At 38.6% G+C, this 144,179-nt stretch overlaps 7 protein-coding genes across 11 annotated transcripts in view; 4 read left to right on the top strand and 3 right to left on the bottom strand.

The window, feature by feature from the left end:
- Positions 1-4,431: 4,431 nt before the first annotated feature.
- On the top strand, positions 4,432-35,711 carry itpkb (inositol-trisphosphate 3-kinase B). 2 transcript variants are annotated; one of them, XM_062437215.1, is made up of 12 exons: positions 4,432-4,922; positions 12,104-12,302; positions 12,782-12,947; positions 13,375-13,665; positions 14,512-15,516; positions 26,559-26,658; positions 27,295-27,332; positions 27,438-27,613; positions 28,296-28,500; positions 30,436-30,537; positions 31,263-31,334; positions 32,217-35,711. In XM_062437215.1, the coding sequence occupies exons 2-12, from the start codon at positions 12,256-12,258 to the stop codon at positions 32,424-32,426; spliced, it is 2,412 nt and encodes an 803-aa protein (XP_062293199.1). In that variant the 5' UTR covers positions 4,432-4,922; positions 12,104-12,255; the 3' UTR covers positions 32,427-35,711. The 2 variants fall into 2 exon arrangements, with proteins under 2 accessions (XP_062293199.1, XP_062293200.1); XM_062437216.1 differs by having other exon boundaries at positions 12,785-12,947.
- A 2,802-nt stretch (positions 35,712-38,513) lies between these two features.
- On the top strand, positions 38,514-56,668 carry coq8aa (coenzyme Q8A, genome duplicate a). Its single transcript, XM_062436717.1, has 17 exons — positions 38,514-38,941; positions 43,800-43,899; positions 44,327-44,406; positions 44,551-44,813; positions 44,904-45,099; positions 45,208-45,274; positions 47,786-47,863; positions 48,816-48,944; positions 50,832-50,917; positions 51,276-51,416; positions 52,107-52,188; positions 52,437-52,530; positions 52,691-52,832; positions 53,762-53,869; positions 53,951-54,016; positions 54,410-54,496; positions 54,659-56,668. The coding sequence occupies exons 2-17, from the start codon at positions 43,806-43,808 to the stop codon at positions 54,947-54,949; spliced, it is 2,004 nt and encodes a 667-aa protein (XP_062292701.1). The 5' UTR covers positions 38,514-38,941; positions 43,800-43,805; the 3' UTR covers positions 54,950-56,668.
- A 6,162-nt stretch (positions 56,669-62,830) lies between these two features.
- On the bottom strand, positions 62,831-79,282 carry stum (stum, mechanosensory transduction mediator homolog). The gene is made up of 4 exons (XM_062436719.1): positions 79,072-79,282; positions 68,313-68,495; positions 65,441-65,449; positions 62,831-62,865 (listed from the first exon to the last, which is right to left on the bottom strand). The coding sequence occupies exons 1-4, from the start codon at positions 79,280-79,282 to the stop codon at positions 62,831-62,833; spliced, it is 438 nt and encodes a 145-aa protein (XP_062292703.1).
- A 4,521-nt stretch (positions 79,283-83,803) lies between these two features.
- LOC133997839 (C-C motif chemokine 3-like) lies at positions 83,804-85,213 on the bottom strand. Its single transcript, XM_062437556.1, has 3 exons — positions 84,980-85,213; positions 84,234-84,345; positions 83,804-84,125 (listed from the first exon to the last, which is right to left on the bottom strand). The coding sequence occupies exons 1-3, from the start codon at positions 85,044-85,046 to the stop codon at positions 83,990-83,992; spliced, it is 315 nt and encodes a 104-aa protein (XP_062293540.1). The 5' UTR covers positions 85,047-85,213; the 3' UTR covers positions 83,804-83,989.
- Positions 85,214-93,375: 8,162 nt separating this feature from the next.
- On the top strand, positions 93,376-111,315 carry ehd3 (EH-domain containing 3). Of its 3 annotated transcripts, none has more exons than XM_062437054.1 (9): positions 93,376-94,658; positions 99,633-99,809; positions 100,891-100,988; positions 105,893-106,034; positions 106,136-106,235; positions 106,859-107,029; positions 108,273-108,437; positions 108,531-109,092; positions 110,172-111,315. In XM_062437054.1, exons 1-8 carry the CDS (start codon positions 94,432-94,434, stop codon positions 109,056-109,058), a joined length of 1,608 nt encoding a protein of 535 aa, XP_062293038.1. In that variant the 5' UTR covers positions 93,376-94,431; the 3' UTR covers positions 109,059-109,092; positions 110,172-111,315. The 3 variants fall into 3 exon arrangements, with proteins under 3 accessions (XP_062293038.1, XP_062293035.1, XP_062293036.1); XM_062437051.1 differs by having other exon boundaries at positions 93,377-93,657; positions 93,884-94,658; positions 108,531-111,315; XM_062437052.1 differs by having other exon boundaries at positions 93,377-93,636; positions 93,884-94,658; positions 108,531-111,315.
- An 8,629-nt stretch (positions 111,316-119,944) lies between these two features.
- il20ra (interleukin 20 receptor, alpha) lies at positions 119,945-125,555 on the bottom strand. The gene is made up of 8 exons (XM_062437797.1): positions 125,297-125,555; positions 123,789-123,912; positions 123,175-123,380; positions 122,787-122,962; positions 122,508-122,652; positions 121,943-122,079; positions 120,692-121,120; positions 119,945-120,607 (listed from the first exon to the last, which is right to left on the bottom strand). The coding sequence occupies exons 1-8, from the start codon at positions 125,343-125,345 to the stop codon at positions 119,945-119,947; spliced, it is 1,929 nt and encodes a 642-aa protein (XP_062293781.1). The 5' UTR covers positions 125,346-125,555.
- Positions 125,556-129,123: 3,568 nt separating this feature from the next.
- Positions 129,124-144,179, top strand: part of med23 (mediator complex subunit 23) — an 18,302-nt gene continuing 3,246 nt past the window's right edge. For both annotated transcript variants that reach the window (XM_062437089.1, XM_062437090.1), the window contains exons 1-23: positions 129,124-129,272; positions 129,992-130,023; positions 130,263-130,350; positions 130,475-130,599; positions 130,997-131,108; positions 131,241-131,339; positions 131,472-131,573; positions 131,705-131,774; positions 132,021-132,133; positions 132,274-132,369; positions 137,607-137,813; positions 139,169-139,312; positions 139,515-139,660; positions 139,750-139,995; positions 140,124-140,266; positions 140,981-141,155; positions 141,798-141,961; positions 142,097-142,221; positions 142,327-142,532; positions 142,913-143,093; positions 143,196-143,366; positions 143,594-143,810; positions 143,949-144,058. In XM_062437089.1, the coding sequence (XP_062293073.1) occupies positions 129,222-129,272; positions 129,992-130,023; positions 130,263-130,350; positions 130,475-130,599; positions 130,997-131,108; positions 131,241-131,339; positions 131,472-131,573; positions 131,705-131,774; positions 132,021-132,133; positions 132,274-132,369; positions 137,607-137,813; positions 139,169-139,312; positions 139,515-139,660; positions 139,750-139,995; positions 140,124-140,266; positions 140,981-141,155; positions 141,798-141,961; positions 142,097-142,221; positions 142,327-142,532; positions 142,913-143,093; positions 143,196-143,366; positions 143,594-143,810; positions 143,949-144,058 (3,123 nt within the window). In that variant the 5' untranslated portion in view covers positions 129,124-129,221. The remainder of the gene's footprint in view (positions 129,273-129,991; positions 130,024-130,262; positions 130,351-130,474; positions 130,600-130,996; positions 131,109-131,240; positions 131,340-131,471; positions 131,574-131,704; positions 131,775-132,020; positions 132,134-132,273; positions 132,370-137,606; positions 137,814-139,168; positions 139,313-139,514; positions 139,661-139,749; positions 139,996-140,123; positions 140,267-140,980; positions 141,156-141,797; positions 141,962-142,096; positions 142,222-142,326; positions 142,533-142,912; positions 143,094-143,195; positions 143,367-143,593; positions 143,811-143,948; positions 144,059-144,179) is intronic.

Consider the following 144,179-nt stretch of genomic DNA (forward strand, 5'->3'; position numbering starts at 1 on the left):
CTCTGTCTCTCTCTATCTTCACGTGTGCCGAGCAAATACCAAGACACTGAACAAATACTTCTCTCCCAATTCACACCTGTTTTTTTTTAATGTAATGTCAACCCCCAGCTCTTTCTCTCTCTCTTCCTCTTACACTTCTTTGTGTGTGGTGTAACTCTAAACTCCGGGATCAGGTGTCAGATAAGGAATAGGGGGGGAAGACAAAGAGAAAGAGAAAGACAGGCTGAAAGTCAGACGATAGATTGAGAAATACAGTATACGGAGAGGTACCAAACAAGAAGGAAACAAATAGAGAACGCTTTTATAAAGGTGTACTCATGGGTGGCACCATCACCTTATCGCTGGCAATAAAGTAAACGTTAGTTTACTCTGAAACTTGTTCTTCAGTAATCACACTTGTGGTACAAGAATATCGTTTTAGTTAAATTCACCAATGTACATACAAGGAACTTCATGTAACCACAGTTACAGTTATACATTTCAGTTTAATGCTACATATGATGACATCACATTTCCTTTCTCGGGACTTTGGTGAGAAAGTAGTGTAATACAAAAGAAGTATTTGAAATTCAGAAGAAAGAAATGAATGTATGTAATCGCTGTGCTTTTAGTACAGATATATATATATATATATATATATATATATATATATATATATATATATATATATATATATATATATATCAGGTTGTCACTGTATTTAAAAGGTGATCTCATTTCATAGACTGAAAGTTGCATCGGCAGTTAGCTTACATTTGTAGATATTAGTCTTTGTCAAGTTGTTATTTATGTTGTTTTATTCATCATTATTATACCATTTTTACATGGACCAGAAATCTGTAAACATTTTTATTTAATTCCTAGAGGAACCATACACAACTTATCCTGCAGCAGCAAAGATTTAAGTTAGTATCAATGGCAGAAAGTAACTAGGTACATTTATGCAAGTAGGCTACTGTACTTTAGCACAATTTTGAGGAATTTATACTTTACTTGAGTATTTTTGTTTGATTTTACTTTATACTTCCTCTTCACCACATTTTAGAGGGAAATAATGTACTTTCTACTCCACTGCATTTATTTGACAGCTTTAGTTACTTTTCCGATGCAGATTGGACACAATAGATAATATAACAAACTTTTGAAATACAACAGTGTTAAACATGAAACCAGTGCCTTCCAACTTTTTTGGCTTTTGACTGCAGTGTGTTTTTATACTTAAATAAAGGATCTGAGTACTTCGTCCACCACTGGTCAGAATCAATAGAAAGTTAGAGGGATTTCTCTTTCCACCAACTGAATCCTTGTAAACTTCACTGGGATGGATAAATACCTGGTACCTGAATGCACCACAATGAACTGGTTTGCATTGAATGGTTGATAAGCTTCACTATGCAAATTTAAGCTGAAAAGATTGTCTCTTCACTTTATGAAGTTATTCTTTATGACATGCAAAAAAATCTTTTAAATAGGCTTTATGATATGTGTAGACTATAGGCTTGATTCCTCTTTAATGTATGTAATGAATGTTCATATTCATAAAATGGATTAATGTTACGTGATTGTAAATATCTGTATACTGCAACGCCTGTTTATTCACCTATGTATTTGAAATGGTATTTTTAATGGTATGATGTTGATTTTTAACTGTAAAAGTTTGATGATTTTTCACTATTTCTTTCCATTTCCTCATATTGTTTATCACTTAGTTTTGTAAAAGCTCAGTCCACGGTTCAGATGAGAAGTGGTTGTGATTGTTCACTGCCTTTGTGCAGCCTATGATGCATAATACTGAGAGACCACTAGAGGACAGCAGCCCATCTTTGAAATCTTGAAAATACATGTATGCCAAGAAGAAAGATTGTTTTGTTTTTTTTTAGTGGTTGACCACTGGATGTGGTTGGCAGTGTTGGAAACTAAGTACATTAACTCAAGTACTGTACTGTACTTAAGTACAATTTTGAGATACTTGTACTTTGATTGAGTATTTCCACTCTATGTTACTTTATACTTCTACTCCACTATATTTATTTGACAGCTTTAGTTACTTTTCAGATGAATATTTGACACAATGGGTTGTTAAAGATGAAACCATTGGTTTCTAACCTTTTTGGCTTTTAACGACTTACAAAAAGCAGTGTGTAATATAAATAGTGATTTTTCCCTCTTAACTTCTCACATGATTTCATTTCAATAAATCTTTAAATGATGCAATATTTCCTCAAGATCAAAGGTTACATAAAATGTTGAAAAGCTGAAAACAGATTTGTGTATCTGGACTTGTTTTTTTTCTTTCCAGGACTTTTACTTGCCATGGAGTATTTTTACATAGTTGTATTCTGAATACTTCTTCCACTGGTGGTCGTGTTTAGTTTTTTTTCCATTCTTTTGCTCTGCACAAAGTCACACAGTCATACTGAAGCCTTCCCAGAAAAATGTGAGGAATTTTGTGTATTTCATACCAAGAGAGAAGGGGAAAACTTCATCACATCTCACCCCAGCTGAATACAGTACTATTGTAGTTGTTTACTATGACGCTGACAAATTTCATAAAACATCACTGATAGCGTCAACATATTGAAAAAATCTATCTTTAAAATGTTGATGCTGTAAAAATAGTTGTATTATGGTACTTCAGGCATTTGATATGTAAATGACACCCCTGACTTACTTAAAATAGTGGGAAAAGGAAAACATTTATGACATTGTCAGTTGAAATGTTTCTGACTTTTGGACCCCTTTAAAATGAATTTATTTAATCCAGTTTTATTCCAAATCATTCAAGAGTTGATCAATGGTAAAGCAAGCCAGATTACCAAACCACCTGTTGTCCTGACTCTGCCCCCACTCATCTCAGACAAACTTGAGTGTTTACTGTCTCAAGTGGATATACTGGAAATTCTCTCTTTCTATCTCTCTTTATCTGTGTCTCTCTCTAGTATCCATGGTAACAAGCTGATCCATTATTGCAACTTTCACAACCAGGACTGAATTTTGACTCTGAAATTTGAATATCTACTGAGTCTCTCAGGAAGGTTGTATGATTGCCTGATACTAGGAGGGATAATTTATATTATATTTATTTAATATTACCTTTCATCCTTTTAAAAACCCTGATATCCTGACTGTATTTGGAGCCTTTATTGTCTAAGCATGATCATACATCAATAAAATGGACAATGGTTCAGAAATTCAGAAAGTCCTCAATCTGCTCCTTCAACATGATGCATACATCCACACCTGTGGTCAACATCTCCACCCCTGATTACAACCATTCTGGACCTCACCCTCCAGAGTTATCTGATGGTGGTCATGACCTCTTTGAGGCCAAAGTCCTTCTCAAATCTGAGTATTTGTTTCTGCGGCTGCTTGCCACAGGCCTTCTGGCTTTCTTTATCTCACTGTGTCAAGTCAAAAATCAATCAAAAACATGAAAACATGATCAACTAGGCACATTTGTGCAATTCAATGTCCTCAGGCTGCTGTATTTCACTCTATGGATAGAGAATTAATTAATTAAAACATTTTTTTGACTTCATGTGTATGTGAAAAATGTTCAAATTTGCCCACTTTCCAATTGGAAATAGGTAAATTTCAAAATATCAAAGCTTGAGGTCAAGACAATTTATTCTTAAAGCGCCAAAACACATCAGAAGCAGGTCTAGACTGTACACCTGAATTTAACAGAGACCCAACACCCAATGGGAAGATACCCCAATCAGAACCGGGCTCTATGTGGGCAGCCATCTGCCTTTAAAGAGGATGGGGGAGGACGGAGAGAGACACAGAGAGGCACAGAAACAACACCAACAGTAATAGAAATATGACTAACAATAAAAGTGGTAGCAGTGACTAAACATGACTAATAATAAAAGCAGGGGAAAAATATGACCAATAATAAGCACTGGGCGTCAAACTGGACCATGGGGACAACAGGTGGGACTGAAGTGAATAATAGTCATTTACTTTACTTGTTAAGCATAAACAATTAGTGTTAGTGTTATAATTCTAGGCAGTCTTTTCTGTAGTGAACCTGGGACTGTTTGGCCCCTCTGTAGGTCTGTCTGGGGTCTAAATACCACTTCAAGGTCTGAGGTTGGGGAACCTCTATTATTGTTAATGGACAGTATTACTTCATTGACTGACTGTGCGTGTACACACACACACACACACACACACACACACACACACACACACACACACACACACACACACACACACACACACACACACTAGTGCGCGCAAAGCATTTCAGTGTTTTATCCTTCCAGTGAACCGAGAGAGAGAGGGAGAGAGAGGGAGAGAGAGAGAGAGAGAGAGAGAGAGAGAGAGAGAGAGAGAGAGAGAGAGAGAGAGAGAGAGAGAGAGACTGTCTTGTCGCTTCCGGCTTCAAACACACGGACAAACAAGGCTTTACTACGAGCAGCAGTGAGAAGTGTCGGGCAGCACGCATGACAACAGAAAGCAGCAAAAAAACTATTTATCCCGTGAGCAAAACTGCGAGAGGGCTTCACTACCCTAAAGTTTCCCTGAAATAACCAGAGAGAAAGAGACAGAAAGAAAGAAAGAAAAAGAAAAAACTCGTGGTGGAGAAAGACATTTTGAAATCTTCTTCTGTGGAGGAGGAGGAGGATTTTTCTTTTTCTTTTTTTCCCCCTTTTTTTTTTTTTTGAAAAGGTGAAAAAGCAAAAAAGGGACCGGGCTGTGGCGTCGAACAAGTTCGTCTGTGGAAGAATCCAAAAACGCACAAGAGGAGTAGAGAATAAGTTTATTCGGCTGCACAAGAAGACGCGTTTAGTGTGTCAGACACGCTCACAGACAAGACAAGAATCATCCTCCTCGGGTTATTACTGCTGATATCAGGCTGTAATATTCCCAGACCAATACAAGTGTCCTGGAGAAGCCTCGCAGAGGACGCTGAGGTAAGATCACACATGTCAGGACCATCTGCACAGATTATTGTTATTGAATGCAGTTTATTACTCTTTTTGTGCAGGTGGACAGGTTACAGTGAAAGTTGTGAGGATTATAGGCCTAGTTATCCTTTAGTGAATGATGATAGGTAAAGCAAAGTATTTGTGTAATGTTTCAACAACACCAGATTCATCATTCATCTTTCCACAACACGTTTTGTAATGATCTTAGACAGGGTAAACTAACAGCAGCTTTCCAATGACATCCTATGGAATACTGTATATTCATTTTCATCCATTTGGATAAGGTTGGAGTTGGGCAGCAGCACTGAATCTAGAGTTGAATCTGCTTATCAGGGCTGAATCATTTTAAATAGCTTATCTAATCTCTTTAAGTTTGCCTTTTAACAGCTGTATGTACAGAGGTTGATGCTGAAGACGTGAAACTCAAATATTGACATGTAATATTTGGATTTCAGATAACTACACAACCAACTAAAATCCAGGTTTTTACAGTATTAGTTCAAATTTGTGCTTTTGATTAAATGCCCTACAGAATATTTTGTACATCACGCTTTCACGCTCATAAACTGAGGAGAAGACATAAGATTTGATGAGAGGTTTGTTAGATTTAGGACATAAATTATTTCACCAAACTGGATCCAAAATGGAACCAGCTATATGAAGCCAACACTAATATTATATAATGAGACTGCATTAGATTTCAAGTAATTTCTAGTTTCGTTTGGGTCCTCCTCAGGGTCCGCTTAAGGCCTTTACCCTTTCCCACAATCACTGAGTGATAAGCGTGGTGCTGTATGCTTTGAGTGTCCTGTCTGCTAGGAGTTAGCTATATGGATAAAATCTTCTATTGTGGTATATGTAATTTTATATCACATATTTTGCAATAAAGTTTCAATTAAGAACCTGTTTATGGAAATAGATAACCAGACATAAATGTCTGTTTTGGGGAAATTGAGTGAAGTGAACAAGTGATAAAATAAATTATCATATTGATTACACTGATGCAAAAATCATATAAAATTCCACTACTACCATAAATCAGTCCTGCTTATTGATTTACAGCATTGCCACCAATGAATTAATAATATCACATAATGTAGCCATGACAGTATAAACAGTGCAGCACATTCTCAAATTCATGTTGTCTCACTGTACATATCATTGGCTGAAACTAATAATTATTTTCAGTATCAATCAATCTGCTGATTATTTTCTGAATTCATCAATTAAACTTTTTGTCTATACTATGTCAGAAACCAGTGAAAAATGCACGTTACAATTTCTTAGATCCAAGGTGATGTATTCAAATGTCCATCGGGCAAAATTCAAAGATATTTACTGTCATGTACGACAGAATAAATAATAAAATTATCACATTTAAAAAGCTACAACTAGCAAATTTGGGCTATTTTTGCGAAAGACTAAAATGACCACCCCATCATCAAGATTGTTACAGTCAAAGTTTATGTGAATTAACTAATTGATCAATCGGTGCAGCTCTGTATATCATTATCTCATCCTGCGCTCCCATCTGCTTGTGTACATTTTCTTTTTTTTTTAAGTGTGTAGGTTTATTGCCCACTTGTGCAGGCAAGTGGGCAGTTTTAAAACTCCCAGTCCCACTCTATCTGACATCAGGCTGTGCTCATACACAGACAGCACTCTGACCAAGCTACTTTACATGTGTGGTTGTACTGGTCGTATTCAGTATTTGTTTATATTTGAGTGTTTTCGTGTGCTAAAGACATTATTGCGTGTTGTTTTGTGTGCAACATCAGCACAGTTCATGTCAGGGTCACGGTTTACTTAACTGTTCTGCGCAGTATTTTATCTTTTCTAACTTCTTTCTGTTTAACGTAATGTTTTCTCAGAAGAAGTATACTGCATATCTTTAAGATGCTGAGGATGCAATCGATGTGCTCTGATATATGCAGTTCTAGTCTTTATGCTAATCTCTTATGATGTGCTTTTAATTGCTGTACAGGCCACAACTAAACATTCAGTCAGAGTTTAAATAGTTTTGAGACTTTTTTTTTTGTACCATCTAATTGTTGATACTTTGATCCATGTGGGATAATTGGATCCTTTGGTGAGCACAGAATCCAGAGCATCCAGAGCTGTCCTATAGTGCAAACAAAAATAACAAAAAAAAAGTCTTTGGGATGCAGCTAACCATGTGCAACATGCAGTGTGAAAAGGCTTCCTGGTGCCCAGTGCTGCTTCATTACAGCAACTGAGCCGTCTCACAGAAAGTAAACCCACTAATTCTGCATGAAAGATTCATAATAGACAATCAATCCAAAAATAGCCTGTAAACACAATTTTTCCCTTCATCACTCCTCTCTCTTTCTCTCTAGTCTCCCCTCAGTCCTGCACTGCTTCCTTTACTTCCTCTGTCTTTCTAAAACTTCCCTCGTCATTTGCGGCACTTTGTGTTTTCATTTAAATTTGTGGACGTTGGTGTTTAAGCAGAGAGACGTGATTATTTAGTGTGAACAAAGCTGCACCGGCGGTTAGTAAGCTACTAGAGAGATCAGCCATTCAGATTATTTCCTGCTTTCTCTCTAACTGCGTCACTCCCCTACAAGGAAATCCCATGTTTACCCTGTAGTTGATGACCTGATGTCTTAACTCATCTGGAATCAAAACACATCCTAAAGCAGTTTCTGGCAGCTCAGTCAGAGCATGACAAGAATACCAGCATGCTTGTTCGAGCCCCACAACTGAACTGGTAGGGTTTGAAAAGCTCTTGTTTTTTCTAGACATGCAGTAAGAGTTGCAGTTTAATATTGCTAATCATCCTGCAGAGGCGTTAACTTGGTGTGAAAAACATAGTTTGTTTCTGCATCTGTTTCACTTTGACTCTGGTGGCTCTAGAAAGAAACCCTCGCTCTTTCTGAGAAACTAACAAAAGTTTAAATTTTCAAAGCACAAACAAAACATAAGAAAAATTCTACCAAAGACTAAATAGCAAAACAGCACTGTGATAGAAAAAGGAATGGAGGAAATCAGGAAATCCTTGAGCATTATGTGGGAGAAAGTAAATAAAGTCACCAAACTGATGGAACTAATGAGGTGAAACACCTCAAAATACTTGTCAAGGAAAAGAATCGGAAGATTGAAGACTTGGAAAAAGAATCAATGACATGGAACAATACACTCGAATGGAAGACTTGATTAGAACCAGACTGCGAGGCCGGCGTCAGTCACAGACAAGTGTGAGGATGCCCCTACGTATGAGTTACAAAGACTTTTTGTCCATTGAGAGGACGGCAGAGTAAAGGCAGTCATTATAGTTCATTTTGTGAATTGAAAGAGCGTGATTGAGCTATTAAGACAGGCTGGGGAGCTGACTGGGAGGGGAGTGTATCTGAATGAAAACCTCACCTGAAAGAATGCTGGCACGCATTCGGAAGCAAAACAAAACACAAGCTACTACAAGCCGTGGTGTGGTTGTGGCTCAGGAGGTAGAGTGGGTTGTCAACTAAACACCTTGATCCCCTGGCTCCTCCGTGTCGAAGTATCCTTGGGTAAGATACTCAACCCCAAATTGCTCCCGAAGGCTTTACCATCAGTGTGTGTGAGTTTGTGTATGAATGATTAAAAACTCCTCCCAATAAGCAGGTTGGCAGACGAGCAGTCTCTGTCATCAGTGTGTGAATGTGTGTGAATGGGTGAATGTGACATGCAGTGTAAAGCACTCTGAGTGATTGAAAGACTCAAAAGGAGTTATATAAATGCAGTCCATTTACCACCTGAACAAAACATTACACAGTGATGATTCAGCTGAATGGATATCCCGAAAACTGCAAAAGTGGTTATGGTAAGAGAGCTAAAAGAGCTAGATCCTATCCGTTAGACAGTGATACTGATGAACATATACAGCAGATGCATGTGGAACTATTTGAAGTAGTGCAGTGCCGAAAACATGCGAGAGGCGAGTAGAGTTGTGAATGAATGACAACAACATGAAAGAAACATTCACAGAATTAATAGGCCAAGTATACTGATTTTTTCTATTTCTTATTTCAAGTTAAAAAAAAAGGGCCTCATTTAAATATAAACTAATGTGCGTCGATCATACTAGGTTCGTAAATCGTTCCTATTTTCTGTGCCTTCAGTTTGGATTTGAGTGGTTATGTTTGTTCCAAAGATTTGTGCTTTGTCTGTGGTGACGCTTCACAATCACCATAGTCTCAGAGCATTTGAGACAAACTGGATTTGAACGGTTTTAGGCACTTAACTACAGTCATTGTGTACTGGGCTCTGTGTGCTTTCAGAATGTGGGTGAGCTACGCTCAACCATGTACCTGAACGCCTCCTGTGTAGTCAGTTGCTGCTGATCTGCTAAAAGTGCTGCTAACGCTTAAAAGCTTTGTTTTCACTGTCCATTTTTCTCTCTTCAAAGCACTTGAGTCACGCCTCGTCTCTGGTCTCTCTTTCATGTGCAAGAGTCAGTGGCTAGATTCCACCAAGCTCGTGCGTGCTGCGTTCTGGCCCTGACACGGCCGCAGAATAAATAATAAAGTACAAATCATGATAAATAATGAAGCAGAGTTTATGTAAATACATTTTAAATAGTTGTTGTAGACCACAAACTATGCTTGAAACCACATATAAATCATGTAAAGACAAAAATGTCAATTCCGTTGCAATATTGCTAACAAAAGACATTCCCAATCTAAATTCAATAAATGTATTGTACCATTCTTACATACATTACCTACTGTGTGGAGGTTTGGAGAAACGCATACAAAACAAGCACAAATCCAATGTTAATGCTACAGAAGACAGAACTGTAAACAGAGCTGATTATCATGAACCAACCAACATAATTATAAACTCACATGTTCTCAAATTTAGAGATTTAGTGAACTTTAAAACTGCACAGTCAATGTATAAAGTAAAAAATAAGCTGCCTCCAGTCCAGACTGGATCCAGAAGGTTTTTTCTAACTAGAGTGAGCCAGTATGAACTAAGACAAACTTGCATGTTTGCAAAAACAAAGATTAGAACAAATGCAAAATTAGATGTATGTCAGTCAATGGAGTTAATTTGAGGAATAGTTTTGAAAAGGAGATGAAAATGTATAATACACTTAATAGATTTAAAAAATGTATTTAAAATGAGATTAGCACATATAAAACTGAGAAATGAACACTAGTATATATTAATTTAGTTTGAGACTTTTGGGGTATACATAATATACATATATAAAACATATACATATGTAAAATAACTCCTTTTTTCTTCTTTCTTTCATTTTCAGTGTATAAATCTAAAGGGATGTGTACAAAATAAATGTAAAAAGGGTAGCTGTAGTAAGCTATTATTACTACTTATTAGTTTGAGTTGTATAGGTTGAAAATGACTACACTAAATTGACCTTAGTGTACTGGAATGTTTTACTCAAGTATGGAAAAAAAAGTTTGACTGTGAAACAGGTTTTGGTGACATCTCATCTCACAATCATAAAACAAGTTTGTTGTTATGAAAACTAATTGTTCACAGCTCTGTACACCAGTAATCTGCCAATCTTTATCTCATATGTCATCACCCAGTATGAAATACGAGACTTACTTACAAGTAGTTAGCCTAAAAAGTGTTTTAGGCTGTGTCTAAGTCCAATCTGCACATCTGCCTGTGGGAAATGAGACTTTTTATGCGAGTGTTGCGCAGTTGACCACTGCACATCAAATGCCAATTGTTGCACAGCTAAGCTTATTTGCATATAGCTTATTTCAATTTTCAGTCACTACCTGTTTGGAACAGGACTTGATACTACAACCTGTTGTTCTTGTTCATAAACATACTGAGTGTGACCTTAACCACATAAAGCATAAAAATAAGGATTTACAACTGAATTCATCTGTATTGTAAACAGGACCTGAGTGAGTCTCTCTGCAAATAGGAGACTCTAAAGCACTTTCACCTCAAAACCTACTTAGTGCATGAGTCGGTCATAGCAGAATACTTGCACAATGCACTGCGCACTAGAAAGCCCCATACTCGAAATCAAGCTTCTTTTTTTTTTTTTAAGCTGTCCTGTTTATTTAAGTATATTTTACATTTAGGGCTCACAAGATATTTGCAGTTGCTTTTGATTCTGTCTTCTGTCTTGTTGCATGTTACTAAACTGTTCTTATACATTTAGAAAATACAGATGAAATGACCTACAGTCTCCTCAGAGTGTGCTTGTTCAGTAACTCGGAGCGTGTCTACACGTCTTTATCTGTTTCATAGAGGTTTTCTGCCTCCTTTCCTCGCTTTTTAGTTTTTAGTCGTCTTTTTGTCTTTACCCCTTGGTGTTTTATGTCATGCCTCGCTTTCCCTATACCTCCTGCCCTTTTTCATTCTCCCTCTCTGCACGTTTCTCTGTATCTCCATCTCTCTGCCCTTTTCCATGTGCCTCCCTCATTTTGTCACTGGAAGAATGTTGCCTTAAACTTGTTTTATCTTTAGACTCAACCGTTTCAAACAAACAGTGTGCTATGAGATTGTGTGGAGCAAAACATTGTGAGAGTTTGGTCTGGCTGAACTTTGGCCGTTGTGTTGTTGCAGCTTCTGTAGAACAAAGACATGTTGGGTACAACCATGAAACCAACAGGGCCAGGTTCATACATTTAAAATGTGGAAAATTCAGCTTGTGTCATTTAGTTGAATAGGAGGGAGATGATTGCAGTCGTCAAAGATGTAAACTCTATAATTATTGTGCTCTGTCATAAACCAGCATAAACCATTCAAATGAGCATTATAGAAATCACAGATTTAATGAAACATTGACAAGAGAAAGTATTTCCAGTGAGAGAAAACGTTTCCCTTGCTCATTTTTTTTCAACATTCATCTTTCTACTTCTCTATATTTCTGTTTCCTTTTCTGTCTCCTTTTCTCTCCGTTTCACTTTCTCTCTGTTATTTTTCTTTTATTTAGTTTAATTCCCAGTAGGAACAATGATATCTTTTAACAGCAGGACTACATGAATAATATTCTTTGTCCATGACGCAGTTAGGGATGGCTTTCCAGAAATGGAAAATTGGAGTTAAAGTATCTGTCGTGTTAGAAAAGGGCTGTTTTTCATCTTGAAGAATGTTTCTCGTTTTAATACATATTTGCTACTTAATAATTGGGAAGATTTACCCTAACCTGTTTTTTTTATGTTTTTCAGTGTTGGATGAAGTTTTTCTGACAGTGTGGAGCTACTGCTACAGACTGAATGCAGAGAAAACACTGAACGCTGTTCTCCAGACCTCCCTGCAGCTTCAGGGGAGATTGTCAGATGTGTACCCAGCACTCAGAGCCCCTGGCCTGGCCGCGGGGATGGCAGCCTCTGCCCTGAACCTGAACGGCCTCGGAGTCATGAGCAGGTCAGTTTTTAACAGCTTGTGTCATGTTACACCTTTAACTCTTTTAAGACCATTTTCCTGTTTTTGTTATAGAGAAACATACTTTAAATGTGTTGGTCAGTCAAGCGGTTTGAGCATACCAGTAATATTACTTTTTTTATTACTAATATTACTGTCTGATTACTTTATTCGTAATACATGACAGAAAGTTATCCTGCTGTCCAACAGGTTGATGATTTACATTAAAACATTGTCTAATAATTTGTAGGGATGCATACATGCCCCACTTTAAACATTTTTGAGTTATTCAGAAATAAAAGAACTCTTCCTTTCATCTACAACCTAAACTTTTAGAGCGTGTCACCATTAATTGTTGATTAATTGATTTCTTTGTTATAATTAGATTTCTCTTCTCTACTTACATTTCCAGCCCTAATGCCAAGACAGGATGTTTTAATATGTGATATTAATAGTCCTCTCGTTTCCTTCCCTTCCCGCAGCAGTAATCAGTTTCACACCCAGCCAGGATCCTCTAGTACCAGTTCCCGAGTTAGACCCAGCCCGGTCGGCCGACCTGTGCTGCCAGTTCCCGATCGGACAACCTACAGCCAGTTACTGGGTGGGGGAACGCTGAGTGGAGGTCTCTACAGTCCAACCAGCCCCAAGGTATTTCAAGTCAAGTTGTTGGCCATGTCCACAATTATGGAGATAAAGTGTAAAATGTCATTTATGTGTTTTCCATCCACAATAATGTTTTCTTTTTGTTGTTGCTGTCATTCAGTTTGGATTTTTTGGGGCATTTAAGCAGCAATTTACAATAGAAGAAATTAATAGGAATCTAAATTAAGTTTTCAATTCTCAACTCATGTTTTACATCATAAACCACTAAAACGATATATGTGTAATAGGGTACAGTGGGGTGCTTTAAAGAAAATATGGAAATCAAAAAAGAGGACAACTAAATGACTGCTTTTATCTGTACTAGCTGTTTTTTGGTGTGTGGTGTTCTCTAAACCTGTATGTTTAATTAACATCATACAAGTGAATTATTTTCGAGGGTTCTCCTGATCTCGTCTTGTGTGTCCACTCCTAGACGAGCCCTCGGTCGCCGGGTCGAACCTTTGTCTTCCCCCCTTCATCCTCACTCTCCCCCAGCTCCACCACTCGTGCTCGCTCCCCTTCCCCGAGAAGCCCGGAGCTCCTGGGAGTCAATGTGGGCCAGCGGGTTCGACGACTGAGCTCACCCAGCGGTGAGGAGAGCGGGGAAGGAGAGGGGTCGGAGGAGAGGGGAGGAGAGACGGGAGGAGGAGGAGGAGAGAGGCGAGAGGACAGGAGACGTCAGGCACAGCTGCTGCAGATTCACAGAGAACTGCAGAACGTTGAGGTGATACAACACGTGCCTTCCTTCTTTGTCTACTTCACCGTATCTGTCTTTTTTGTCTCTCTCTTACTGGCTACCCCCACCTGTCTGTCTGACTGTATCTAAAAGTACAATCACATGGATGTTTAGAGCAATTTATTCAAACGTTGAAGGATTTACCCCTTTGTATCTTCAATATCTGTCATTTAGATGAAAGGGCTTAAGGGCTTTGGACTGTTTTATACTTAGATTATAATCTATCCTGTGATCAACCTTGTGAGTTCACGTGACTCTTATTTTCTTAGCTTGGATTGTGTTTCCTAATAAATTCAATTATCAAGCAATAATAAACTAAAGATAGACTTGCATGTGTTTTAACATCTGGTATTGATTATTTTACCAGATTATCTCTCTGGAAATTCGATTTACCATTATCAATACACAGTTTAGAGGATTGCAGTATTGGATTATCTTCGTTAATTTAATTACAATTTCAAAAAAGCAGTGCTATTGGTTTAAATTTAGGTTTGTGTTTATCTTTTGCTTCTCTTTATTTACTTGAAAAACTGCAGTTTGTGTTTGTACTCACTGTAAAACTGCAGACAAACAAACATTACATTTGTAGCTTTGTAGCCACAAGTTAAATGTGGTTATTCGTTGTAGAGTATATTATGTAATTGAGCTTTTTTGTCATGCCAGTTCATCATGGATCAGCTAAGGTTTTGCCGATCCTCATACACATGTGAAATGATAAGCAGCTTAACCCGAAATGAAGCAACATAAAGCATCAGTTAGCTTCTCTAATGTTAGTCCAAGGGAACTGAACTATAGCTGCATTTAAATCCTCATTCACTCTCTCTCTGTTTTCAGGTCAGGGGAAAAGTGGGCATTTTCGAGGCCCACATATCCGGGATTCGTGCCCAGGTGCTGAACAACGAGCTCCAACGCAGCCCTCGGTCTCCAAGACGATCGCCTAGCCAAGCCCCTTCCCATCCCAGCCAACAAAACACAACAGGCCCTGAATGCCCAATGACCCAACCGCAAGAGACTAAAGTTCCTCTAGTTGTCCAGAATGGAAGAGAAAGACAGGATGAAACAGTGGAAAGAGAAAGACAGGATGAAACAGTGGAAGGAGAAAGGAGAGAAGGTGAGAAGGACAGCAGCGCTAATGAAGAAAACACGGAAAACAAGACACTGATTGGTCATAATGGCTGCCATTCAGAAACAACAATGCAAACTCCCTGTTTAGATGGACTGGTTGATGTTCGGGGTTCCCTTGAGACATTAGACCCAGATGCAATAATAGACAGAGAGAGAAAAGAGGGAGAACGGCTGAGAGAAATGGAAGGAGAAAAAGACAGAGGGGAGAAAGAAAGCAAACAAATGCTGGGAGACAAAAGAGAACGGACTGTGAGAGACGTGACAGGTGAGAAAGAGGACCAGTTGTGTCCTGATATGCTGCTCCAGACAGACTCAGACTGGTTGAAGGTTTACCCAGAAACCTCTGCTTTACCTCAAAGCAGTGAGAGCTCCCCTTCTTTGCTGGACATCGCTGATCACACTTCCAACCACTCTGCCTCCATCCCTCCCTCCATCCCTGCAGTCATAATAACTGACCACGGTTTGGAAAACCAGCCTCAAACCTCTGAAGGCCAAGGCTCAGACCAGGGACTATACTGCCCCCCTAGCCCCAGTTCTAGCCCCATCCCCGGCCCAAACTCCTCCACCCGTTCCCTCAGAAAGCTGTCGTCCTCCTCGGCCTCCTCGGCTGGTTTCTCTTCATCTTGGGAGGAGTCGGAGGAGGATATTTCCAGTGATACAGAGAAAGGGGAGCAACTTCTCAACCCGGCACTCCTCAGTTCTCAACAGAAAGCAGTAAGTAGTGCCAAGTGTGAAAGTGTGGGTCAGTTTGTGTGGCTGTATGTTCAGCCTGCTCGCTACGCAGGAGACCTTTTGTAGTTTTAAATGGCAATGACCTTTGGAAAATGTTTTTGTAGGGATCGCCACATATCATACAGACAGGAACTTGCATTTTAAGGAAGAATTCACACTTATGATAGAGTGGAAAATCTTGAAAAGGAAAAACTCTGATATTTCTGATCATTTTGAATCATTTGAAGGGTTCTCACAGGTAAAAGTCACATGTGAAAACTGAAAACATACAGTAACAGTTTCAGAATGATTGTTTTTGCGACAAATCCTGCCAGACCTCGGAAACTGTTTGTCTCGATGTGGATCCTTACCATCGTCTGTCTGTTTATGTGTGTGTGAATACGCCTGTGCATGTTGACGGGAGCTCCTGTGACCTGAGCTCTCTCCCTGAATAATGGTTGACATTCACAGTAACAAAGCCAGCTCTGTGCCCTGACCTGTGTGTGCGTGTAGGTGTGTTTTGGTGCGTGTGGGTAATGTTACTGTGTGTGTGTGTGTGTGTGTGTGTGTGTGTGTGTGTGTGTGTGTGTGTGTGTGTGTGTGTGTGTGTGTGTGTTTGAGAGAGAGCGGGGGTGATAGAAAAAGGGAAAGCAAGAGAAATTGCCTGTCACACACACTTAGGCCTTGCCTGCATTTGGACATTGTTCAAAGAGGAGGCAGGAGCCATTTGTGTTTTTGTGTGTGTGTGTGTGTGTTTGTGTCTGTCTGTCTGTCTGTCTGTCTGTCTGTCTGTGTGTGTGTGTGTGTGTGTGTGTTTGTGTGTGTGTGTGTGTGTGTGTGTGTGTGTGTGTGTGTGTGTGTGTGTGTGTGTGTGTGTGTGTGTGTGTGTGTGTGTGTGTGTGTGTGTGTGTAGGCGGGTGGGTGGGTGGATGTGTTTTTATTTGTAGCCAGCACAAGTTCACGAGGCCATCTCACTTCTTCTTTGAAACACAATTTGACGCAGGATTACATAACTGATTTTGACCGGTTTCTGAAACATTGTGCCAGTTCAAAAAAAGTGTCTACACAACTTCTCAGGTTTCTGACTTCAGGAGAAAAAAGATCATAATCCCTTTATTATCATTTTGAACTGTCATGAAAACATACATAAGCTTGTGGTGTTCCCCCATGACTGTACGAGACAATACAAGCATTTGAATACTCTCATTCACCCTGCAATCAATACAGCAGCTGCATACTTTTGCACATATTTTGGAGACGTGGTCACCCAGATCGTTAAAACTTAACTTTCCATGTTTGCTTTCGTTACGAGAAGCAGCAGCAACAGAAGAAAAAAAAAATCAAATATGCCTCTGACCTAACCTTAAACCAATATCCCAGCTCTCCCCGGTGGCATGGGTTACAAACTATTTGTTTAAATTAGTTTGGTTGATGGATTTGAATAGTGTTTGTATGGCTGTTTGCATATTTCCGGACATTGTTTTTCGTTTTTTCCAAGCAATACAAGAGACAGAAACTCCCGCAGACAGTTGCAGACGAAGGACAGGGTTCATAGTTAGCAGTGGTGGTAACTTGGCACAAAGCTGTCAAACATGAAGGTTATTCTTGTTCTTGTTTGTAGCTTGTCATATTTCCTGATCTTTAGTTTAAGGAAACCTGGTATATTTGTGCAAAAGGCAAACATGCAGAAACACATAAAGCATGCTCGATCGTGTGGGTGGTATGTAGGAGAGAGGATAGGGAGAGAGAAGAGGAGCGATACTGACAGAGGAAGAAGAGAAAAGAACAGAGTGAGCAAGAGAGTAATGTTGGCAGAGAGAGACTGCACGAGAGTGAAAGTTGTACAGTGTGTACTGTAGTCACATCTTTTTAAATGGATGTTTAGGGAGACTGGATGCATTTCTGTTCTATTTCTATTTAATGTAGGAGCTACTTAACTTTATCTGGCATAAAGCAAGTTAAGAGGCATTTGTTACTTAGGCATTGCTATATAAAGTAATCACTGAGGGTGCAGAGAAAGAAATAAAAACATGGTCCTGCATGGGAAAAAAATAACAAGTATAAACCAGGGTTACAGATTTACATTTTGTATGATGGTATAAAGAGCTCATTGGTTATCTTGATCACTACACTATAACACAGGAGTTTTAATCAATTAATCAATTGTAATATCATCCATCTGAGTAAGTGTTATTTCCATTTCTATATAAACACAGTCAGTCACATCTGTTCTGCTATGGTCGTTAGCTTTAAGATTATATCAACTTGTATTTTAACACTGTGCAAGCTTAACGGGTGGAGGCTGGAATCTGAACAGAGCCATATATAGTCACTATTTGGCTGATCTTTTGACTGCTGGGCATCTCTCCAAGGTTAGAAGGCACATATGTGCTGCCAGTGTTTTGTTAGTTCTAGTAAATTGGCAGCGAAAGGGCACCTGCGATAGATTGGCATCAGTGCTATTTTTCTCTCAACTAAATTTCAGTTGAGTTCTGCGGAGTGAAAAGACGAGACTCTGGCAGCAGCCGCATCGCTGCTCGATTTACACAGTTTGCTTTTCTGTGTTGATACTTTTAACCATAAGCTCCACACCCATCTAAGCAGTCTCCAACTAGGGCTGCAAGTAATATTTATCTTCTTAACTGATTTATTTGTTGGCTATACAGTCGAAAATGGAAAGATAGTCAATTCACAGTTTCATAAAAACAGAGAAAATCAGCAGTTATTTGCAATTGAGATGGTGGAACTAAAACATTCTTGGCATTTTTTTGGTAGCTGACTTACAGTGTGTAGTGTTTGTGAATAAATACCAATAAAATTTAAGATTATGTGTAGAAACAAGTTCAAAAACACCAATAACCAACAAGATTTATGGAATTTTCTGTCTGAAACAATTAGTTTATTACTTGATTATAACTGAGAATTTACTGCCAACTATTTTGATCATTGATGCATTGTTTCACTTGTTTTAACATTTGCTGATTTTCTCAGTTTTATCTCAGTTACTTGAATATCTTTGTGCTTTGGACTGTTGGTTCAACAGAAAATGTCATTTGAAGATGTCACCTCGGGCTTTGGGGATCTGTGATGTACAGATTCTTTTTACTACTTTCAGATATCTTATAATCTAAATTATTATTTTAAAAGATTGATAATTAATGATTTAACTGCATCTTTTCACATTCTGAAACAATAGCTTTGAGTCAGTATTGATGTAAACATGCTGTTAGCGGGAGCTGTGCTGCAACTCTATTTAAACCCAGACTGTGAAAAGAAAACTCCAGCATCATGTTTCAACTTTTCAGAGAGAACGATGAAAGAAACAGAGGTTAGTGGAGCAGAAGCTGCAGTAGAACGGAAGCGGGGCAGGACTTGCGGTGGTCTCACCATAAATGATGCTGAAGGTGTGTTGTTAATTACACTGCCTGTGTCTGTAAGTAAAGCTTGGGAGGCATCACATACTTGGACATGTTTCGATAAACCTTTGATCCTTGAAAAGATGCATCCATCACGTGTACAGAAGTGTCTTCTGGAGTGAAGACTGCACCCATACTACTCAACCGTAAAAACACACACACACACGCACTAACACTGACACACCCTCCGTACACACCACATTTACACCACATTTCTACATTGCAGACCGGCACACGCGACTATACACTCACATAAGCTGTATTACTTTTACAAACACAACTTATGGCACATTGACTCACATCTCTTTTTTTTATGATCCCTTGAAATGTGGTCGCACACTGACCCACACATTAATCTTCACCATTCTTGGTTTATCCTCCAGTAATCCAACCGTGAATCTAACCTCAACTTTAATACCAAAAAAAGAGATCTTGTAGTGGACTGGACGGGACGAAAACTCATTTTTATGTCCACAACTGTAACTCAAGTGTGTCGAGACACACACACACACACACACACACACACACACACACACACACACACACACACACACACACACACACACACACACACACACAAGCATGCGTGCACGCACACACACTGTGTTTCTACTGCAGTGGAAAATCTTCACTACCACGGCGGCCAGTTACCTAGCAACCCTGTGACGTCAAACCGAGTTTCCCTCTCACAGCTGTGTGTGTGTTATGTGTGTGTTATGTGTGTGTTATGTGTGTGAGAGAGAGACAGAGAGTCTGTAAGTTTATGGGTGTGTATGTGTCTAACTCTTGTTGGTGTGTGTCTGCCTGCTTGGTTTACTGTGAAAGGAGAAACACCGGTCAATTCTTTATTTGGTGTTACTGTGTGAGAATGCATGCATGTGTGTTTGTATTGCAGTTGCCGTGTCCTCCGTTGAGGTGTCAGTGTGGCCAACAGTTACTGAGCTGACATTTTGGCTGAAAGAGTATGTCTAGTATTGGATTTGGTGCAGAAGTGTGGTTTCACATCATTTCAGAGATGTCAGAGACACACTGGGGAAACCCTGCTGGATGTGATACGTGACTACAAATACATGAAGTGTTTGTGCAAAAGAAAGCATAAAAAAAAAAGTAATATATCGTATATCTCATAGCTTTAACTAAACTGGCTTAGCTGAGGATCCATAGATCTTTACTTCTAAATGTAATTTCTTTATTAACATGAGTGGTTACTTTGTGTTTTTTTTTTTTAAATATCAGATTTGACTGTTATATGCTGACATGAACATACATTTTTTAAATTCTTGTGCAGCTTAGTTAGCAAGCTAAGAAAACCCCCAAAGCACCTCTGTTTGTTTAGGTTAAATCAGGGTGCTTTGGAGGATAGGCCAGATCTAAACTGAGATATGCTCTTTAATGTTCCATAGTGACCTCAATTTGGAAGCCAGCCTTCCTTATCGGACTACTTACAACATAACCGATCTGCCACTTCACATACAAGCAACCTCATTTTTTTAGGTGTCCTTTTTTTGGCACGCATGCGGCTGTCAACTTTGCAGAACTAATTTTCCACTGACCAAATTGGTTGCTTAGAGATTCATCGTGAACTCTGCAAGCGTGTTGTTGTCTGCACTGCACTCTTTGCAGTTTAATTGCATGTGTTTGTGTGTTTGACTGTAGTGTGCGTGTGAGCGCGCGTGTGTGTTTGTGTGAGTGTTTTCTTTTAGTCAACTTTGCAGACTCAGATAGTTGCAATATTTGTATCTGCAAGGGGACCTTGTGGTGAGCTATATCAGGCTTGTTGTTTCCTCCGTGCTTCTCCGTCGAAAACATCAGCATGCATCAGTGTTTCCCCTTCTTATTCACATTACACATTTGTAACCCAGAGTTACCCTTTGCCCCAACTTTTCACCATTCTCACCACTCTCCGCCTCCCTGCACTCCTCCCCTGCATGCAAATGAGTGATATCTGGTTGCCCAATGTAATCTAATCGCCAAATTTCCATACATCTAAGTGTATTGTTTTGCAACACCCTTTTTAGTACCCAAATGCAGTAATTTGATAATTTGATGAGTAACTTGTCTTAAGTAAATGAATGTTGCATAAAATAATTTTTGCAGATATGTGGTGCATATCTGGAGATAATAATCAAGGGACCAATAAAAACTCTTTGCCTCTGTGCTTCTTTCTCCCTGTGCGCTCTTTCTGTTGTTTACAGAGGGCAAGGCCCTTTTTTTCTTTCTTTTGTTTGTAGTCAGCGGCGGATGTGGAAAATACTGTCGCTGAGGCAAGCGGCAACCCCCCCACTTCCTGTCTACAAGAAGTTCCTTTGCTTACCATTTCCTCTCTCTCTCTCTCTCTCTCTCTCTCTCTCTCTCTCTCTCTCTCTCTCTCTCAATGGAAACTTTACTGTTTTTCCTGCTCTCCTCTTGTCATCCAGCTGGTCTGGGGATAGAGATAGGAGACCGCCAAAGAGCAATGAGCCAGAAAAAGATGAGACAAAGACAGAAAAAGGCTGACTTTTTGAAACACATGCTTACTTGCCAGCAAAAACATGAAATTAGCTTCCTTCAAGCAAGCAAAAAAATAAAAATAAAAATGCAGTCAGACATGTGTGACCATAAAACACTTGATTCTCACGAAGCTAAAGACATGTTGAGGAATTGTTTCCTGGTGGAGAGGTCAATTTCTTCCTGTGGTTGTTTGATGATTGACAGTAGCACAGCGTAAAACAATGCTCGCACTGAGATGGAAAAACATTAAAACAGACACTGACAATAGCAAATTAAGTCATCACGCATGTGTGTTGTGATAGGTCATATAATAATAAAATAATAATATAATAACCAATCCTGGAACATTTTTTGGAGTTTGCAATTCTGCAAAATTCCTGTGATTTCTCGGCATTAACCAGTCCCTCCAGGAAATTGCGATTTTGCTTATGTAATAATTAATGCGAAAACTTGCAATTTTGCTAAATTACCGCCACTTTACTTCATGGAATCAACAGACAGCTTGTGATTTAGACCAACTGTCGCATTTTTTGTCATGGTAACGTAGGTCATTGTAGCACACAGGAAGGAAAATGACAGGTATTGCCCCATGATTGAGCTTACAGTTTGACTTTTACTGCATTGTAAAACTAGATTTCTGATTGGATATTATATTATTATTATTATATTAAGTATGTAGCGTTCTCATTGGCTAATCAGAATCAGAGTCAAAATTCTTGATTGTTGTGTTGTGCTTTATTCTCTGACTTTGTTGTGTACTTGCTGAAATAAGTCATGCAAGCATTTGTTTTACAAATCCTCCAAATGTTTCTAAAAATACATACGTGTGTGTGTGTGTGTGTGTGTGTGTGTGTGTGTGTGGATATATATATATATATATATATATATATATATATATACATACACACACACATAATGTTTTTCTACATGTCACACATTTAGACACATTCATGCAAATGTTTTTTGCAGTTTCACTACAAGCGATGTACATCTGCCAACTGTGAACTTATGTCTGAACATTGTGTGTCAAGCTGACAATTTTTTAGACCCTTTTACGGATGTAAAATAACTGTCAGTAGATTGACCTAAAATATGCAGATTCCAAATTTGTCCAAATTTATGTAATGTATTTAATTTAAGACACAGGTGTAGTTTAATGATTTAGTGTTGCACCTATCGGCACTGAGGTTGAAGGTGCGTTGTAGTAGCTTCATCAACTCACTGCAGAGCGTGGTGGTATGGACGTTTCCTTTTGTCTATTTTAGCTTGTGTTGTAACTTCTGTCACAATCCTTTCTGTGTCTCACACACACATAGGTACACTGCCATAGTCACAAGTCAAGAGTTATATGCATACTCAAACATCAACAGTATAAATATATAGACTTGTTGCATAAAGCCTTTAAATGTACCAGCACTTCATGAACATTCACATTTACACACCTATTCCACACGCACTTAGCTCCATCTGTGTCTTTCAAATGTTGTGCCTTGTGGAGATTTGCATGTCCAGATTATGTTTGTCCTCTGCTTTGCCAATCAAATAATCCCTAATTGTTTATTCACGCAAAAACACACACTCACGTGTATATTTTGTGGAGCATAGAGAAAGCAGTATGCGTGCCTGAGGAGAGACACAAGAGTTTGGGTGTGTTGCAGGAGAGCTGGACACATAATCAGTCTTGTCAGCTTGTTGACAGAAAGCCCATCGGTCATGATGTGGTCTACGTGGCTGTTTTCAGTGTGGAGTGGTGTTGCGTCAGTCGGAGCCATCCTTATTATTACCATCATCCTCCTCCAGGTATTGTCACTTGCACCATTACTTTCTCAGTTCATGTCTTTCTAGCACTTTTACAACCTGAATTTAGTCCTTGTTTTCTGATGTTTGACAGCTCTACTTTTGTGCCCAGATTTTATTGAGCAATAATAACACTCAGTAAGAATATCACTGTGATAGCTTTTTTTTTTTTTTTTTTAGTCACACGCAAACCAACCCTCTCCTCTGATCACATTTTAATGTCTCTAACTCTTAAATCTACACAGTGTGACACAGTCTGTTATTACTCACCCTTGAGATAGTCCAGACTTTCTATTTCTCTCTCTTACTTACCCTCCCCAGTTCTCACACACACACCAGCTTTAAGTGGGCAACATGGTAAATGGATGACAGTCTGGGGTGATGGATAAAGTGCAGACCCTGGCTACTTACCAAACTGTAGCCTGATACTCTTGCTCTCTTGCTAACTGGCTAAAGATGGTGGAAAAAATGAAAAGGGGGGAATACCTTGCCTTCTTGTGTGATTGCCCTCACAACTCAATAAGTATTGTATTCCTTCAATGAGAAGAAGAAATGGTTTGAATCATTGAATCAGTGCACAAATTGAAATTGTGAATGTTATTTTGTTTCAAGTCTACCTTTATTTATATAGGAAAAACTGACTGTGTAAACTTTTCAAACAATTTTAGTGTAAGCCTCAAATGGATGTTACCATTTTTAATTACACCCACCCACGTTCTCTCACCCAGCCATTTCTGTGTTTCAAAAAAGCCAGACTAACTAAAAATGCAACAACAGCAAGCATTAATAAACTCTATGATCTCCCAGGGTCAAGACTTCCCTCTCTCTCTGGGACCCATTTCAGCTGACCTATCTTGAAGTCAGTTTCCACCGTGTGTGTGTGTGTGTGTGTGTGTGTGTGTGTGTGTGTGTGTGTGTGTGTGTGTGTGTGTGTGTGTGTGTGTGTGTGTGTGTGTGTGTGTGTGTGTGTGTGTGTGTGTGTGTGTGTGTGTGTGTGTGTGTGTGTGTGTGTGTGTGTTCAGGGTGTTTTTCCCCCCCTTGCTTTCCTTCAATGGTGCAGAGAAAACCCCTCATGTGACTCTTCACTGCCTGAGACAGTGAGACAGACTGTGTGTGCGTGTGTGTGACACAACCATAGATAGTCATGTTATCAGCTTATGAATTTTCATCAGGTCCAGATTATGTGACATGAGTTATATATTGCCTTCTATGGTCCTCGTCTCTCTTATCTTACTCATCGTCTCCTCCCCTCCTCTCCTCCTCTCTTCTTCTCTTCACCGTTATTTGTAGACATAATATTATTCTTCCCAGCTTTTGCAGACCAGAGGAAATCTCCTCTGTGTTTAACATGAGCAAAGTACGTCTTTTGCACCTTTGTACAATACAAGACAGGACATTTCTGTGTAAATATTATATTACATAAGTTGCAGGGTCAGTTTAATGTGTTATGATTCATTTGGGTTCAAGTGTCTGTTTCATGAAGCATTTTCTATTCTGTTTTTAAAGGCAAAACTGTAAACTCGTCGCTCCGACACAGTGTTTCACAGCCAAGCATTGTTTAAACCCACAGAACAAGACATCTGGAATTTTTCCATCTGATGTAATGCTGCAGGCATAAGAATGATATTTGGGGTTTGAATATTCTACTCAGCTAGAGTGTTTTTTATTTAAGCTTCAGAGGGGTTATTGCAACATGCAGAAAAATTCCCGCACACATACTGTTCATGTTCTAATTTTGAAACTACTTACAGGATGATTTATAGAAACATCATGGCTTGGGGAGATAAGACAGGCTTAATTTTTAAAATCATTTTTGGGAATTTTTGTATGTATTTTGATTGTGGATAGTGTAGAGGAGAGAGTAAAATGAGAGGCGAGATAAGAAGGGTTCATTTTTAAGGGTTATTAGATAAAAGCAACTTAGCCTTTTGATAGTGACTCTTTTAATATCTTATACTTCTGCAAGTAGCATTTCTAGCATGTCGGCCCTTATCTGATAAACATATACTGTAACAGTTATTGTTTTGCAGGGAACATAAAGTACTTTGACCGAATTGAACACGTCTTGACTTGAATCGGTCGGTGGTCACTGAGAGAAAACCTGTTTGTTGATCTCGACACAACTTGCCGTGTGTCTTTGTGTGCCAGAGACAATCTCTGTTTGTGAATGACTGTGTGTGTGTGTGTGTGTGTGTGTGTGTGTGTGTGTGTGTGTGTGTGTGTGTGTGTGTGTGTGTGTGTGTGTGTGTGTGTGTGTGTGTGTGTGTGTGTGTGTGTGTGTGTGTGTGTGTGTGTGTGTGTGTGTGTGTGTGTGTGTGTGTGTGTGTGTGTGTGTGTGTGTGTGTGTGTGTGTGTGTGTCCTTGCCAAGGGACAGGGAGAGCCCTTGGAGAATCACTGTGTGTGTGTGTGTATTTGTTACCAGGGGAAACCCCAGCTTGTTGCTACCAAGTTGAGTTAAAATGCTCTAAAACAGCCAAAGAAAAGAAAGGGAGAGCGAGTGTGGGAGAAAAGCAGGCAGATAGAGATTGAACAGAAGCCCCCCCAGGGTCAGGGATTCCCCACTGTGTGTGTGTGCGTGAGTGTATTTTAAAGACTTGTTTTGCTCATGGCCATCAAACAAAGCATGTTACCAAAAAAAAGCACTGGATCAGCCAAAAGTTTCAGACGGGGACTCAAACTTGGCACTCAGTCTCCTGTGTGATTGTAAGCTGGCCACATACTTCTATAAGGATACAGCTGTAGGGTTGTAACTGTTTATATTAACTATTGATTCTTTGTTTTGTCTGTAAAAGTAGAAAATTGTGAAGTATAATTTCACCACCTTTTATTTATTTAAATTAGATTTTTTTATTTTTTTATTTGGTCAGTCAGTTTATCATCATGTTTTACAAAGAGAAGCATTCAGTCATCACATTTTTTGGCATTTATGTTTTTAAAAAAATGACTAAAACAAATTATGTGGTTATCAAAATAGTTGCCTGTTAATTTTCTATCGATCTACTAATCAATTAATAGTAGTCGTTGCAGCTCTAGACGACTCCGCTAAATCCAGAAGTCATAAAGTTAGATTGTCTAACTTGTTTGCATAACCAGAAGTAACCGTTATTATCAGATTGACCTACATCAATTTAAAAGATGTTTTTCATTTATGGATGGTTGAGCATTGGACCAAATGACCATGAACACAGATAATGATTACATTACATCTTAACAATAAAACATAGAGAAGATTATAATGGAACTTGTAGTTAAACTAAATCCATCACTCGAAAGCACACCCACTGTATTTGGTGACTCACATATATGTGTCTGTGTGTCTGTGTGTCTGTGTGTGATTATAGCACAAGTCCTGGAAGAAAATCAAGAACATGGTCCACTGGTCGCCATTTGTCATGTCCTTCAAGAAGAAATATCCCTGGATACAACTGGCTGGACATGCAGGTATGTGAACACGCATGTATGCTTCATACCAGACACCAAAGGCTAAATATGGGGTCAAAGCAAGATCCTAAAGGCCCTGACACGACCCCCTAATCAGTGGTCTTTGGGCTGACTGAACATGTGGTAGCAGCATTAGAAGCAGGGAACACAGACAGCTAGTTACCTTTCACACAGGCACAGAATATATGTGCTTATTGATGGTCGGATGGTCAGCAGGTGTCACCTTTTCGATGTGTTCAAAGGCTTTAGAAGATACAAGTTCACACATGTTGGTGCTAGTTCTCTGAGGCCAGGTGTGTGTGTGTGTGTGTGTGTGTGTGTGTGTGTGTGTGTGTGTGTGTGTGTGTGTGTGTGTGTGTGTGTGTGTGTGTGTGTGTGTGTGTGTATGTGTGTGTGTGTGTATGTGTGTGTGTGTGTGTGTGTGTGTGTGTGTGTGTGTGTGTGTGGTGTGTGTGTGTGTGTCAAAATAGAGCAACAGGAGCGGTCCGAAAGGTCCTGCTGGTGTCTTGGAGGTTCAGAAACCATGCAGTTCACTTGTGTAAAGCTAGTGTACCGACAAAAGAAATACAATAAAAATCCCAAATGTTGGCTTAACATGTGCTGCAGCTGCCTCACAGTAACACTGTTTCTTTACAGGGAGCTTCAAGGCAGGAGCCAATGGCCGCATTTTAAAAGTAAGAAGCCTTCTTCTCTGTGTTGCTTTGATTACATTCTGGTTTTTAGAGGTTTTAATTGCCAAGAGTATAAAACACTAATAACATATTGATGATATCATTTAGAAACACTGTGAATGTGAGCAGCGCTGTTTGTCGCTCCTGATGAGGGACGTGCTGCGCCCCTATGTCCCTGGTTACCATGGAGATGTAGAGAAGGACGGCCAGAAATACAACCAGATGGAGGATCTGCTGGCTGAGTTCGACTTCCCGTGTGTGATGGACTGTAAGATGGGAGTGAGGTGAGAAGACATCACATGACATCACAACGCATACATTTTGGGATATTATGGACTAGAAAGGCAAATAGCATAGTTCAGTAAATTAACTTAATTGTGTCTTTATTCGAATAATTCTGGTTTATCAGCTTGTTTTATAGTTTTGGATATCATTTATACAAGTTATGATAACATTATACCCACAAAGTAATTGCTATGATTATCGGCAAGTACAGTAGGTCAAAGTTGAGCAAGGAGGTCAGTCTGCAATAACTCCCAGTTCAGGTCGTGATTTTACAATCCGCCTTTGTTTTCTCTTCCAAAGAAGTGTGACGAGCCTGAGAGTTTGAAAGTTTAAAAGCTGTGTCATCGTCTCACTGATCATGTTTCTTGTCCAATCAAATTTTCCGGGGGTGTTTGTGTTCACAGAACTCAGCAGTTAACTTAGAGAGTGTAATGTTATTATTAATGATAGGACTGACGGCCAGTAGCTCTAGATTAAACTGTTCACAACAAAATCTGCAGGCCACTGTGAACAGCTGTGCTGTTCTGTTTGGAAAGACACATATTCTTCACACATTTTTTCTCACCCTCTCTGCTCATCTCTACCTCCTCCTCCTACCTCCTGTGCATGTGTTTCTCATCCACTTTTACTTCTCCCCTTGTGGCCTTCACCACCCACCACTTGTTTTTGCTTATCTTTTAGGACCTACCTCGAGGAAGAGTTGACCAAGGCTCGTAAGAAGCCTTCTCCTAGACCGGATATGTATCAGAAAATGATTGAGGTTGACCCTAATGCACCGATGCCAGAGGAGAATGACAAGAAAGCAGTGACCAAGCCCAGATACATGCAGTGGAGAGAGACCATAAGCTCAACAGCCACCCTGGGATTTAGGATAGAGGGAGTCAAGGTAAGGCTCACAAAGAGAAAGGTGTGTGTGTGTGTGTGTGTGTGTGTGTGTGTGTGTGTGTGTGTGTGTGTGTGTGTGTGTGTGTGTGTGTGTGTGTGTGTGTGTGTGTGTGTGTGTGTGTGTGTGTGTGTGTGTGTGTGTGTGTGTGTGTGTGTGTGTGTGTGTGTGTGTGTGTGTGTGTACATGCGTGGCTTTCCTTCCTTCCTTTCTTCCAGCATCATGTGTTCGTCTCTGCGTGGGTGTATGGGTGTCCTTCAGGGGCATGATCTAACTTCCTGTTTTGAACAGAAACTTCCTCTGAAGTATATGTTTGTACATTAGTCCCTTTGTGGTACAAGAGGACTGTCTGTGGCAGCTCTATAGGCCGCGGCATCTGGCACTGACACAGACAGTGTGTACACACACACACACACACACACACACACACACAAATCTGTCTGTCTCTGTCTTCATTTGAGGGTCGTGGCTATATAAGGACATTCACGGCCTCCTGGTGGTCTGTTGCCATGACACGGAGGGTTATCCCCAGAAACACAGAAATCTGTGAGTGTGTGTGTGTGGGAGAAAGAGAGAAAGAGAAAGAGAGAGACAGAAAAAAATTAGTGTCTAAATCTGTGTTTATCCAAATGCAAATTAGTGTGTTTTTTTAGCTGCAGTATTTTTGAATTATGGTAGATGTATGTGGAAAGTGTCTGGTAATCAAGGTGTGTGTGTGTGTGTGTGTGTGTGTGTGTGTGTGTGTGTGTGTGTGTGTGTGTGTGTGTGTGTGTGTGTGTGTGTGTGTGTGTGTGTGTGTGTGTGTGTGTGTGTGTGTGTGTGTGTGTGTGTGTGTGTGTGTGTGTGTGTGTGTGTGTGTGTGCGCGTGCGTGTGTGTGAGAGAGAGAGAATGAGCCTGAGCTGAACCATAAAGGGTAAAATAGTTCTGTCTCCAAATAGTACGTTGTTGCTTGGCAGCCAGCAGGACTTGACAAGCTCATTTATTCCACTTTGAACCAACTAGTTGGTTACCACTGCTGGTCCTGATTTTGCTGCTCATCTACTATACCACCACTACTACTGTACATTATTACTGCAATGCTACAACTCAAATATTAGTTCCACTGTTACCTTTACTAGTTCTACTACAAGTACTATTTATTTGACTTTGTTAGTTCTCCAGGTGGAAAATTACTATAGTAAGTACATTTACTACAGCGACACTTTAGAGTCAATTTTGGTATATTCACAAAACTGAGACCAGATCCGCAGGCCACGTGATGCCCTCAGGCCCATCTATAAAATGAACATTTGTAAAGCTAAAGTAAATGAGAATCACTAATATAAAATAATTGGTGCTTTTCACTACAGCCATAAAAAATCAGTACAGTCAAAAATAGATTATAGCAGACTGAAGCCAGAGCCATAATGTAAAACATAATGAGCTCATTAAAAATGATTTACTGTTAGAGATTAAACTGGTGTAACAACGAGGAATACAAGTCTGTTCACAGTTTCTTGCAAACCAGAATTAGTGAAATTATGCAGAAACAGACAAGAAAGTCAGATTTTAAAGACTTTTTGTAAATGGCTCTGGTCCATAAACAAAGACTCTTCCTTGCTTTAAGGCTAAATCTCTAAAAATATCTTTCCCTCCCTCCTTTCTTTTTTTTTCAACCATTGTTTGTTCTACTTTTCTTGTCCATCCTCTCCTCTGTTCCTTCTCCTTCCTTCCTTCCTGGATTCAGTGTTCCTTTCCCGTCCTCTGCGTAGACCCTGTACTTTACGTCTCTACAAGAAGCCTGGAAGCTGATATACACTGAATATAAACATTGACTTACTGCGTACCCTAATGATCCCAACTATAATGTATGATTATATGCTCCTTGATCAAATGAAAGTCAAGTTGAACTCTCACATAAAGTCAGTTTTTTCATCCAAATGATCTCTCTTCTCTAGAAAGAGGACGGGACGGTGAACAGAGATTTTAAGAAGACGAAGACGAGAGAGCAAGTCACTGCAGCCTTCCAGGACTTTGTCAAAGGAAAGAAGGATATACTGGTAAGTGTAGTTAACTGTGTGTGTACCCTCAAAACCCTCAGTAGGAATTGATAAAGTTGTATTGTTAATAAGTCCATGGAAATCACAGACATACAGTATGCACACTGTGACCTTAAACCTCTTGGGCCAGAAGAAAAGGGAAGTCCTTGGGAACTCCCTGGGACTCTTTACACATACTGTACAAGCATGCACACATGCACATGCACACACACTTTTGTATAGCTACGTGAGTGAGGACATTCATTGACATAACATGTTCCTTAGTCCCTTTACCTAACCTTTACCATCACAACACTAACCTTAACCCTAACCCTAAACCGAACCTAAACCCAACTCTAACCTTCAGCCTCAAACAGCCCTTTACACGTGTGTCAGAAAGTGAGAACTGGCCAAAATGTCCTCACTTAGCATTATAAAACACACACACACACACACACACACACACACACACACACACACACACACACAGATGACGTTGTCTTAGGTCACTTTTGGGGACATGACATAGATTCACTTCCTGGAGACTTACTCTAACGCCAACCATAACGCCTACTTGCCCTTACGCCTTATCTAACCCTAAACTTAACCACTGACCCAAAAATCAGCGTTCTACCAATCGGGGCCACAGCTTTTTTCCCATGTTGAACAAGCTGTGGATTAACTGGCCTTAAGTATGAAATGTACAAGATATAAAAGCTTGTTTATGTTTTTTTTCTTTTTTCCAGAACGGTTATTTAGCCAGGCTGAAGGAAATCAGAGACACTCTGGAGATGTCCTCGTTCTTCAAAACCCACGAGGTAAAGAGGGAGTGCCAGTGATGGAAGATACTTCAAGATAAATATAAAATAATTATAAACCTAACCATGTATGTCGTTTATAAATGTATCTAAAAAGAAGACAAAAGAATACATCTCATATTTAAAAAGAAACATTTGGAAAAATATGAATGTATAACTATAATATAATGAAGAAAAATATGTGAAAGTTGTTATTCTTACCAATTAGTGTGTGGGTGGGTGTTAATGCATGCAAGGTCATTTTCAGCTTCATTTTCATTATTTCTACACTGGGAATTTGTCACATTGTGGTGAAATGATATTGTCTAGTGGTATATAAATAAGTACACAAAGATGTGTTATACTGTTGAGTTTTCCCATAAATAGAAACCAAACCCTTAAGCAATCTTTTTTCACAATATTTTGGGTTGCGCTTAACTGCAACTTCTTGATTTTTGCAAGACTAGGCTCAGTTCAGAATTAGACTGTCTGTGTTCTGTGGACTGTATTCACTTAATTAAACAGCACGTAGTACCTTTTTTTAATTAGGTGAATTGGTTAACGTGTGTCTGCCGTCACTGCACATACATTTGTAATAAATTAATTTAGTAATTAAGTGCAATTTAATGGCATTAGCTGAAGCAAACATACCAGTGCACCGCAACATATACACAAATAGCAGGTCATGTCATGGAAAATGGACAGCAGCAGCCCTGACCACACGTGCACATGCTCAGTTTCACACTTACGCACACACATACATAACTAAACAGACATGAATTTAAAAAGAAGTTGGTTTGACGAAACAGGAAGCGAGATATGTTCTCAAAGGACTCAAACACACACATAATGTTGAGCAAGTAATGTTGAGAATTTATTGTTTCTTTCTCTGCGTCTCTGCAGGTGATTGGCAGCTCCTTGTTATTCGTTCATGACAGTAAAGGACGAGCCAAGGTCTGGATGATTGACTTTGGGAAAACCACCCCTCTTCCCGATGGAGATGAACTGACCCACCGAGCGTTGTGGTGTGAAGGGAACAGAGAGGATGGCTACCTTTGTGGACTTGATAGTTTGGTGGACATCATTTCAACCATGGTGAACTCTGAGACTTGAAGTCTGAGGAGTTTCTTAATCAAAGTGAACATTTGGACACACAACCACTTCCACACTGTCTTTATTTCTCTGGTGAACACTTTGGACTTCCTAAAGGACATCTTCTCAGATGCATGTTGGAAACCGCATCAATTTCGTAACAATGCTTGGATGCCATCTCTTGTTTCATGTTCAGTGGAAGTTCAAGAGCAAGATTTTCACCATTCATAACCTTCTTATTGTCTTCAACCTTTTAAAGGGCAGTGCGGAATAGGCCTTTTTCACAGGAGACATTTTAACTTGTAATAGCAGGGACAGCACAGGTGTTACTAATAACATTACAAGGGCTCAGTTACATTAAGGGTCCGTTGTGACACATACTATTTAGTATGCCAGAAACAGATTCAGTGTGTTCCAATACACAGTGTGTCAAATGCAGTATGCCAAAAGTACCAGGATGTCCTACTACATCTGGATGCATTTTGCAGTAAGCAACCCATCATGCTTTTCTGGCTATTCTGACCCATAATCTTCTGCACAGTGGAAGACGGGTCACATCGACTGAGCGGCTGAGAAAGAATAGACCAATGACAGAATATTGCAATGATAGAGACTGCAATGGCAGATGAAGTAGTATATCCTGACTGTATGTATACTGCATGCAAATTACATGCAACAGAAAATAGTTTGTAAGGGCAGCTGCAGTTTGTACTAAAAGTCAAAAATAGAAGTATGTGATTCAGAACACAAGTGTTCTGAATAACATTACCTACTGAGACATGACAAGTGTCTCAGTAGGCCATAGGCCAGCATGCACCATATTACTGATATTATTAATTACACCTGTGCTTTTCCTCTAATACGATGTCAAAATGCCTGCTGAAAAAGGTCTGTTTTTACATGCATTATACCCTTTCTACTGAAATAATTCTACATTAAATACCAGAAAACATACATTGCTCAATCCAAATTAAGGGAGAAGGCTGGGGATATTCTGTATTTTTGTTACTGTTTTAAAAAAATCACCTGAAAAGACCAATACTATCAATGTTTTAATTCAGGTTATACATATAAAGATTTTTTTTAAACTAAAAAAAAATAATAATAATTATCTTTAACAGCTGAGCACTTTAACATTACTCAAACAGGAGTAAGGAGTGCAGAGACCTTTTAATGGTATACATTTATTATTGGTTTTGATATTTTCATGGGATTTGTTGATGATAATAAGGAAAATACAGATCCCCTGACCACTATATTAAAGCCACTATATTAGGAATTTTCTGGTAGTTTTGTTAAGATATGTTTGACTAATTTCTTCTAGAAAAAAGCACGTAAACAGTAATAATTAGCCATTATAGTTTGAAAGATGCTATATTCACATAGAAAGTATACAAATATATAGATCTAAACATGCAGAAATTCAAAACTTGACATTGCCAATTGTTTGTCTTGTTCCCAGCTCCTTTAGACTCTAATAGAGATATAATAGAACAATTTATCTCTGATTCTCATTTGAATCAGAGTGAAATTGTATTTCTTACTCAACAAATCTGAACTCCATTTTATTGTTGTTTTTTTTCCCAGTTTGATCACAACTGCAAAAACATGTTTGCATTTAATTACATTCCCACTGTTGGGAGATTGTACAATTCTGTGTGTTTTTAAATCATCAAAACATTATTTTAATTGTGGTTTTTGATGGAAAACAAATCTAGCCTTTTAGCAGTTTTTCACATCTGTTTGAGCGTTCACACTCAGAGCTGTAGACAGAGTTTAAAGACTGTACTGTAGGTTGGTTATTGAGGTTTTCAGTGGCAGCCATGTTTGCCCCACAATAATCTGGCTTTAACTGGCAGTGAGGTGGAGCTACATTATAAAGGAGTTACAGGAGTTAAATTATGGAGGGCATTCTTTCATATGTGACATATTTGCAGCTAACATGGCGTCCATAGTGCTTCCCTAGCCAAACACTTGTCACCCCTCTCACACTTTGTTGGTGTGATTGTTCACAATGTACAGAAAGTTAGCGTTATTATGTAGTTTTTTTTTTGTATTGTTTTGTAACATAGTTTTAGTGTACTCAAACCCTGTGGAACACTTACAGCCATGAACAATCGTATTTAAGCTATACAGTGCCTTGACATTACAAAGCCAAGTCAGACAACTGAAAATATGCTCTTACTTTTAAATGTTACTATGGATTTCTGCTAGTTTTAACTGTCTGTTTCTTCCTTTAGAGTCTTACATGGGTGCATGTTTATTATCCTCTTAAAGTCTGGTGGTTCACTCTGTTTTATTTATAACATTATATTAGGTTTTTTTCTGCTTCATGGGATAGACTGTGACATTTTGAACTTGTGGGCTGTTCTGTTGTTTTGTCTCCAAGCATGTGTTACAACATGAGGGAAAGTCAAACTGTTGTGCAGCTGGCTGACACTGTGGACATCCCATATTCAAACTGGAGGATACGGCTAAAAAAAAGAAGATTGATGCTATTCAGCTAACGCATTAATTTTGGCAGGAAATTCCAGCTGTTATCTAAACTTTGGATGGGCAGAGGAGGGAGAAGGACAAAAAACTTCTACTTTTCATTGATGATCGATGAAACTCAACAGTTTGTTTTTCTCTACCATATATTTAAAATGCCATAGTGTCCAGTTGGTGTTTGCACTGATGGTAGACGTAGAAAGAGACTGATTGCAATTCCATGCAGTGCCTTCTTAAAGAAAAACTTCTGCATTTTGAGAAATGCACTTTTTCGCTTTGTTTGAGAGCGTTAGATGAGAAGATTGACACCATTCATGTCTCTATGATAAATATGAAGCATTCGCTAGTAGCCGGAAAGATTATTTAGCACAAAAATTGGAAACTGGCAGACTTAATTAGTTAATTAACATTCTGTATCTAGTTTGTTTGATCAACACATTTTATTACAGTTTTTATACAGATTACACAAACAAGATATAATTGTTGTGTGTTACCATGGGACAGAGTCAGGTTATCCCCAGTCTTTATGCTAAACTAAGCTAACCAGCTGATGGCTTTAATGTATAGTTGTGAAAATACTATTGATCTTCTCATGTTACTAACTCGCAGCAAGGAAGCGAATAAGGGTATTTCCGAAAATGCTGAACGTTCCTGTAAGACCAACCATCTTAGCTTTTGCTTATGCTCCCAAATGTGCACTTACAGCTGTTTGTTAGTAGGTATCATGTTTGTTCTGGTTTTGCTGGCTTGTGTATTTATTTGGATTGTTCCTTTTAAAAAATGTGTGTATTTGGTGAACAAAAAACAAACATACAAAAAAAACCTGCTTCCATGTCTTTTTATTTTTTTCCAATTCCTGTATCAAAATGTAAGGTCTGGGTTTATGCACATCTGTCTAAATATCTGTTTTTAGAAAAATAGTTTCATCAATCATCAAAGCTGGAGTCAGTGAGTCCTCACATAGCGTCAATTTCACCTGTAAGGACACAACCTCTTCCACCTGACCTCAGAAATCCCACATTGACCTCATGCCTCTCCGGCCTCTTAGCCACATCGATTGCTGTGTTTGCATCATGCTCATTTGACATTCAAATCCCACCTTTCCACAACAGCAGCATCCGGAGCCGATGGGAGAGAAAGGTTGAGAAAGGGCAGATGGATGTTTCATTTTCCATGCAGGATGAAGATGAGTCTCTTAGATAATGTTGGAAAGTATCAAAGTACATTTACTCAAGTACTGAAGAACAATTTTCAGGTACATGGACTTAACTTGAGTTTTTTCATTTGATGTTACTTTATACTTCCACTCCACTACAATTCAGGGGGAAATATTGCACTTTCTACTACACAACATTTATTTTTTTTAGTTACTTTTCAAATGAAGATTTGACACAACAGATGAAATCGCAAGCTTTTAAAATGCAACACATTGTTAAAGATGAAGCAAGTGGTTTCCAACCTTTTGAGCTTTTGTCATACAAAAAGCAGTTTGTCGTCAGGGTCACATTTCAGATGTCTGTGAGTTGTTAACACCTCCACCAAATAGAGATTTTTCCTTCTAAATTTCTCACATGGTTTCATTTCAATAAATGTTGAAATGATCCAATATTTCACACAAAATCAAAGATTAGAGAAAAGGTCCAAAAACAGTACTTTCTTTTTCTTTTTTCCTCTCCCATTAATCATCTCACAGACCCTCAGATTTAACTGGTGACCCTTTGGAAGGGCCTGACCCCTAGTTTGGTAACCACTGGACTAAACTAGTTAAATGAAAATAATGTGGTTCAAACTAGCTCCACCTCCAGCAGCTACAACAATACTTACTTACAATACTTCAAATACATTTTTCTGCTAACACTTAAGTATTTTTACTTTGCTGTATTTTTACTTTTACTGTTGTCAGAGGTCCTTTCATTGGCTACAGCATGCTTCTGCCACTTATTTTTCATTCTGTGCAGGTTTTTGGTTAGAAAGCAAGGATTTCTTTGTTGGATGTTCATGTAATAATTAAAATGCTCCTCCCACATTGCTCCTTGCATTTGGTGCGTCCCTTTATGGTAAAACTTGAGTCTTGATTATAGTAAGACATACCCTTTGCTTAGTTTATTTCCCCTAGTTTAGACCCCTTACATGTATGTCAACCTGTCCTTGTTTAACAGGAAATGTATTCAGTTAACAGGACTTTTTGGTCTAGGAAAAGCTCACAACCTCCTCTACAAAACATGCTGTAACAAACATGGGCTGTGTGAAGCTATGGCACACTCTGCTGTCACTTCACTGACACTGCAAGAACATCTATATCAGAAAGCCAAAGTCAGGACCTAGATTTGCATCATTAGAGTTAAAAATATATCAATATTCTTCTGTATATAATGGCTTTTGAATTTTAGTGATTTATATTTATCACCGTTGTAATTTTTATTTGTATGCTTTTGTCCAATTTTATTACAGTAAATGTAAGCAAAGTAATTAGCCTCCTCAGTTTCATACTTGAAATTAATAGTGTAATGTAATGTTGTTTTTTTTCTATTACAGTTTTTTTCTGAATGTATAGCAGTGATTCTTGAAGCTCTTTCTTTGAAACCATTAACACTTGTAGCAAAACTGAAACTGAATGCACGTTCTCTACTTTACACTCAGTTTGTAATATTATAACACACTTCTAGCAAAACTGTAAATATTGGTCTCTACATGCTACACCATTTTGCCAAATGTCTTTCCACATCGACACATGTGAAAACACTTTTTGAAAATCAGTTCACTTACAAATTGGAGCTTGAGATGAGGTTTAGCCATTTTTTTTCTTTTCTCTTCTTTTCACAAGTGTTCTTCATTTATACTATCAGTGTAGTTAGTGCTTTGTATGGTTATTCAAATGATGGTTTGCGTTTATCATATTGATGCAAAAACACATTTTTTAAGAGTTTGAAGAGTTTTGCAAGAATAGTTTGCTTTTGCAAGAGATGTATAATGCTTTGCTGGTTTGGTCTAAGATTTTGTGGTTAGTGTGTAGAGTTTTGCCAAAATAGCCTATAGTTTCAAAGAAGGTGACTATAAGCAATCAGAAAAAAACTGTAATTGACCATAGTAGTGATTGCAATGTATGTTTTTATAACAACAGGTGGCAGCAGAGGCTCATTTCACTGTCAGGATACAATTTATTTCCATGTTTGACAGCTGTGCGGTGTTTGTGTTTGAATATGTGAATTATTACTGCTTCTTGACCAGTATCGTTGTAAAAGTGATGTTTATTTTAATCTCAATAACACAGAAGTAAAACCTGCACAGTTTCGTTGCAGGATGAACCAATGAGGAGCCGAGTTACTGCCTCCACCTCTTGTCAACAGACCACAACAACAACCAATAGGAGGAGAGTGGGCGGGACTCAAGCGCCAAACCAGAGTTGTTTATAAATCCAGTTGAGTTTACCATTTTGGCGCATGTTTTTTAGGGTGAAATAAACTGTTCTGCCTTTTTAAACATAGTACAAATTACGTCAGGTTAGATTTTGAAGGTGTTTTCATGAATCCAGATGGGAAGAAAGGGAAACTGCAATAGAAAACAAGGTACATATAGGGCTAATCATTACACGCATGCATTCAAAAACTATATTTAACGTAATTATTACAATGCAGTTCAAGAACGTACAATTGTATGTAGGCGGTTGTGCAAATTGTGCATGTCTGTCTAAAAAACAAGAGCTTGTGTATGCTGCAAACAGCAGGGGCGGTCTGATGAGTGGGTTGTGTCAATGCGCGGCACTGGCTGACTGTGAAGTTGGTAAATAAGGTTTGACCTCGTGGTGGAGAGGGAGGGAGAGAGAGAGACAATCTGGATTAAATGCTGGCAGGAGCAGCAGCTGCAAGAGGAGGAGAGCGACCAACACTCTACCTGCAGCACATGCTGCAACGTAACTGTCCTGTTAAAAAAAAAAGAAAAAAGGATGGGAATTTGATGTAATATCTTTGCTAAACTAAGAGTAATTGTCCTTACAATTGACCTTACAAACATAGTTCAAGAAACAAGGCTCTGCACTACATCTGCTGGTGAGTATTCTGCGAAAAAACGATCATGCATTAGCTTACTGTCATTATTTTGGTCTTGTTTCTCGTTGCTTTGACCTCAGATTGGTTCCGCATGCTGATTAAATCCTCTGCAGACAGACAGCGTGCTGACGCACCCTGCGTCCATGGCTGCTGCTTCACCCACCAGCCAACGCAGCACTACACCACTCAAGTATCCGAAAAGTATTTCAGCTGCGGATACACTTTTTTCCCCCCAGTCATATTTTTGTAGAAGCCGTGAGGTTTGAAGTTTGAATAATTATCAGTCAGCATCCGGGCACGATTGTTATTGTAGCCGCCCACGAGGAAGTTAATAATAAACCTTAGAAACGAAGATTTTAAATGCCACAAAGCTGTTAGCACACATGTGAAATTAGTCATTTTGGAGGATTTTTGTGAAAATAGGTCTGAATAAAATTGCAACTGTATGCATAGAGTGTTTAGAAATGTGTGTGTGAATGTTATGTAGCTGTAGAATGTAAACTGACTGTTTTTAGCATTACTGATGGTCAGTCAACTAAATTTAACCTGAAATCACTGTTCAATAGTGTCATACTAACACAATATGAACAATATGTTACCAGCAGAGTTTATACCTTGTATATCCTTCGTGTGAGTATCCGACCAGGAATAACTTTTTTGGCAAACTCTCAATCAAAAATCAATCCTTCAGTCAACAAGTCAAATGCAGTTCAAACTAATTTACAAGTACAGGATGGCAAATATAAATTTGGACACGAATACACACCAAAAAATGAAGATGCAGAAGAGTTGTAGTTAAATGTCAATATAAAATAAAAAGAAATAGATAATAATTATGACAATTAAAAGTTATAATAAATCAATTTTGAAACATGAAACCCAGACTCAACAGATTTTCAGCTCCTCTCTGACCCAATTACAACCTTTATCAGTGTGCACTTTCCTTTTTTATATTAACTTTGTTAATTGTATACTGTAGCCAGACTAATACAGTTTTATAGACTAATATTAGTGGTCCCTGATGGACAAACTGTAATGGAGACAGTGTTAAAGTAACATATCTGTGGTGTTCTGTAATGTCATTTGTTATTAATCATTAGCCAACATGCACCAAGGCTGATATGTTTAAAAATAGCAAACTTCAACCAGTATATCATCTGGGCTGATTTATTGCTTAATATTATACTTTAGGCTATCCATCTTCCTGTTTGCAAGTATGGGAAGTATGTAGATAATCTGAATTTTAGTTTTTACATTTGTACGTGAGACAGACATATATGAAAGTACAGGTTCAACACCTTTACAATAACTGAGAACAAGACTGTGTAGAATAACTTTGTCAGATTGAACATTTTCTTTCTCATTGTCAATACAATATATCTGAATGCACTGTATTATTATCTGATAATAATATATGTGCCACCCATGTAGTATGCATTTAGACTCTACAGGTTACAGTACTACAGTACAAGAATTTAGTTCAGGTTTTGGCCAAAGTTTTTTGGTACTTGGGTAAAATACTCAAATACACGCCCTCTCCTTTTTTTTAGTATTGTAGGATATGTGAGTTTATACACGTCTCCTCAGTTAGTGGTGGTGACGTTGATACTGTGGTGGCTCACATTTCCCCCTTCTGGCTCAGGATCAGTAGTCAAGGGCAATGATGAGAGGTTGTCGGTAGGCCGTGAGGTGTCCTAAACAACATTCATACACACATGCTGATACAGACTGCAGGCTATTTCCATAGCAGTGAGTCAACAGCTTGTGGAGGCAGAGCAGTAGAGTCCAGACAACAGCTGAGGATTAGGTGTGTACGTTCACCGTACAATACCGTGCTTAATCACAGTGAGTACGCTTTCACAAAAACACCTTGCAGTGATCTCATAACTGACCATACCTTCTCTTTTCTACGTTTTGTCAACTTTTTAGACAGATTGTGACCTTCATCTGTCTTGGTGCTTGTATGCACCTAAAGATGGCACACACCCACATTGACTAATGGGAAGTTGCTCAATGGAATACATTTTGCAATAAACAGTAACTTCTCCCTGAGGGTCTCTGATGTAGCAAGTGAAATTTGTTAAATCGTTGTAGAACTCCGTATTGATTGAAGTGTGTTTGTTGCAGCTGTGCATGAGGCACAAGATTTCATATTTTCTATGACAACAGACGTGCATTTGGAAGTTTTCTCTTTACTTTATTTTAATGGCCATGCAAGCAAAGTTGGTGGCATTTGTTTTCCATATATCATGTGGAAAAAGAAGCAAAACATAAGTGTACATACAATAAAAAGTAATTATATTATTCCTAGGTTGATAATTAAGAGCTGCATGCAGGGATGACAGGATGGGGAAGCCTGTCTTTTAGGAGGATCAGTTGACAGTGCACTCCAGTCTTGGGTGCTGTACCAGACTGTTTTTAAATGAAGATACTCTGAATAATGGTTGTACAAAACTGCAGAATGAGTCTGTGTTTCTAAGTTGTCTAAAGAAGAACATTCTCACCTGGACTTCTTGGAGATTTTGGATATCCTAATATCACGATATGGTATAAGTGTTGTCTTTCACTGGTTTTAAAGGATGCATTACAGCAAAGTTTTTCTACTTACCATACTGTTGTAACTATTTTGTTATTTGCCTTTACCCAACTTGTCATTATCTCCACATTACTGATGACTATTTATCAAAAATTTCAGTGTGGAAACATTTTGCGAAAGCATCAATAGTCATCCCTACAGTATTGTTGCAATATTGATATGGAGATATTAGGTCAAACATATTGTGATGTTTTTTTTTTTGCACAGCTCTAGTCTGAGTGTGTCTCTTATACTGTATGTGTGCCGAGACATTTCTGTGCAGGCTAAAGTTTAATTTATTTATTTATTTGTATCTTACTTCCTGTATAAATGTCCAGCTTAGCAGGATTTTGCTAGGCAGGGGTTGGGAGTAATGAATGGACTTTTGTATAGATTTTTTTGGTTACACTATGCCAGAAAAACAACCACTTAACATAAAAATAAGGCACAGCTCAGTGCATGTAAATGTTTCTAAATAATAATTTTCTACATAAGATCTTGCTGTTGGTACTTTGTGTCAAAGTATACCCACTTGTCTTCTGCCACCATCTGAAAACACAGAGCTGCCCTGAAGGAGGACAGATGACCCAGTTACTGACTCGGTGTGTGTGTGTATGCCTGCTGCAGCACACACACACTCACATCGCTTTGACTCTTTCAGCACCAGCTTTTTCCATTGGCCTGAATCCCAGCTGAGCGGTGTTAAAGCACGTTGTCAACTAAACCGCACCTTTAACATGCTGACAAAAACACAGTAACAATTAATTTAATAACAGAGAGGAATGCAGTGGGAGCTGTGATTAGATAAATGTCAGAGATGAGAGCTTTTATTTGTGTCCAAAATGGAGTAACAGTGTATTTGAGCTGAAGTAAATGTGTGTGAGTGTGCGCCAACTATTACATCTTGTCATATTTGTAAAAGATACACCCAGATCAATTTTTGGAAAGGGATTGTGTAAATTTTTAGACAAATAAGCCTTAGTAGAAAACAGTCTCATAGTTGTATTAGCAGAGAGAAACGGAGAGAGAACATGTGCACCCACATTAGCTCGTGCACAGAAATAGCTGGAGCAGGCAACAGCCAGCAGCTCTCCAACATCGCCCTCTTAGTTTGCAGTGACATTTTCAGATCTAGGCCTGGATCACATACTCATACTTCCACAGCTATCATACATGTACAGCATTCCCCTCACCTTTCTTGTGTGTGTGTGTGTTTGTGTCACACACAGGGTATGGAAGTCATGAGTATTTTTAGATGAAGTATTAAAGTAATCTCAAGATGGGACAGCTGTGTGTGTGTGTGTGTGCTTGTAAGTGTGTGTGTGTGTGTGCACGCTTGTGAGTGTGCGTGTTCGTTGGCAGAGAAGTTTGTTGAAGACAGGTATTACTTCTCTCTCCATTTGTCTTCTTCTCCATGACATCACCCATTTTTTCTTGGGCATGTGTTTTGAAGTCTTGAGTTTGCATTTTAACTGTCGCCATCTTGGTTTTTTGGAGACAGAAATGACCATATTTGGGCAAGAGGGTGGAGCTGACCCCAATGCAAGCTGCTAGCTTGGTTAGCATAGTGCATTTGCAGTCTATGGTTTACTGTGACGATGCTACTGCAAAATTTTGCTCGCAAAAAGAAGGATTAAAAAAAAGTTCTCACCACAAAACAGGACATCCAACTCCTTAAAGGGTATTTCAATACAACCAAACGTTGAACAAGGCTTTCTAAGCAAAATGTTACAATTCATTTTCTTCTTTCTTTCTGAAAACACACTGAAATAGTGACGGATACAGCTGTGCCTATGCTCTGTGAATCTGGGGTTATGTGATGATAACGTTATGTAATCAATGTTGTCGACGTGGTAGCGACTTGACTGTGACAGCACCCGCCTGCCACTTGAAGCGGCCACATGCTTAATTAGCATCATTTTAAGCCATATTAAATTTTAAATGGGTGAGTTTTTAAAAAAAGAAAAGAAAAATCCCTCCCTGTACAGTTATCATGAACAACCATTTTTTGTACTAGGCTGTAAACATGTTTATTTCTGCTGTAAAGTTGGGCATTTCAACATGGCGGCCTATGGCAATTGACTTACTTTTGGAGCCAGCCTCAAGTGGCCATTTGAGGAACTGCAGTTTTGACACTTCTGCATTGGCTTCATTTTTCAGGCCCGTAGGTTGTACAGCATGAACTTCTCTACCTTACCAGGTCTACTTTGTATGGAGATGTAACGTAATTGATGTATGTGTATTAATTGTTGTTCTTTCCTCCCTCTCTCTCTCTATCTCTAGTCCATCATGGCAGGTGACATGATGTTATTGATGCGAGGCCTGGCTAAACTGAGCCAGGCGGTGATAGAAACTCAGGGCACCACCCTGCGCAGTGGGACAGGTGAGTTTCCCTGGTTGATATTTATCCACAAGTCATTGTCACAATATGGAAATAAAAGTTTCAGCATTTGTATTTGGTTGAAAGGCAAATGCTAGCAGGCTATTTTTATATGAAACACGTAATAATATTCAAATATAATAGACTTCCATACATATAATGGACTTTAAATGGAAATGTTAGCATGGTTTGGTGGACTGATGCTAGAAAGCCATTGTGGAGTGAGCAAAAATAGAATTTTCTGTCAACTAAGTGTAATTTCATTGTTACATATGATACATTGACATACAGCCCTTTAAACAAATAATGCCTTTTCTGTCTATATTTTTATTGTCAGGCACTTATTATGAGTGCTAACATTGATATTCCTTTCTGTATAGTTAGTTTCCAGTGTACTGAATAGCTAACAAGAGTCTTCTTTGGTATTTAGTTCCAGGTGTTGGTGCTGCTGTTCAAAGCGTCCAATCGGCTGCTGAGCAAGGCCTCTCAGTCGCCATGATGAAAATGCAGGTATGTGTGCTTATGTATATGTTTACTTATTTGAATTGGGAGTACAGAGTAGAAAGGAGTTGTATATCGCACTAAATAGCAAGCGCTATGAGCTAGTATCTTTCTGTTTAGTAAGAGTTTTATTTAATTTTTTTTTCTGTTCAGGAGTTGTCTGGCCAACAGTCAGCCTCTTCCTCAGAGTCAGACTATGACTTTCCTAAGGATGACAGTGAGTTCTCAGCCTCAGAGTTTAGGGACGAAGGTGTGGACTTTATGGCAGATCACAAAGGAAGCAGTGATGAGGGAGCCACCCAGCACAGCACAGCATCAGGGAGCCACGTTAATGGCAAACAGTCGTTGTTTGAGGGATACAAAGATCCTAGCAAACAGTTTAGCGGACAGACCAGATCTTACCATCAGGACTCCAGGTATGAAAAGTCTCTTATTGAATTACAAACTGTAGCTTTCTCTGTTCTTTGGAGGATGGAAGGTAATCAGTTTTGCTTTGTGCGCGTCAGATGTTTCGTGGGAAATCATCATCTCTACAACCAAAATCTGAACAGACATGTGTGGGGACAGATTCCCTATCAGCATTCAATCAGACAAGCCAGGAGCTATCATCAGGACCCATCCACAGTTGGAGGGTTGACGGCCGAAGACATCGATAAAGCCAGGCAGACAAAGAGGGCTGAGACAAAACCACACAAACAGATGGTAATTCCTGTTTTTCCAGTTCTGTTTCCCAAAAACACACACACAAACATAGATGGAAACCACATACCTTTCTCAGAAATCAGTCTTGACTGCTTTGTCATCTTTTAGTTGAGCGAGAGAGCCAGAGAGAGGAAAGTTCCAGTGACCCGGCTCGGCAGGCTGGCCAACTTTGGAGGTAACACAGCTCTCTATTACTCAGTCTGAATCATGACTGTATCTGTAGTTATTTGTGTCAGTTTGCAAGTGTACACCTCTCTCCGTCCCTCTCCTTATTACCGTCTGTCAACACAAAATAAAGCATTCTAGTAAATTGGACAGATAAGCCTTATTGGAACATACCCCTAAATTAATAATTGTGAAGAAAGAACATTAAGTTATTTGACTAGATAAGGAAAAAAGGAGAAAAATCAGTAAATGGTTTCTGCTAATTTGTGCTGGTAATAAGACTGTTTTGGTGGATATGCAAATCAGAGATTAAAAAAATAAGTAAATAGTCAAAACAAATTAACAAAAAGAGAAAAGAAATGATAATGACTCAGTTATTACATAAAAAGGACACATACTGTTTACATAATGTGGATGAGTAATATTCAACCACTACATCGCATTTTGTAACTAGTTAAGTACATCTCTAATAATATGTAATGTTACATGAAATTAAATTAGTTGAGGATTTGGAAAGTTGTCTTAACCTTGTAATCTTCAATCTGACCCCCCCCCCCTTAAGCTGGGGTCACTAGGTTCAGGCCAGTTTGTCTTATGTCATTGGATGATCCTCTCAAGGTCTCTGCAGTGATTATAATGAATAATAAATATACAACAAGGCCTTTAATTATAGGAAAGCCAGCAGTTGTAATGTACTCACCTTGTATTGCCTAACACTGCAAAATGTGTAAAGTGTGACATGTTATCAGATGAGCGTAAATTCTAATCTCCAAGTATTATCTGGACAGGATGTTTTTTCACAGCAATAACAATGTTCACACAAGCTTAGCAAAAGGTTCACCACCAGAGCTTTTAGATCAGCAGCTTGTTGCTTCGTGACAGCGGGTTGATGGATAAGTTAACAGGTGGAAAAAAAGTGGGACATAGAAACTCGAAGCACATAGTGAGGAAATGCATAACTGTGTATCATTGCATACTCAAAAACAGATGAGTCAAGCTGACCTGCCAACGCAAACATATGCAGCAAAATTTAGCTACAGCTCATAACAAACAACAGGGAGTTATACAGGCTAAGGGCAGAGCTGAGTTGATTGTGCTTGTTGACAGTTGTAACATTTAGAAGGTGTCAGATAGGAGAGAGGAGGGGATTGGGTGGTAGAATGTGGCCTCGGTTTGTCCTTCATTCTCCTGCAATGTTTGTGTACAAATTTATACACTTAAGTTTGAGAAGAAGCAGCAAAGTGATTCATATTTCTTAAATCTGTTAGTGTTTCCTGGCAATAGAGTACAACAACCTTGCTAAATTGTCTCCACGCCTCCAAATGTTTGCTGAGCTGTTAATTTCCATTTATCTGGTTCTGAATACCACATGATGGAAAGAGAACCGTCTTTAAAAAGTCTTTTAAAGCTTGTAAGTAATGTCCAGCAGCCACTTTGTGAAAACATGGCTGTCTCAAATGACAGACAGACGCTTGTGCTTGATCTGGAAAAATTTCTGTTGCTCAGAGATTTAGCGAGAAATGCTGACCTCTGTCTTGCAGCGAGTTTGTATATTTATATACATAGAGTGACACGATGGTGGCTCGTCTGTTGTGCAAGTGTATATGTGTGCAAGTTGCTGTCGGCTGGACAAACACCGTAGGATGACATAGCATGCGGTGCAGGTAAAAATAAGATCATACTTTGTCAGGTTACACAAGGGAACACACACACACACATACACCGAACAAAGCTGCCAGCACATTTTTTCAGAAAGTGTGGCACACTGCTTCGCTCCCTCAGTGCCAGCGTGTCTTCAGCGAGCTTTAGAAAGATTGAAAAAATGCTTAGTCAACTTATAAACAGGACACAGAGCCACACTGTCTTGATTCGTCTATCTACTGTTGCATCTCACATTTGTCGCTTCAGAGAACCGCTGACTAACTGATTATGTAATGCTGAGTTATGTAAGAGCCCGGGCTCTGAGGATCTCTCTTATAAACAGCCCACAACTCGTGCAGTCTTGCCCTTTCTTTTCCCTTTTCAGCTAGAATATTTACTTCAGGCAGTGTTTCATCAGATTAATTGCTATGTGATTTAATTTCCATCTGCCTTGATGGAACAGCAAAAATGCAGCTGTTACAGTTCTGTATAGCACAGTGCAGAGTCAATCAGTGTTTATCTTTTATTTGTCTTACATCATCTGCAGCATATGTTATTTTGATGCATGTGAGATAACAGATGGATTCACATATAGTCATTTATTTCTGCACACAAAGAAACATGAATGTCCCATTCAGGCAGCTGCCTGTCGATACATTCCCACACTGACTAACTGACTCACTGAATGGATGTTTTTAAAGTCTCACTGTGCAGCTGTGTGCTTTCACGTCTGTTCCTTTTGTGTTTTTGTCACATTACTCACAAATATTCAACATTTTACAACTTATAATGTCCTGCTACATGATGAGCACATTGGTACATTAGTGTTTTTACAATATTCCCTAATTGTGTTGTTGGTCTGTATGTGTTTTTGCACCAGGTTTAGCTGTAGGTTTGGGCTTCGGAGCGCTGGCAGAAGTCGCTAAAAAGACCATGAGACAAAATGATGCTGCTGCAGGTAAAACACAAACTCACACACTACTACATACAATGAGTGGCTTTTACTTATTTTGCTGGGTATATAAGAAATACACAGCAAGGTTTACTGTTAATTTTTGGGATATACAAGTATTATTATTTCTGTTTAGTACATGTGTTGCTGAGATAATAGTTGTTTCTTTCTAAGTGCACTGAAATATATTTGTATTTATAGGAAATGTTAGGATCAGCATATAAATAAATATTTTTATACCTGCAAGGACCACTGTGTCTGTTAACCTTTGGCTCATTGATGAAAACATGTAGACGATTTTGCAACACCTCCTGTTGAATAGCACTATTATTCAAGATGTTTGCAGAACCATCCTTCATGCATGTTGTAACATGTAGTCAGATAGCCCGCAAGCATCTACTAGGTGCTTTTTATATGCCTCCCACAGCAACTTGCCACCTAAACAGACATTCCTGTTCTCCACTGTCAGCCTGCTAATCCAAACGGAGCTAAGCTTAAACAGAGCGTACGGGCGTAAATCGGTGGCATTTGTGCGTCTGCTTGTCAGTGTTTATCTGTGTGTGTGCGCTTTAATCCAGCAGGGACACTCTGAACACACACACACAAGCATGTGTGTGTGGTAAATCTCTGTTAAAGCCCTTGAAGTCTGCTTCAGACACACTGAAACACTACCTGACGACCTACTGACACATATACACACAGAAACTTACTGTGTTACATACGTAAGCACATGAACATGAACCTGAACCTAAAGCTGCTGATCTGGATTTTGATTAATTCTAAATGGCTTTACCTCTACACGAAACAGAAAAAGTTTGTTTTCGATGTCAAATCACCCTGTTGAGATCACAGTGACTGAAGATTTAGCCAGACAGTGCTTTAAAAGCAGTCATTGTATGTAACGTAAACCATTTTGTATGAAAACTCAATTGTTTGTGCTTGTTTTGTGCTGCTGCAGGTGAAAATAAAAAGTCTGTTCTGGAGTCTAGCCCGTTTCTGTCCGAAGCCAATGCCGAACGCATCGTCCGAACTTTGTGTAAAGTCAGAGGAGCTGCGTTAAAACTCGGACAGATGCTCAGCATTCAAGGTGAGTGACAAAAACAAAAACACACACATATGCACAAATAAAAGAAGTGGGCAACTAAGTGAGGGTACGGTGGGAGTCTCAGTTTAAAAGAGACATTAGAGTCAAAGTGGAAACAAATGAAAGAGTGAGGGAGGGAGAGGAAATGCAGATGAAGCATCAGCTCATTAATGTATTTTACTTCAAAGCAGCTTAGTTCCTTACTTTGATATAGTGCAGCAACAGTCTTGAAATGCCAAGCATCCAATGAGGAAGCACAGTCCAAAAACTTGCCACCAGCTGTGAAGGCCTCATGTATAATTATACTGTGCTCTATTCCTGCACTGTGTTTTCAAGCAGAAACCACACAGCACTGTAAACCCTGTATCACAGTCAGCTGTCTACAAAGAAAGCTGGCAAAGAAGTCTGGTTGTTGCCAGTCCGTGAAGGTTAGAGTGTGTCAACTTTTTAGTGCCAGAAAGCTGCAGTTGATTTACTAAGAACAGATACAGTTTTTTCCTGATGCTACAGGTTTTGGTGAGCTGGTGATTGATCGTTTCCCATATTCTGTGTCAATCAAACAGATTGTTTTTTAAATGTAATATAAGTTATTGTTTCTTTGCATTGCTGAACACACTGTATAACACATTATGCAACAGGTGAAGGTAAACAGGTGAAGGCTAGCAGCAGTAAACATCATGGTACAGGGCTTGTGCAGCAGAGTCGGGTAACATTATTTTTGTTAATCGCTGTTGGCTCCGCTGCTTAACATTGGCGGATGAACTTTGTCCCTTGGCATTCATACTATGAGTTCATAGACAAACCTTACACAGACATTACAGTGCAATAAATGTGACAAAACACACAAAAACACTAGTAGAGGGTAAAAGGACATGGCTGCACAATGTTTGATATCATGTTTGATAATCAGGTTTCAGCATAGTGGATTGACCGTGTGTGTGTTTGTGTGTGTGATTATTTGCAGTACTGGCACGGCTTTACTCTTGCTCTTTGAGGCGGTGACAAGTTGATTCTTAAATAGCAGACAAAAGGGGACACACACATAGAGTGAAATGGACAACAGTTGAAAAACACTTTAATTATAAGTACTTCTGAGGACACACTGAAACATGGCTGTAAATCTAGAGGCTAAAAATCCTGCAGCGGTCTTCAATAGGCACTGCTGACATTTATCTGTCACGGCCGGAAGGCGGTGGTGTGTTGTTTTCAAATAGACTGGATGATTGTGCGTCCAACCATTGTACCCTTTAGCAGATGACCAAAATAGTTTAAACCTTGAGAGGTCTGAAACTATTTTAAATCTGATAATATAGTTTGCAATTTTCATATTTTTAGTTTTTTTCATATGACACTATTTAAGGATAGACTTTTGATGAGATATGATTTCACTTCTCTTTAGACTGATGCTCTTAGTTAGTCTGATTTTAATTCAGCTCAGTACAGTATATTATCATATCATAATAGCTACCTCTTTAACATCTCTGGGTGTATTAGGCCAAAGTGGACAGCTTTGCATATCAATAAATAAGACTGCTTTATTGCATTATCTGATTTTTATTAGCAATATGATGCCACTAGTATCATAGTATTTCAATTTGTCAGTTATTTAATCTGCAGGATGCCAAATTAAATATTCCTGCTCCAATAATTAATTCTCCAGATAATTTACAAATTGATATACAGCGTATTGATATAATATAAGATTACACACGATAGATGATTGTAGTTATCTTATCAATAAGTTTGAAGTTACCTTCCTAGATAAAACATCGGAAAGGGTTACTGTCTCTTTTTGTGTTTATGTTTGTATAAAAAATGAATTTGTTTATACAGAGTGGAAACAAATTCCAAGTTCTCATATATTCATTATATAACCCTCTCCTTTTTCAGATGATGCATTCATAAACCCTCAACTCGCCAAAATCTTTGAGCGTGTGAGACAGAGTGCTGACTTCATGCCAATCAAACAAATGACGGTAAGGATTGTTTTCTTTTACATCAGTTAGCAGTTGTCATTCGATAAACGCTGCTGCAGGATTTAATTTCATAATACAATGTACAATTTTGAGTATTATTGAGCATTATTATTATCATTATTGAGCCCACTGAATTTATGTTTAACTTAATAACAACTCTAACATCAGTTAATTGAAAAAAGAAAACTGAAAGTCTTTCACTAAAGCTGGACTGTTGTTGATGCTGTTGTTAGAAGTTGAATATGACAATATTACAAAAACATCTGACTTGAGACCAAGTTGGGTCAGGCTAGAAAACAAACCAGATACAACAACTGTTAATTTACTCTCTTCTGTTCACGTGTGTGACCGTCTACAGAAAGCATTAAACAGTGACTTGGGTAATAATTGGAGAGACAAGCTTGAATCCTTTGAAGACCGTCCGTTCGCAGCAGCGTCCATCGGCCAAGTTCACCTGGCTAAGATGAAGGACGGCAGGGAGGTGGCCATGAAAATACAGGTAGGCTTTTTGTGTGTGTGTGTGTGTGTGTGTGTGTGTGTGTGTGTGTGTGTGTGTGTGTGTGTGTGTGTGTGTGTGTGTGTGTGTGTGTGTGTGTGTGTGTGTGTGTGTGTGTGTGTGTGTGTGTGTGTGTGTGTGTGTGTGTGTGTGTGTGTGTGTGTACACAGTGCGTTCTCATGTTATGAAGGTAAACACTGTCAGTGGAGAGTGTGACATTTGTTTTTCTCCCTTTTGCTCAAACACACATGAAGAGAGAAACCGCACAGAATCTGATCTTTGTGGTCTGTTTACAGACTTTGTTTACATACCAGAACAGAGTCAAATCAGATGCATGCGGTTTTTCTCTGAGAAACATCTGAGCAAATGTTATTTCATGCCTTCATAGTATTTATCTGTGTAATTGCCATCTCAGTTGTTAAAAATCTTTTTAGATCTTATGAAGGATATGCAAGAAAAATTGAATGTAATAGTATTATAATGATCTCATTATAGATGATAATTGTATTCCTGATGAAAGCTATGATTTCAATATACTATAAAGACTTTTAGAACAACCTTCAAGTGAGATAACTAACAAAATGCTAACGATGTTATTATTACTTTTTAATTATTTGACTAAACTAATTTTGATTAAATGTATTTATTTTTTCTTTCCCTCTTCTTCTGTGGTTTCTGTCTATTCATCTGCAGTATCCTGGTGTGGCTCAGAGTATCAATAGTGACGTCAACAACCTGATGACAGTGCTAAATATGAGCAATGCCCTACCTGAAGGTACACTGAAAGACACACACACACACACACACACACACACACACACACACACTCAATTTTACTTTCGGTTTATTATTGTTTGTCTCTTTCTCTTCTTCAGTTCTCTTGCACAGTCACCTCTCCATCTGCTCCAGTTTCCTTGTCCCGTACACTTACTCAACTACTTCCACCTGTTCTGCAGTTTATGGGCATGTGAAGGCTCGTCTTACACTGTCTCCCCATCTGTTTGTGTCTTTCTGTCTCCTTAGGTCTGTTTCCAGAGCACATGATAGATGTGATGAGAAGAGAGCTAGCACTGGAGTGTGACTATATCAGAGAAGCCCAGTGTGCAAAGAAATTTAGGTGAGCCATATGTTGCGAGTATCCAAGTGTGTATCAACCACAATCTAGAAAGTTTTTTTTCCTGTTCGGGCCAGTCAACTAGATGGATTTGATACTATGGATTACCCTCCTTATCTCCTTAACCTTTATGTCTTTGTATCTATTCATCCGTCTGACCCAGGGAGCTGTTGAAAGACCATCCATTCTTCTATGTGCCGGAAGTGATCGATGAGCTGAGCGGCAGCCATGTTCTGACCACTGAGCTTGTCCCTGGGTTTCCACTGGACCAGGCGGATAACATCTCACAGGAGCTGAAGGAAGAGGTGTGACTAATGGAAGAATGAATAGAAATTTAACTGACTTAATGTGTGCTGTGAGCTGGGAATAAAGACACAAGTATATGAGTTCAGAAGCATGTGTTTGTGTGTGTGAGATGAATTAAAGTTACTTCAAGGAACTTTTAACTGGTTCTTTAAAATGGTCTCATGAAGCCTCTATATCTATATGACCCACATAAGCAAACAAGACTATCAGTGAGAAGTTTGACTATTTCAATATTGATATTCTAAATGCCTGCCACTGGGTCAGATCCCCTGTGAAATCAGACAAAACGATTTATAGCACGCAGACTGAAAAAGCCTTTGTTTACATTACATTGTAGGATTGTACCATGAAGGGGCACAAAGACATTACTCCAATGAGTGGAGGACATATCTTGTTGTTTGATAATGTTAAAAGTAGTTAGACCTGTTATCGACATCCTAATTAATTTTAAAAGAGATGAGAGAGAGCATGATTGAACAGAGAGAGAGAAAAAAGAGAGAGCAGCGGTGGTCAAGAGAACTAGAGTTATTAATCTTAAATAGCCACAAATAGAATCATTACCTCATGGTACCTAGTGCTCATGGGAAATATAGTCTTCACTCTGGAAAAGGACTACCACTTTTGTCCACAGGGGCTGCAACACAAAATTAAAGTTCCTTGTACTAATTTTAATATATGGATAGCTGGAGGGACCTCTAGTGGCAGGAAAGGGAGCTGCTTCTGCTCCCACCAGCTTTCTTCCCTTTGCACTTGTTCTCTCCCACATCTCCCTGCCCTCCTCACCCCTTAATTTTTCGCCTCTCTTCCTAGTTGACCTCAGTGCATTGAATTTCAATGGCATTTTGGGCTTTTGAAAGTACCCAAATTACTATATTTTTAACACCTAGTGAGCAACCATAGGATTTATATAGCTTTGTGTCTGTTTCAGATCTGTGAGAACATCTTGTTGTTGTGCCTCAGAGAGCTGTTTGAGTTCAGGTACATGCAGACGGACCCAAACTGGTCTAACTTCTTCTATGATCCACAGACGCACAAGGTGAGTCTCTCTTCGGTCTAAACAATACAGATAAAACAACTAAAACTAGAACTAACTGATCATTGCTTTGTCTCTCTCTAGGTGTCACTGTTGGACTTTGGAGCCACCAGAGGATTTGATCTAAGTTTCACCGATCTCTACATAGAGGTAAGACCTATCAACTTTATTATCATGCAATTTTATCAATCCATTATTACCACATAATAATGAATACCGAAAAAGGTTTATTTAAATTACAGCTTCACACACAATTGAACCTTTGCTATCTTGTTAAATCTCTATTCTGTAAATAATTTGTAGTTGTAATTTATATAAAACAATAATAAAACTATTACTTTTATTAATAACTTAGAATAGATTGTTAGGTAACATAAAGCTTCAATAATTCATTAAAAAGTTGAGCAAACATTTTTGTTTTGTTGCAGAAGACATTTTGTAATCTAAGGTGGAAACACACTATAGTTTGTGTAGTTTATAGTGTAGCTTGTCCCACAATGAATCTTAATTTTGAAAAACATGCTGACCTATCTGTGATTGTAGATTATCCGGTCAGCTGCTGTTGGCGACAGAGAAGGAGTTCTGAAGAAATCTATTGAGATGAAGTTCCTGACTGGGTACGAGTCCAAGGTAAACACCTCTTTGTATCTCTGTCTGCTTTACATCACAAACCATGGCTGTGAATTTTGGCACTGGCATACCTTGGAAAATGAGCTTGCTGAAAAAGGTCCATAAAAGTGCCACCTTTAGTGCAGTTGGTCATGCAGTCTGTCCTCCACTTTCCATGTTCAGGCGATGATGAACGCTCATGTGGATGCGGTGATGATCCTTGGCGAGGCCTTTGCCTCCCAAGAGCCCTTCGACTTCGGTGCCCAGTCCACCACAGAGAGAATCCACAACCTCATCCCTGTGATGCTCAGACATCGGCTAACCCCGCCTCCCGAGGAGACGTACTCGCTGCACCGCAAGATGGGCGGCTCGTTCCTCATCTGCTCCCGGCTGAATGCAAAGTTGAGATGCAAGGACATGTTCCAAGCAACGTATCAAAAGTATTGGGAAGGCCGCACACCACCCCCTCTTTAAGCATGAGCCAGTTCCAAATGTCAGGCGGTTTGATGGACAGGTCCTGGGGCCAACAGCAAGGTGGTGAAGTCGGGGTGTGACGCTGCAGAGCTGCAGATAAAACAGTTCAAGAAGAGGCCGTGTAACCCTCCTTTAATTGTCATTGAGCGAAAGCGTATCTTTCCTGTTTTGGCATCCCATCACAATGAGGTTTTGAAAGGCACTTACACATATTTATACTCACCATTTCTTAGTTTGAAAGAGGGAGCAGCAGCACAGCCTTAGTACCGCTTTAAGGACAAACTCTTACCTATATATGGCCCTGAGAGGACAGACTGAGAAGAAGTGGGAAGTGGATTTAAGCAGGGAGAGAAAAGGCCTTGTGTAGGTGTAACATGAATGTAAAAGGTTATGAATTTTATCTTTTCTCTGATGTTTAGTTTTGCTGTGTTTTGTTGAATGTGTTGATAATCATATTAACTGTCTGGTTGGCCAGAAATGTCATTGGTGGTAACATGAGAGTTGATAGTATGAAGAAAGAGGACTGAACTTTTAATGTAAATCCAAAGTTATGAAATAATGGGGTTATTACTGTATATGGGCAATAGCAGTAGTAGTATTGACCAACATGTCTGGCTTTTATTGTTTTTCTCAAACTTCTCTCTGAATACTGGATGTTGTCAATGAAATTTGATTTTTCTACACATGAATAACTCAGACTTGTAAAGTTAGAAACCAGATACAATGTAGCAGTAAAAGACGGATTCACTGTTTAAGTCGAAATCTTGCCAAGCAATCAAGTTCAGATTCATTAGCTGCAGAAAATGTGACAAACTAGGATTTTGTCAGCATTAACACATGAGGGTCTGACTTTTATCTTCTGTATCAGTGTAGCTGTTAAGATTTACAGTGCTTGAATGAATGCTTTCATTTATCTGGTTGCTCTTAATAGCTTTTACTTTGAGTAGAAAGATTTTGTAGTTTCAAACCGTTTGTTTCAAGTGACCATGAACAAGCCCTCCAGTATCTGTATGTTTTAATGAACCTCAGGTTGAAACATAATTTTACTCAGTGTCTCTGTTAAGAGATTTTTTCTTCTTTTTGTCCTGTCGACCGTTGTACCTGATTTTCTTTTAAACATATGGTACAGACTTTCCATAATTCCAGTTGATAAATAACAAAAAAAGTGAACATTGTGGCTGAGAATTATAGTTTTAATTCGGTCTGAAATAACCAGACTCAGTTCTCTTAGTACCAAAGCCTGATTTGTAGTAAGCAATTGTAAAACGTGTAATGAAACCACATGGATCCTTGTTGCTCTCTTTAAAGAAGATAAAGTCTGACAGCAACGCTGGGCCTGTCATGAATGTTAATGAACTGCCGGGATGGAAGAGGCTCATGCTGATTTCGCACAAGCCCGGCTTGTGGGCTCACCTCGCTCCCACAAGTCGGTAATATCTCCGCGCCTTCTTGGGTGCAAAATCCTCCGTCTCCTGGCTGGTGTGTGTGAAAGTTCTCTGTACTCTGCTGTGTGAATACCGTTATAATGGTCTGGTTGGTGGTTTGAAGCTGAAAGAAAAAAAAAACTGAGGTGCCTGAAGTTGCCAGTGAGACTAGAAATCTTTTTCTTTATATTTCATATCAAGACTCGATTAAAGGTGGTTTAAATTTTCTAATCAAATGCATTATTTACTAAAGATATTGTTTGGAAAAGAGTAAATGTTTGATCTATACTTGTAATGTGGCTCCTTGTGGTTTTTTGTGAGTGTGGTCTTAATACTTATGATCGTAAAAAAAAAAAAGTGCTGCAGAAAAAACATAAATCTTAATGTATGCACTACCAGTTTTTTGCCATGCATCCTGGCTATGAGGTTTTAATGTGTGTTTGGGATAGGAAAAAGAGAAAATACAGTAGTGAGAGAGAGTTAGAGTTTGCCTTCCTTATTTAGCAAGGCCTTGGCCAGGAGTGGAGGAAGTGGTAGAGAGCCTGGGAAATATGTGCACATACACACACACACACACAAATATTCACCACATCTACACGTACGCATTTAAATATCCTGGCCAATGATTTGTGCCACTACTCACATGCAGACAAGCAAGTGGTGAGTGCATGTAGTTAGACACGTAAAAATGTGTGGTGAGTGCATGTGGATAGACACGTACACACTCCTCTCCTCATCTCTTTCCTGCTATTCTTTGAGTCGGTGCGTGGAAAATCCTACACAAACTCCCCCCCCCCCCACCCCAACCACTTTCTTTCAGTTGTTGTGATGCACCTCGACAGCCACCAGGTGGCACTGTTGTCTTTCCAACCAGTGGAGCGAATACTGAAATACTAACCAAAGGCGAAGCATTACCAGTCAAAACCAGCCAAATAATCATATGAAACTCAGCTGGCTGCGTGCACTGTATGACATGTAATGTAATTTCTGCTTCATTAGATTATATTTTATGAGCAGAGGTGAGAGAAATTAGAATGAGAGATGAGTACACAAAACAACAGTGGTCATTAACAGGGTGTAAACTCATATACTCATAGCAGATGCTTTATTCACTTCTACAGTATGCTCACATACTCTAAACTGTATTTTTGAAGTTGTATAAACTAATTAATCTAAATATCATGCATAGATGCTGTAGATTACTGGTTTGACAGACATAACATGAGTATACTTCACATTGCAAGGATTTATAGCTTCCCTAGAGCAATTATATTAATTTGAGTCAAATGCCATCTGCTGTTTTCCCAGAGTAAATGTTCTAAAACTATTCCACTAACCACATTTGACTCCCAGCCAGCTCTCTGAGAAATATTGGCTGCCTTCAGAATATCTTAACCACTAGATCAGGTCTTAAATAGTTTAAAGGACATTTTCTTGTAAATACTTTGTGATTACTTTGTGAGATTTTATGAGCCCGGGCTGTCGACTCACTGACTGAGGTGGAAAATGGTTTCTAACTGGCATTGTCACTGCACTACATCTTGGTGACCTGAATGTGTTTTGACATTGCAACTTTCTGAGCAGAGATGGAAACAACTCAACTCCGGTTGTGTTTACACTGCTGAGAGGGTGGTAGGGAGTGAAGGGTCAGAAAGACCAAGTGGTGACAAATCCTTATTTGGTGAGAGAGGATAGTCAGCAACTCACAGCACAATCCTTAAAGGCACACACTTGCACTAACTTTGCCAGTTTTTATTAAGTGTGATTTAAATTTTCTCCTTCATTTTCATTTTCATCATCACCTCACGGGCATCCCTGTACAGACGGTTTAATGGGACTATTTTTTTATATTGCTGTGGAAATGAAAACAGGTTTTATAGAGTTTTAGTGAAACAGGACTCATGAAGTACACCTCTGTCCCTTCAAGCTAAATCAGATCTACTAGTTATTATAACTGAGGTTCAGGAACAAGACCAGACCTCTCTCCCGAATTCAATCACCTTTGTCTAACTATATAACTAATGGGATCATGAATATGGGAAAGAATACCACATGATGTTATAGTTATATAGTTAGTTGTTGATCACAAGTCAAGTCATAAGTCTATTAGAACAGCATTTTTCAGAAAGCTAGACACTGGCAGCTACTGTGCAACCACAAGTTCACTAACCTCTTGGGGACAATAAAGTCTAAACAATAATAGACCAGCATTTTTATATTTCTCCCTCACACTTGACCTCCTTCATTCCTCCTCTAGACCCTCATCCAACTGTCCATCAAATCAAACTATTTTGTTTGTACCATTCAAACGGCGAGGTCTTGTTAGTGAACTGACTTTAATTTAAGAAACCTGAACTGTGTGGCAGCAGAGCTGTGAAGTTGTTAAGACATGCCAGTTTTACTTGAGAGCTTGTCACTAAATGAGTCATTGTCAATGTGCTATTCACACTTTCTGCTGATAGTACCTGAAATGGCACAAATGCTTCAAATGTTCAAATGTCTTGCCACATTACTGCAGACTGAGTCGAAACTAAGTTACTGAGGCTTCCTACTACTATATCCTTGGGAAACAGGCCAGGTAATCATGTAGGCATGGGACATTTGTATATTATGGAGCATTTCTCTGCTTACAGTCAGATAAAATATTATGGAATAAAGTTGAAGCTATTTAGGGAAGGAAGCCATTGGCTAATTTGACCAAATTTACGAAAAAGGTTAAAGCTATGCTATGCTTATAGCTCTGTGGGCCTGTATTTAGCAGTACTTTGAGCCAAATGCTAACATACTAATTCACAGTTAATGTCTACCATGTTCAACATCTTAATTTAGTTTGTTGGCATAACAGCATTTGCTGTAAGAGCTGATGGGAATTTCATTCCTGATTATTAAGTCATGAACTACAGTATTGGTTAATTTATATTTGAGCTGATGATGATGCTAAATAAAAAGCTAAGTGATTCACAACAGTTATTAAAATTCCTTTTTTAAGGACAGGAATGTGGGTACCAAAAATTTCATGGCAATTCATAAAGTAAATTTAGACAAAAAAATGCAAAAGGAATCATGCATAATCTCAAAATTAGGTCACTACAATTGCAATGTTCATGTTGTCATCTGTGCCAAACTCAGTACCCGTACTCAGAGATGATGTGAATTCACACATTTATTTACATAAAGTGTGCAAATACAGATTCCTACATGGGTACAGTAAGTGCTACTCTGTGATTGAGTATTTTGCCATGAAAAACAGTGACAGCAGCATTCCCCAGTTTCACAGAGTAAACAATCTGCTCATGTCTCTCTGGCTGAGAGGATAAATCATTCACCCAGCTGGAGTGCAAGAAACAGGCTACTTCTCTCCTACCACACTGTCTTCTGAGGAGTCCTTGAGGTTCTAGGTGTTTGTTTTGGTTACTGGAAACACATATATTCAGATGCCTTTTGTTGTGATTTGGCACTATAAAAAATAAAGATTGATTGATTGTTTAATTGATCTACACACATATGCACAGATAACTGTGCCCAATGATTAAGACAAATGAAGATTCAAATTAAAGTACAAACATGCACCACTCAGTCACAAGAAATAACAACCAAAATGTTTTTAATTGCAAGATTTTGCATCAGTCACCCCAAACAGCTTTAAATAAAACCAATGCTGCAAAGTCACAGAATTAAGCTACAATCGAGTTATTTATGTATTTGTTTGTGTGTTACTCTACACAGTCAGTTGACACCAAAAATGGGCATGCAGAATGCTGTACATGGCAGTATGTTTAGTCTACAATCGAAAAGCCAGCACAACACCACCACATAAAAACAGTTAGTCAGTATTAACCCCGAAACATAAATATGGGGAGTCTGTGTTTAAATCGGAAACTTCATTTTGATACAATGTCTGAATAACAGTTACTTAACCCAAACAGAGAAATTAAACTCCAGCACCACTGCTACAAAAAAGACAGGTAGGGAGAACACTGGTCATTTGTACCGTAAGGCATCATTATTACATTAGTATCATCATCTTTCGAACACAACACTGTACAACATATACATAGTCAAAACATAAAAAAAACTTAAAAAGTACTGTAATTAGCTAAGAAATCAGAGATCATTTAAACCTACACGGATAATAATTTGGAAAAAACAAAAAAAACAAAAACCCACCAGAAGACAGTGAAATGAAAAAGAGAGTAACATCCCAGTATGAACAGGCTGTAACAAAGGTGTCATGAAATTTGATTTGTGTAGAGGCACGACCAATATGATTTTACCATAAATAGATCTCTCTCCACATTTCTCCAGCAAGGCTGCATCACATTTGCTGAAGCTGTCACATCTTACATCATGAGAGAAAAATGCATTTCAGTTACCATCAGTGTTGTATAGTTAATCCCTGCTGGGCTAGTTAAGTACTGCAATTATTTTTGTTCCAGGCTCTTTGAACTTTGAAACTCTTGGATATTTTTCGAGAAAATAAGCCAATCATAGAGAGCTTGAGAGAGTTGATGTGGTATCATGTGGTATAAAAGGCCTAGTTTAAATGTATTTCAAGGACGGTTCTGACTCTTCTTTTCATACATAATACTATTTTAAAACATTAGTTGTGCATTTTACTATGCAAAGTCACCCTTTACAGACACTCCTACATTATAATCATTGTCAATATTGCACACTCAACTATGCTATATATTAATTATTTTTGTTAAGTTTAGTGAGGATCCATTGTATCAGCATATGGCTTCTTGACCTCTCCTGTCACATCACATCTCCTGTTTTATTTCCATCACCTGGTTTTATGTGTCTGTATATACAGTAAGTTCAAATACAAACTAAACTATACAATCACACAAACACCCACAATGTACACACTCACATTTGGCTGTGTACTCAGCACAAAACAGTGAATTAAACAACCTCAGAGACTTATTGATTTTAAGATAAATATCTCTACTGGAGTTCAGGATGTCCTCTGTGAATTTTGGACTGTCAGTGAAATAAATGTAAAAAAAATAGGCAAAGATTGCTTTTCAAACTATTACCCCAGTCACAAGCTGGAATGACATTACTGTAACTGTACACTTGTATACAGATAGTTTGAGATGTTAATTAGATACAACACTCTAATCACATGGGATTTCTTTTTGAAACAAACTGATTTACACATTTGAAAGGTACCACAATTCAAATCAGATATAATTATAGGGAGGGATGAGTCATTTTCCACACATTCCTGTAACTTCTAGATGATGCTCACATCATGTGAAAATGTGTTTGCCATTGAATCACTGCATGGAAAGAAAGATATTGCACCTACACTTTAGATTAATGGATACAATATTATTATATTAAAAATCCCTCATTAGTCATCATAGTTATCATTCAAACTTAATATAATGAATACCAGGTCTCGGAGGCATTGATAGAGAAGTTTGATCATAACACGCTCCAGAGTCATTGCTTGAATAATCGCAGATTCTGAGCTCAGAGTCTAATATAGTGGGGAGTCATTGTAATTAATTTAAATATGATTGATGTGCACAGCTCTGTTTATTTCTACAAGTAAACACAGTTTTTCCTGACATTTAAAGAAGATGTAAGATGTTCTTTGTGAGAACCCTGAACAGTGAAAGTTTCACATTAGTGTCAATATTAAAGCACAAACTGGACTGGAAAAGAAATTAAAACAACCTGAAAATGAACAAAGTCAGTCTTCTTATATCATGTAAAATCACTTTTTAAATTGACACAATCTAATACATTTGTTTTGAGTGAAGTGGCAACTGAACCAAGCAGCTAGTGTTCAACTTATTGGAAACACTACTGTGATATTTAATGCATTATTTAAGCTGAATACACCTCTCACGGCAACATTGTAGATATTTGCTGAAATGGTCTTTTTATAGATTTCATGTCATTCCAACTGGACTCTGACAAAATTCACTAGCCAGGGATACAGAAATTACAAAATTGCAAACCAGTATCTGAGTTTTCTTACACAGTCGTGCCAACATCCCTCATCCTTCATTTACTTAATCATATTATGTAACAAATAAGTAGTCTGACATATGTTTGTAGTCAAAAAGATCAAATAACAAATCTCAAAAATAACTGTTATAATTACTCGAGAGAAAATACAAACACATTGTTTTCCTTATCCATTGTATCTCTGGTGACTCTGTCTTTTCTGTCCTGCTCCCTTAACCTCATGGCCTGGTATAAGCCAATCAGCTACAACCAAGAAAAGATTTTGTTGATGGAGTTGCCAGACAATTTTTTCTTTCTTCCTTTTTCCACGTAGCTTATTTGTTTTCATTGTGTCTCTGCCTCTCTCTGTCGTCCAGTGTTTGAAAGACAGACAGCTTCAGTTCATCACAAAGCTTAACATCAGGCATCAGGGGTTAAAGAGGTCAAACTGTCCATGTGATCCATCAGCTTAACATCAGAGCGACCTCTCTCAGACGTCTTGAGGAACACCCTGGTCTCTACAGCCTGAGGAAGTGGATGAAGCGCACACAAACGAGAGAGAAAAGAGAAAGACATGACTGCTTGTAAAGCTGCCCTTTGCATAGTAAACTATTGTATGTCTTTATGGTTGTTCCAAGAGCTAAATGCAATTACAATTTTATGTTCATTTATTTTGAACATTTGACAGTAATAACTTTTCTCTATTTTATTCAATTGAGCAGATTGAAAGCACAGATTGTGGCGAAATGGAGCTAGGCTGAAGGATTAAGAGCTAAGGCTTTATTAAAGCAACTACAAGGAGTTTTTTGACTGGTTATGAAACAGTCTCAATTTATTAGTGATGCCTCTATATGACCCAAATGAGACCATCAGCAAAAGGATTGGCTATTTCTATATAGTTATTCTAAATGCCTGTCCCTGGGTCCAATTCCATGCAAAATTGGACAAGATGATTTACAGCACACAGACCGGAAAAACCTATGTTTCAATTTTCCCAGGAAAAGAATTGCAGTGAGTAGTACGTAAGCTACTTATAAGGAAGCAGGAGGACATTTTGCTTTTGAAAATTGTATTTTTTTATGTTATTTTTCTGTGGTTATGGCTAATAGTGGGGCAGGATCAGTAAAGAGAAAAAGAAAAAGAATGAACCGAACAACAAAAAAAGCTAAAAGGGACATTGATAGAGCACTGGTGAGTGCGAGTCAACCTTGGTCGGTCATTCAACAGATCCTGAACTGGCCTTGTTCCTCCAAGACAGGTATGTAATGTGTCTGTTTTGATTATGAAATACATTGCGAGACATGGTTTACATCAATATATGAATTCAGGTTGGTGGCCAAAATAAAGCTAGCTAAAACTTAGGCTAATTTAATGTAGCTAACGGCATCAGGCAATTGACAGTAGTTTGTATAAAGTTGACACGCTAAAAATAAAAAGTAGTGTCTTTCTTTCACTTGCTTCGAAACCAAATACATGCACAAGCCAGATAAAAATCTTTTTGACACAAGGTGATGGTGCTTCATTTTGAGATACACTACTACTTTTGTCCACAGAGGCCACCAAAATCAAAACAAAATGGAAGTTCCTTGTAGTTGCTTGAAGGGTTGGCTGGTCAGGTTTAGTCATTACTCCACAAAATGGCAAATAATACTCTTCTAGCTTACATTATGGGGCCAAGAATTGGAAACACTCCATGAGTGATTCATAACAAAAACTTCTATGAATGAACAACATGTCTAAAAACAAAAAATCATGTTATAGCCTCCCAAAGCAAGCCAACAGTTTTTTCTTCATGCATTGTGATCGGGTGTGGATCAACAGGCATTTGGCTAGGACAGATGTTATTTCAATGATATAACCTCTCTGGTCCTCTTATGACTCTCATAGACAGGAATTCGTTCTTTTAGTTTAGTTTTCAAACAAAAACTCAGCAGCTGTTCAGTAAAAATATAATTTCTTGTTAAGTATCCACCAAAAGATTTGAGTGGAGGTGAATCACATCACTTAACATATTGGTTTCACAATTTTCTTTGGCTTGGGACTATTTAAATGAAGCAGCATCCACTTTTCACCTCATCACAGGTTATGGTCTTATGGCATGAAATCTGATTGTTCAACCAAAGAATGACTTTTCCTTCTCAGACAGTTTGGAGACAACAAAGAGATCAATATATCCAGTATTTAACAAGCATAAGCAAACAGTAGAAAAAACACAGAAAATGCAAAGATGCATATTTTTAATGTCTTCATTATCTCTTTAATCATCTTATGCCACTTCATAATTATCTTGGGACCCTTTTGAAGGTCCTTACATGTAACCACTTTCTGTTGTTCAATGATTGGTGCAATTATCAAAAAAATGTTAGTTGGACAATTATATTTTTTGTTATATATTTATTATTTTATAGATAAAACGGAGCCCATGGGTTCCCAAGGTCCACCTACAAGCTTTTTCTATAGCTTTCAACTGAAAAACACTGTCTTCGTCAGTGGATGAAGTTGTTATGGTCTAATCAGCAGATGAAAGAGCTGCACAAACTCCATCCACTGATGAATAATGTGAGATGTTGTTTTAGGTTCTTGAAAGGCTAATAAGTCCCCCTTGAGTTGGGATTTGTTTTTATTTATTTATTTATTTATTTATGTTTGTCATGCTACTACTTCCAACATCAAGAATGAACTTTGATCTTAACATTTAAGTCAACATGGATGAGAAATACAAAAAGTACTAGGGATGAAATCTGAGCCACTGAGTGAGCTTGTTGTCTCCATGACATCCTTTCTTGTGGTATGTTTAAATGTTTAAAAGTGGACCTGGATTTGGGAATTGCGTTGTCGTAATGCTATTTCCAAAGCCGAGAATGAACTTTGCTTCTCATATTTTGTTGGTCGTGAACAGTCCAGATGAAAGATCATGAGAAACTTCTGAATTATTGTTTGTTTTTTTAAGTATTTCTGTGCCTGGGAAATGTGGTTATTTGGTTTAGATATCTCATTATCTGTGTTAAATTTAGTCAAGCTGACGATTTACTATGTCTGCTGTAACAATTCACTGGGGAACTGTTGTTAGTGAGTGAATGAATGAAAAAAAAACACCTACCGTCAGAAACTTTAGTTCATGAAGCAGGAGAGCAAAGAGAAAAGAGAAGAAACAAAACAGACATGTTAGGGATGATCATCTTAATTGCTTGATTACTATTTTCTATTCAGTATACTTATGTACAGTTTTTTGTTCAAAAAGAGGACAAACAGCAACTCTCTTTCAACATGAGCTGACCTTGCATTGATACATATAAATTACAAGATCAAATGAACAGAAATACAATAATTCAACCTCAGTTCACTGGATCAATAAACAGGAATATGGAGACAGGAATGGAGGGAGACAGTGCGAGTAAAACTGAAAACTGAAGAAGAATAAGGCGGACAGGGAGACGGGAGGGCGGACAGAGAGTGGGAGGAATAGTGTGAGGGAACGCAAGAGAGGGATATGGCAAGATCAAATAGGAACAATCATTAAATAGAGAGGGAGGCAGAAGGAAGGCGATCAGTGGGAGGAAGATAATACCACGATCATTAGATGGAGAAAGAGAGAAAGGGAGCGGGGGAGAAAAGAGTGGTGTTTTTAGAGAGATTGTAGTATGACAAAGAATAAATTGATCATACGCGACACGGGCTCATTACAGAGGAACGATGCCACATGCCACATTAACAGAGTGATTCACTTAATGCAGGAAGAAAGAGGGAATAACTGAATAAGCTACAAAGACATCCATTGTGTTGGTGAATAGTCAAGTAATAATTGATCTTAACTGATAAATAATCAGCACCAGTTTCCCGAAAAGCATAGCTACACTAACAGGATAATTGTTTTCATATACAATATAAATATTCAATAAGCTGGTAGCTGAGAGGGCTAACAGGAGAATGGATTTTAGCAGCAACAGTTGAATAGATGTGCGAGAAGACGTGCGCCCAGAGGCCGAGAAAGCAGCAGGGAGTGGTGAACAATACATGCCAGGGGGGCTGCTCACGCCCACACACACAATTACTGTACCTCACACATACAAACACACTCAGATTCCTGCAGGCATGTACGTATCAAACACATTTGGCTGGGCACACAGGCAGCAATTACCTCACATGCACACAGTCATTCAGGCACAAAGCAGGCAGGGCTGTGGTAGTTCAAAGGCTGCCTCTGTACAATGAGAGAACAGAGACTCTCTCTCTCTCTCTCTCTCTCTCTCTCTCTCTGTGTGTGTGTGTGTGTGTGTGTGTGTGTGTGTGTGTGTGTGTGTGTGTGTGTGTGTGTGTGTGTGTGTGTGTGTGTGTGTGTGTGTGTGTGTGTGTGTGTGTGTGTCCGCAGTTTTAAAATTTGTTTTTAAAACGAGTTTGTAAAATTACTCACCCTCTAATTTTTCTTTCATTCCCATTGACTTGAACGAGGAAAGTGGTGTCAGACTTTTGAAGCCCTCTCTACCCCCTTTAAAATATTTACCATAGGATTCAGTGGGCTTTGGGCTGCCATGTACAACACACCCAAGATGAACTAGTTGACAATAACAAAGATATGGAACATATATATATAGGCTATATAATGCTTGCAATGCTCCATATCTTTGTTATTGTCAGCTACTTCATCTTGGTTTTTCTGCATGGCTGTCAGCCCCAAGCCCACTGGAAATATTTTAAAGGGGACACATGCATATTTCCAGGTCTATATTTATATTCTGGGGCTCTCCTAGAATATCTTGGCATGATTTACAGTTTACTGTACTGACCCTTTATGCAGCCTCTCAGTTCAGCCTCTGTCTGAAATAGGCCATTTTACCTCCTGTCTCTTTAAGCCTCATTAATGCCCCCCTCGCCATAGAAACCTACTCTGTTCTGATTGGCCAGCTTCCAAAAAGGTGCCTCTCAGCAGACTTTGCCTCTTTCGGAGGCTACTTAAACAAAACAAACAACAAACAGTTGACTTCTTTTTCTTTTCTTTTCTTAAAATGTCATCTTCTCAAACATTTCTGTGCATATCTGAGCCTGAATTCGATCTGGAATATGCGAGTGGACAACGTGAACAGATGTCAGTTTGATGGGTAAGTAGAGGAAACACTACAAACACCATGGTCTGACGCCCTGGACTTATATCTTACAAAATATATATTTCTACATAAGTTCACCTCAAGATTTGGAATTATGACCATGCTTAACACAAACATACCACATCATAACAGTATGAAAATAACAATGAATCACAAAAAGCATGTTATGTCCTGTTTAACCACCTAAAGTCTTGTTTTTGCTGACCTCCAGTGGTTTAACTTCTCATCATGCTGCACTGATTATACAGCTAAATGTCAGGATCATGTGACAAAACACTATTTTTTAGTCTTGTGGTAATAATCCAAAAAACTGTAAATATATGAAAACAGTTTCATTTTTAAATAAAAGCTAATAATTTTCTAGAATAGCTATAGACTGGGTTTTTTTTACTGAACCTTAATCAAAGTATTTACAGCATCACAACAATAATGTGTGTGGGTGATGCAATACATGTAGCTCTGACACAGATGAATAAGCTATATCAGGCTTTGGCTAGACAGATAGTACTTGTTAGTAGAACCAAAGTCATGGTATTTGTCAAATATTACGAAAGATAAAATATCACCTGATTTTAAATTGACTAAAAACACACATTACATATTTAACTGTGATCATGTGAGAAAAGTTACATATATCTAACATAACAATTGCAGTCTCTTTCTCAATGCACTTTATGGTTACCCTAACCCTGAACTTTCCATTACACCAATGTACCTAACTTAATGTTTGGCTCAGCTACCCACTGCATGTCATGTGTGAGACAGAGAAGAGTAGACAAGACAAAAAGTGTAAAAAAGAGAGGTGAAGAAAACAGAAATGAAACAAAGACCGTCAGACAGACAGGTAAACACAGCAGGACAAGTACTGACTTGCCAGGATGACCATGTCCATTCCCCAGAAGATGCTCATTATCCATCCGACCATGATAACAGCTGTCAGTATCTGGATGAGGGCCGCTGCCACGTTGAGCCAGAACACGCAGCACACACCTCGCTCAGAGATCAGCTCGCTGCGAGCTCCACACAGCACTGTGAATGCTGAGATGAAGGTACCTACGGGACAGACACAGCCAAAACATTATTATATTCTCTATTGTTTGGGTTGTAATGAATTAGTTTCCATTTACAAAAATGAAAAGATTAATGAGATTTTTTTTTTTTTAAACAAAAAAAAAAACTGCATGGTACATTGAAAAAGGTTTTCTTTTGTTAAGGGAACTGATGTGGTGGTGGCTCTATGATGTGTTTGACCTAACTTAAGACAAAGACAATCTTCCTTGGAAATCAGTCTGGTTAATTTCCTATGAGATAAACCAGACACTAGACTGTGAAAATGAGATAAATCAGAAAAGGCAACGTGCTCGTCTCTACTGAAAACATGAAACGTAAACTCCAGTGCCAGCGCCTGCTGTATTTGTACAGCAGGGCCTGTAAATTACAAAATAGATTTGCATAAAATATAATTAATACACCACAATATTGTCAATGTTGGAAGTCGAAAAGCTAATTCAAGTTAATTGTAAAAATGTGCTGTTTTGCAGTGGATGGGAATCAAAGCAGGAGGAGCTGCACAAAGTGACTGGAGTGTAGTCAGTCACAAGAGCAGATTTTTAACTCGTTCATCAATCAAAAGGAAAAAACAATACCAGCAGGATGGAACTCAGCATTGATAGAGAAAGCCCTCCTCTCTCTGTGTCTCAATGAAATAACGGTGAAGGTTGAAGCTGCTCTACACTCACACTGTCCATGAAGCATCCCTGGGTGTCTGAGTCTGTGATTGAATCAGTGATTTTCTGGTCGTGGCAACATTGTTATGTTTATGTCTTGGAAATGATCCCAGGAAGATGCAAACACATTGATGCTCACATCCACTGTTACCAAGCTGAAAACAGGATTATCTCCCCGGCCAAATGAAATCCAATATCACTCTTCATCCTGTTATCTGGAGACCTGGCCCTTCCTGGCCCCCTGTTGATTGTACAGTAAATCCACTGTGTGTGTGTGTGTGTGTGTGTGTGTGTGTGTGTGTGTGTGTGTGTGTGTGTGTGTGTGTGTGTGTGTGTGTGTGTGTGTGTGTGTGTGTGTGTGTGTGTGTGTGTGTGTGTGTGTGTGTGTGTGTGCGCGCGTCAGTGCACATTGATCAAATTATTTCATTACAGGAAGTTTCCATGACAACATTTCCTCAGGATGATTTTGACTCTCGAAATCTACTTTGCATTATTGACTACATTTTCACATTATCCAACCTTTATGCTAGCTACCAGAGTTATCTTTGGCATTACCAAGAATGTTTGATTCAGTTTGACATCCATCCATGACATAGTTGTGAAAGGGACAAAAAAGCTTCCCGTCAATTAACATTTTGACCTGATTATACAGCGCTGTGTTTCTGACTGTGCATAGTTTTTGTTATGAGCACCTGTAACACACATCAGTTTACATTGAACACCTGAAGAATTCAAACCGTTTATACAGGCTTAATGGATTCTGCATTTCAGTGGCTGTTGTTCATAAAAATGCCACTAAATTGGCAATTTAAGATGAATTGAATGAAACAGGAAATTTAGTCCGTAGTATTCCCACTCAGAATATTATAGTCCTTAATTAAGTAGAATTTATGCAGAAAGTCTCATTGAGACCAAGATGTCATTTTGCAGCCTGAATGTGAGGTGTTTTTTCTGGTGATAAAGCCATTTAGTCTAAGACATGTCCTCTTGTACAAAGTCATATAGTATTCATACAATCAGCTAATGTTTACACTAACTCTCTGCAGGCTTTTGTAGTACTGCTCATTTGCAAATATGAAAGTGAATACTGTGAATACTGAATGCGATACAAGAAATGCCTGGTAGGCGTTGTGTGCATGTTAGCCTTGGCCCTTCTCTTTTTGCTTGCTCTATTTCTTGTCACATTGATGGAATTCAAATAAAAGAGCAAGCTGAGCAGGTGGGGGGGGAGACAAGAAGGGCCTGACTGCCAGCTGCATCTTCTTTCTTGGGAGCAAGGCCAACGTCGACTATAGAAGTTAGTTTCTCAGCATTTTTTCTCTACTCCTCTCTCTCTGTCTACATCTCTCCCAGTCTTTGCCTGATTAGCCATAAATAAACTGCAGATATACTCAGTTTATCCCATAATCTCTACAAATCTGAACACACACTAAAATATTTACATTCACATGGCCTGTATTAGCCTTATCTTGAATGGCCTCCAAAAAGTCAAACTGTGGAACAAGCAGTGAACTAGAATAGAAAGCAGCCCTGGAAAAGGTTTACATGAGGACGAAAAGAGATTAATTAGATATTCATTTTTCCTTTTAAGCTTTTAGTCTATGCTCATTTCCAAACATCTCACAGGAAAAGAGCAACAGCAGGCTAAAACGAGTTTCCGCCCAGAGCCGATATGATCTGATCAGACAGAGAAATGTTGAGGTTGCTGAGGCCACACCCACCAGCAGATGCTCTGGCTGCCTGTGGAGCTTCCCACCTCCAGATATGAGTCGTGATTGACAGCAAGCCGGTGATTGAACGGTTACACATCACTTCCATCTGAGTGTCTGGCATGCAAAGCAGGATTTTTACGACCTAACTTTCAGGTTTTTTTTGTGACTTTCCAATGTCTGTAATCACAGACAGCAGGTACCCATCAAATGCATCACTTTAAAGTCCAACTGAAATGACATTTAATCATCCCTCTTTGCAGTAAAAAATAATGCCAATGTGTTTTTTAAATGTATTCTTAATAGTTTTGTGTTATTAGAATGAAGAAAAAAGGTCTGGGGAAATTTCAGAAAATGCTTCTTTTCGTCTCAGCCAACATGTCAGTGTTCATGTATGATTGACATTAAATGGTAGGCAGCTGCTGTGATGCTGTATGGAAACAAAATAAACAAACCAATGTGGCTACAAGTGACAAGACAGGCAGTGTGTCTCTAACAGGGGTTTTGAAAAGCAACAACCAACTAATGTCTAACTGGATTGAAGTGACAATTGCAGATATGGTAACCTGTTGTGCTGCAGCTGAGTAGCTACTCAGCTATCCAGCCTTCTAACACTCGTTAGCGATGCACACCCCAGTAAATGTTTGTTTGATGGCTTGTTCAGCAAGTTCAGGTGTAGGACAAGACGTGTGTTCATGTTTGTAAGTTAGATAATGTTAAAGCTAATTGTTGTTCAGAATCTGTGGCTCTATTGTTATGTTGCTGGCTGCTATCAGGCTCAGTGTGACCAACCAAACGCTGCCTCATTGCTTTATTCCAGATGGTGTGTGTGTGTTTTTTTCACAATTGTGAAATCAAAGAATTGAACCTGTATCTGCTTATGATTATTTGCAATATAGATTCATCTACTGATTATTTTCACAAATAATCTGAAATTACATTTCCATTACAACTTTCTACAACTTTAAAAACCTTGTTTTGCTCACCAGCAGTTAAAAACCAAAGCATTAAAGAAAACAACTGTTGAGAGGAAGTGGTTCAATTTTGATGTGATGAAAAAAATCACTTAAACGATTATGTGGTCAACAAATATGTTGCAAATAATGCCTCCATTAATTGATTTTTATTTATATTTGTGCCTCTTGGGCAACAAAACTGCCAACACAACACTGATATATTATCACCTTATGAAGTTAATGAGGCTAAGTGTTAGCAAACAGTTCAGCAGATACAGAGCAACACTGGCATTTGTTTAGAGTTGTGTTTTTGTGCAGTATCTCTGTTTGGCTTTACACCAACTCCTGAGGGAATATCTGGCTCTTTAGCTGCTAACTGCCCCAGTTTCTTCACCAGCTAGTTGCAAACTTTGTATGTCTGCTGTTTAGCTCTAAGCAGGTAATGTCAACTGTTTTCCTTTTTAGAGCTTGTTGACAAGAGTTTCCTGCACTGCACCTGCAGGAAATGCAACTGATTAGAGCAGCAAGAGTAAATCATAACAGTTAAGTTACAGGCGATAAAACCGAAATAATTTGCTAAAGTTTGCTACAAGCTGATCCCTTTCTCATTGCACAAGCTAATTTGATCGATATACATATACACATATTGATATAATATATCAATATTTTATTAATATAATATGTTAATAATATTAGAGCAGCTTTAATGTTCTATCAGTCAAGTTAATCAACTCATTATTTCAGTTTTAATGTCCACACCTACTGAAGATGAATTGAAAAAATATACCAGCCTCACCAACATCAACTTCAGATTTCAGCTCTTTCTCATTATCAATGTGTCTGTAGTCCATAAATACAAAAAAATCATAATTGTCTCTTTGTTCTTGAGCAGTGTTTAATGAAACAAAATAATTCATAGCTGGAAACATGCCAGCTGCTGGAAGACGATGGAAATATTAAGAAACATTGCATGTAATCTTTTGTTATTATAACATTAATTGTACACCACAAGGCAATATTGAAGCAGAAGAAAATCTGTATTATTTGACCATTTTACAATTTATAGCTGCAAACCTCTTACAGAGTCTTTCAAACTGTCCAGTTGATAAGAACAAAGGGTAAAGAGGTCACTGTATATGGATGTGTGCGTTATATACAACAATTCTCCACTGCAACAATAAAGGTTTAATAAGTCTTTAATCCTCTCTGTTAGAGAAATCTGGTCTAACAATCCTCCATGTGTGAAAAGCTATTGGATGTGTGTGTGTGTGTGTGTGTGTGTGTGTGTGTGTGTGTGTGTGTGTGTGTGTGTGTGTGTGTGTGTGTGTGTGTGTGTGTGTTGTGTGTGTGTGTGTGTGTCTTGATATAACCCAGACTAATGACTATAATTACATGAGAGAACTTCACAAAGCACCCACTGGTAATGTGGGAGGTTAATGATGGAGTGAAAAAGACAGAAAGCGAAAGAGAGAAAAAGAAAGACGAAGAGAAGGAAAAGCTGACCTTAAATGAGAGAAAAAACAGAGGGAGCAACAGACAGACTGGTAGAAACAGGAATGAGAAAATGGCACACTGTTAGAGACAGGTTAAAAGAGAGACAGAGTGGGGTAAGAGCTACACAATGCCAATTTTAGGCATGAGTTTGTTTTCTGTTTTTGTATTTTCATGAGAATCATGCCAGACTAAAAATATTTTCCTCAAATCCCAGATTTTAACCCTAAATTTGACATTCTCCTCAAACTGCCACAGTGCTGGAAATCAACAATCAAGTATTTACTGAAGTACTGTACTTCACCCTTACAAACTGTTTATATTCTGCCCCCTTACAGTATGTTCTGGGTCATTTTTAACCCGGCCCAAGAATCCCTTTATAAAAAGTGTCTTTACCAAAATTTGAACCACAGATCTATTTAGAATGCATCAACAGATGGGTGAGTTAACCTTGATTAATGTTTCAGAAAGCAGAGAGTGTGCATTTTTTTAGGTTTTACACCTCTCGTTTTTGGAGAAAAAACACCTACTATCACACAATATCATATCCTGTTTTAAGACATGTTTCAAGACATGAAAATGTAACATAGCAATAATGATTTAAATGTATTCTATTGAAAATGAAAATGACTGTGGGGTTTAAAGTATAACCATTAGAGCCATCAGTCTTCACTGCTACATCATAAAAAGAAATCCTCATAACTACTATCTTATTAAAATGATTCATTTAACAAAAATACAAATCAATGCATATGGGTAAAATATGACCCAGAACAGCCTAAATGGATAAAATGTTGTACTCACAGTGTGTGTGCACTGTAGGCTTCAAGGTTCCACATCACACTTGTGTAAGTTTCATACTGGACCATGACTGGCTCCAAACTAGTTGTGATGTCACAAATCAGTCTTGTAGGCCCGTCCCTTAAACTCAGATTTTCACTGAGCTCAGAGAAACTTTCCACTTTAAGCAGATGGATGTGAAATCAGCCTTCTAGTGTCAAACTCTGCACATACATCATTCTGCACAGTGAAGCTCAAACATGCAACTGAAGGAAGGAGAAGGAAAGAAGAATATTTTTGAGTTGAAGGGAACTAACTGTATGTACAACTTTTGAGCACTTCAACTTCGCTACATTCCAGAGGGAAATGCGTTATTACAGTATATTCATTCGACAGCTATGCAGGAGATATATATTGTATTCAGTAACCTTTATTTAAATATTAAACACTAACTGAGATCAAAACAAATCTTACAAGCTACATAATACTCAAAATGAATCACTATACTATACTTTCATCTTCCATTCCTTCTGAGCCATATTTCTATTTCCACTCAGCAACTCCCAGCACAATGTCCCAATATGGATCAGCTCACTGCATTCTACTTTGAACTGGGCATTAAGTATGCTGATATAGTACTACAGCTCAACAGGCATGGTTGTGTAATTAGTGAAAGTAAACTTAAATGATTTTTTAGATCAAGAGGTCTCTCCAGAAGAAAGCAGTAAAGTCAAACAAGGACGAAAGGCTTGGGTATATCATAAAAGTCAATATGCCAGATGAAATTTGGCGTGCTGAGAAGTAATTCTGCCTCTGGAGATGTTTCCTTTTCCTCTGTGAATACCCTCTGTGATTCAGCTCATTCATAATCAAGCAGACATCTTCTTTTCTTACTCAAAGGCCACACTCTCTACGTTTACAATACAGCCATCTGTGTCTGTGCCTGAGTACAGAAACTCACAAATGAAACCGACAGCATCTTGCAGATTACCATACAGCTTTCCTCTGGAGTGTTAGGAATCAGTAATAATAATTCAATAATAAAATATATAATATAATACTTACAGGACCATTTTCTTTCTGTATTATGAGCACTTTTACTTTTGATACTACTACATTTAGCTGATTATACTTCTATGCTTTTAGTTAAGATCCACCACTGTACCTCCATAACCCTAAAACTACACCTAACTCATAATCCTTAATAATCAAAACCTAATTATGACACCAACTGTGACATTTGACCTACAGCCATCTCAGAGTTAATTTGGTCAGAATGAGGACAAAACACAAACATCCTCAGTTTGCAGCTTTTTCCTCAGCTAACACTCAGTCCTCCTTGTCCACATGCATACAGAAGCAAGATGACAACATGACCCTGTAAACCCATGCAGTGTCTCTCGTATTACATACCATCAATCACACACACACGTGACCTCTCATACACACAGAGAAACACATGCGACCTGTTCCACCCACACACTCACACTGAGGGCAATATCATATATTCACTTTAGCTCTCAGTGTCAAAGCATTTTCCAGTCCCGTTATGGCAAAGATTGTAACACAACTTGGGAGCTGCAGATTCCTTCACAATCAGTACTGTATGTGTAATTATTTACAAGCCAACGGCTGTTCAATCAGTTTAAATAGCACTGAATAACAGTAGAGTTTTAAGATGTCTGTCTTACATTGCAAGGACAAACCAAAATCGTAAGACATAGAGCTCTGGTTGTCAAAACAACTTATTCATGGCGCACTTGTGTAAATTTGAGGCTCACATATAAGAAAATCTGAATTTTAACACTGAGTAGATTCTGCTTATGTATTTTAGATTTTGGAACCATTTTTTGTTTGTTTGCTTGTTTATTTGGAGCGGAATTTTCCACTTTATAATCAAAGCACATGTGAAATTGTAATATTTAACATTAACAACAGTGTACAAATTATGTTTCCCTTTTGTGTTTTTGTAAAATGGATACCTATTTGAGATATCAACAACAAAGTAACTAGATTGCAGGAAGATATTCAGCAATCTGATAAAGCAATAATGAGTTTAGAAAGCCCTATATTATGCAGCCTGACTTGTTGCACGTTTCCATATTTCTACAGTAGCCCACAACAGACAAACCAAACACCGGCTCTAGAGGAGGCCTTTCATGTTTTTTGTGAGTTTTGTGGCCACTGTTCTCTTTTGCTTGGAAGGGGAGGGCGAGAGATATTCAATTGGTTGCAATCTGGAACCTCTTTAGATGCTATTAAATTCTACACACTGGTCCTTTAAAGTTACAGAATTCCAGTAAATGTTTCTCAGCAAAAACAATGCCAGGAAAAATAAAAGCAGGGTATGTGATTTTAAATGCACACATTTGAGTGTACTCTTTTTGTATATGTGCATATGTATGTGAATATTTATTCATACTCCTGTGTGCCCATTCAGGCAGGCAGAAGATATTACTCTGCCCTTGACCAAATTCAGTTACACATTTCTAATTTTATTTTGGCTGGAGGTTGAATAGAATAAGATGCTACTTTCAGTCTCAGTCAATTAGACCCAAACGGCACTGACACACACACACACACACACACACACACACACACACACACACACACACACACACACACACACACACACACACACACACACGTATGCATTGTGTTCATTCCAGTCAGTGTTGTCATGGCAACCAGTCAGCTATTCAATGAAATGTCAAGGCATTCAGGCAAACGTACACAATACACACACACACACACACACACACACACACACACACACACACACACACACACACACACACACACACACACACACACACACACACACACACACCTGGTGTTGCCTTGACACTTTATATCTAAAGCCATTTTAATAGTAAGAAACAGAAAAAAGACCAGACAGAGGAAGAGAGGGGAAGAAGAGATAGGAGAGGACACACACCAACACACACGATAACAACTCTCCAGAGACCTACAGATGAGAGGCACGGAGAGGACACATCATAGGTTATTTTGTGATGGACTCAGCTGTGAGTGATCGCTATGGAGACATCAGTCTCATAATTCCTATAGAAAAAAGATCTGAGTTTGTGTATCTGTTTGTGTTTTTCTGCTTATCTTTTTGTCTCTCTTCTCTTCACACCATGTTTTTCCTTCCTCAAAATGTGACTTGACTAATCACATGATTAATTGCTTCATATTCTGCTGTTCCTACAATAAATTCTCCTTTATAGTATTGGCTCCACAGGCTTTTGTTATGTAAAACGAGAGGATCAATGTATCATTCAGGTTTTTGTGGCATCATGTGAGTGTGTGATAAGCTACGCGATATTGTTACGTTATCTTACTATACAGTCACAATGCACAGACATACAACTAAGAGGAGGATAATACTGTTTAAATAAGAAGGCAAAGGTAACAGAGGGCAGAGACATTCTAATAATAGAAAATATTCTTCATCTGCATCTGGATCAGCATCAGCACCAGAGTAGTGTGAGACAATATGACGAATTTTGGAGAATATCTAAATCCTGATATATTTAGGGGTTTACTCAAGGGTGAATTAAGCAGAGTTTAAAGTGAATCCGACTCAACACTGCAGTTATAGCCATTTAAAGTCATCATGTTAGTGTTGTGTGTTGTCAAAATTCAGTTGCATTCGGTCATTGTGTCCAACAACTATGGTAGTTCACATCAAATTGGTCATGCTAAGACAAATTTGGCTAGTTATACAAAAGCAACATGGGTCATATATATGTTTTAAAAACAAGAAATTATTAACTTTTTTGGAGGTCATCCAAATATGTATCAAACATCTTATGTATGCAAACCAAAGTGAAAATGTGAAGTGACTAAAACCACATGATGTCACTATCTACACCAGAAACTCTGCAAATCTTCCTGGGCCAAATTTTTAGTTAGATACATTTATAACCTCTTGAGTAGTTTTGTTTTTTTTAAATATCCAACCAATGAAAAATCAGACAGACTAACGAGACAGAAAGCACAACTTTAAGATATCAGTTTATCATTGGAGGACGTATAACTATATAATGTAGGTACTTTTCTGGTATTCTTTCCTGTCTTCTAAAATTAGTTACATTTCACAACATAACACTCAAGTGCCAAGATAATGAGGCAAGTGTTGAGTGCACCCACAGTGATGATGTCTCTACCTGCTGTGATGATGTTTTCTGCCCATAATGACGACACCACTGATGGATATTTACACCCAGAGATGACAAATCTACCTGCAGTGATGACATCTGGACAGTGCATTAACACCTAGCAGACTGTGCAAGTTTTAAAAAAAAAAGAAGCTTTTAAATCCTGATGGAGCTCATGTTTTATTTAAAATGATAGTTTTTAATGGGCTTGTATTATTTCAACACTTGTTCCTTCATGTTAGGAGGGCTTTTAGATGCAGTTCTCTTCAAACGCAAATGAAAATGATTCCCTCTAAAGGTTGGACAATCGATGATCAAACTTCAGAAGGAATCACTAATCTGTCTCTGGTCTGATTAAATGTGTTAGAGAGATAGAAGCTGGACATAGTGTAGCACAAGGAGCACATATTAATTTTAGCCAGTCATCGCCTGCAAACCTGTCATGCTGATTTTGTGGTCTGTCTACACTCCCCTCTATTATTATTTAATCTGTTTGCCTTCATGTTTGTATTATTCTTTCGGCTTGCCTGTGTGCATCACAGCTCCTCCAGTTTCACGACCACCCAGTCTCCAGTTTGGTTATTTTTAACCCTGCATGTTAACTTTCTGTTTGCTCTCTGCCTTATACTTATACATCATACCAACTTTGTTTTTTTGAGTTTGTGTCCTTTTCTCCGTTCATAAATCACTACTCTTCTACTAGAAAGTTGTACATGTTGGCTGCTTTTATAAGTCAGTTGAAGGACATTCTGATGAATTGAAATTAATTAAAAAGGAGGGAAAAAAAGATATATCCTACTCACCAAGTCCAGGTATGAAGGTGTTAAGAAACAGACAGATGACGGCCAGAGGGAAAGGCATTGTGGGTATTGCAGCCCTCAGGGTACCCTTCTTCTCCCGGACCTCCACCACCACTCCTCCGCCTGCTGTATGAGCCCCAGCCATGGCTTTGGCCCCAAGATTGTCCCCGGTCTTAACGCGCCCCTGCTCTTTTCCTCCTTCTTTCTGTTCCATCTCTGTTTCTTTTTTTTCTGTCTTAAGACTGAAACCAGTTGCTCATATGCAGGTAAGTGACTCTCCCTCTCAGTCTGCTCTAAGCTTATTATTCAATCAATAAAAGGCAAAAATAATCAATTCTTATTGATTGTATCTTTAATGATTCCTGTCTTTAAAGGAAGCAGTAAATCTCAATTAACAAGTCACCACCTATTCACCTAATCATTTAAACAGTGGCAAGTAAATAACAACATCAAAATGAGAATCTATTATGAAAGTATTAAATTGTGTGGTCAAGAAAAACAAAACAAATCAATCATATATTTTCTTGAGAATGACAAGAAAGATTTAATTTTATTCCAGAGCAATGGAATAAAATATTCTCTGAAGCTTCCTTTAAGTCTTTAAAAACATTAAAGCTCATCCACAAAATATCTGAAAAGCTTGAAGCAATATTCGGACAAGTTCAATTCATCCCAGGAGAATAGTTATCAATAATCTTTCTTAGAGATGCTGAAATTCCTTAGAAAGTCACCTTACAGCTGTTTACATTAAGTCCCACCAAGAAAAAAAGGTCTGTTGTAGAAATCTCTGCACAAAAATCCCTTCAAGCCCTAAAAAGTGATGGCACTGACTCATCAGGGGTCAGTGATATCTGCCATTTGTCTCCACATCCAACATGTTCTTAAGGAATGGTGAAACAATAACAATTCCACCTTAAAATTGTTGAAAAAAATGTTCCTCAAAAGATGCGTCTCTCTTTTCAGCAATTCCCTGTGAAACCACTTCTCTTTCTTTCTTTCTTTCTTTCTTTCTTTCTTTCTTTCTTTCTTTCTTTCTTTCTTTCTTTCTTTCTTTCTTTTTTCTTTCTTTCTTTCTTTCTTTCTCTCTTTCAAATCATACTCAACCTTCCAAGACAGAGAAGAGAAAGTGCACACAACAACCCCCCCTTTTTCTACTACATCTCTCTCTCTCTCCTTCTCTCACTCCCTCCCTCCTGGTCCCCATCCTTTCCCTCCATTTAAAGGAACAGTGCACCAATCTAATTATACCATTCAATAAGATCACTTTCAATAAGTCATTATTTGGTACATCCGAACAGATAATTAAAGTTAATGCTTTATATGATAAACATTAAAGGATAAGGCTGACGATTTTCTGTATTTTTCTTATTGTCAACAAATCTCATGCAGAGCCAAACCAACCATGAATCAACCCTACTTATATTACTACAAACACAATACTTGGTATTGTGTGTGTATCCAAAGTTCTTTCATTATGAAGAATATGGAGACCTTGGTTTGTTTAGAAATGACTGTTTCAAAAGACTAATAATGATGTTAATGTTTTCAGTCTCAGGAGAGTAGTTCCTTGTAAGGCAGACGCCACTGTGCATGTGCAAATTCATGTGCAATGAATTTGTGAAAAAATGACAATGTAGTAAAAAATCAAGGGGTTTTGGTATATAGCACAAAAAGCTAGTGATGCTTCTCTAAATGGCATTCCTGTGCATGTGCAGTGGCGTCTGCTGAACAAGGAAATGCTCTCCTGAGCCTGAAAATGTGATCACTGTTATTGGTGTTTGGAACTGTTCATGATAAACTATGGTAATTACTGCCTTCAAGGTGAGGAAACATGTCATCCGGTGAAATGTAGTGGGTCAATTATGTTTATAATAGTTTTTCAGCAATAATCGAAGACAAACCACATATTTCCATAACAAGAGGGGAAAGATGTGAAAGGAAGGCATGGGACAAAGTGGATGAAGGATGAAAAGAAAATGTAAAAGTGAGTGTCGGGTGGTCAGGATGACAGAAAACAGAAAGGACAAGGGGGAGGGTGGGCTTGAAGTGAAAAAGACAGACAGTGTCAATATCTCAGTAATTATTCATGCAACCCTGTCCCCTATAGATCAGACGTATCTCATCTACCCACACCCAACTCTGTCCCTGACTTTCTTTTCATCTCTACTGCTCCCTCCTCACTTGTTGACCTCCTCCTCTTCACCACTCCACTCTGTCGATATGAGCTCTATTTAAATACAAGTGGCAAATAGCACAATGGAAATTGTGTTTGTCTCTCTGTCTCATCTTCATATTCTCTTTCCATTTCTCTCATCTCTATTTTCCAACCCAGGAAGCTGTACAGTAGGTAATTATGTGGAAGATATTGATCTCTAGGTTTTTGGTGCCTCTCCACCCCCCCACCCCCCTCTCTTTCTTGTCTCCTTAATTTCTTCTCAATTCCCAGTTTTAATTTCCTTCTAATCTCCTCCTTTGAAACACATAAGATGGTTGCCATAGGAGGCGGTTTTACTCTATTTTGTCATGCAAAGCAGTGTTATCATGTGTCTGACAGCGCAGAAATCTGGACGGCTGAACATCATCATTGGATTGTTCAGCCAATGTGCTGATGCTTATTACCATGACAACGTGACAGGAAAAGTTATATGGCAGCCGTCTTAAAGCGACATTTTGGTTTTTGCAGTGAAGGAGTTTCACTATGGACATAGAAATGTAGCCACTCTGAGTTGTGATGTACAACCAGTGTTAAACAGTGATTAACAGGTTAATTTCCCTTGTTGCCCTTAATGGTGAGCATCATAATAACCTTCTAATTGTGTGTGTGTGTGTGTGTGTGTGTGTGTGTGTGTGTGTGTGTGTGTGTGTGTGTGTGTGTGTGTGTGTGTGTGTGTGTGTGTGTGTGTGTGTGTGTGTGTGTGTGTGTGTGTCAGGTGCTGGTCTTGGCACATGCTGTCACACTTTGCTAAAATAAAATATTATTACACATTTATTATTACAATTTATGTTGATCCCATCTGTCAGGAAAAACTGACATCACACACTGGTTATTTATATATGTATGTGTGTTCATGTGTTCATGTTCCTTCTTTTTATTTCTCTCAGTTTCCCATCACATCACATGAATTCCCCATCCCAGTGTATCACCGTAGTTTTTCTTTGATTACCTAGGCAAGCAACAGGAACATGCTACAAAGACAGAAACATCCTTTGTGCTCACCAATACAGAAGCTTTTTTAGTTCAAGGTCACTGATTCATTATTTGAGGCTTTGGTGTAACTTAGTAGACACACAAATACACATTATTGACACATAGCCCATTTATAACTAGAACCAAATGTGATGAATTCAATGTGAAGCCAGGTGAAATACTTCAGGCCTGTGACTGTAATATGTCAAGCTGCAAGCTTGTGTCCTAATTTCTTTGCTACAGGTGGGTCACGCTGACAGGCAGGCATAAAATGCAAATTTAATAGGACAACTCCAAGACTCCTTTCTTAGTCTCATGAATAAGTGCCACAGCAAATCAGCATGAGAAAAGTTCAAGTGAGATATGGCTTAAATATTATTTCATTCATTAGGAGTACCATTTAGCCCTTTTTAACTGAATATTTGCTATGCTGATGAATTGGTTTGGTCTTTTAAGAAACATCATCTGGATTGCAAACACTTGAGTTAGCCATGTCTCCCGGCTGATTCTTTTCTTAATTAATATGTAAATCTCTGCAGCAAAGTCCTCCAAAATTTAATCAAACCATCTCCTCTAATGGGTCACCTGTGGTGTGAGTTTGAAGCTCCTGTAACAAGCTTTTATTGTGCTCATAAAATTGTATATGTACACACTCATGTGAAGTAGCAGGGGGGGTGGTGGTACATACAAATAAAAAAATTAAAAATCTGGTAGTGAAACTATTTAAAGAAGGAGTGATGATGTCAATGCATTGATGTCATTTGAGGTGTTGTTTTGGGACCAGAAGATGATTTTCAGGTCAGTTTGTGCAGAAATATTGAAGGAATCCAATAAATAAAAGCATCAGGAGTTACAGTTTGCTCATGGGTGTTCAATCACGTTTTCCAGAATCTTTTTTTCCATTTGAGAATGGACCCTGTTGGCTAAGTCTGCGCCCTCATATATGAGGATTTTCATTGTCATGCTTGACTGCACTCCATAACAAAGTCAATAACAGTGTTGAGATCTTCATTTACCATCTCACCAAGATACACTTCTTTTGATTCAGCACACCTAGGGTCATAAAAGCCTCAGCCTGGAAAACACTGTGATACATTTTTGGGCCTTATTGAATGTGAAAGAAGACAAGAACGACATCTGCTGGCCACTGAGCTGCACCACCTGCAAATTAAGGAGTGTAGCTGAAGAGGAGTGATGATCACTTGTGTACACAGTTTGAAAAAAAGTGGGTGTTATTTCAAATCATGCTTCAAAGCCTCATTTTGGTCTAAAGGTTTAAAACTGCTGAGTGCTTGTGTCTGACTATCAAGCCTTTGTGGTGCAGATCTGGAGCAGATATGGCGCAGAGCTTCCTGTGGCTTTATAAGAGAGAAACCACAACACCAACGCTGATATTGCATTTCATAATATTTTATTTATATGTGAAATTGAATTATTTCTGTTCAAAATTTGATTTACACAGTAGTTTAAAGCAGTGAAAGTGTAAGTGTAAATAAGAAAAACATATGATTTAAAACATTTAATCAGGAAATAATATTAGCATGTGATTTAAAATGTTACAGCTTATGAAAACTTTCACATAAAACAGATTTAAAATAGGAGTCATCTCAGGTTTTTTTGCATTTAGTTTTAAGTTTATAGAAAAATACTTTTTATAAAAATAGAGAAAGCTATAAGATGAATGGATCAAATGTTACCACTACATAACTGCCTCTAATTGAAACATTCATTGGATCAGTTAGTAACTGTGGTTTGGGATCCAGAGGTGGACACTTTTGCAGCCATGGCCTTATCTTTGGCCTTGATGATCTTTTGCACCCACTCAGCAGACGGGTTAACACAGAATTGAGCGCCATTCCTCATTGTGAAGCTGGAACAGAGACAGAGATTGTTTGTGATTTTATTTGAAAATGATCATGGAATGCTTATTTCTGAAAAGGGTACAATCAGGTTTGTACTTATAAGATGTAACACTTACAGCACACCAGCAGTCGGACACTGTTTGTCTGTGTGTTTGTAGCTCACCACCGATTTCTTACCAAGAACTCTGGGGTAATGCTTAAAGCAGCACTCATCCGGGCCGAAGCCGTCTGACAAAGAAAGAAAGAGACAGAAGTGTCATGAATAGAAAGATAGGTGAGGTGACAAAACTAATCACTTAAATCATCTTAAATTATTGGTATATTTGGAATTATTATATCTTCTTTATTTGTTTATTTATTCATTTTTATCAGGCTGTCTTAACTCAGTTTTTCATTAAAATGTATCCATACAGATCTTCATATTAATAAATAATATTTTAATGAAAGAGAGAAAAACTGAATACATTTGAAATATGTAATAAATAAATAAATAAAAAATGAATAAATAAATAAAAACTAAAAAATATATTTTTTAAAGAATGTGTTCTTGCACCGTGTCTTTATAATTTACACAGTAGAAATAACTAATCTACAGCTTTTTTTCTCCACTTTTTATACTTTTAGATTTCTTTTCAGAATATTTTTTTCTTTCAAGACTCAGCAATCAGACACTCTAAAGCTTGTTAGGCCTAACTTCACTTTATAAATCAAGGAATAGTGTTATTTATTATTTTCCATCAACTTTTTATAAAATCAAGAGAAGGTAACACTTAATTGAGGGAAATTCAAAAAATCCTTTAGTCTAAAGGATTTTTTACAAAAACATGTTTGCAGAAAAAAAAGTCAAATGCAATCAACTTACTTTGAGCTTGAACAGCGAGGGCTGAGAGAAGCAGGATGCAGGTCATAAGAACGATGGAGCTCTTCATCTTGATTGTTTTGCTTGATATATTTTTCTGTCTTCTAGTAGTGGTTCTCTTTGTGTCTGTGTCTCTCGCAGTCCCTCACTTATACTATGATGTCTGTGGTTAAAAGCAGGGGTTGCAGAACAGGTGATGACAAAATGGCAAAAAAGGCCAAAGCCTGAAACTACCTATCATGCAAAAAACCCCAACTTGTGGCCATGTGGTCAACATTTCTCAGTAGACAGAGACATAAAGCGTTGAGGAAGAGTGGGGGGAAGAGGAGTATTGTGGGTGAGAGAGCAGAATAAATGTGATTTAAAAAAAACATTGTATATGCACATCAGTGTGTGTGTGTGTGTGTGTGTGTGTGTGTGTGTGTGTGTGTGTGTGTGTGTGTGTGTGTGTGTGTGTGTGTGTGTGTGTGTGTGTGTGTGTGTGTGTGCGCGCGTACATATGTGCATGTGCATGAATGTGTTTGTGCAGCATGCAGGTGCACTGAGGGTTTCAGCTACTCTCTCTGATGGTGCTTCATCTTAAAAAAAGGAAGACGTGGTTCAAACTTATGACGCACGTTATGAAGATTAATTCAATCCTATTATCTTTAAAGTTAGTAATGTGTGCAAACACTACAGCCAAGATAATGTCTATTTTAAGAAGTTGTGACAAAGCCTGATTAAAGTCTGCCACTCTTTCTGAAAGCCTATGTAGAGCAGGCCACGTTTTCTTGGACTTTTTTTTTTGATGGTTGTTTATCACTACGTTTCTTCTTTGTTACACATTAAATTCATTTTTCTAACAGCAGGCCCTACAAAGGAGATGTTATACAGACAAAGGACATTTTAAATCATTGTCTATTAATTGTATACACATTATGTACTTATTTCACTGCCTTTTCTGTGAAATTAGAAATCGTGTGAAATGGAAAAAGGAGCATCAGTGGTGGATGATGGAGGACAAAATGTATGTGTATTGTTTACTATATAGATGCTCTTGATGCTAATTACATATGATTTTCTTTGAAATCTTTTTCTGAAATGCACAGAAGTTATATTAACAGCAATGAATTTCTTAAAGTCAGATGTCCTCTCTTAGAAATCATTTCATTTTCTCCTCCACATAGCATTACCTAATATAGCCACAGAGCTTAGAAGCAGTTCGGCTGTGAAAGAAAACCTTTCTAAATGTCAGACTATCTTAGTATCACTAATAGTCTCATTCTTACTTACACGTGTAGAGGTCACACGTGACAAACTGTAGACTGAGCCAAATGCATCTTTCCGATGTTAGTTTGGTGCAGATGTGAATGGTCGTATTCTTCAATTCTTATAATTTGTACTTTTTGTGGTGGTCAAATTCTGTGGTTTTGCATTTACATTTCTAGGTATTTAACCTCAGCTGTTCCTATATTCAATGTTAATGAGGTCATATGTGGTTTGTTAGTCCTCGTCTGTCCTGTGACATTTGTTTGAGTAATTTAAAAGAACCACCTAACTTAATGTTTTTGGATAAACTCTTTAAACTACTGACAGGAAAAAAGTATGTATTTTATTATATATACAAGATACATTTTCTTCTAGTCACTAGTCATTAATCATGAATAAATTAGACAGACATACAAACGAAAAACCCCCAGAGGATCACTACTGCAGAAATCCACCCCCCTGCTAACTCAAACTGAAACCTGTGGTTTGTAGCTAAGACAGGGGTTCAATGCAAGTGTGCACAATTGTGGATGTGTGAAAACCCGTAAAGTAACAACTTCACCAAGCCAATTTCACTTATTTATACCATATATTGGTAGGTAAGATATTATATTATTACATTATATTTAGCTGGAGAAATAAGCCTTACACTAGTTTGTATTCAAAAACTGCGTCATTACTATTACGTTTCAACCTTGTGATGAAAGAAATTTAACATGAAAACATGCTCTGAAACAACCAAACATTCTCAAAGGCGAAGTCAATATTACGTCTTTATTTACTTGTCCTTGGTGTTAGAGTTAATTATGTAATTACATTTTTCCTTCTTCTGTGGCTTAGGAAGGAACTCTGCAAAGACTCTGAGTTGGTTCGGAAAGTTTGAAATGGAAAGTTCTATGCAAAATGGGTATGGGGGTGAGAGGAGGAACACGTTTAGCTCAGGGAAAGATAGCCTATCTCAGCATTTTGCCTTGCTTCGCCGTTACAATTCATCCTTAACATATTTAATTAGCCTAATTTCAGTAATACCTAAATGATTTGTTGAGTGTTTAAACTACTGCTAAACTGATTCACAACATGTCAACAGTGTCTCGACAGGATATTCCTGATCGAATAAGGTCTTTCGGTTAAGACAGTTTATATAGGCCAAACTTGATTGAATAAGCAAAGAGATACAGACCATTTGTGTTTGTACCATTTGTACAGATTTTTAAAAGGACGGTTAAAAAAGATATAATGGATTTCTTATTTATCTTTATAGATGCTTTATAGATGGAATTTCTCAACTTGTTGTGGTAGTAGTATGATAATAATAAACAAAGAAACTTTTTTCCTCATAAAGTTCTACAACCAGACCTACACAGATGAATAAATCATTACAAGTGTACATTTAAGGTTCAATGTTAATTTGAATTGCCATTAAACAATGCAAGATTGCACAGTGAATTTAGTTGAGCTTTTTTCTCTTTAGGTTTACTAGTTTCACAGTAACAGACAAAGAGGCTTGAGTAAAGGGGCCAGAGTATTGTCTCTTTTCTTAAATTTATTTAGAAATATCATAAAAATCTAAAATGGAAAAAACAGCACTGCAGGGAACCATGTACCAATCAGTCTTAAAACTGTTTCCTGACAGTGAATATAACAAAACAAAACCAATGAAAGCAGCCAACAGTTGAATATAAATAACAGAAACAACAAACTATTCCAGCATCAACATAGAATCAACATTGTCCAATGGTGGAAGTATTTATATTTTTTAATGGGCAATACAAACATGTAAAAACACACAATATATGAAAACACTACTTAGTTTACCTAAGTAGACATACAGTAATATTCAAAGCAAAATGTAGAAAATGGACACATTAGGTGTCTGGATTGGATATCACTGCTGATGCATTATTATTATAATGTTGTAGCTGTTGAAGTAAGTGAAAAGGAGGCTATGAGGCTGCGGATGTGAAATAACGCCTAGGTAGGAAGCTACAATGTATATATGGAAATATCAAGTACGTAGTACCACAGTGCTGGAACAGAAAATGAATCATTAAAATCTCAAATTGAAAAATATTATGAGTTGACTCTAAAATAATAAACAAGGTATGCATAAATATTTAAACCAACTGGAGAATTTGAAAGTGACGTTTCTATTAGCCTTGGAGAATTTAAGAGAAAGAATAAGTTAGGATACACCCACAACTATTCATGAAAAGTAAAACTATGATATCAGATATCTAACTACATAGTTGTTATTCACTTTCAAAACTGGACCGTGCTAACAAAGATTCAAACTTCACCAATATATCCTTTAATTGCACCAGCACTGCAGAAATCTCTGTTGCATGAGTCATATTACATATGTCATAACAACACAACATACAACTCCACTCAGAACTAACCAGTCATTTCACCAAAAAGCATGAATAACAAGTTCAGATTGAGTCAGCGTTTACCTTTGTTGAGAGTATTGCGGAAAGATAGAGTGTACAGTTGGAGCAGAGTTTTCTCTGCTGCCGCTGCTGCACTGCTGCTTATTGAATCATTGTTGCAAATGTTTAGTGTCAACTGTTGGATCATTGTTGTTGAGAGACTGTGAAAACACCAACTACTGTTGGAGCAGAGGAGGAATTTCTTATTTTTGGGGGGGAGATGTTCACAGGAGGACTGGAAGACCACCTCAGGTCATCATCTACTGGAGATTCATCACCGCTGAAGTTTAAAGGGTGATCTGTCAACTGCTATGGAAAAATCTAGAAGTCCTCACAGGTTGCAATGAATATGTGGTGATCGGCAGCTTACACAGATTACACTGTATTGAGAACAAGCACAGCTGTTACTTTTTCTATAATAAAAGCCACTGTAACTATAATAATAGTAGGAGGTGCCATCAGTTGCTCCAACAGTGGTGGTCGCTGTTTTATTGACTTAGTTTTGGTCACTTAGTTGTGGATGAGCTCACCAAGTCTCTAAGCAACAATGTCACTGCTTTTAAGCAGATAACTGCTGTAACAGCACACTCAAAAAAGGAAGTCCTTTAGTCGTACAACAGATAGATAGATAGATAGATAGATAGATAGATAGATAGATAGATAGATAGATAGATAGATAGATAGATAGATAGATAGATAGATAGATAGATAGATAGATAGATAGAAAGAAAGAAAGAAAGAAAGAAAGAAAGAAAGAAAGAAAGAAAGAAAGAAAGAAAGAAAGAAAGATACTTTATTGATCCTTCACAGGAAATTACTTGGTTACAGCAGTTACAACCACAGTCAAGACAGCCACAGACATGAAATAAAACATACCTGTAACTATACACACAAAAACTACAATTACTAAAATACCACAAAATTGAACTATAAAAAAACAAATATACATACATACGTATATGTACAAAAATACTCAGTGTGCAAAAAGTGACAGAAAAATGCAATGCAGTATCTAAAAATATCTAAAAGATACATTTTTAAAAAACACCTAAATACCTGTGTATATGTCACACAGTCTAACAAACCACAGACATTACTTCAGCACATTCAACAGTGTTGGCAGATGGCAGGAAAGACTTCCTGCAGCGTTCAGTCCTGCACCTCAGTTTGTCACCTCAGCCTGTTACTAAAGGTGCTCTACTAAACCACCTCCAGGGCATGGAATGGGTGAGTCAGATTGTTCATTATAGAGTTCAGCTTTGAGAGCATACTCCTCTCTACTAAATGCTGAATCGTGTTCAGTTCAGTCCTAATGATGGAACTCGCCTTTTTAATCAGCTTATTGACTCTGCTGTGCTAGCACTCTCCCCTGAGCACACCACACCAAAGACCAGGGCACTGGCCACAACAGTCAAGTAGACTGCACAGTAGACACCTGCAGATATTAAAGGATCTCTTTTACTTTCTTAAAAAGTATAATCGGCTTTGACCCTTCTTGTACAGTGCCTCCATGTCTTGCTTGCTGTCTAGCTGCACTTCAGGGTATCTGTAGCTGGGGACCAGTTTCACCTCAGTAACCTGAATAGCAACCGGGACTGGTTTGGGCCTCTTCCCCTCAAAGTCTACAATCATCTCTTTAGTCTTTGAGAGGCTGAGCTGTAGATGGTTGTGGTTGCATCAGTCTACAAAGTCCCTAACAGTGTCCCTGTACTCCTCCTTACCTCCTCTCTTGATAAGACCGACAACTGCTGAATCCTCACAGTTGCACCAGATGTGTCCAGATGTGTATGGGTTAGGAGTGGATACACCGCTAAAGAACATTAAAAAACTTGAACAATAAAGGCCTTAAGTTAACTCGAACATGTTACATTTTGTAATTCAATAAATGAATTTGTGGTTCATCTAGTCACCAAAAAGTAATCAGTGTGGTTAACAGCTCATATTTTCCCCAGTACCCCTAGGTCGGTTAACATGGTCCTGGTCAGGAGAAAAGAAGCAAAGGCTTTAATCCAAATGTAGAGGGAAAGGGTCATCTTTGGATAATTATGGGAGACTGAGATGAATATGAATGATCCCTGACCGAGAAAATAGGTAACACCAAAGGTTCAAACTTTAACAAAGCACCCAGCCTCATTGACTGAGGAGCAGAGAACATTATTTGAAAATAGATTAATGTTAAATACATTGGGAGATCCATGTGGAGGACTAGTTAATGTACCAGTACAATTAACAAACTAGCTCCACAAAGCAAAAAAAAAAAAAAGGAGGAAACACAACAACAAAAGACATGATTTGGGATACAATTATTTTAAGTCTTCAATTATCTCCCAATAAAAGGAAATGGAAACATTTGATGTAATTTAAATTTAAATGTGTCCTGTCCAGAGTTTGGATATAATACTGAGTTGAGTTACACTTTATTGACTTCAATCCACCCTTAAAGGAACACAGCCTAAATAAACTTTTGTACATTTTTGAACCTGAAGTGTGAAATGTTCCATTAACCGAGTGAGCACTGGGTGGCAGCAGAGTTTTGGAGATGAGAAGTGTTAGTGTGCAGAGAAATTTTGTCTTTGCTGTTTGTATTTTTTCTGTTTCCGGTCATTTAATTATAAACATTTTTGAAGAGAAAAAGGACTGTAGATTTTGTCACTCATCAATCACACTGAGAGCACATTAGGAGGAGATATTTTAATGGCCAGTTTGAATAGAAGTAATGCTTGAAGCAAGCCAAACCGGTTTCCAATTTTCATAAGGGCACCTAACTGTTGTTTGAGATTACATTAAAATCATCATGTCATAGAATTGATTGAAATAGTACAAGTACTTAACAACAGGATGCAGTTGGCATCTTACCAGATGGCAATTTAGGCATAAAGTGCAGATGTGCATGATATAAATTACCTTTAGCAGCTTCCAGGATATACAAGATGTTGAACCTGTATGGTAGTATGTTATATACTGCTGGCGTGGGAGCATGGGATTCTGTATCACCTCTCTGAGGGTAGTGGAGTAAACAGTCCATGGTTTGGGTGTGAAATGTCTTTGATGATGTCTTTAGCTCTGATGATGATGTCCTCAATGCAGGGAAGCTGGGTGCCTGTGATGGGCATTTGTCACCACCTGCTGAAGGGTTTTTCTATCAGTGACAGAGCAGTTCCCATACCACACTGTAATGCTGTGTGTCAGTATGCCCTCAATGGTGCACACGTACAGTAGAGGTTCACCAAAATCTGTGGAGACTACTGTTCTCAGGACCTTCAGTCACTGTTGTGCTTTCTTGATGAGCCTGGATGATGTAATGGATCAAGAGATGTCTACCTAGATGTGGATAACTAGGAACTTGAAGCCAGAGAGACATTCCACCTCAGACCCATGGATATGAATGGGGACATGTGTTCAGGCTTTATTCCTTCTGTGATCTACAATCAGTTCTTTGGTCTTGTTAATGTTCAGGTCCAAGTGGTTTACCTAACATCAGCTTGCCAGGTTCTCCACTGGCTACCACAGTGTTATCTGAAAACTTGATGATGGAATTAGTGTCATGCATAGCTTTGCGGTCATATGTGAAGAGGGAGTAGAGGAAAGGGCTGAAGACAAAGCCATGTGGGACTTTGGTGCTCAGAGTCAGGGTGGAAGAGGTGTTTTTGCCTAGCTGAACCAACTAGGGCATTTCAGTCAGAAAATATATGAGCTAGTTACATATGGAAGGGCTAAATACAAGAATGTGAAGTTTGACGACCAGCTTGGAGGGACGAGTGTTGAAAACAGAGCTGAAATTAACAAACAGCATCATCACATATGTTGTGTCCTGTTGAATCAGAGCAAAGTGCAGTGCTGTCAAGATAGTGTAATACAGACTTCAAAAATTGTGAAGACTCCCTTTCAATATATGAAATACAAAATTAGGTATGTCTGTGAGCAGGTCAGTGATGTATGTGATGTCTGTGTTAGTTGTATGGAGAGTGTGAGTGGATATGAAACACGTCAGATGGCTGGGCAGAGGAAAGTGAAAGAGAATTGTGCAGGTCTGATAATAGACGTCTTTTAGACTCCTGAGTTCAGCCTATTTAAATGCTTTTAAGTTCAATACTGCCTAAACATCTGAATGCTGAAACCGCATATAAGTCTCAGATACTTTTAAATGTATTTTTTCACACAATGACTGTGTGGACAGACTTTGGTCCCTATCACTTACATTGAAAGCAAATTTGAAAGGGATCTACGAACAGCCAGTAAGAACAGAAATAATTATTACTAGCCTATTATTACAACGAGGAAAACCTGTTTCATGGTTCATTTGGGCACCTGACTGTTGTTTCGAGACACATTTGAAAAATTGAGCCCATCCTTTAATTTCCCTCCTTGCGGTTTTTATCTTGTACCACTAGGTGGTGCGCTCAACAGCAGCTCCTCGATCTCCTCATCGATTATGGCGTCGTACGGCCGCTAATTTTTTTTTACCTAGGATGGCGAAGTTATGACCCACCCTACTCTGCCTCTGATTGGCTTGTTTCTTTGCCTGCGTTGGTTGGGTTGGTTGTGATTGGTTAGTATTAGAGTAATAGTATCAGTGTAAGCCAATCAGAAGCAGCGTAGAGCGGGTGATGCCTTTGCTGTCTTAGGAAAAAGAACTCCCGTTCCGGCCGGCTCCAGCTCCTGCATCGTTGGGCGGGACCGTTCTGTGTCTGGCTGCCAGTCTTTGGGCACTTCCGCCGGGCTCAGGTTTCCTTCGACTCGGCATTTAAATTGAGCTGCAGGGCATCAGCTGCAGCTACATCCAGCGCCGCGCTGTGACAGCTAATAACCACCGGCACTCTTATTTCTGACTCGTACACAGCAGAAAAAAATAATTTACCTTGAAGAGGTTTTTGTTGGTTTTGTGTGTCGGAAAGCGGGAGCGGTTCAACAATAACGGTCTCTGCAGCTCGGTGCATCATTTTTGGGATTCCTCTGCTCGCTCCTGGACGACATTGAATAGCGGTATAAAACGTGATGAGCAGGGTAAATTAAGTTTTTTTTTCCCGGTTTGTTTACTAAGCTAGACTGGTCAACAAAAACAAACTCACTGAATGCAGTGTGTCTAATCCGGCACAGGAACATTAATATAGTGGCCTGGATTTTAAGGAGGACCGATGGACTCGATGCATTTGATGCATGCAATTGATGGGTCAGGTTTAAATTCTCATAGATAGACACGATTTAGATTTTTATTTTGTTTTTATTTTAGACAGACCTGGAGACAAAAGCCTTGAATAGCTTTCAACTGGGCTGAATAAAACGTGAGGCCAAACATCAATATCACCACAAAGAACAACAACAGTCACCACCCATTCAGCAGAGCAGGACAAACAACCTGACTTTCACCCCTGTGTTTGTGTCCTGGGACAGATGTGACAACAAACATCTAATTTTACATCCTTTTAAAAACACTTAATCTTTTTGAGAAGATATTTTTTCAGTGTTTTGTCCTGTCAAATTTCAATAACCCTTTTATTTAGATTTAAAGGTGAACCAGAAGTTTTTTTAATTGAACTAAATCTAATTTTCATCTGACCCTGTATCACCAATTAGACACATTAAGTGTGTTTGGATTTAAGTTTATTAACTTTTAGAAAACATAAATCTTTAAACTGTAGTGCAGATTATAGCTGCATTTAAATTGGAGCTGTTAAAATCTTTTTTGTTCATATTGTCTGGCTCATCAACGAGCAGCATTTTTGATCACTTGAACCTATTGGAGGCCAGACAACTCTTAACAATCAGCCACCAGAAACCATGTTCAGCTGGCTTGGGACCGACGACAGGAGGAAGAAGGAGCCAGAGGTCTTTCAGACGGTCAGTGATGGACTGAAGAAACTCTACAAAACCAAACTCTTGCCTTTGGAGGAGTCCTACAAGTTCCACGAGTTTCACTCCCCGGCCTTGGAGGATGCTGACTTTGACAACAAACCCATGGTCTTACTGGTGGGACAGTACTCTACTGGCAAGACGAGCTTCATACGGTGAGAAAACCACACACACTGCCATGATGCATACATATTGTTGAAGAGCACTATATGAAAAGGGGGGTCCCATACAAACACATGAAGCAGAGGCCTCTAGAAAGATAGAAAGGGAGAGGTTGACACACCCAAACCGACTTTTGCCTCTCTGAGCTTCAGTAGTGAAGCAGCTTTTCAAGCAAAAGTGAAGAAGAAGAGTGCAATGGTCTTACAGTGAATTGCTTTTGAACATAATAGAGTTGCTGCTGCAAACTATAAAAACCAAACATAAAAAGGAGAAATAACAGTAAGATCAGCTCTACCAGGCACATCAGTCCTCCCTGAAGAGGTGTGTGTACATACAGTATGCATGTATATCATTTTATATTATAGTCTTTGAGACTTATAATTATTAAATTATAAGTCTTTATGAGACTTATTAAATTATCTTTACTTTGTACTAGGGCCATGAAATGTTTGTGTTTTCAATTAGGAAGCCAAATATGTCAATGCAAGTAATTGTTTTAGAGTTACATTTCAGAATTAAGCAAAAAGCCGTATTTAAGTTTATTTAAGTTATCATTAATACCAAAACAGCCACTATGCTAGATCTGCCAGATGTCCGTGAATGATAGTTTCTGAACAGGCAATCAGTGAAGTAAGTTAGTAAGTTACAAGACAGGCAGAAAGTTCCAGACTGACGACAAAGTGGCAGAGCAGATGGACGCACAGATGGGTACAGAGTGGATGTAGGAGCCTAAAGTCTTATGTAACGCAGAGCTGGCAAGACCTGAGGTGCAGGAGGTTTCAGGGATTTCTCCTTACCCTGCACCTTATGAAGAAAGAGTATAAAAACTTGGATGTTTTTTTCTTCAATTAAATTGGTTAAACTCCCAAAATCAACATTATTTTAAATGGTCAGTCTGGTAAATAAGTTTTCTGCTTAGATTTAATCTTTATTACACAAACATTATAATAATAATCATAATGATAATAATGTTAGCATTAATTTATGATGCATATAAAATCAACTTCTTGTTGGAGTGTACACTCTGTGCTCGTTAGCAAAGGTTGATTGTATGCTGTTTGATATGGGAGTTAAATCCTCCACACTGTTGCACTCACTTAATCCTTAAACAGGCAATTTATACCTTAATAGGGGCAAAGTATCCTGGTGGAGATACAACTCATAACATCCAAAATATTTTTAAAATATTTTTTGGAAATGTTCACGTCATTTTCCACTTGTACCTGTTTTAGGGGTTAAAGTCCTTTAGTGCCATTTCAGCTGTAATAATATTTTTTTGTTGACTGCTTTATTACAGTTAATATTATCATGTACATATATATATAAATATATATATGTGTTCTGTTTGATCAGAGATTGTGAGGTGGGGAATTTCTGGTATCGGTGTATATTCATTTGTGTGTGAGAGAGAGATATTCACAGCTGGGTGTCGGGACTCTTTTAAGCTGTAAGGCTGCTACTAATGGCTTGCGCCTCTCTCACACACACACACTTACACACACGAAAACACACACACACACACACACACACACACACACACACACACACACTTACAGAGCATTGTAGGTAATTAGCTGGTCAAGCCTTTGAAAGCCACAGAGAGGATGCTGTGCTGTTAGTGACTTCCTGCTATAAGACAGCACAGCGCAGACATCCCTTGTCTCTCTCTTCCTCTTCTCTACTCTCTCCCTGTCCTTCTCTCTTCCTCTTCACCAGTCTTTCAGTGATGACAACACAACACCATCGCACCCCCCGCCCCCACCCCACCCCCAAGTCAGCAGCTTGACCCTACATCACCGACATTGTTACAGTAAGATGCAGAATGTACAAAATGCTGAGTAACCCTCGGTCAGAGCTGCTGCAGTCACAGCAGCTCTTTCATTTCAATCACAGGAGCTACTTCTGTCAGTGGGTCAGGTGCAGATGAGCTCAGATATGATGACAAACAAAGAATGATTTGTCCATTTGTTTAAAGTGGGAAAGTCACAATAATTATGTTTATTAAAATCATATTTAACTTGATGTGAATTTTAAAAGGAATAAAATGTAAAATAATGAGTGAGGCAACTGAAAGGGAAAACAAACGATGGAGAGAGGAGATGCTGATGAAGGGTAAAACAGTCTCTGCACTTTATCGGTCATTCAGAGGTCAGTAATCTAAGCTTGTCTTCATTTATTTGATTTTTGAATTTATTGATTTTCCTCTTGGTTCCACATTTCACTTTTTTAGGGCTGTCAAAGAGCAAATTATACTCAGAGTAGGTTTTTCCGTCAAGGTGAATCGGACACATTTTGGTAATGTCATAAGATCAAAATCTTGTACTTTCATTACTCAGTGGTAGATTTTTAGGATGTTTTTATTGCTTTAAACTTAAAGCTGTAACTTTGAGGTTCAGTCACTTTTTGTGGCAGGAAATAAACAGGTCCAAATGCACAGAAAGTGATAACTGACAAATGACACAGCATGCATATGAGGTGATATGTGGCTGTGAAATTCGCGCACACACACACACACACACACACACACACACACACACACACACACACACACACACACACACACACACACATACACATATATGTCTATATGTCTATATTATCAGACTTGTAAACTGGTAGATGCACATGGTTGTGAATATGCACTGAACAACCTCCATACAGACAGACAGGCAGGCAGGACTCACACTACACAGACACTTGTGCAAAGAGATGGCTCCACCAGGCACTGCTAGCTCCTCTGAGAAGGTGTGTGTGTGTGTGTGTGTGTGTGTGTGTGTGTGTGTGTGTGTGTGTGTGTGTGTGTGTGTGTGTGTGTGTGTGTGTGTGTGTGTGTGTGTGTGTGTGTGTGTGTGTGTGTGTGTGTGTGTGTGTGTGTGTGTGTGTGTGTGTGTGTGTGTGTGTGTGTGTGTGTGGTGAAGAAGATGTATAACCATCCTTACATCTGTTAGCAGTTAAATTGCATACACATCCCACACTCGCATTTAAAATTTATCACCCTTTTTAGCTGTAAATCTCTCGTCTAAATCTCTGTTCACATTGTTGAGACCGCGAAACTGAACACAAACTCACAAATTCGCAACATGTGATGTCACTGAATTAACATGTTGAGGACTCAACCTTTCACACCTTAAACACATAAGTTGTAACTCAGCTGTGCTGCAACAGTGGCAGCTGAGGTTAAACAGTTTTCTTTAGTTTTACATTGAACAAAATACTTATGTGCTGTAAATCTGAAAAAATGAACCAATATGAGTTATTTGAAAAATGTATTGTGGGCTTCCCTGAAAAATCTGCTTGATAAAAAACATACATGCATATAATCCAATGTTTGAATGCCTGTCTTTAACCTTTTTGACCTCATTCAGCTGTTTCTTATCATCATTGAGCAAGCAAACCCCCGACAAGGTAGTTTATTTAACCATTCACCTTGTCAGATTAGGTGGAGCTCAACCAAATTCCTGCACATATGTCTTCTTAGTTAAGTCTGCACATTTTCTATGGAGTCAGAATTTAACTCCCAGTTTGAGCCTTATTTAGTCATTGAAAAATTATTTTTAGCCAGGATGGTGGCATTGCTTTGGGCAGCGTTGGTGTGTTTGATGGTCGGTCTGGCAGTCAGTTGGTCCAAGACTTTAATATCTCAAAAAATATTGGATGGATTGCCATGAAGTTTTGTAAATATTAATGTTCCCAAGAGTATGAATCCGAATGACTTTGTGATGCAGTGACTTTTCCTGTAGCACCACCATGAGGTCGACATTTAAGGTTTATGGTAGTAAAATGTCTCAACAGCTGGATGGACCTCCATTAAACTTGATTACACATTCCCATCATGATGACTTGGACTTTTAAATCACTTTGGTGGTCCTTTTAATTTTTCCTCTTGTGCCTTCATTAGGTTTGTTTATTTCTTAGATTTTTCTTTTAACCTTATACCTGCTAAACTCATGTAATCCCTATCAGCTGCAGCTATATATGCTTATTAACAAAAGTTAGCATAACACACTCTTAATTAAAATGGTGAACATTGTAAAAAGTATACCTGCCAAACATCAGCATGTTAGCATTCTTACTGTGAGCATTCTGACGTTAGCATTTAGCTCTAACCACCACCGTGCACAGCCTCACAGAGCAGTGAGTCATCATCTTGAGTCATTCAATCAATTGGGTCCAAAATTGCTGGATAATATTGATTTAAGCTTTCAGATTTATCATTACTTTTCAAAAAGAGAGTCCAAGAGTGTAGCGCTGTCATTATCGTTCCTGAGAGCAGCCACTGTGCTCTCTGTGATTTCATTTTTTCTCCAACTAACACATTTAACTACACATCTGGAAAATGAGTGTTATCTTGTTCTTACCTGACCACAAAACTCTACTTCAAAAAGACTTCTTATTTGCTCCATGTGATCAGCTGTTGATTTTGGAGTAGGTGCATCCAGCACATGTGATACAAAACTCTCTTAATCTTTGTTCCAGCAGTGTCTAATTCAAAGCAGACCTGGCGATTCTTGCATTGCGTCTTACCTTCCAGACTAATTTCCTGTTTGAATAATCACTTAAAAAGGCAGGCAGCATCAGTCTTAATGTCTACAGATGAATGTAGGGATTCAGTCAACTGATGAAAATTATAAAACTGATCTAAGGCCCTTAAGCAACATGCCAACAACAAGTTGTTGACACTGAGGATTACTTCTTGTCACAGTAACCCTTAAATGGATATATCGTACACAATATCTGTCATCATACATTCGCATAACATCCCTTTCCTCCCTGGCAAATCCTTATAAAAGTTGATGCCTCTACAATATTCAATTCAATAACTCAGATAGCATCTTCTTTAGGGATTACTCTGACACAACAAAAAGGCCATTTACGTATGGTTGATTTATTCTTACATGCTGTATAATTTATCAAAGACATCTAATCTCTCTTTTTTGTCCAACGCCATGTCTTGCTATCTCCTACAGCTACCTGTTGGAGCAGGATTTTCCCGGAATGCGGATTGGCCCCGAACCCACCACAGATTCCTTCATCGCGGTGATGCACGGTGACACAGAGGGAGTCATCCCCGGCAATGCCTTAGTGGTCGACCCCAAGAAGCCTTTCAGAAAGCTGAACGCATTTGGAAACGCATTCCTCAACAGGTAAACGCACACACACACACACACACACACACACACACACACACACACACACACACACACACACACACACACACACACACACACACACACACACACACACACACACACACACACACACACACATGTTCAAAAAGCTAGCTGAAATGCTTTGATGGCAGATTCTATCAAATATCCTCACAGGTGTGCTTCCTGAACAGACTTAATGTTATATACTTAAGTGAAGTATGTAAACATTGAGGGGAAAGACTGAGAGAGAGCGAGAGTAGAAGTGAGAATCCACACTGCAGCTCTACATTCCTGTGTGATTGAATTTCCCTCTGCTCACTGGTCAGGCTTTCCTCTGTTAATGGCTCTCTCTGTGTCTGTGTGTGTGTGTGTGTGTGTGTGTGTGTGTGTGTGTGTGTGTGTGTGTGTGTGTGTGTGTGTGTGTGTGTGTGTGTGTGTGTGTGTGTGTGTGTGTGTGTGTGTGTGTGTGTGTGTGTGTGTGTGTGTGTGTGTGTGTGTGTGTGTGTGTGTGTGTGTGTGTGTGTGTGTGTGTGTGTGTGTGTGTGTGTGTGTGTGTGTGTGTGACGGTCATCTTTGCAGAGTCATCCTTCTGGAAAAGGAAAACTGCCAAAAACTCTTTTATTTGCTCTTGCGGTAGTGTCCTCACTGTGAGGGCCCACCACTGCTGAAAGGAGACAAAAGAAACAGTGATTGTCAGTGGGGATTAGAGGGGTTCACTTTGAGGATGACCGCTGTTCGTATTTATACAGCTGAAAGAAGAGAGCGAGGGATAGAAGAGAAGGAGGAGAGAGGGGGAAGGAAATGTCTCGTGTTGAATAATGTTTGTTATTTGAACATTTTACACTTCTGTCCTGACTCTTCTCTTCTCTTCTCTTCTCTTCTCTTCTCTTCTCTTCTCTTCTCTTCTCTTCTCTTCTCTTCTCTTCTCTTCTCTTCTCTTCTCTTCTCTCCTCTCCTCTCCTCTCCTCTCCTCTCCTCTCCTCTCCTCTCCTCTCCTCTCCTCTCCTCTCCTCTCCTCTCCTCTCCTCTCCTCTCCTCTCCTCTCCTCTCCTCTCCTCCTTTTGCGTGTGTGCAGGTTTGTGTGTGCCCAACTGCCTAATCCAGTGCTGGAAAGCATCAGCGTGATTGACACACCAGGGATTCTGTCAGGAGAGAAACAGAGAATCAGTCGAGGTAAAACACACTCTCATCTCACACTTTCATCTTCCTTGTTTATGTTAGTGTGTGTGTGTGTGTGTGTGTGTGTGTGTGTGTGTGTGTGTGTGTGTGTGTGTGTGTGTGTGTGTGTGTGTGTGTGTGTGTGTGTGTGTGTGTGTGTGTGTGTGTGTGTGTGTGTGTGTGTGTGTGTGTGTTCGTTCACTGGACCCATTCAGCTGCGGACCCCGTGTCCCACTAAAGTCTGAACTACAATGTCAGCATTTCTCTGTGTGTGTTTATTTTAGCTTTTAGCTATCAGGAGGATTATGCTTCATTCATTTCAAAGAACGGGAAGCGGCAACAAAAAGATGAGCTTTCAATGAGCTGTCACACACACACACACACACACACATATGTACACATACAAAAGCATGCCCACAGTTCAAATGTAACTCTACATGGTTCTGTATTTTTGTATTTTATTATTTAAAACATGAAAAACACAATGTGTATTTGCCCTTTCATGCACTGAAATCTTCACACAATTTTAACAAACAGCTGCAGATTTAAGAGGACTAATACACATACACGCATACATTACCAGTCAAAAGTTTGGACACATTTTCTCATTAAAGGGGATGTGAAGGTCCAAATTTTTGACTGGAACTGTATGTTGTTGAAAGTTGCAACAACTGTATTCAAACTCAAAAATTAAAAACTAGAAAATGCTACCGAAGTACTATTCCAAAAAAAAAGAAAAAAAAAAAAAAAAAAAAAAAGTCCTCCCTTGATCACACTTCAAATAGCTGTAGGGGCTCTACTGCAAAAACAAATTCCTCGTCACGTTGTTGGTTGCAGCTCTGCTGTATGTTTTGGACAACATTCTGGAAACATCCCTGCATCACTGGATATACTGTATTTGAAATGTATCATGTTGTTAAAAAGTTCAGGTAACTAAGAAACCTTTGTCGTTGTTTTGATCATTTTGGAAAAACTACTTAAGTAAAATTGTGGTTGCAGAAGTAACAGAAGTATGTCCCTGTTGGCTTCAGAGTGAAATGCCTTTATTAGCTGCTTATAGCAGTATATAAATTCTGATAATCTGACAATCACACTGAATTGCTTTATATTCTATTTGAATCATTAAATGCAGCGATTCAGAGATCTGAAGCCAGACTAATAAATTCTCCCACTATGAGATGGAAAAACATATGGAGTTCCATAAGGAATAATTAAATTGTTAGGGCTGTTTAATTTGATAATGACACTATTTCAATGAACTCATCACATTTATTCACATAAAAACACATTCATCATTCATCTAATACAGAAAGAAATGGTCAGATAAAGCTGTATGATTTTTAATTATACTTAGAAGTTTAGTGTAAACTGCAAACAGGACTTCTTTCCACAGCTTTCTTCTTACAGGCTGATATGTGTCTGATGGCTGGCATTCCCAAAGCTAAATGGTGGCATTGCCATACCAACGGCTGACATAAACAGAAGTGCTAGGATAATTAAAGACAGTCATAATTTACTCTTTCCCACATTCACCCACTCCTTCTTAGACTGTCCATCTTTGACTTTCTTTCAGTTTTTGTTTCTTCTGCTTTTCTCTCTATCTGACTTCTATGTTCTATTTGTTCTCTATTAGAACCACATATGTTAATTTTGCAGAAGTTACTGGTTGCTCATGCTGAGTAAGGCCCATTGTGATTTCTCTGTTGACTGAATTATAGTAATCACTAAATGCACAAATCACAATATCATTAAAGAGAGGTGCTGTATGGATGTGGATACATTCTTGTGATGGTAGTTGAATCAATATTTATTAATGTACTATCAATAGTTGATCCTGGTCCAGTAAAAATGTTTTTGCATTTGGATGTGATTTTGTGTCAGTCCAGGTATAAAGTGCGATGAAACATAAGCAAAATTCACAAGTGATAAAGAGCTGTTTTTTACTATATTAACACTATTAATTGTTCATAATGAGGTTTTTACATTTCATTTCTCTCCCTACTCAAGGCAGTATTTCCTCTGTTGTTCCAAATAAAAGTTGTGCAAGGACACTATCTTGAAATTCATGGTGTTTAAATGATAAAATATGTAAACAAACTTCCAAAGGCTACAATAAGCGAGTCCTGGTCACTGGGTTCAAGTACATTACTTCATAGCAGGGTTGGGTCTGGATTTTGGAAATGTTTGTCATGAGAATTTTGTTGTCTGCAGCTTGTTGAGAAACAACAGAGAATAGATGCTGTTGGCACCAGCAGAATTTCAGATTTTGTTTACATTTGGAAGTCATTTAATTGAAACAGACCCATCGGCTCAACCTCTGCTTTCTATTTGTTTGGCCAAAGTGTCCAACGAACGTGCTGTCGAAGCAAATAAACAGCACAGTGAGGTGTGACCCTGCCAGTGTCTGTTGGATATTAAAAAAAATATACTTAATCTCTACTGAGTCAGCACAGCTGTGTTTTCTCTAAGGACAGAGTGAAGTTTTTGTTTGTTTGTGTGTGTGCTCATTTTATTTTCACCCATTTTCATCCACATGTTTATTGCACGTCATTTACATGTTTTCATCCGTTATTTCTATGTATGATATTTGTATGTCGTGTCTCATTCTTGAAACTACCATTCATTCTTTCATTTCTGTATTGCTACATCCATGTCTTTGTATTTATGTGTGTGTGTGTGTGTGTGTGTGTGTGTGTGTCCAGAGGAGGAGTATTCAGGCTATAGCTGCCTACATAGATGTCTTTATGGAGGTACTGTAATCATAAACGTGGGCATCAACCAGCTGCAAAAAAGCTAAATAAAGGGATATCTTGACTTTGATGAATTTGTGGACTGTTACATGTTCTTCACCAGACTCTGGTCACATGGATTGGGCAAAAATACATATTAGCTTACCTTTATGAGGATATTTTAGTCAGATATATCACATTATGCTGTTGAGGAAACTGATTGACACCAAACCAACCTCATTCTGGATTTGAGTGCTACTTTTAAGAGAATGTCTTTGTTTAATAATGTAGTAATGCTTTTTTGCTCCATTAGCAACAAGGCCTAATGTTAGTACAAACTATTTCTACGTTGTAATGTGGTGCTCATTGTCCCCAGAAAATCATAGATAACTGTGATAATCCTTTGCCCTTCTGCCAACATTATTAGAAGGATTTCCCTTTGTTCAGCACTGTTGTCCACAACATAAAAAAACAAATAGTATACTCATACTCCACTTTCGCCCTTCACCTTTCTTTTTCTGCCATCACACCAAAATGTCTATTTTACACATGGAAAAAAAGCTGAAATTGTTCAGTATTATGAAAATTGCAGTCTTGTTTTTCCACCCACACCATGTGCAAAGTGTGTGAAGACCGAATCCACTAAATTCAATTTTCTAATCAGAAATATCAAGGTATCTGTCTGACTTAACCCTCTGTTGCTTTGTCGCCTCTTAGCTTTGATCATGCAGCACTGAAAGGCCACTAAAAACAATTTTTATTGTTTTACATACTTGTCACTTGTCACTGCTGCTGAACTTTAGCTCCATTCAGTAAAGGGTTATTCAAATTCCACCACTAATTTCCTCCAAAACATCATTGCCATTTTGTCATAATTCATCATAATAGGCAAAGGAGCCTTGAATTTTGATGTCAACTTTACTCAAATATCAGAAATTTCATAACATTAACATGTACGCATAGCCGATCTTCATACACCCTTAGTGCATCCAGGAAATTCATAACTCTTCTTCTACTGCCACGAGCAGCAGTGCAGCTACAGTGGCAAAATCAGCAGTTTTTGCAAGTATGTAAAAAGGGTGATTTTCATAACAGCTGTGTCTGTATACTGACACTCTTGAGGATGGACTAGACTGGGTTAGATTTGTGTGTAATATAAATAATCTGATTTCTTATAAATCAGGATTTGTGTCTTTTAGCTCATTGTTTTTTAATATAATGGGAGAAAATCTTTCATGTTCATAGCTGCAATCTGTCACTGAATTAACATTAAACTACTACAGTACCTACTACCAACTGACAGCAAATGCCTACTAGTTGCCATCTCATAACATTTAGACGTTTACCATTTATTCTGCGTCCTTCAATGTTGGTCGGACATGTAAGCACACTAATCCTTCCTTGTGTCCTTTTGTTCTTTGTTCTCCTCTCATATTCTGTGGAATTTCTGCAGGTGAGAGTGAGTTTTGTCCTTGTGAGGGACAGAAAGTCAAAGCAGTCACTGATGTACTTCTGCTGACAGACTTGGTCATTAATCCATTCATCCAAGCATTCATTAATTAATTCACTCATACATAAATCCATGCCTGTTTTCATTCATTCACAGGGTCATGATGACATTGCTCTTGTATCACATTAAAACAAATTCTAAAAAAAAATCAGTTTATTCATGTCATAGTTAATGAAAAATCTTTTTTTTTACTATCCAAATGTTTATAATTTGTGGTTTTCACTCCACATTTTTAAGCTACTTAGTTTGGACCATAGCAGGACCGCCTCCATCTGTAAACAGACATTCTTTTCTCTCACATGTTGTAATATGGGCGTCCTTCAGATTGCCTCTTCTGTGGCCAGAAGCTATTGTAATGGTTTATTCTGCCAAATATTGCAACATCACAGTTGAGGTTCATCATTCTTGGAATATGGATAGCATTGATCATCAGCATAAAAACGGACTCAACTGAGCTGTACTCCAACAGGAACATGAACTGTCTGAACCTTTGATTCAAATGCGTCTAATTAAATGCCGCTCCTTAATGCTATTTTGACACCAGTATGGGATGGGAACAAAGAAATGAGAGATAAATTGATACAGTCATCTTTGTGTTTTTATCTCAACCCTCCCATCATCTCATCTGAAATCCACCTTTTATTCCCCCCATTTCTTCCTCCGTCTCCTCCTCCTCACAGGCTACGACTTTGCAGCTGTCTTGGAGTGGTTTGCAGAGCGAGTGGACAGGATCATTTTACTGTTTGACGCCCACAAGCTGGACATCTCCGATGAGTTTTCAGAGGTGATAAAGGCCCTAAAGAACCATGAAGACAAGATCAGGTACTGCCAGATTGGTTGATTTAGAGACTTTCTAATAATCAAAGCAAACATGGAATTGTAACACAAAACACGTAACATCAACCGTGTTCTGTTGTTCTCAGGGTTGTGCTGAACAAGGCTGACCAGATAGAGACGCAGCAGTTGATGAGAGTGTACGGTGCCCTGATGTGGTCACTGGGGAAAATAGTCAACACCCCTGAGGTATGTCATATGGATGGAAAGACTCCTATGTTAAGGACTTGTGAGCAACTCAGGAACGTTGTATAGTAACTGAGGTGGTCATATGAGGGTTTAGAATACTGTGCATTGGCAAAATAACATTATATCTGTTAAATGTAGGTTAATTACATTAAATGATGGACTGTGGCTCACATGAGGTGTCCATATTTGATTGGTTTTGATATAGCGATTGATGTGAGCACTATGTACAAGTCGCAAACTTGTAATTACAGTAACTATGACATAAACATGGCATAAGACCTTAGGTCCTTAACTTCTTAGCTAGACTGTCCTGATTTGTAGCATCAGACAGCAGTTTTTTATCTTGAGGACAGCAGTTTGCCAAAATGTTGATCGTCATTTTTTGAAATAAGTGCCTCCATGTTTTGAGTGTGCTGCTGTTGCTTTTGTTTTATGTCTGCCTGCAAGCCAGCACATCATTAGAATATGTGTGAGTTTTCCCTCGAGATTTTATTGGTTACTTTCCAATAACCTGATTAGTTTAGTGGCTGCCTCAAAAGGTCAAAAGTTTCTATCGTTTTTCTATTGTTCTATTGTTTTGGTCTCACCAGCTGCTAATTTCATCTCCGTCTCCTTACTGGCAGGTGATTCGTGTCTACATCGGTTCATTTTGGTCACACCCTCTGTTAATTCCAGACAACAGGAAGCTGTTTGAAGCAGAGGAACAGGATTTATTTAAGGACATTCAGTCATTACCGAGGAATGCAGCCCTAAGAAAACTCAATGATCTGATCAAGAGAGCCAGACTAGCCAAGGTAAGGTCCACAGGAAATAAAAATACCCATCCACCCAGCGATGGAATGGCACAGCTGTAACGAAATATAGTAACTTGTTGTCTGTGAAGTCATTAATGATGGATATAGTAAGCACTGTTGAATATCTCTAACTTACATTTCTTTGTTCTACAGTAAGATAAGTTTGGTACCTATTCTATATTCAATCCATTTGGACAAACATGAATGAATTTACAATTTTTTTGTAAATTCACCTTAAATTGGCATTCATTCACAATTATTTTATTAACTGAAGGTTGTGGAAAACCTACCTGTATTAAACACATATGTTTGCATTTAATTTGGTTGAATTGAACCCAAGCTTTATTGTTTTAGAGATAAAAATAAGTCATTCAGTGTTTTTATTTTTAGACATTTATAAATAGCTAAATTAATGGGACTCCTGCTGCTGTTTGACAGTAAGTTGTGGTTTTCCTATTTATTCTCTCCCATCACTGATTCACTCTTCCCGCCCAACAGCTGTTAACCTTGACAGAAAAAGCATGTCACTGTCACAGAACCAATAGAACCAGACAAATGTGGTTGTTCTCCTCTGAGTGAATTATTTCCTGTTTCCTCTACAGACAGGAGGTCAGGTATGAAAGGCAACAGTCTGCACGCTGCCTGTTGTAGTTGGAGTAAATACACAGAGGATGTACATGTGCACACACTAAACTGATAGTTGAGTGCAGTTTTCCTGTTTGACAGGTGATAGGGTGTGTGCGTCTTTTTTGATGAGCTTCAAGGACATGAGTTGGATGCAGTAAAAAACACACACACATGTCACACACACACACACACACACACACACACACATATCAAATCATGGACACTTTCTGGGACATTACATAGACTTTCATTTCATGGAGACTCACCCTAACCTTAACCAGTGACCCAAAAATCTGTTTTCTTCTCTATTGAGGACACAGCTTTTGTCCTATATTGGACAAGTCGTCCCCAATTAACCATGACAGACTAAACAAACACACACAGATTACCACAGCAACATAACAAATATGGGTTTTCCCATCACTTTCTCAATGTTTTGTTTGAGTTTCATATTAAAAACAGATGTCAAAAAAGCTAGTCTGAGAGATTTACTGTATGATAAATCTGGTTAAAGCAGGGTTAAGAGTCCCCAGAGGCCATGTTGCAACTTGAACTGAGGCTGACCGTAGTTCCCCATTGAATTCCATTTTCTGTTGACTACAATCTCCAAATGCAGGTCCACGCCTACATCATCAGCGCACTGAAAAAAGAGATGCCTTCTATGTTTGGAAAGGACAACAAAAAGAAAGAGCTGATCAGCAGCCTGGGAGATATCTACAAGCGCATTGAAAGAGAACATCAGATATCACCTGGAGATTTTCCAAATCTGAAGAAGATGCAGGTAAGGATGGAAGAGCAAAGGGATTACTGATAGAGGTTTGGATAGATAAGACCTTAACTTGTGGTTGTTTTGTTTTCTGCTATACTCTCCTAGGACCAACTTCAAGCTCAGGATCTCAATAAGTTCCAGCCCATTAAGCCCAAACTCCTGGAGGCAGTGGACGACATGCTAGCCAATGACATCGCTGGCTTGATGGTCCTGGTCCGCCAAGAGGAAACGCAGCGCCCCAACGCAGTTGTCAAGGGTGGTGCCTTTGATGGCACCTTGAACGGCCCATTTGGTCATGGCTATGGCGAAGGAGCCGGCGAAGGCATCGACGAAGCAGAGTGGGTTGTCGCACGTGACAAACCTGCTTACGATGAGATTTTCTACACATTGTCTCCTGTCAACGGGAAGGTGACGGGAGCAAATGCCAAGAAGGAGATGGTGAAGTCAAAACTGCCCAATACAGTGCTGGGAAAGATCTGGAAGCTGGCAGATATCGATAAGGACGGGATGCTTGACGATGAGGAGTTTGCATTGGCCAATCACCTCATCAAAGTGAAACTGGAGGGACATGAACTGCCGTCAGATCTGCCAGCACATCTGTTGCCTCCTTCCAAGAGGAAAATACCTGAGTAAATGTAAGCTTGCCCCATTCCCCGCAAACATGTAAGTACACCCCACCTCCCTCCAGAGGAAAATATTAAAATAGGAAACTACTTGTAGCATTATACTGAAAAAGTCCAAATATGAGCAGGATATATTTGAACATAAAATACCCTCTTCCCAACCTTCAAGCTCTCTGTTATCCAGCATCTGCAGTTTTTCATTACCTTCAGGAGGCAAATATTACTATGAGATACTCAGTTACATTCAAATGTTAATTAGATTGATAAATGCTAAGCAACTGTTAGCATATTAGCTTCAAACTTTTGTGTGATTTAGTACATTTCTAAAGTGCTGAATTATCTTTTTACTAGGGTAGAAAAAGTGGATCAGGTCAGTTGCACAAATCAAGTCTTTAGCCCAGCGTGTTTAAATTGGAGACATATGGATTTGTTAGGTAGGATGGGTGTTGGAGATGATAGGACAGCTGATATGATAATTAGTAAAGATAAGCAAATTTAAGAAGTCTAAAGATAGAAACAGCCTTATAGAGCAAAATATGAGTTGATCTAAACTACTGGAAGAAAATGGGAGAGACCAGACAATGTGAAAACAAAAAGAAGAAAGCAGACAGATCATTTTGGGATAAGAAGCACCAGGATATACATATGCAAATAAACAGTTTATCCCTATTAAAACTGTATGGATAGTAATCAATACACTCATTTTGACCAGTGTTCCTCATGAGAGCCGGAGCATTTCACTGCTCTTGTACTCCAAGGTCCTGAATTGTTTCAGTCTCCTGGCATGGCTGAGTGTTGTGGCTTTTGTTTCATGGCAGCATATTAAACAACTACAAAGACTTCCTGGCTGGTGGTTTGAGAATACACAGAAATACAAAAGGGTAGAAACACACACACACACACACACACACACACACACACACACACACAGAGCACCAAACAGATTGAATGGTGTACTAGAAGAAAATAGAAGAGCTCTAGAAGTATAACACCTTTAAATGACCATAGAAAGAAAATAGCCTGAATCAATTATCATCTTTTAAAAACATTGTGTAACATGATTTGCTGATGTTAATGTTTGTGTGCGGGTTGGAGTTCATGACATCACCTTCATTTACTGTAGCACCTGGATGGACAACAAGGGAAGAAGATGTCTCTCCAATGTGAAACTAGCAGGGGAAGAAGTGGGTTTTATTATTTTTAAAACATTTTCTGAATTCCATTAACACGTTTGAAAAATACTGTGACTATAATATGACTCTATATTAAGGGTATTGTTTATTGTATAGGATGTTGAATGTTCAGATGTTCATTGTTCTGTGTGGGCACATCTTGATTATTGTATGTATGTATGTATGTATTCATATGACCACATGGATCAGTGTTATTATTATTTGTAACGTAAATGTATTAAGTCTTACACATTACACAGGCTACTGAGCTGGGAGTTTTCCTGAGGGTTATTAATTGAAAATTGATTAATCAGTTATTTCTCATCTTTTGGAGGTAATCTAAACTAACCTGTCGGTTCAGAGAGTGATCACAACTTTGTGATGGTAGCGAACACTAAACCACACATTTTTCCGAACTTTTTTTGGTTTGTATTTGAAGGAAATTTGGCTTTCCGTTTCATGTATTTAAATTGTATACATGTAATAAATGTGTTGTTCTGATATAGCGATCTGCCAGTATGTACTGCTGTTGTAAGTTGAAACACTAAACTCACCAAATTTGGATTCCAATATGATAAGAAATGTTGAGTATGTATTTTATGAATGAGATAGTATTTACACAATTTGAGCTACAAGAATTAACTTAAGTGAAATATTTGCAGTTTATGGCCCTTTCATGTCCCTCCTTGTGCGTCTCTGTGCTGTTACTGTGAATCTAATGTACATAAGAAGACTGCTCGCATTCCTCAAGCACAGATTGAGAAATCATCCACGTGATCTGGAGCGCTGAAAGCACCAACTAGCTCATATTTCATAGACGAGCCAGATCAACACAGTAAAATGTAAAAAAAAAAAAAAAAAAAGATGCTTTTTCAAGCTGCTGCTTCTCTGCAAAACCAAGTCCTCCAAAAGTTGTTTTCATACCCTGATGGATGGCAACATGGACTGTCTACTGCTAAACACAGTACACTAAAGTGGAAACACTGGCGTTACATATTTTGATTTTTTAAAGATGGTTATGCTTTGCTGAATCTGTATTTCAGAGCTTTTCTGTCAACATAAACAGCAGTCCGAAAGTATAATAAAGTTGAATTTACTCCACTTACTGACTTGTTTGTTTTTTGTTAGGAGTAATCTCCGTCTTTGGTTGAGATACTGTCCCAGATTTGTCTAAATGTAGAAAAAAAATCTGATATAGATACTGTTTATACAGTATGTAGAATGTAGGCTTTTAATCTGATAAGATGATATCTTCTATGGCAAAACTACTAACTCAATAATGAAGGAAAGATTTAAAAATGTAATTATATAATAAATCATTTCATTTTAATAAACTCACTGTGGAAGCCTAAATAGTTTTGTTTTTTTTAAATAAAACAAACAAAAAAACTTTATTGTAATGTAACTTTCAACTAGGGCTGTCACGATATCAGATATTCACCACACAATTATCTTGTCCAAAAGAATTCACAAACACAATATTATTATGATATCTATAGAGTTTATAGAGAAAAAAAAGCCATCAGTCAAATTAATCTTTAACTTGGTTTATTGTGTATTTTATATCTTTTCTGACAAATAAATTACAGGGGAGGTGGAGAATGAGTCTATAACCATAACTGTCTCACTGATGTGTGGGGCGTTATAGGAGGATATAGAAAGCAAGACTGGAAAGAATGATAAAAGAGGTGCTGGATTCTTTCACTGATTAATTATTTCATGGTTACTGTCAGTACCACTACCAATACATCGCAACGCACCTACTCCCAATATATGTAAAGAATGTGTTTTAATGAGATAAAGAGATTCTCCAAAATTGAGCTACAACCAATGAGGAAGTATGATCAGGACAAATGAATTCCTACATGTTATTTCTCAAGATGTTCATCCTTATCTTGCGCTCAGTTCAGGGAGCTCTGTAACCTTTAACAACAGTATGTGAATGTGCGAGTGCACTTTCCACATTGCTGTTGAGAGAAATGGACTTCTCCAGCAGCATTGACCATAATGTGACAGGAGCTACAAATGACAGGAAACATGTATGAGATATTAGCCTGGGACCATGTACATTACTGTATTATCTAGGGACTTTATATGTATATTTATATGTGTGTGTGTGTGTGTGTGTGTGTGTGTGTGTGTGTGTGTGTGTGTGTGTGTGTGTGTGTGTGTGTGGCAGGAAGTCAAAGCATTCCCTCGGACCTTCAGACGATGACTCAAAGACCCCTTAAACACACACACACACACACACACACACACACACACACACACACACACACACACACACACACACACACACAGCACATGCAAGGAAGATGCACTCTCTCCTCTCACACAGGAAGTTCTGTTCTTGTCTGCTATTTCCAGTCTGTCCTACCTTGACCCTCACACACACACACACACACACACCCTATCATATATTGTATATATTCATGCTCATGTTGTGTGGGTTTCAGTCGCACAACTTCACTTTCACATTAGCTTTAGTTCTCTTAAAGGCCACTTGAGGGAAAGAACCTAGTGTAATTAAAGTATAAGAAGTGTGTGTGTGTGTGTGTGTGTGTGTGTGTGTGTGTGTGTGTGTGTGTGTGTGTGTGTGTGTGTGTGTGTGTGTGTGTGTGTGTGTGTGTGTGCGTGCATGCATGCATCATTCTAGTGTTCAGGACCTCTCCCTAGATCAGTGAAAAGGACAAAATTAACTAAAATTGAGACAAATCGGGTGTAGAGCAACTATTCTAAGTAAAGTATTTTTGTCTTTCCTGGAAGTTGAGGAAGAATGAGACAGTACAAAGAAGAGAGACTGGAAATAGGCTAGTGAGAGGCAGACAGACTGACAGCAAGAGCGTCAGAGAGAAAAAAAGAGTCAGGGACAGCTGAAATGCTTTGGCTGGTATCTTATCTTTTCAGGAGGAAACATGGTATATCTTGAACTGGTTTGTCAGTGGTTGTAAATGTTGGACCCCTGTCAACGGTGATATATGAACGCAGGTATGTGTGTGTGTGTGTGTGTGTTTGCGTGCTGTGAATCTATGTGATGGATGTGTGTGTTTGTCTGGTGGAGAAGCATGCATGAGGAAGCTATACATCAGGATTAACTGTGTACACCCACACACACAAAGGAACTGGTACTTCAGAGCACTGGGTGGGGATGATGCACTCACACACACACTATCACACACACAGACATGGCACCTTCCTGACTTGTGTAAAAACAAGTTCACGTCATCCTGAACTACAAGTTAGGAAAAAAACAAGAGATTTCAGCAACATCTCACTGTCTTCTTACGCAGATGAACTTTGTATGACGTGCAGCAGAGAAGAAGAAAAAGTAAATAAACACCCTAAATGATAATATTGACCATACGCAATTACAAATCATTGGTCTTTAAAGGTCATTAAAAGAAAGAACATCATCATACCACATAGAGTATAATAGATAGGCAAAGGATGTAAAATCATAAAGTTTCTTTAGCTTTATATATTACTAATTGCTGTGTGAGCTTTGTTTGAAATTGCCATAACAATTGTTTAAAGAATGTAATTGTATAAATGATCAACAGTATATTATCATACTCTCCAACATAGCTTCTTAGGGCAACATAGTGCAGATTGTGCAGTAGGCTTTGTTGTTGACCTCTGCAATATGGCACCATGCTGACTGGCACATGATCAGATGATATTGACTTTTCATTGATCTGTTCTTTAATTTATTGAATTCTAACTTGTCTTGACTAAAATATTATACTCTTGATGTCAGTCTCAGGTGGAAAAATCTCAACCAAACTGTAACTGTAAATGTATTCATGACATGTCAGGTAGAGATGAATCAATAATAACTATAAACTGGATTTCCCCCTCCTTTTCCTCACTTTTGTATTTCCAGTATTCCCCCCCTCTGTTGACCTGAGGAGGGCTGTGGACCGACCTGTGCTACCTCTGTGACAGTTATTGTTGTCAGCTGCTTCTTTTCACCTGCCAGTGATGAGCTTTACCAGGAGGACATAACTCATGGGAAGTTCAAACGACCCCCCCCAAGACCCCTTTCCACCCTGTTGGCACCCTGACCAACCAATAAGAGTAGCTTGTGCAGCGACAAGGACGTGATCTCTCACCAGCTTTCCACTGGAAATGACGACCCAACCCTAGCCCCCTCTTCTGAAGGATTGCACCTGGCTGAAGCAGTGACACAGCCACATGTGACTATTGAGTCACAACTCAATATGGCTTTGATGAGTGTGTGTGTGTGTGTGTGTGTGTGCCTGAGGAGGGAGTAGTCACAAGGTCAGCTTAGTGGTGACACTGTGCTGTTAATTGCCCTGTGTTTGTTGCCATGGAGACAAGTGTGAGCGGCATGGCCTGATAAAAAACAAAATACAAATTTAAGGAATAATCAAATGTGGGACAGTTTCTAAAGTCAAGATTTGTTGTTACTGATGCGTTACATCAACTGAAAGGACAAGATACAATTCAATTCACTCACTTTTTAATCAGAGTAGACATTGTTTCTACTGTATCTGCAATGGTCAATTTAAAATACCTCTCAATTTAAACAGATGTTTTTATACAGAACATCCTGCAGTGATAACAGAGTTACATAACTATAATTATCATTACTGAAAAAAAGGAATTCAAAATGGTGATTTAGATCCTGATAAAAACTTCTTAGAGAAAAAAAACAATGAATGACAGTTCATACCAGGTCAACTGTCTCTGTCACGTTTGCATCCTGTGACTGAAGGAGTGTTAAACTAAGTCCGAATCCTGTTGGCCATTCCTTGAACCTCTTCCTGACTAAATCAGAGGCCATGGACGAGGTGAACATCCTGTTAAAAAAGAAAAACATACATATACACAACATACAGATGTGTGGAGACGCTTTGCACTGACCAGCCCAATTTTCTGAATTCTATATATATGTTTACCCGAAGTTGTCATTTCTCAGTTATTCTGCTGTAGCTTCCCTAACCCTTAACACACAAGTCTGAACTTTGACCTTTAGAAAGACAAGAGTTATTGTTTGGAGACCAGGAAACATCCGATATATACCGCCTTTTAACCAATAATTAATTCAACTGAACCGCTAACACTGTTACAATGTTATTTCACACTTTCAAAATTTCAATCATAAACATTATATTAAACATAATATCTGCTGAAATGGGAAAGTTTCTGTATGCAGTATGTAACTAATACTCAAACATTTTAGTTAAGGTTTTGTGTCCAGCAGTTTGACCCCTAGGTGAACAATACTTCATGTTCATAGATTTAGAACATATGTTTGAATTAATTCTCAGTGTCTCAAAACAACACCCATGACTTTTTTTACTTGTTCACATGAGCTTAAATAAGAGGTATGAGCTACGTAACAGCTGGTATGAAGATATCTCTGAGACAGAAACAATATTTTACATTCTTGTTATACAGTTTGTTAACACAACATATTGCACTATTGTGATCTGATATTTCCTGTATGGGTTGGGTTTTCCATATGACAGACATAGCAGTTAACTTTCACAGCATTGTTCTGTGAGACATTTAGAAAAAATGACAGCTTTGATTGATTTCTTCTTGATTCTTTGACAAGTCATGGGACACAGAGGACATCCTACATTCTTACAAAGCAACTTTTCATACATCAAGTGCTGTGACTGGACTGTAATAACACAGTTCTATAATACAGTCTTAAAACACTCTTATCTTCCAGTTATGCCAGATTTGGTTATTTTCGCCTGTATTTCACGTGTGTGGAAGTACATGTGCACGATGTGTGTGGAAGTACATGGTGTACAGGAACCGTTTTCATCACTGTTATGTAATAGTTGTCTAAATGAGGAATTCTCTGATACATTATCAAGGAACATTATGTTTTTCAGGGAGAGCCGGCACCAGACTGACGCAACTGGAGATGGCGGATCTCATTTAGTCAGGCGTGGACAGGCATGACTATTATTCTTATTGACTGTTATTGAATACAGTACAGTACAGTTAGTTTCTTGTAACAATTGTAACTATTAACAATATTACATATTTTTTAAACATTTTGCGTTATTTTGAGGACCGTGTGGGGCCTCCCTCCTTGTTCACACACTATTGAGCCTTGTGACAAAATAGGGGCTCGTCCACACAATTTTCTTATTTGGCAGTTTTCTAACTTATTTGTATTCTGATGCCAATTAGTTTGTACTAGTACTCTTTTGTCACTTCTCTCTTACATTAGCCTGTAATAAAATGTTTGGGGGTTTTGCTTTTAAAGGATAAATTGAATTAGTCTCCAGTTCATCTATGCATTACTTTAGTTCAGTCTTTCTTTAAACTGCAAATCAACTAGTTTAAGTTTTTAGGATTATTGTTTTTGACTGAGGCCACTTCGTTAAGAACTGAGTCAGTCTGTAATTCTGTGTAAGATATTTGCAGTTATTTATAATTCCCATATGATATGTTATATTATAACTTAATTCATGTTTCACTGTGTTATACATGCTACTGATGCAAACATATGGAATCAACTTAACCCTGAAGTTATTGTCGTTTTCATTCATTTAATTTATTCAAATGTTTTTTCTCTGTGCAACACATAATAGCATTCCCTGTTCTCTTGAATGAGATTTCAATTTGTAGATACAGATTCACCTCTGAATCACTTCCCACCATCAATTCCTGCTGCATATGTGGTGTAACTCTCCTTTTATTGAGACATTTATAGTCTGATATATGCACATGTTGTGTTGTAATTGACTTAATTTGGTTTGTGGTTTGTTTGTTTTACAGCTTAACATTTTTTCCTGTAGGCAGGGTTGTTGTCCTGGAGAGCCAAAACACTCAATAAAAAACGGTGAGAACATTGACTGTACCTCTTGATAAATGAGTGTCTGTTATCTGAACCGGTCAAGTGCCAGGATGAGGAGAGGATGTGAAGAAGGAGGCGATGAATTTTGTTTGTTAAACATTTTTCCTCTTTAACAGACAGACAGGAAGTATTCTCAAAAAACACAAGGCTTAAATATATAAACACGCTGGTAATAAAATCACAGCATAGACATGAATGACAGCACTTTTGAAAATTATCAAATAAATATGCCGTTAAAAAAGGACCAAATTAACTTTAACTGCTTTTCCTAACCAGTTTATTCTTTGATTTTACCTTCCATTTTTAGCCTCTAAATATAAAACTGTGGATATCCTGTTTGATCCATCAATCTACAAACATCACAAATACAGATGCACAACCACAAATTATGATAAGACATAATACATGTCAATTAACCGTGTGAATGTTATAAACAGAAAGAATAGAAAACAGCAGAGTACACCACTCTACTTATCTTGACATGCCTCTGCTGCCACCCAGTGGACACTCAGTTAATATAAATTCTTACTTGTTTAAAGAGAATATATTGTTACAGTTGTACTTTCGGAGGGACACATTGGAATTTCTAAAATGGAATGGAATGTTTTTATATTTATATATCATTTATTTAGGGGAAACTCGTCAAGTTTTTGGTAATTAACAAGAAAACCACCTAAAATTCTGAAAACTACCTAGACACAAACTTCAATGTAAGTGAACACACAGACTACATTTTAAAAAGGCAATGCAAAAAACCCCAACTACCTTCAGCAACAAGAAACATCTTTAAGAAATATTTTATTCCATCCTCTGTCATCTTACTAAACAATGACCTTTTATTAGATTTCAGTGACTGTTTTCATGATGTTTATTTAAGATAAGTACTCACAGTCACTTAAAGACTTTATTATAACAAAATACTTTTTTAAACTTTGAACCTTCAAATACATCAAGAACCACTACCTCATTCCAATGTCATGTTCAAGTTAAATGGGACAACTGGTACGATAAAATGGACAGCAAACAATTCAGTCTAACTGAAGATCAATTTTATGTAAAAAAAAAAAAAAAAAAAAAAAAAGTTAAATCCATTCATCAGTTCAGTACAGTGGACAAACCTCATAAAAAATGTAAGAGACATTTACTTAAGTAAGCGGACACAGGTTATGTAAAAGACACTAAACCCCCCCTAGAAAAGAAAACGATAGCAAATAATTACATTAAATTATATATCACTTTATTACTTACTATTGATACTTTATTTGAATGAAAAATATGACACAAATATTACAGTATTGCTATTGTTTCCAAGAGTCAAACCATTTAAAGCTGACTTCATGCACATAGTCAAGGTTATCATTAAGATCATCGCAGATAACCTGAGTTGTGTAAAGAAATGAATCGAAGTGTGCGTGTATGTGAGATTGTTTCATAATCACCTTTTTACTGAGACATTCAGTACTTGCGGGTTACCAGTCAACAGGAAGAGATTTCATGGTTAAGCTAGACACAGAAATTCCCCAACACTTCCTTCTTTCATCAAGGACAACAAATAGATTGAGAAAGAAAAAAAAAATTGATTGATTTCCTTCTTTTTATATAGCGGATAATGATTTAGGTAGCAATCTTCTGAACAATAAACAAGAGTACAAAAGTTAGTGCAGTGTCTACTGTACTTCAATCATTACATATTTAAATACTACTGTAAGCTTATGCTGTGGTTATTGAATCCAGAAGAAACAGGAACAAAGAATGAAGTCTGACAACTTGTAGAAGCAAAAATGAGTCTACTGCTGTTCATTTTGTACTGCACATATTTTGTTAGGAAGTAAAAAATAAACAGAAAAAGGACTGCAAATTAATGTTCACAGATCCATTTTCAGTACAAAGCAGAGATCATTTTGAAACATTCTGTAGGTTAGGCAGCTTTATTGTTAATAAAACATTATTGGCTAAAAAAAAAAGAACAGAAAAAAGAAAAGTGCTTTTTGTCTATATATAAACACATTAATCACAAACTTTCCTTCATATAATATATTCAGCGAACGTTGATCTGCACAGAACAGATGCTGCAGTGTCTGAAAATGTGGGATTGCTTTGAATATAATTTAGCCCAGTTTACCCACAACATTCAAATAATGTAACATGTCATATCTTGTAGCAGTTTCATTCAAAGTGTCTCAACTAGAACAGATTAAGTGCTTCACCTGGAACTAACAGATACAACAAAACCAACACTACCTACAACTCCTACTACTAAACAAAGTTGTCAAGCAAACACGGATATGTGGTCAGATCTGCAAACACTATACATGGATAGTGAATAGTGTTTTGTTGGGTGGTGACAATGATGTTCCATTTCCTGGTTTTAAATTACCATTGTTTTCATGCTCTTTAAACAAACGTAAAGCGTAGTGTTAACATCCTGGCAGACCGCATCCTCATCACAAATAAAGTAAATATTTTACTACAAGATGACACTAATCTCTCAAAGGAACTTTAACTTCATATTAAACACAAATAAATACAGAATATGTTGATTCTTGCACAGCATCCCGAAGGATATTTTGCTCAAAATTAAGGCCAACATCTCTCTCTTGGTGCTGTAAGATCATTTCCTTCATAGATTACAGTGTGTGATTATATGATTAGTAATCAGACAAACCATAAATTGTTGATGATAAAGCAGTGACATTCAGAGGTGTAAAAGTAATCCTACTTCAGAGCTAAGTGCTTTTAAGACTTCAATTTAATCATACGTCAAACTGAATCATAATCAGTCATGACTTATCAATCATGTTACTTTCATGTTTATGGATAAGTGCAGACAAAGAGCATTTTTTGTCATGATGTGTTAAATGTCTTGATGAATATCATCTACTGATCGTCTGAGAGCACTAAACTCCATTTAGTCATAATATCATTCGACTCCCATGCTGTTTCCACCCTTCTCTGTGCCTCCTCCTCCTCCCCAGATGTTTGTCTGACAAACACATTTTCCAACCTCAACTCACCCTTCATCGCCTTCACCTCCTTCACCTCCTTCTCCTCCTCCTCACCTCCCATCAAGTCCTCTTTTCCTCTCTCTTTCTCCCAACCTTCCTCCCTGTTGAACGCCATCTCTGGCAAAACTAGTTTCCTAGTTTCAGGATCCCAGTTAATACAATTAGTTCCCTCCTCCTCCTCCTGTGCTGAAGCCTGTCTCAAAATGCCATAGTCATCTGACAAGAAATGTGATTGGTGGGTGTAGGAACTAGGAGTGGGTTTGATGTTTTGACAGGTACAATCACATAGAAGGGGTACGTTCTCACTGCCACTTCCTTCCCCTGCACCTTCATCTTTTTTCCTGTCTGTTCTTCCTTCCATCCCTCCCTCCCACTTTGTTGATAGGTTAAAAGGGATTTGGAAGAGGCCAGTTTGTGGGTTTTTGTTCGCATGTAAACTTGAATGCTCTCTATCCTCCCCCTCTCTGTCCACCTCTTCCTTGCTTGCTCCATGAAAAGGCCGTAACAATGCCTGAGTTTGGGTCTTGGGATTTATCTGAGACCATGCATGCGCCTGCACAAGTGTGCTCATCTCTGTCTGTGTGTGTGTCTGTGGGTGTATGTGTGTGTGGGTTGACACCTGCGGGGACTTTGTCTGAGAAGCGTAAACTCCAGCAGGACGATCATCCTCAATCTTACACTGTTTCTTCTCATAAGTGTCTCTCGCCACACATTTGTGACATTCACCTCTCAGATTATTCCCGTCATGCCTCCAGTCTCCTCCTTCCCCTTCTCCTCCCTCAGTGGTCTTAGGAGCTATGCCAACACCTCCGTATTCAACAGACAAATCATCCAAGAGTTCCTCAGGCTCTGGGGGTGTTTCAGACCTCTGGGGGGCATACATTGGTGGAGGACCTACATTACGTAACTGCCCCTTATTGAAGTACGAAGACTTCGATAAGTCGCCATCAAAGAATGCTGGTAGCTCATCTTTGATGACCGTGATGATGATGAGGTTGGTATTCTCAGGGGGGAAGGTCAGAGGGGGGGAATGAAATGAAGGTGGGTCCTGGAGGTTGGAGGGGAGGGTATGTGGTATGAAAATATTGATCATTAGCTTTTGAAACAGGTTTGATACATTAAATGGCTGAGATAAAATGCAAAAAACCCCAACCCTCAAAAATAATTTATTTAACACATAATAATTACACAAAAAAATTAATGAGTATGCCTTGTGTCTTATGTTTTGTGTATGTGAATGTATCTGTGTTTCATGTTTATTCATATTATCAGAGATTGTAAGCAAAACCAGACGATGGAAAGCATGAAATTAAAAAAAAGAAAGAACAAAAACTAAATAATAACCCCCTGAGTAACCATGTTGTTTTAGGATTTTGCTTGTATACTGTCCTACTAATCTTTACATAAATACCAGGTTCACTTTTATGAAGCTTTTCATAGTACTATCCTACTAGACTGAGCAATACTGGTGCAATGTTATTATTCTTTTCTTTATTGATGTCATTGGTCTTACTTTGGTTTTGTTTGTTTTGTATAAATGATGTAAGGTATGTATGTATGTATGTATGTATGTATGTATGTATGTATGTATGTATGTATGTATGTATGTATGTATGTATGTATGTATGTATGTATGTATGTATGTATGTATGTAAGTAAGTATGTTTGGGAAACATATTTTTTGATGCAGTAACGCAGAACCCAAGAGGAATTTCCCTAAGGTGACAATAATGTTAATCTTATCTCTTTTCTTGTGTTACTGACAGTACAAAGTGCATCGTGTGTGTGTGTGTGTGTGTGTGTGTGTGTGTGTGTGTGTGTGTGTGTGTGTGTGTGTGTGTGTGTGTGTATGTGTGTGTCTTTGCATTACCAAGGTAAATGGGCTCTTCTGTCCTTTCCCCGTCAAATAATGAAAGAGAACGTAGCCAACCACCAAAACCATACACAGGCACACAGATGACACAATAATACCCACAACCACCCTCTGCAGCTGGCCAATCATAGGATCTGGAGGGAGACAGGAGATGGAGTGTCACGCAGACACATACATGCAAGATGTATGTTTACAAATACACAAATACTGTATAGTGCACAAAATGATGCAGTTTTGACATATCATTAGTGCTCCAAATCAACTTCTGAATATTGTTATGTTTTGACCTGAGGTTAAATAACAGGTTAAATGCTTGAACCCCCTGGGCTTATGAGGCCATATCAGAAACCATTGTACAATGTCTGCATTGCATTGTTATTAAAATACAAACAGATTGATTGACACTTTAAGTAACCTAATAAATTCACAAACAATACCTCTCTGACACAAACTCTTCGAGTAATTCAATCCCTCTTTGGCCTCTGCATCATGTTCAGTCACATTCCTTTCATTCTGTCAGATAGGAAGCAAAAAAACCCCAACAAAAACAATGTGGTTGTACCTTGAGGTGTGGTTATGCAGTGCCACGCTGAGGATTGGCACTGAACAGGCATGGAGAGGAACCTCGTCTTTGCAGAGAAGCAGTACTCTGTATCGTAGTCCATGAAACGATGTTTGTACAGACTGGAGAACACTGAGAAATGGTTCTGCAAACACACGTGCAAACATATATAACAGGGTAGACCATAATAAGTCAAACTGTCACAAGTTTATAAGGGAGCTTCAGGTGTACACCCTGTCCGTGCCAGGAGGGTGGGACAAGCCATATATTTGCACTCACCATTTGGTGACGACGTGTATTGTGGATGGAGAGGTTGTAGCTCATATGGGGGTAGAGTGTTGCCATGGAAACCTCTGGGGTTTGGTTGTTGGGCAGATATCTCATTGGTCCCTTCAGAGTTATGATGGCGCTGTTCTCCTCAATTTCCACAGAGAAGAGCGGGGGCCCAAAACTAGCTATAGGGATAGACAAAAATGTTTTTTTGGTTGATTTTTAAAATAAATTTAAGTAAAAATGCAAATAAGTCAACAAAATTAACCATCAACCAAACCAAAAGAGTGGTGTACTTAAAGACTACAGTTAAGGACATCTCGACTGTCTGTCTTTGGTCCTGTCTTCCCGTGTGTCTCCAGCTCACATTTTTGGACAGAATGTCACTTGAACTTACTGTCTGACTTTGGATCAAATCTCCGTGTTGTAACCCATTTGGACAATATTCTTCTCCCCACAGCACGAACCCTAGCATGGTACCCCTGCTCCTGATCCCACATCTCACTGGTCAGATCACACCAGTGCCGCACTATTTCTGTACAGTGTCGCACAGCCCTCCAGTGCACTCGTCTTCCTCTGCTGCCTTCAACACTGTCCCCATAGCTGAAAAAGACAGAGTAAACACACATAGATTAGAGGATGACATAGTGGAAGACGTAATCCCAAAAAACCTGTTGTTCAATTCCCCCTCAGGCAAAAAACCTCAGGTTGAGGCTTCAGAAAGGCTGTTTGTTATTGCAGATGTAATTTCAGTAGTATTTTGTGTGTTTTGTCTGTTGTCCTATTTCCTCTTTGCTTTGTTTTAAATTCCTTTGAGACTAGTGACCTATGTAAATACTGTACATGAATGTCAACATTAACCAGGTAAAGTGGTGACAAATGACAAATGAACCAATAAGGAAATAACTTCACTTATTTGCAACTTCAAATTAATAACTTTGTCTCTGGGGACACTTCTGTTAAATTCAATATTCATTCATGTTTCATTTTAACTCTAAAATCTTTGCTTACATGGCATACTGCACAGTGAAGAGTGTGTCATCTGGTGTGCCATTTCCTGGGAACCATTGCAGCAAGTTCCTCAGATTCACCGAAGAGAAGGTGGCATTGATGGGGCTGGGAGGAGATGAAGAGACTGAAAAAAGGTGGAAAGGTTGAGCTTGTAAAAGATAGTTGTGAAGGAATCTTCTGAGTTATTAAGCTATAACTTAGCCATTAGCTATTAATTTATTCACAGGAGGATTTATATGGCCTTATGCCTGTCATACATTTCAAATTCTGGTTGTGCAATGCAAGATTACCTTTACAATCCAGGCAGCTAGGTGGCCGACCCTTGAACTTCCTCTAACATTGACCATAAAGTTACTTGTTAATGTCTCACATGTAAACTGAAAGCTTCTGCTGTTGCCACTGTTTCTCAGACTTTGGCCAAATCCACAATTTGGGGATTTTAGACTAATATTATGCATCACTACTAGTTTTTGTTCATAAAAAATATGTTCACTTGTGGAAAAGCCTTCAATACATCAGACAATGATTAAACTTGAAGCACTGCATGGGCTAATTGATACAAGTTTCACGCTATTGATCTGGTTTCAGCTTACAGGCCACTGAACTTGAAGACATGGTAAATTAAATTTGAACTTGAAATAGAGCTCCACACATTCCTCATGTTAATGGCTAATTAAAGGCCAATGAACAATTTCTGACTCATACCTTAAACAAGCTGTGACACACTGACACACATAAGCATAATAAGTGAGAAATCCCGAACAATATGCTTAGTAACAATTTGCATAATGCTTCTAATACAGGTTGTAATAATGAAGCAGTTTGTATTATAAGTAGAGCTACAACCATATGGACTAGCATTAGTTGATTAATTGATTAGCTGCCAACTACTCAATCAATCTCCAACTATTTTCGATAATTGATTCATTAGTTGGGGTCTTTTTTCACCCAATACAATTTCTCTTATTCCAGCTTCTCAAATGTGAATATTTTCTGGTTTCTTAGGTCGTCTATGATAGTAAACTGAATATCTTCGGGTTGCAGACTGTTGTGAACAAAACAAGATATTTGAAGATGCCACTTTTGGCTTTCAGAAACAATGATTGACATTTTTCATCATTTTCTGATATTTACGGACCAAATAACAAATAGACTTATCAAGTTAATAAATGTCAGATTAATCAATAATTCAAATAATTGTTGAATGCAGCCCTAATTATAGGCCCACTTTATTTGCAGTCCCATCATAAAGCTAACAAGGCAAACAGAGATCCAGTGAGATTCATTTTGATTACATGAATCTGCAGCACATTGCACTTGCTATTTCTGATTATTCCTTCTATTTCTACCACACAGATACACGAAAACACAAACAGCTGACCAAGGGCATTAAAACTAACCCTAATGTTTATTGTGCCCTGAAGTCACATGAATACGCCTATAATATAATAAATAAAAATAAGAAAAACAGCATTTATACTCTTAATGTTAGTTAAATGCAACCATACCTGTACAGTACAGAGCCTGAAGAATCAGAAAAATGAAAACTGTCCACATCTCTGCATGGAAGGCTCATGTTTTCCCGAGAAAGACAAACATGTTCAACCTCTGACCGCTTCTCAGCTCTTCCACTCCAGCTGTGGACTGTCACACGACACAGCGCTGATCTGATTCTCCACACGAATATACAATTACACACGAAAACACATGCTCAAAGGAGCAAATGAAATTGTGGAGATTAAAGTTGGCAATGTATGAGTGACAGCCAGCCGGTAAACTCGCTATGATTTATAACAAAAGCAAAAGGAGCACTATGCGACAGGTTTCCGTGAAGGAGGAAGGAATGTGACCTCACCTGTTTGTGAACATTACAGGTGCCTCCTCGGTGTGTGTGTGTGTGTGTGTGTGTGTGTGTGTGTGTGTGTGTGTGTGTGTGTGTGTGTGTGTGTGTGTGTGTGTGTGTGTGTGTGTGCGTGTGTGTGTGTGTGTTTGTGCGGGGAGGGGAAACACCACACACAAAGAGCAACAATACACAGTTTAGCAGGGGAAGTTCTAGTAAACGTGGCAATACCACAGTGTAGAAATACTTATTTTTACTTTACAACCTAATAGTTTGATTGCAGCATGTCTTGCAGTGTATTACATGTTATGTACATAAAATCTTAATCTGCAACAGCTGCCTGATAAATAGGCTAGTGCAGTAAAAGTTCAATAATTTTCTCTGAAATGTTAGTGGTGTGTAATAACGGTATAAAGTTGGAAATGCTCAAATTAAGAACAAATGCATTGAAATTTGATTATTTAACGTATTAAATTAACATTATAAGTCTAGCTCGTTTGCAATTGAGACATGAAACCTAAAGGAACATTAACGTTGACTTGTGTTAATTTTGCGACCTGTTTCAAGAGGCAGGTGTACTGAGGTACTGTATCTGGATATGCTAACATTGCTGCGTAAAAACTGGAACAGTGGGTTTGCACCTGTGTACCAATTTTCATGATGATACAAGTTCAATAAAGCCATCAAAAAGCCAAACGTATTTTCATGGCGAGGAATTGATGGTCGCCGCGTCGCCACACGGACGCCATTACTCGTAGCTTCACAGTGTTCATAATGTAGCTTCACCAACTGGTTCTGAATGAAGTTGATGGGATAAAGTATGTAATTTTAATGAATCTTAGTTAACTTCCTGTTACCAGCGGGGGGCACTATGAGTTACGTGGGAAGTTAATATATCGGGACGTTCAGGGCGGAGCCATCATCATGTCCAGCAAGTTTGAAGCTGATTGGATGAAGTATGTGGGCGTGAGAGCCACTCGTATGTACATGGCGAGCACGCCAAAGTTAGTTGAGCCCTGGCAGACACGCCCTTTGACCTACGGATGCGCAGAGCACAACTTAAGCTCAGCTAGGTCTGGAGATGTTGCGTACCTAATTTGAACTTGATCAGGCGAACGCTGTGGGAGGAGTTAATTTTAGGCGGGAAAAATCAAAACCAAAATGGCCAACTTCCTGTTGAGTTGAGGTCATGAGGTCAAGAGGCTTTTTTTGCATATGTGGGTATAATACATATGTGTACCGAATTTTGTGAGCATAGGACAAAGTTAGCAAAATTCCCTATGGGCATTTTTGGACTTTGTAGGGGGCGCTATTCCGCCATTCTGCGTCGACCATGTGCGACCACCCAAAAATATTGAATTTCGGATGAGGTCGGACGTCCGTGCAAAAGTATAAGCATTTTCGCATTTGGGAAAGGGGCGAAATTGGGGCACGAAATGTCGGAAGAATAATAATAATAACTAGAAAATTCCAGGGAAATTTTGAGTGCCACGGGACTGCTGCCGGAACGAGTACACGATTTATTTCCAGTGTTCAAAAGTCACCCTGATCAAAACAAATAACAAACTGTCATGAAATTATTAAGTAAATCTTATCATTAAGAGAGTAGATTTCATTATAATTTTTTATGACTGGAAATCTGCTTGGAAATTGACTGGGAATAAATCATGTACTCATCCCGGTTCAAAAGTCACCCTGCATATTTAGTTTTGAGTATTAAGTACATCTTACTAGTCAGTATCAGGTGTAATGTACTTCATTCTCAACTTAACATCCCTGAAAATATTAAGTAAATGTTCATCATATTTAAGCATAAATAATATTTTTTTAAAGTCCCTGTAAAGTAAGAATAAATATGTGTTCTGAGTTTGACATACCACAAAAAAGTGTGTTGTTAAGCACCCTGCCAAATGTGAATGATTAAAAAAATCGCCAAATATGTGAAATCAGGCTTCAAAGTTGTGTAAAAATCAGCCTCTGGTCTCTGCTCCCAAATGCTGTGGGTGTTCCCGTCGAGTTCGCTGAAGCCCCGCCCACTAACCAGTGTCACCTGTCAATCAAAGTCACCACCTCTGTGGGCGTTCCCACCGAGTCTGCGGAAGCCCCCCCCCCCCTACAGAGTGTCACCTGTCAATCAAAGTCACCACCTCTACCCTAAACATTGATGCTATTGCTGAGAGACAGGAATCAGCCAATCACAGAAAAGTAGGTCAGTTTCCGCCCAGCAACAGGCTGTCAAGGACAGCAGAGGTTCTATGGTTGCTACGGTGATTTGAGAATCTGCTTGGAAAAAATTCTCAAAATGCCTCAGAATTTGGCTTCTGACAAGGTCCCGAACAATTGCAAACTGTGAGAAAACCGTAACTCCTGCCCAAAAACCAAAAACACTGTGAGAGACACAGAAGCCGGCAGATTCTGACAGTGTTTATTTTATTCAGATACTCCTTAAAATGAGCGCGTAATCTCAGTGCAAAAACAGAGTGAGATTATTTTGAAAAAAAACAGACGATTACATTACAGTCAATGGGGAGCAAGACAGGTATTGCCGCCGGTCTCGACCTCCCCGTTTAAATTTTGTGCAGACCCCGCCTGTCAACGTAACTTCGTAACACTCCCCTCTGCAGTATTACTGCTGAGGGGAGTGCCTCGGAGCGTAGCACCCGTGGCACTAATAATAAACATTACAATTTCAATAGGGCATTCGCCAGGCGACTTGCAGTCGTCGCTCGGGCCCTAATAAACATTACAATTTCAATAGGGCTTTCGCCAGGCGACTTGCAGTCGCAGCTCGGGCCCTAATAACCCAGACCAGAACAAGTGATTCCATTACTTCCCTCTAGTGACATCTGGTGGACAACATGCTCCACTGTCATTGTGTCCAGTTCATTAGACTAACTTTACGTACTGCAGACTTTTGAATGTAGATTTTAAAAAGACATGTCTACTGTAAGCAATATTTCAGATATTTGTGAAAGTAATCAATCGTATATCAGGTTACAGATTACTAGTTCACCTATTTAAAATGTAATAAGCAATGTAACTATTTCAGTTACTTAATCAAAATAATGCATCATATTACATTTGATTCATTTTTTATTACTTTTCTAATTTTATAACAAATGTTTTTGTGTATTAAGCCCACCAAAATTTAAGTTTAGGTGTTTTTCATGGATACACTGACATGATTTATTTATAAATCATGTCATTTAAACCCACGTCATGATGTATTTACAAAATATAAAAAAATATTGTTTTCAAAGAATTAAAAACAGCAACATGTTTTCAGTAACATGTTAAATATCAACAAATGAGGGAAAAACCCTCCTAGTGAGCAAAATCTTAGAGGCAACTGTAATTTAATTACATGTAACTAGTTACAGTGCTAAACGCTATGAGTTCAAACTGAAGCGGAACCTTTGCAGCTGTGTCCTCTGATGTGTCTCCGGACTGTTTTTGCGGTTGCGCGTCTTTCATTCCGGTGTGTGTTAGCATGTAGCTTGTTGGTAGCATCATCTTTGCTCATTGAAAGCAGCAACCCGGTAGATTAATGTGATGATTAGCTGAAAACATTGGCACTTTTTGTTGCTGCAAACATGGCGCTTTCGATGGAGACGCAGCTCCAGAGCATCTTTGAGGATGTTGTGGTAACTTGCGTCTTTATTTACTTGTTTTTAAAGCTAGCATTAGTTAGCATTTCAGACAACATTAGTTTCAGTAACGTTAATGTTTACTCAGTGATGCTGCTGTGGTTTTATAAACGAGTAATTAATCAACATAACATGGAAAATGTTTGTCTCAAAATACAGTTAACGCTATGTTATTCTTCTGCTTTAAAAATATGCCAACATTTGTTTCATTAATAACGCTGCACTGTTATTTAAAAACAATTGACAGCAGCGCCTAGATACAAATGAGGCTGATGTGTCACTCCTGTTTTAATGGCATACTTGCACACCTGCATTGTGTCTGTAAGTCCTTGAAGTTTACTAACTGGATAGTACTTAATCATACTGTTTTACTGTTTAATGCACATGCATATTCACAAATGCTCAGTGTGCTTCACAGTTAAATCATCTTAACAGGAAGAGATGACTTGAGCTCATTCATGATATCTTTGCAAAGTGTAAATGAAACCTTCTGAAGTATCCCAGACTCTTTAATCTCTATCTGGTGCCAATTCTCACATTGGCAGAAGAGGCAACTGAGAAGAAAATGTCATTGTTATTATTTTTATTATTGTTATTATTATTATTAGAAAAAAGGTTTTGCTTTTAAATAAATAACACAAGAAATGTAAGAGGTTTGAGGATCCCCACATAACTTTTCTCAATTTATTTTCTCTCCCCTCTCCTCACTTTCTCAGAAAACTGAGATGATAGAAGAGGCCTTTGCTGGGTAAGAGTCCAACACAGCCCCCTTGCTGCTGTGTTGTTATGTTGTTAAAAGCACATTTTACCTTGTTGAAATCAGCTTAATATTAATTTGTGATACGTCTGTAATTCATTTTCATTTCATAACAGAAAGACCACTTAAATGCCAAAATGTATAAAAACATGAAGCATTTTCTTTTCTTTCTATGGCTAAAAATCAGAAAAGGTAAGAGCTAAAAAATAACAGCTGTGTTGTGTTTTTAGGATGTTTATGGACACTCCCGAAGATGAGAGGACAAAACTGATCAGTTGTCTTGGAGCCTTTAGACAATATTGGGGGACACTACCACAGGTACACACACACACACACACACACACACACACACACACACACACACACACACACACACACACACAAAAACACACACAGTGACAAATGTTTGTCTGGTCTTAATAACCTCCCCGTCTGTCTTCAGGAGTCCCATGAACAGTGTGTGCAGTGGATCGTGCGGTTCATACACAGCCAGCACAGCCCCAAAAGAATCTCCTTTCTGTACGACTGTCTTGCAATGGCTGTGGAGACCAGTCTGTTGCCGCCCAGGTACACAAACACACACACACTTGCTGTGCACAGAGAGTCACAAAAGATTTCTTGCTGGGTTTTTTTGGTTTTTTTCCCTTAGTATCACTACCAGCTCTTGCCAAAAGATTTGAGGCAATTAGAGTAGCGGAAAATGCTGATGCTTGTTGATTATTCCATCATTTGAAGTGTAATTGTTCACATTATCAAACATGACAACATGTAAACGATTCACTCATCACGGCATCTAAGCACCAATCATTAAAATGTATCTGTAATTAAATCTGTGTCGGCTGTGACATAAAATACGTTTTTAACTGTATGAGCATTTCTCTACTCGTTATCTGTTGGCACTCATATCTGTTATCCGCCTGTTAATTGTCCTAATTATGCCTCTAATGGATCTGTCTGTGTCTAGGATGGTGTGTGTTGCTCTGATTAGCTCAGACAATTTGGAGTGGGAGAGGACTCAGTTGTGGGCCTTAACTTTCAAACTGATTCGGAAGATCATCGGAGGGGTGGACTACAAGGTCTTTGATTGCATTTATTTTCTTAAGAATCCTCTATTTTTTTCTCATCAGGAATCACAAAATTTTGTAATGCGTCATTTTTTCTATTTTTTCTCTGTTTTCATCTAAAGTGTTTTCCTGTGTGTGTTTCAGGGTGTTCGAGACCTGTTGAAAGCCGTACTGGATAAAATTCAGACCATTCCTACCACTGTCAGCTCAGCTATAGTTCAACAGCTGCTGGCTGCCAGAGAGGTGTCAATCTTTTTCATCTTTCACGCTAGACACACACAATTATACTATTTCTATCGTAGCAAATTTAATTAGTTTTAAATTGAGTATTTTTCCCTGATACCTTGTTTCAATTATTTTCTGTGTGTTCTCCAGGTAGTAGAGTATATCCTGGACAGAAATGCCTGCCTGCTGCCAGCTTACTTTGCCATCACAGAAATCAGAAAACTGTATCCAGAAGGACAACTGTCACACTGGGTGAGTATGTGTTTCTTGTGTGTGTATGTTTACAGCTGTCTCAGTGTGTATCTAACACTTTGTCTCTCTTATTATGTCTTCTATCCATCCTCTTTTTTGCCTTCCTCTCTCTCGCTCTCTCTTGTTTGTAGCTTTTGGGCAGTTTGATATCAGACTTTGTGGACAGCTTCAGACCCACAGCCAGAATCAACTCCATCTGTGGTAAGAGACGTGAACACACATTGAAAGGCAATATAATAGACGTGAACTCACATTGAAAGCTCACAAAATATTCCTCGTTTTTGGCAATCTGATTGTTTCTCTTTTCACTTTAATAAACTCTGAACATGTCTTGTGGTGTTAAAAATCATCTAGTTTAAAGAGGGAAACGCAGATTTGTGATCATTCATACATACATAATGAAACTGATGTACTGTATTTGTTGTGTGAATGTGTGTGTGTGCTCAGGCCGGTGCAGCCTGTTACCAGTTGTGAATAACAGCGGGGCCATCTGTAACTCCTGGAAATTAGACCCCACTACCCTCCGCTTCCCACTGAGAGGCATGCTGCCATTTGACAAGGTAAAGCTAATGTACTTAAACACTACACACGCTTATGTACACACACACACACACACACACACACACACACACAGACACACACAGACACACACGCATATACACACAAATGCAATAATTATGTGTGTGTTTTTCATGTCCAGGACCTGTTTGAGCCACAGACGGGTTTGCTGCGCTATGTGTTAGAACAGCCGTACTCGAGAGAGATGGTCTGCAACATGTTAGGACTCAACAAGCAGGTAAGTCATCGTTTTCTCATTCTGCTTCTTTGCTTCTTTTACAGGACCCCCCTCCTCCCCTCACTCCTCCAATCCCTTTCACATCCCCCCGTGCCCCTGTTATTTCAGATTTCTTTACTCCTTTTCTCCTCCACTTATTCCTCTTCCTCATCCTTTTCATTTCTTTTTTCTGCCCCCCCCCCCCCCCGCTCTCAGTTCTTTCTTGTCTCTTTCCTTGTCTTCATCCCCTCCCCACTTCCTCTTCCTTTGAAAACCCTCTCCTCCCTCGTTGCCCTGATAACTAAGCCATATGAGACCATATGTAAAGCAAGCCAATGCTATGAGCTTGACCCATAATGCACCAGTAGTAGTTTGCCCTGTTGGGTTCACGCAGTTTCAACTCAGCCCAGCTCCTCGAGTGCAGCCATCAACACTGACTGTTGCTCAAAGAAAGCAATAATCTGCACCGGTCGGAGCTCTGATTTTGATTTTCTTTATATTTTGAATAAAAATAAATGTCACATTATCCAGTTTGCATGTTTGAACCGGCTGAGTTGATGCTAACTGTGCTGAACGGACAGTGAACAACCTAGCTCCTTAGTCACCACTTTCTGTTTCTGTCTGTCTCTCTTTTTTTCCCCCCTCTCTCTGTTTTTTTCTCCTTCTTTCTTTGTTTCTCTTTCTTTCTTCTCTCTTTCTCTTGTCCTCTGGTTGTATGTTGTGTTTGTCTGTCTCTCTGACATGCGCTCTCTAGACTCTGAACATTGCCCAGGTATGTCGTTGTTCCTCTTCCCGGTCCTCCTGACCTACCAACTAACCAGCCCACTGGACGCTTAGCTTTTTAGGCACGCTGATGATGATGCCGTCACCGTCCTAGAAATGGGGGAAGAAAAAAAAGAAAGCTTGAAATGGAGTAAAGGGAAATGCCACAGAGCTTGAGATGGTCACAGCAGGGCTTTATAGGGATACATTGTGAGTAGAGAGACAGATCTGTTCAAATAAAAGGGGATGAATGGCAGGCAGCTGCAGGAAAATCATTGGGCAGACAGGCTGTTGAGTGTAGTTGATGAAGTCATTTATCATAGATGATATTTTTCAGATACATTTGTACTCTACTTCGTTCCCCAAGGTGGGTGTAATCATCTCCCCTCATCTCATTATGTGCAATGTAATGTATTAATTAAAGCTAATATTATCTGCTACCATCTTTGTGTTTAAGGAAATCATTTCTGTAGTTTTCAGGCCCTACCCTAACTATGAAATGTATTCTCATTATGTTTTTACAACATTGGTTTAGCTGATTATGTTATAGTTTAATCCCATCAGCTATTTTCTTTATTTACATTTATTTGCCTTGCTGTATCCCTAATGCCAAATATCCGCACATTTTTTATCTAGGATTAATTCTACCTTATTGTACCTTGCAAGTGTCAGCTAAGCCAATTAACACTGATCAAATAGTTTCAAACACTTTCATTCGATTCTCAGCACTGCAGTTTTTATTATGAGAAAACAGCATGTTTAGTTCCAGCTGAGTATCGGATATGAAGTATCTCGAGCTTTAAACCCTGCTGTTGACATTTCAAGTCCTGCTGCACTGCATGTGTGGATGTAGTTTGGTCCGTGCCTGTTGTTAGCGAGGTCCTCTTGTGTCTGACCTTTTATGCTGCTGCTTTCTGTTGTGCTGACCTGGGCAAAACTATGCTATTATTTATAATAAAAAGTGAACCAGTGTTCTTTACTATTAATCAGTTGCCTTTCATTTCAAGTGATTACTAGATAAGTGTCAAAAAACTCATCAGGCTGCTGTAAACAACAAAATCTAAGTATAGTATAGTAGCAGGAAATAGTGTTGCAACGATTAGTCGATTATTTGATCAGCAGAAACTTCATCGTCAGTTATTTTAATAATTGATTTTTATCAATTATTCTCAGATTCTACCTTCTCAGATATGAATATTTTCTGGTTTATTTATTTTTTTGTGATAGTAAACTAAATATATTCAGGTTATGAACTGTTGGTCAGGAGAGTGAGGACATCATCTTAGGCTGTGAGAGACAGTGATCAACATTTTATAAACCAAATGATTAATCAAGAAAATGATTGAGAGATTCATCGGTAATGAATATATTCGTTACTTGCAGTCTCGACAGGAAGATTGTTCACTACTTGCAGAAAAGTTGTATAATTGTGGAAAAAGCCTAGATGTAAATTAATCAGAGGGTTTTTAGGTAGAAACAAAATAGGCTGGTCAAGTTTCAGTTTTTTAACTCGCATTAAATATATGAGACTTTCTTTCACTGTCACGTCTTCTACTTGAAACTAGCTTTTGATGCTTTGATGCTGCGATACATTAGTGACCCTGGTATCTGTGCAACTTGTGCCCTCCAGTCAATTAACTGCATTTGCACAGTTTATTATTCGCTTTGCTAACTTCACTTTGCATCTGTTTATAAATCTACTCTCCGGAGGGTACCCCCTGTCTCTCCTGTTTAGAAATGGAGTGATATATTCATTGTGGCTTGACGAGCAGGATATGAATTTAAACGGCAGCTTCAGAAGTAGAAGACATGACAAAATGTTTCTCAGCTCTTATTCCCACTTCTAATTTTTTTGGTAAGTGTATGATCAGAGTTTTGCCCGGGTCGGCCGTTGAGTGATTCTGATTGGCTGCCTGTTTGGATGTGTGACCTGTGTTGCGTTATGTTCATTGATTGATTATGTGCAATAAACAAAGGCCAAGATGTGTTTGAGGCTTTGTGTTGGTTTGTTTCAGTTTGTGTCCTCAGTTTTACATTTTGGATAGAAGTTACTGAGCTGCAGCTCTTAATGAACTGCGAGCTGAACCTGCTGTGACTGAAAATATGAGGGAGACTTGATTGGATTAAATCTAAAAATTATTTTTATTGAAAACCATCCTGATGATAGAGATGACATGATTGCTGATGAAATGTGCTTAATTTCCAGTCTAATAACCACAGCTATTTCCTCAAAAAGTCTAATTTAGGCAGCGATCATGGTGGACAAACAGTCATGTTGTTCTGAGCTCCTTGAATAATCGTGTTACACAACTCGGAGAAAACGAAGGCAAAACAGCAGTTAAAGCCATGATTGACTGACATTTCTTCATACAAATAGTATGACGTGGTAGAGCTTTTTGATTCTTTCAACAGCTGAGATTTGAAATTAACATAAAAAATTAAAAATATAAACATGCATTAGTTTGTGGTTAATGTCTGAGTTGCTGAGTATTGCCATCTGAAAAGGCATTAGCTCTACCTTGAGTAAATATATTGATCATATATTTCTCTGTAATCAACAGTCAGTGGCAGGTAGATGACACACTCAGCTGCAGTTGGTTTGGTTGTCAGTAGTCTTGTTTGTTGGTGTGTGAGTTTGGATCATCGACCAGCCACAGGTGGGCTTTTACTGTCCGTAATACAGCGGGTTTGTGAATGTGACTCAGTAAGCAATGGGGCCATTTCTTTGTAGACAGAAGATGTGCTTGTGCTTTCTCCTTTTTCTCTTTCTTTTTCTCCGTCTTTCTCTTGCCCTCTCGCTCTCTCTGTGTGAGCATGGGTGTGCATGTGTGTGTGTGTGAGTGTGTGTGTGTGTGTGTGTGTGTGTGTGTGTGTGTGTGTGTGTTCGGGAGCAGGGGAAGAGAAGTTGTACCGTAGGCCAGTCAGCCTCACAGCTCCTCTTCTTCCTCCCAGTCACACCACTTCCCCACCCCCCCACCCCCCCACCTTGGACCCTGTTAGCATGCATGCCTTCTTGTGTTGGTCTGTTTGGTTGGGTTTGGTGTTCAGTGCTATGCTGTGCTGCTCTGCACCATGTTGTGCTGCTCTGCACCATGTTGTGCTGCTCTGTGCTGTGCTGTGCTCTTTGACTCCTTGCTGTGTTGTGTCCCCGATGTGTGAAAAGGGTTCAATTAAATGCTGCAGTGGTAGCCAATGCAGAGATCCTCCCTCCTTCCTCCCTGTCACTAGCTGGTAAAATAAAGTTTCACACCCTGGGTTATTACAAAATATTTTCAATTTCTAATCATACATTTTTACTGTTGAACAAATTTGAAGACTAGAGCATGAAATTATAATTATGGTGATATGTCTGCGAATAGGCGTCACAAGATACAATGAACGTTTTTTAATGAAACCCAAAAAGTGAAGTTTGTAGATAATGCTTCAGTCCATGAACATTAAACTATTATATTGCCTAAGTTAGGATTCACGCTTTTAATTTTGGCAGAAACTGCAGTAAACCAATCACCGATTGGGGCTGTAAGATCCCATTAACCAGCCTCCTTTTCTCCCCCTCTTATCATTCTCCCTCTCATCCATTTTTCTTCCTTCCTTCTCTCTCTTTTTCATCAAGCCCCTTTTTTTACATATAGAGCTCTCAAACTTACTGAGTTCAGATACACCAGTGAGGTTGTAGAGTTCACACATGATGTAATTCTTCTATACATTGTTCCTGCAGATTAACAGGTAATGCATGGACAAGAATTCTGCTCTGCTCAGTTTCATCTCTGCACTCTCTGCATGGTAACGTAGTTGAAAGTGCAGAGGGATTTAATTGCATAACTAATTATATTGTATACATTTACAATTTTTACAACACTTTCATAATGTCCATGTTCACAAATAGTTTTTTCCTCCAGATTTAATTTGAATTATACAGCTCACGTCATGCGCTTAATGCCCTTGTATGTCATAACGACAAACAAGGAAATTAACTTTTTCTCTAAGAAAACTGTGAAATGCTTCATGCCTCCCCAGGAAATGTGCATCACTTTTATTCTCATTGGCATTGTGGCTCAAATTTATGAAACTCTTTGAATTGGCAGATTTTCTAAGCTTTTAACTTGAGTTCAAGTTACAAACTCGATATATTACCAGAATATTAAGGGCTAAAGATCAGTGTGGGAATTGTTGACAGAGGCAGGAAGGAGACGTCCTGTATACAAGCGAAGGGAACATTTTTTAGTTAAGTCAATTTCAACCAATTGTTGAAAAAACATAAAACTTTGTGTGTTCATTAATTAAATGATTCTCCTTCTCTCCTTCTCTCTCTCCCTCTGTCTTTCTCTCGTCTCCCCTCCTTTCCCTCTGTCTTTTCCTTCCCTCCTTTTCTGTCTCAATCCGTCTCTCTCTGTCGGACGATCCCCCCCTCCTCCTTATTTTTTTCTATTTCACTTCCTCTTTCTCCTGCCCGCTATTTTCTTCTATCCTTTAACACTTCCCTCCTCCCCCGCCAGCATAAACAGCGCTGCCCCGTGCTGGAGGAGCAGCTGGTGGACCTGGTGGTGTATGCCATGGAGCGCTCTGAGACCGAGGAACATTTTGATGCAGACATTGGAGGAACTAGCCAGTTGCTGTGGCAGCACCTCTCCTCCCAGCTCATCTTCTTTGTGTTGTTTCAGTTTGCAAGCTTCCCACACATGGTGCTGTCGTTGCATCAAAAGGTAAGAGGAAAGCGATAAGAGGTTTGAGGGAGAGCTGACAATCCCACTAATGGATTGGAGTGCAATGATGGAGATCAAAAACACAAGAGAATATGTATCCACTACGCCACTTGACAAGATGATCTATTGATGCCTTTTCCCTGCTAAAACATGAATTAAATGTAATTCACACACAGCAACTAAAAGGAAAAACATTATCACTGTGAAACAAACCACATGCATATCAAGCAGCTAGAACAATACATCAGGTGATATTAGCTTATTACAGAAACATTGTACCGGTGTAAATGTCAGTTGATAACTAGAAAATAATTGCAGCACTGAAATGCCAAACTAGATTTGAGGTCATTTAGAAACAGTGCAGCCATTACTTAGTTTGCTCACCAGAGAGCAGACAGGTTGATTTTTCAACTGTAAAAGGAGTGATAGTAACATAAAGTTGGAACTGGAACTATAAAGTAACGTTGGAAGATGCGCATTTCATTTACTGTCAGACTGCTGAAGTCTTACATTAGCATTTGCTGAACTTTGTAATACAGTTTTACATAGATTGTGGACTGGCTGTGAATTCTGTCCCTATTACTTACTGTAAATGGAAGTTGGTTAACCCTCACATACTGTTCATATTCTGACTCACAGTTAGTCTCAACACCAATTCACATTCATAATTGTCCCATCAGTCATTAATAAATGTTTGATTAATCTTATGGAAAAAAGACATTCACAATCACTTTTTTATGGTCCAGGAGAACATTTTGTAGAATATGATGAATACAACAACATGATGACAAATTTGTACATTTGCATATATAAAAATGTGTATCAGCTGCATACACACACAAAATAAAGCCATTTTATTTCCATTTTGTATATTCGGGGGTCACATTAGGAAAAGTCAGACTAAAAGAAGTGTGTGTAGGGTGTTTTTACAGCTCTCAAATGTAAAAATGTGACCCCAAACAGTATGTAAGCGTTAAAAGAGGTCTTCTTTTGGACCTACGTATATGAACAGGAAAAATGATTGCAGCATGTAAAAAGTCTGTCAATGTATATATGAGCATCTAAGTTGAAGAAATGAGTACCTACCTTTTTAATGTGAACTATCAGCAACAGGAAATGTTTACATTAGCGTTAACTCTCAGTACAGCTCAGATTTGGCTGCAGGAGAGTAAACCGTGAAGTTGAGATAACATTAATCTAGTATTACAAAGGTAATACTAGATTACATACAAATATCATGCGTAGATAGGGAATTCACTTCCACTACAGGAATGTCGGACTCCACCACTTACAGTTAAAACTACTATACGGAGAGAAAATCTAACGTGTGATTGAGTTTTTCTCTCTCTTTCTAGCTCGCAGGTAGAGGTCTTATTAAAGGGAGAGACCACTTGATGTGGGTCCTGCTGCAGTTCATCTCAGGGAGCATTCAGAAGAACGCCTTAGCCGACTTCCTGCCTGTCATGAAGCTTTTTGACCTGCTGTACCCAGAAAAGGAGGTACATTATTTTGTTGTATTCAAAATATTTGTTATGGTTATTATTTGTATCAATGGTGGTAGTATCACTATAGTTTCAGTTTGTTTTTTATTTGTTTTATTTTATACTATTTTGTCTTTCATTACATGTTTCCTACACTAATTAAAATGCAGTATTAGTAGCAGTTAAATCAGGTTTATCTGTGTTTTCTCTTCCACTTCAGTGCATTCCAGTTCCTGACATTAACAAGCCCCAGTCAACTCATTCCTTTGCCATGACATGCATTTGGATCCACCTAAACCGCAAAGCTCAGAACGACAACTCTAAACTACAAATACCCATACCGCACTCTCTGAAACTACACCACGAGTATGTATCTGAAATATGTATTCACTCCATTAAACAAAAATTCTGTAACTGGTTATATAACTCCTGCTTCCCTTCGTCTTGTCTCTCAGGTTTCTCCAGCAGTCGTTGCGCAACAAGACCCTGGGCATGTCTGACTATAAGATCGCCCTGCTGTGTAATGCCTACAGCACCAACTCTGAGTGCTTCACACTGCCGATGGGCGTCCTGGTAGAGACCATCTACGGAAACGGATCTATGAGGATCAACCTGCCCGGCACCAACTGTATGGCATCAGGATCTGTGACCCCGCTGCCTATGAACCTGCTTGATTCTCTCACTGTACATGCGAAAATGAGGTGAGAGGAACAGATGGATAAATGGAAGATAACACTCTGAAGGACAATGCATTAGACATAGAGAGGTAAACACATCATTTCTTAAATCAACTTTCTTTGTCTTATTTTGCTTCTTTCTGTCTGTCCAGTTTGATCCACAGCATCGCCACACGGGTGATAAAGCTGGCGCATGCTAAATCCAGCATCGCCCTGGCCCCTGCGCTGGTAGAAACATACAGCAGACTGTTGGTCTATATGGAGATCGAGTCCTTGGGCATCAAAGGATTCATCAGTGAGTCACAGAAACATTCACTGAAAATATCTGCTGTGTGGAGAAGCAGTTACAGTAAGATGCAAAAGGAATTGAGATCATTATGTTCCTCCATAGGATGATAGTTGTCTCGCACTCAAGACGTACAGAGTATCAAGCAGCGTGAGGACGAAGAACGCAGGAAAAAGATTTAATAGCTTTAACAGTGTAAAGCAGTCTAACGGACACACACACCAAGATACAATAGATACAAAGACATTTTTAACAATCGTATGTATCAAATCGTATCAAAGCTTCTGCAACAGAAAGTTAAACAACAAATGGATTATTTATGAAAAGCTTTACTAATAATCATTTTAATTGATTTAGGATCTTGTAAATTTATATTGAATTCCCATTGTACTGTGGACATGTATTAATGTGCATATTTTATACTTATTAATTAACTAAGAGGTCATTATTTCTGTGACATTTAAGACGCAGCAAGTTAATCACAGCTATGCCGTCAAGTTTTTATTAATAAACATTCTTAATCTTGGACATTATTACCAAAAAAAAAAGAAATGCCTATTATAACTCTTTCAGCATGTCCCGGCCCAATTTGTATTCAGTCACTGCTCGTCCTCTGGGTTGCATTTTGAGCAGGCTGGCTCAGAACATTCGTGTTTGACATTTCTTCTTTGGGTCAGCGGACACATGCTGAATAATGTGAACGCTCTCTCTCTCTCTGTTCAGGCCAGTTGTTGCCCAACGTGTTTAAGTCTCACGCTTGGGGAATCCTTCACACTTTACTGGAGATGTTCAGCTACAGGATGCATCACATCCAGCCGCACTACAGAGTCCAGCTCCTGAGTCATCTGCACAGTCTAGCTGCAGTGCCCCAGACCAACCAGAACCAGCTGCATCTGTGGTAATGTGGACACATACACACTCACATATATCCCAACACATCAGTTTAAACCAAGATAAGTCAAATCAATTTATTTATAGAGTACATTTAAAAACAACAAATGATGACCAAAGTGCTCTACAGAGAGATTCAAATGTGATAATTAAAGACGGTTAAAGATAATTTGTGCTAGTACAGCTTTTTGTATCGAGACATCATTGAATTATTATCATAAAAGTTAGATTCTTTTTTTAAATAAGAACCATTGTTATAAAAATTATGTTTATCAAAAATCTCGTCATAACTGCACCAGGGCTGCAACTATAGTACAGGTATATTCATTATTGATTCATCTGCTGATTATTTTCTCAAATGATTTTCTATAAAATGTCAGAAAATAGTGAAAAATAATAATAATAATAATGATAATCAGTAAAGTTCAAAATGATGTCTTCATATGTCTTGTTTTATCTGATCAACAGTAAAAAATTCAAATACATTGAGTTTCCTGTCATGAGAGACACAGAAAAGTATCCAATCCTCACATTTGAGAAGCAGCAAATGTTGACGACTTAAACATTTAATCGGTTATGAAAATAGTTGCTGAAATTCCAGTAACAAATTATAAACTTTTCTTCATGTCTTTTTTTGTCCCTTTTTCAGTGTCGAGAGCACAGCTTTGCGGCTGATCACAGCGTTGGGTAGTTCAGAGGTGCAGCCTCAGTTCACCCGCTTCCTCAACGACCCAAAGACGGTTCTGTCAGCGGAGTCTGAAGAGCTGAACCGAGCACTGATCCTCACCCTGGCCAGAGCCACACATGTCACCGGTAAATTGATTTATTTCTTTAGTTTCTCTTTTTGTCTGTTTTCTTGCTGATCACTGACTGGTCTGTTCCAGTTTTCCATATTCTCTTAAATGAATTATAAGTTGCTATGCTCACCCGTTTTGTCGGTGTGTGAAGATTTCTTCACAGGGTCTGACTCCATCCACGGAACTTGGTGTAAAGACATTCTCCAGACCATCATGGCTTTCACGCCTCATAACTGGGCTTCACACACTCTGTCCTGCTTCCCTGCTCCACTCCAGGTACACGAACACTCACTTTTGCATGGAAGAAATAGAAAAAATGAAAACTATCCTTTTTTTCTTGCTCAACCCACATTTCCCCACCTTTCTCCCTCTGTTCCTCAGGCGTTCTTTAAACAGAACAACGTTCCTCAGGAGTCCCGTTTCAACCTGAAGAAGAACGTGGAAGAAGAGTACAGGAAGTGGAAGTCCATGGCCAATGAGAACGACATCATTACCCACTTCTCCATGCAGGGCTCACCCCCTCTCTTCCTCTGCCTGCTGTGGAAGATGCTGCTGGAGACAGACCACATCAACCAGATAGGCTTCAGGTATGGTGCCATCAAGTCTATAAGTCTAACTTAGAACCAAACAGATACACATAATTCATTTATTACACATATATAATTACATTAAATAACATTGAAAGTAATGAGGATGTTTTGAGACAGATGAATAAAATATTCTTGTGCTGTACTGAAAAAATAATCTACAAATTGATTGAAATTAATTATAGATGTTTATTTACATATAATTTTTCCACATGTTGTGCTCAGTATCTCAGACACCACCGTCTCTATTTTATGAAGCATGTGGTAATTACCACTCATGTTGAGGCTTTTTAAAATTACACTAATTAGCTCAGTTGGGGGTTTGGGGCATCTGTTGCTAATTGATGAACTCAGCATAGCCTGATTTTGCCTGCCCTCAGGGTCTTGGAACGCATCGGGGCTCGCGCGCTGGTGGCTCACGTGCGCACATTTGCCGACTTCCTCGTCTACGAGTTCTCAACTTCAGCTGGCGGACAGCAGCTCAACAAGTGCATTGAAATACTCAACGACATGGTCTGGAAATACAACATCGTCACCCTGGACAGACTAATTCTGTGTCTGGTGAGGACAGATACACATACAGAGATATATACGGTTATTTAGTTTTTAACTTCTCCTGTAATTATGACTGTGTGGCATGCTGCTCCTCTCTCCGACCTCCAGGCGATGCGTAGCCATGAAGGCAATGAGGCACAGGTTTGTTATTTCATAATCCAACTGCTGCTGCTGAAGCCCAACGACTTCAGGAACCGAGTTAACGATTTTGTCAAGGAGAACGCTCCTGAGCACTGGCTGCAGAGTGACTGGCACAACAAGCACATGAGCTACCACAAGGTACACGCTTAACACAAACACACACATGGTGTTTTGTTGTCTTCAGATGTTAAGAAGTTATACCAAAGTCAGATTTTAAAACTTACATTTTATTTCATCTGCATTTAGATATACATAGCTGGTAAGAGTAGCGTCAATCTATTTTTAAGGGACACACCACTGGTTTGGAGATATTAAATCTATGTTATTATGTTCAAGAAAATAAGTATTTGTCATTCCCCTCCCAGAAATACCCAGAGAAGCTGTACTTTGAGGGTCTCGCAGATCAGGTCAACCCTCCCATGCAGCTCCAGCATCAGTACCTGCCCATTTACTTTGGCAATGTGTGTTTGCGTTTCCTGCCTGTCTTTGACATCGTCATCCACCGCTTCCTGGAGCTTCTTCCTGTCTCCAAGTCGCTGGAAACACTGCTGGATCATCTTGGAGGCCTTTACAAGTTCCATGGTGAGTAACGTCTAAAATGTAAGGAATACAGACAGGAATACTGCATGTTTGTAAAGAGGGGAGTAATGGCCATCTCCAGGGGAAGTGAATGCAGTTTATAAGCCATCATTTGGTATTTACTGTTGTGTTTGTCTGCAGACCGCCCAGTGACCTACCTCTACAACACCCTTCACTACTATGAGCGACACCTGAGAGACAGAACCAACCTGAAGAGAAAGCTTGTGCATGCCATCATGTCTTCACTGAAGGTAGGCAGATTGAGATGAAGGAAGAAAGGAAAAAACACAACTACTAATGTCAAATTATTGACCAGAACCTCACAAAATGTATGTTTTCTTTTTTTAAGTGGCAGCAGTCCGTGGTTTGAAG

This window comes from Scomber scombrus, chromosome 17 (assembly GCF_963691925.1).
Source record: "Scomber scombrus chromosome 17, fScoSco1.1, whole genome shotgun sequence".
NCBI classification, from domain to species: domain Eukaryota; kingdom Metazoa; phylum Chordata; class Actinopteri; order Scombriformes; family Scombridae; genus Scomber; species Scomber scombrus.

Coding starts and splice junctions, on each gene's coding strand:
- itpkb (XM_062437215.1), top strand. CDS start 12,256: ATGGCAGCCTCTGCCCTGAACCTGAACGGCCTCGGAGTCATGAGCAG. Junction 15,517..26,558: donor TCAGTTCTCAACAGAAAGCA/GTAAGTAGTGCC, acceptor GTGTGATTATAG/CACAAGTCCTGGAAGAAAAT. Junction 27,614..28,295: donor GACTGTAAGATGGGAGTGAG/GTGAGAAGACAT, acceptor CTTATCTTTTAG/GACCTACCTCGAGGAAGAGT.
- stum (XM_062436719.1), bottom strand. CDS start 79,282: ATGGAACAGAAAGAAGGAGGAAAAGAGCAGGGGCGCGTTAAGACCGGG. Junction 68,496..79,071: donor CACCTTCATACCTGGACTTG/GTGAGTAGGATA, acceptor TCTGTCCCGTAG/GTACCTTCATCTCAGCATTC.
- il20ra (XM_062437797.1), bottom strand. CDS start 125,345: ATGTGGACAGTTTTCATTTTTCTGATTCTTCAGGCTCTGTACTGTACA. Junction 122,653..122,786: donor ATACACGTCGTCACCAAATG/GTGAGTGCAAAT, acceptor GTGTGTTTGCAG/AACCATTTCTCAGTGTTCTC. Junction 120,608..120,691: donor CTCAGACAAAGTCCCCGCAG/GTGTCAACCCAC, acceptor GCATGGTCTCAG/ATAAATCCCAAGACCCAAAC.
- LOC133997839 (XM_062437556.1), bottom strand. CDS start 85,046: ATGAAGAGCTCCATCGTTCTTATGACCTGCATCCTGCTTCTCTCAGCC. Junction 84,346..84,979: donor CCTCGCTGTTCAAGCTCAAA/GTAAGTTGATTG, acceptor TTTCTTTGTCAG/ACGGCTTCGGCCCGGATGAG. Junction 84,126..84,233: donor TGTCCGACTGCTGGTGTGCT/GTAAGTGTTACA, acceptor TCTCTGTTCCAG/CTTCACAATGAGGAATGGCG.
- coq8aa (XM_062436717.1), top strand. CDS start 43,806: ATGGCAGGTGACATGATGTTATTGATGCGAGGCCTGGCTAAACTGAGC. Junction 52,833..53,761: donor CACAGGAGCTGAAGGAAGAG/GTGTGACTAATG, acceptor TGTCTGTTTCAG/ATCTGTGAGAACATCTTGTT. Junction 54,497..54,658: donor TGACTGGGTACGAGTCCAAG/GTAAACACCTCT, acceptor TTCCATGTTCAG/GCGATGATGAACGCTCATGT.
- ehd3 (XM_062437054.1), top strand. CDS start 94,432: ATGTTCAGCTGGCTTGGGACCGACGACAGGAGGAAGAAGGAGCCAGAG. Junction 107,030..108,272: donor AGAGAGCCAGACTAGCCAAG/GTAAGGTCCACA, acceptor CTCCAAATGCAG/GTCCACGCCTACATCATCAG. Junction 108,438..108,530: donor CAAATCTGAAGAAGATGCAG/GTAAGGATGGAA, acceptor ATACTCTCCTAG/GACCAACTTCAAGCTCAGGA.